General features: G+C 35.7%; 1 protein-coding gene across 1 annotated transcript; it reads left to right on the top strand.

The window, feature by feature from the left end:
- The first annotated feature begins 44001 nt into the window (after positions 1-44001).
- Positions 44002-140590, top strand: LOC145674811 (musculin-like). The gene is made up of 3 exons (XM_081745031.1): positions 44002-44464; positions 77661-78083; positions 135499-140590. The coding sequence occupies exons 2-3, from the start codon at positions 77781-77783 to the stop codon at positions 135658-135660; spliced, it is 465 nt and encodes a 154-aa protein (XP_081601157.1). The 5' UTR covers positions 44002-44464; positions 77661-77780; the 3' UTR covers positions 135661-140590.
- The last annotated feature ends 3589 nt before the right edge of the window (positions 140591-144179 follow it).

The raw sequence follows: 144179 nt of genomic DNA, 5'->3' as shown, positions 1-144179 counted from the left end.
ATTCCGGAATTTTTCCGAATTCCGGATTTTTTCTAAATTCCGGAATTTTTCCGAATTCCGGAATTTTTCCGAATTCCGGAATTTTCCGATTTTACTTTCCGGATTCCGGAAAGTAAAAATTCCGGAATTGGCCATCCCTAGTACATACTGTACCTTCTAGCAACACTAAAGATATATTACCACTGGAAAAATAACGCAACTCGCCAATCTGAATTGGTTGCTTAATGAATCTTACTCTGGGATACCTAGTAACATGCCGTGTATACACCACAAAAAATACATGACTTGTAGACAAACATTTTTTATGAACAAGTAGCATTGAGCCGGAGGGGGGAAACAGCTGATCCACCCACTTCCTTTCACATAAGGGACAAGTGCAGACTTTAATCTCGTCTAAAAATACTACAACAGTATCACTTTTTATTTCCCTAGTGGTGGTTACGTTAACCACACTCGTACTACTATTGGAGGTAGCCTCCATGAAGTCAACCTGCACGGTGTTTACATTTACACTGACATTTTCATTACTCACTTCATTTCCCTGAACAAAGACATTATTACTCTGTAAAATAGAAATACTTTCCAGCTTAGTTGTAATGCTTTGTAATTGTACAGTGTTATTATCCAACAACTGAAACAATTCATTCCACCTAACATTTTCACTTTCATTAATTTGAACAAAATTCGACTCTTCGACTTCAGATAACCTGCCTTTTTTGACAGGATTTGGATATAAATCAATATCATCGGCAACATTTTCCAATTTCCTCTTACAACTTTTAGTTCTAACCTCAGAAGGACAACTATGGCGAACATGTGCTAACGGGTACACGTTAAATTCATCTGCAAATTTAACTCTTTTAGGAATTTTATTTTCCTTTTCGGTTTGACCCACATTACCTGACATAGTATGTAAACTAACATCCTTACTACGTTTTTTGAGGATAGATTTAATACCATTGGAACTAGTTTGAGGAGAATTTTCAACATTACTTGAAAATAATTCTTTCTCCTTTTCATTGAACGTACTATCATGATCACTAAGAGAACTAACATCAGAATACTTTTTCTGTAGCCGTTGAACTATTATTTCAATAACCTTATTCTTGACATTAACGTCATCACATTGAAGTTTCAACTTTTTAGCTACATAGTTAAAATTTATATACTTGCCGCGAGCACACTTCTCTTTCAGTTTCTCGTACTGAATTGATTTCCTAATACCACGTACACGGAGATTGATCTCCTTTTCTATATCTCTCCTATATTCACAATTAAAATTAAACACATGTTCACAAATTGCGATTTTCGCTACTCTATTGAAACTATGAGTTTCTACATTGAGACCTAAAACATTTTGAAACTCTTCTAGGCAAAATGGAACAGTACTATATTTATATTCATTTATTACGTTAGCGTACTCTAACTCTATTTGTGCTCTTACATTTATTAAATTCAGCGCTAGCATTTTGTACGTGGATTTATGAATTATATATTCTAAAATGAACACAACAATATAAAAATGTAAGCAACACTACATGTAAAAGAATGCAAGGATGTATTTCTTTCGTAGAACATTAATTGCTAAGTTCACAATTTGCCTTTTCAGTAATTGTTTCGCATTCTTGTATGCATACACTAGGACCTACCTGCGTTTGTACAGCAGTGTTTGGCTGATTTAACAGCTCCTGAGAATTACTTTCAACCTTTTCGCGTAATTCGACCACATCTGCTCTCAAATTCGTAAATTGTTCGGTCAACTCTTTTTCATTTGATTTTAATATTTGGTTAGTTGCAGCTAAATCTGCGGACACCTTTTTTACCGCTTCAAGCAGTGTTTCCATTTCATTAAGCGTTGACATTATAGTATATTATGCTTAAAAATACAACATGCAAATTACAAAACTGGCATTGAATACGAAACAGTGGAGTTCAAAAATTCGCTTTCTTCCCACTAAAACCTCTGTCCCTGTTCGGGCGCCATTTATAAGAGGAGTTGGGTTCGACTACCGTTTGTTCCTGTTTTATAAGAGGAGTTGGTTCCCGTGACGAAAGCCAGATATAATAATATTGGGATTCGAACCTTGGATCTCTTTTGGAGTCTTCTTAAGAACATCATTCATTTGTAAAAGACTAATAGATCCAATAAGGAACTGGCAAGTAAACAAATAGTCTCACTCCCACGGTCCTAGGATTCGGGCGTTAAATGTATCAGAGGCATAAGCCGTATACCCACCGTCGCTGTTACGTCAGCTCCAAGATACACTGGTCAATACCTGTAAAAGAGTGCAAGGTAGGACAGCCATGCGTGATTAACACCAGATGAGTAGTGGGAGACGAAAGTAATGTTTGTTCTCCACTGCTTAGAAGTACCTTACCTGTTTTGTTCTACTTTAAGTCATGTACACTATTAAAAGGTAATATTCTCCATTTGCTGAGAAAGAGACAATATAGGTCACACACTTTGAAATTATTAAATATTATTTTCACTGCATATTAAAAAAGAGATATTTGCGAAACACTTATATTTAACTTTAAACTTCAATGAATATAAAACATTTACAAATATATGAGAACACAAACACAAGATTTCACTTAAACAAAAAGATGGCCCAATCACTGCGATATACGAACCGATACGTAAGCGCGCACGACGATTTCGGCAACTACACGGGATAAAATTCACTAGTGCACTATTAAATGGTCGACTTCCATTGCTGGAAAGCGATGAGTTGAATGTCCCATTCTTTGACATACAACAGGGTTCTTCTATAAAATCGCTATATTGGCGAGGGAAATGCGTAAGAATAACTCTTATTAACACATACGCATGTTTTTTCCTTGCTATTGAAACATCATTTATACAGGTAGCACTGTTCCAATGTCTCTTGATGCAGATTAATATTTGAACATGTAAATTTAGTACGTTGCACTAGCTTGACATCATGAAACATTTTTATTTTCACATTTTGAAAGAATTATACTCTCTCTTTTGAGAGTGGTTAGAGAACAATCTTGTCCGTTCTCAAAATAGAAACACTAGCACCTTTACATCTTGAAAGAGAATGAATGTCCTCTCCCGCAGTCCTTTTCCTGCGTCGCATAGTTGCCAGTTAGCGGCGCAAGAATACACTGACAAACTAAAATATAGTTCGTAGAGAACATTAAGTTTTTGCGTTATTATATTGTTAATAATATATAATGAATGGTTCATAAGTTAATAGAAATCACATTAAAAACACTGATTGTTCCAATACGTTATGGAACTGACGATTATTGATAGATTTCACATTGTCACGTAAAGATCTGTCATCGTCATGAGAGTTCACTGCGTGGGCGGACAGCACGAGAGTAGCAAAATTTTTCCTCCAAATATGGGCTGACGGGAGGAAGCAAGACTGTCTGGAAAAGTGAGGCACCCTTTGGGTGACAAATTCTTAAGCATCGTTCTCCTCCAACTGTTAGCTGGTTGCGTATCATTTCTAAGAATTGACGCTGGGGAAACACGAGGGTTGGTTTAAAATTTCGAGCCAATCCATCTTGTTATAAGGTGATTGATTTGTTCCTCGTTTTATGTATTTTTTCATATATACCCATAATACCCTTTAGGTTTATTAGTCATTTTGAAATAGAGGTGCGTTTGGTTTCCTTACAATACGTACCGAAGATGATAACTGTTTTCCCTTTTAATTTGCGGCCTCTGTTATACGGTACTTCCTACGTATGAGAAAAGCTTCATATACTTCCATGGTTATTCGGGATCCTCCTATTTGGATGTTTTTATTAAAATAATTTTTAAAAAGAGCACGTTCTTGATTTAGACTCTTGGAAGAGTGTTCTAGAACTTTACTCTTTTAGAGCCATGTATTACAATTGGTATAAAGAAATGAATTCAGCCCTTTTTATTTCAATTTGGTACTATTTTTCAGTCCACTCCAGGGCTAGGACTGTGGCAACACTGTTTCATTTTTAACCGTCAAACTTTATCCTGTTTTCAACTGTTTGATTAACAAAATAAATGGTTTTCAACTACCTGACTACATCTATGATCTTACAAGGAACGGTCATGAACACGTCATCCGGACATCCGAATCAAATCTAGTTCATTCGATAAACATAACAAAGATATATTTATGCACAAAAAAATTAAGTGCATGGACAACAGAGTAAGTTCCTGGGGCCCATTAACCCTGTTAATATATAGCTATTTCGCTGCGAGTCCACGATTTTCTTTATACTAACAGGGTCAATGGGCCCCAGTGACTTACTCCGTTGTCCATGGCACCTAATTTTTTTGTGCATGAACATATCTTTGTTATGTTTATCGAATGAACTAGGTTTGATTCGGATGTCCGGATGACACATTCATATCCGTTCCTTGTTAGATTATGAAGGTTCAAAGTGTGAATAGAAATCAACCAATCAGATTTCATCAGAGATATCTTTCCAACCAATACATGATCTTAGACTATGAGTTAGAATTAAGCCTGGAATATCTCAGCGTCAACGTTTAAAATTGTTGTTATTGTATATCAATGGGTTTTAATGATTGCCTATCAGGTTTCAAGTCCTGACTTCAGAAGGTTTACTTTGAGGACAAAATATGTTATGTGACGTCAGGACACATTAATCAGGTTACAAAAATATATAACGTTTTGTTCACAAGTTATAGTACCCAAATTTATACAAATCGTGGAAACATTTCCCATCTTTTATTTTTGACAATTTCCAAATTTAAGAATTTTTCATTGAAGCACTGACAAATTTTGAGATAGGGTGCATCAAGGAACCACACTGTCTTTAAAAGTAAATACCGTCCCGTACTCATTCATATTATCATATTATGTAATAAAGTCTCACTTTAGATAAGGTCAAAACTCTCACAAATTTAAATTTTTGGCACTTTTTTTTTTATCCATGCAAAGGATCAACCTGAACCATACAAATTTAAAGAAGTATGTACCCAAGTATATATCCGAATCATAGAGAACATGAAAATTTAAGAGATGGGCCAACGTACCCCTCCAACAATTTAAGAAGAATGAATCAAGGAATTCATATTCAATTAAACAAAATGAGACCACATGATGATATGTTACAGTAAAACCACATCATAGGATAAATTGGATCACAAACCTGCCAACCTTCAATTGTTTATCCATAGAAGATAAGAACGTGGATCATCGAAGTTTACAGAAGTATATACCCTAGTTCTAGAGACCATTTACCAAATTTTAGGTTTTAATAATTTTCAAAATTAAAGGGTGAGTCCTCCCAAAATTTTAATGGAGTGTATCATGGTACCCATGCCCTATTCAACAGAAGAAATCAATATACTCATTCACTGTGATCCAGGCCCGTAACCACGAGAGGCAAGGGGGCCGGGACCCCCCTAAACTTTGGCTGGCCCCCATAAAATTTCACGGTAGGCTTGCAAATGAACTATAATATGGTGATGAAGTATAATATGATTGGGTCGAGCCTCCCTAACTTCTACCGCCCCCTTCCCCAAATTTTTGGGCTGGCTACGGGCTTGCTGTGATCATATGTTGCAATAATGCCTCATTTTAGTAGACCTTGGGGCACTAGATTCAAAATCCCGTCTTATGATGCTAAATCAAATTTTCTCATGCCAAAATATAAAATTCCCTTCGTTACTTAAGTATATTTTTGACAACTTTTTAGCCATAGAAGGATACGAAATGAATCAATCTAATTTACATAGGTATCTATTTGAGTCCCAGATAACACCAACTTTTACTTTTAACAATTCCCAAATTTAAGGTGGATCAATACATATCCCATCCAAAGTTTAAGAGAGGTGCATCAAAGTACCCATGCCTTATAAAAGGTAATTGGTCAATGTATTTACCTATAAGAATATATTTATATAATGCAATAAAGCTCCATGAAAGAAGATAAATTGGGACAAAAACCAATCACGTGAGGAACACATGGCAAGTACGTACATTTTTGGCAACTTTTTTACCCTTGGAAGGAAACAGGACTAACAAATTTACAGTTTATATTCGTGTCTTAGAGAACGTTTATTAAATTTTATTTTTGACAATTCTGGGGTGAGCCAATGTACCTCTCTCGAAATGTAAGAGGGGTATGTCCATGTACCAATTTCTATGAAAGAGAATGAATCCCTGTAATCAACCATATAACGACATGACAGATAAAGCCTCATCAAAGAAGTTAAAATAGGTCAAAGACCTCCCTAATTTGAATATTTTTGGGGTAATTATTTTACTCATGAAAAAGAACAAGACTCTTATATTTCGACTCTTATCCACGTACATACTTCGGTCAAATTTTCAGTTTTGACAATTTCCTAATTTTAAGGGAGGTAGCCCTGTGTACCTCTCTCAAATTTTGGGGAGTGAGCTACGGTACCCCTGCCAAAATTTAGACGGGATGATCCTATACTTCTTGGTCATTGACTCTGAGCCAGACACCTTGGGTCCTGATGCAGAGGCCACGTAAAATTTTTGTTAACTAATCAGTCAAAAAACAAAACAAAACAAAAAAAAAAAGCCAATACTACTGCAAGCGAGAGGACAATTGCTCTTTCCTGGTCTTTGGAAAGGTGTTCGGCTTTCCGAAATGCATATTAGAACATATTGGATTTGATTTCTGAAACACTATATATATTTAATACATTTCCTGTACCTAGGTAGTTAATAAATTTATGCAATGTACTGCACATGAAGTAATGTGTGCAGCAAGGTGTGTGTACTTGCGACTTCGCTTATGTATCGGTCTTTGCCTCCCCTCTACCCTTGGGAAGAACCGCGCAGGCGTTTGAATATACTAGAGATGATCAATTCTGGAATTTTTACCTTCCGGAATTCAGAAAATAAAATCGGAAAATTCCGGAATCCGGATTCCGGAAAATTTTGGTCAACCCTAGTATATACGGTATACATTTTTCCGCATTTGTGCATAAAACTGTTTCTTTGCAACTTCGGTCATGCGTAATATTGAACATAATTTAAATCTGATTTACTGAGAACCTACTTTGTTGCCAATCAAAGCATATCCGATTTCGTAAGTAACAATGATGAGGTGTGATCTGGCTTTCATAAGCAGAGTTCATTATCTCTTATTTCCAGAGACTTTCCTATCACCTCACGAAACTGTAGGGCCACTCAAAATACTGTTCTTGCACCGGAAATCGAATCCAGAACCACGTTCATCAACATTTGCCCTCACCCTAAAGGTGTTTGTGGGGAAGGGGAAGGAGGAGATAGCCTAATGTTTAATTTCTACTCCTTGTGTGGTCTTCTCCAATAGACATCAAAACCACCTTGTCTAGGTCTTGTCTATGGTCACATTGTGGCCAATCCGTTCAGTTCATGTATCGGAAGTCGTTATAGGTATATGGTGTCGTTGCAGAAATTGGTTTTAAAACGAGTGAGCTATTATAGGGTGTAGACAGGACTAATCGCTTAATCGATTTGACGAAAGATGACACCGCGAAACGGGAAGGTTCTTTTTCCCTCTTTCCAATGTTGACAGAAAACGAAAGCAGGGTTGGAAACTTTTTTACTTTAATTTCTATCGATTTTCGTTCAACTAGTTTTTGTGTCCAAACCTTCGCCCTGCTGTACGCTATAATTAAAAGCTCTAAATGTTAACATTAAACAAATTTAATTATTAATTTTTGAAGTGACCCACTAATCACACCATATTTCTTATGTATTTATTCAAGGTCTTTGTTATATATAAGAATCCCGCACATAGCGAAATCTATTAGCGTCAAGCAGGTAAGTGATAGCACAAGTAGTGACACCTACTAGTGGAAAAGCAGGAAATTGATAGTACAAGTAGCGACATCTACTGGCGTCAAGCAGGAAATTGATAATGCAAGTAGTGACATCTACTAGCGTAAAGCAGGAAATTGATAGCGCAAGTAGCGACATCTACTAGTGTCAAGCAGGAAATTGATAATGCAAGTAACGACATCTACTAGCGTCAAGCAGGAAATTGATAATGCAAGTAGCGACATCTACTAGCGTCACACAGGAAATTGCTAGCGCAAGTAGTGACATCTACTAGCGTGAAGAAGGAAATTGATAGCGCTAGTAGTGACTTCTATTAGTATGACTGTTTACTATCAGGGATTAAAGGGACGCGCTGCTCGTTATAAAGAATTGAAGCGCTTAGAGGATAAAGGTGTTATGTTACATTTTTAGAAATGCTGCATTCTGGCGGTTTATGCATGTGTTATATCTTAATCATGCTATGTAATACATTATTTAGCGAGTCCTCGGCTGGGCGCAGATATTTAGAAACGATGAAAGCGATATGTTAACGGACAATGGTGTGAAAGTAAATTTTCCCGACATATTCAATTTGTTACATAACACCTTTATTCTCTTAGCGCTCTGCAACCAACATTATACATGTCTTAAGAGTCTTCATCCCGGCGAAATTAAAATACCGCTAATTTTACAGTAATTATGTGGTATCTTCAAATAGATAAAAGATAATTGAAATGTGGAACAAGACCGCCCTAGACAATATTATTTTGCGTGAGGTACCATTATCACAAGTCACCTGGCGGCTTTCCGTTTTCAGCTGTTTAGAAACGCGAAAATAAATGCCGATTTTCAAAATGGTTCGAAATCGAAAGCAGATAAGTGAGTCGTGATAACGGTTTCTTGTGTAAAATAATATTGTATTGGGCGCTCTTGTTCCACATTTCGATTATCTTTTATCTGTTTGGAGATATCACATAATTACTGTAAAATTAGCGGTATTTTAATTTCGCCGGGATGAAGACTCTTAAGCAAGATTGTATAGTATTCCAGGATATTGTCGTTACTCAAGAATGACATGTATTTGTAATTAAACAGGATTTTAATGCAGCAATTGCACGTTACAAAATTAGATTCAATATTCAAACCTCGTTTGTTTGGAGATTATAATTTGGAACTACTGCAATATGTTGTCATCGCATCGACTTGTAGATCGCTACCCACCTACAAGCTTCCGCTTTTCTAAGAAACAAGGCACAGATTCAAACAACAAAAATTACTATCTTTTTATGTTTTCTTTTTAACAGTTCCAATAGATAAATGTTGGGCTAACAGTTTTCAGAATATGTGATGGATAAACACAATATATGCTTCGATTGTCTCCAGTTTATATCATTTCCTCCCACTTTCGTCGTTCCACAATTACCATCCGTCTCATCATCACCTTCTCCTTACTATTTGTGCACAAGGGCGCCGAATTCTCTGTAAATTTGAGGGGACCCGTTCAGATGCGGAATGCAAATTGCATTCAAATTATGCAAAATATTATATATTCATAAATACAATACGGGGACCCACATGAGTTTTGGAGGGCCCGGGCCCCCACGGCTACCCCCTAGGATCGGCGCCCTTGTTGGTGCATAAAATACTTAGCCATTAAACTCAGTTAGATAACTAAAGGAGGCAAACGAAACTTGTGCTCCTAGCGCCGCATTTTGGGGAAGAGGTGAAAAACTGGGCCAATTTTTATTTTCCCTATAAGACAAGGAATGGACTTTTAGTAAATTAAAGATCATTTTAAAAAATGATCTCAGAAACTTTACAGAACAAGGACTCACCAATCTTAGGATCATATCCATAGAGCATAAGTTAGCTTCAAAGCTATCTTTTGAAGGACATTGTAAAAAAAAAAAAAAGAAACGAAAGAAAGAAAGAAAGAAAAAAGAAAAGAAAGAAAAAAAGAAAAGAAAAGAAAAGAAAAAAGCCAAAAGAGCCCGAAAAGTTAAATTTTAGCTCCATCTTTTTGTGTTTTCACTTAACTTACATCGATTGAAGAGATCTGTAAAGTGTCCGAGCATAAAACTCGAGATAACAGCTTGAATGTTTATCATAATTAAACATTCTGAAGCAACAGACATTTGATTCCTTCTACACGTATGCACATCTCAATATAATTCAAAAAACATTGTGATATGTAGTTAATGTGACAAGACTATAAGAATATGTCAAGCATGCTACTCTTAGATTATTTGGCAATCAAATACTAAATAGTTTGCTGTTTTATCTTGTTCTCAAAAATTAAATTATGTACTGCAAATTTCAAATCAAGCTTTATCACTTGAAGAAAAAAATGGAATAGGAGAATTACTGTATGATGCCAATATCAGGTGTAGTCGGAGAAAGTTTTGGTTTGGTTGGTCAGTAGGGAGGGGGGGGGGGCGCCAAGGCGAGTTCTTACCCCGCGAGACAACTAGGCTAGTTTCAACGCTGATTAAAATTGTAATACACATATAAATAAATAGATAAACATAGATAAATTTTAGGATAGAGATTGAGCGACTTTCTTCCAAGTCATTTCCCATGTTTTGTTGTCGATTGATGTTTATTATTATTATTATTATTATTATTATTATTATTATTATTATTATTATTATTATTATATTAATAATAATAATAATAATAATAATAATAATAATAATAATAATAATAATAATAATAATAATAATAATAATAATATTTGAAAAAATATCAATGAAAAATTGTATAGGGTGCGGTGCAATAAATAGCCCACCTTTTCTACTTTTATATAGAGTGTCCGTTGCTTGACTCCATGATAAATTATTTTATACTCATTGTTGTGCTGGTATAGGAGACCCCATCTTTGTTACCTTTATTTGTTAACTACCTTAAATGCCTTTTCTTTGCAAGGAAGAAAAGGTTTATGGAAGAGACTTAAAAGAGACTATATTTGAACCCTCTTTTCCCCCTTCAGTACTTTTATTTGAATCAAAATCAACCTATAAATACCCAGTTCGAAATATGTCCTAATTACGTTCAAACATTTATTTCAAGCGATTGAGACGTTATTCTTTCTGAAAATTTTGACCTTCTCCTACAATATACATGAAAATGATTTTTTTTTTTTTTTAATTGAAATCTTTAGTTTTACGTCTCACTGCTATGCTGGTTAGGCTAAAGGAGACGGTGATGATGAGGATGACGGTGAGAAATGAATGAAATGGTGGAATGAAGAAAGTGGGAGAACCCCGAGAAAACCCACGAGCACGGTGTTTGTCCAAATGAAATCTTTAAGTTTAACATCCTAACGATTATGCCCATTAGGTAAAGGGAGACGGATGATAAAGGCAAGGGAATGATGATGGAAGAAAAGGTGGAATGAGAATGTGGGGGAAAACGGTAACACGGACACGATGTTGTCCACCACAAGTCCACTTGATCGGAAATCGAACAAGATATCCCATGCACCAGAGCGCTCTACCACCTTTTATAAACTTCCTGACTTTTCCTTCCTCTTCCAACTACTTGGTCAGTACTAATAGACTAGACAGGGACAAGAATACAGAAACATCGAGGACAGTTAAAATTCCAAAGAATCTCCCACCGGCAATCGAACCCGGGACCTCGTAACCACCAAAGGCGCAAGCGCTAGCCACTAGACCAGCAGGGATGGCACAACATAGTCATTGTATCCTCCCGAATACGATGTTTATTGAGTGTGATATACTAAAAGCCCGGCCCGTGCTAAGTACTAACATTTTTCACAAAATTCATTTTAAACAGTTCTAACGTTTTCTCACATCGCAATATGAATACAAAAAATGGGAAATCAAAATACAATGAACCTAATGTTCACGAATTCCTCGTATCGTGAACAAAAATGGGTTTACGAAAAAATTTTGTGAATAATTATTTTTCCTTCGGCTTAAGAAGAATATCTCGGAGCAAGAATGTACGCATACGCCTCTAGTCACATTTCCAAATTAATGTCTGTAATAAATTTAGTTTGAATATTAATTTTACGTGCGATTTATTTGTTTGACTTGGCAGAGACTTCGTTTCTTTTCATAAACAGTGATAATGAATTAATTTTCAGCTTTTAAATGCTTATTATTTTCTGCGTTTTAGCGCTTTAATTATTTTCTGCCTTTTGTCGCTTTCATTATTTTCCGTTTTTGTCGCTTTTATTATTTTTTTTCCTTTTTGGCTCTTTTTATTATTTTCTGCTTTTTGAAGCTATTATTTTCTACTTTTTTGCCTTTTATTGTTTCTTGCCTTTTGACGATTTTTATTATTTTCTGCTTTTGGCGCTATTATTATTTTCTACTTTTCGGCCTTTTATTATTTTCTAGTTTTTGCCGCTTTTATTATTTTCTGGTTTTTAGTGTTTTTATTATTTTCCGATTTTTGGCGCTTTTATTATTTTCTATTTTTTAGCGCTTTTGTTGAGGTGATTTTGGTCTTATTATTAAAAGAATATCTCTTGCAGTATTATTTTTCAGCTTAATTTTCGTTAATATATTACCCATTACTCTTTCTTTCTTTCTATTCCTCTTCTTTTTTAAGTTCAATGTCCCATGATTGTTCTCCCAGGCTAAAGGAGATGATGATAGTAGCTAATGAACAAAATATGGAATTAAGAAAGTGGAAGGAAATAAGATAACTCCGAGAAAATACACGCACACGATGTTTGTCCACCCCAATGCATATTTGACGCGAGCTGGTAACGAACTGGGGTCCCAACACACAAAAGGTCACAAGATGCTTTTATTTCCCTGTATAAAATGGCAAAGTTATGCTGAGTTTGTTCAATAAAGTGAGCAGTCTACCACTGAGCCAGTGCAGTTTGTCATTATTCTTTCTTCAAAGGGATCCGCGGTGGCTCCGTGGTAGAGCGTTCAACTCTGGTGCATGGGGTTCTTGGTTCGATCCCAGCACGCGTCAAGTGAACTTTGTGGTGGACAAAAACCGTGTGCGTAGGTTTTCTGGGGGTTCTCCCGTTTCCTCCGACTTTCTTCATTCTACCATTTCCTGCATTTCTAATTATCACCGTCTCCTTTAGCCTAGCCGGCATAAACGTGGGACGTAAAACTTAAAGATGTCATTTCATTTTTTGCTCTTCCGTCAATAAAGGAAATACGTCTATAATTTCCAACCCTGTCTGAAGATTTTTTTTCTTTATTTCTTCTTATAATACCCCCCCCCACACACACACACTTTTTTACACACGAAGCAGTCACACTGTACAATGTGTTCCGTACAAATTATGTAGGTTGTTTGGTATAATGGTATGTGAAACGTAAATGTGGCTGAAAAGCTCGTGTCTGTACAGACCAGGAGACGGAGGAGGGAATTCTACAAGAAAATATAAATCGCAAAAGATTTCTCCAAAGGTTTTCGTTTTCGACATTCTCAGGTCGAAGGTTAAAGAACTGGTGTGATTAATGCCAGCAATAATTTAGTTTCGCTTAACCCAAAAGATTGTTCTTCCAAAATCCTTTTCTCCTCTTCTGCTCGGATCCAATTGCCAACGCAGGATACGGTTGACTGCCACAAAAATCCCAAGAAGGAGAGGTTAATGTCTTTGAATGTCTGAAATGTTTACGAAGGACGGTTGCTGACGCAGAAAAAGCAAAAACGAACAGTGGAAAATAGTTAAAAAGACGACAACGCTCAAGACAGGGTAAATCTACTACAGGAAGTTGTGAGTGAAGGGGTCAAGGGGGAAAAAACTGACTTCTGAAGCTGTATGAACGTAAAGAGATGCATCGTCCGCTTCCGGGATGGCCAAATGGTTGCACTGCCTCATAGCCAGGTGTCTTGTGTCTTACGTGAAGTTCATATGGGGAACGTGATGCTGCCGTCCAGTGACATAAAACTAGCAGCGAATCATTTAGTAAGAACATTAGCATGTGCCGTGTAAAGTGGGTTAAGAGGCTTCATCCCGGTGAAATTAAAGTACCGCTAATTTTACAGTAATTATGTGATATCTTCAAATAGATAAAAGATAATCGAAATGTGGAACAAGAGCACCCTAGACAATATCATTTTACATGAGAAACCGTTATCACGACTCACTTATCTGCTTTCGATTTCGAGCTATTTTGAAAATCGGCATTTATTTTCGCGTTTCTAAACAGCTGAAAACGGAAAGCCACTAGGTGACTTGTGATAACGATACCTCACGCAAAATAATATTGTCTAGGGCGCTCTTGTTCCACATCTCAATTATCTTTTATCTATTTGAAGATATCACATAATTACTGTAAAATTAGCGGTATTTTAATTTCGCCGGGGAGCTCATTTCTTGCCGTCAACAGCTTTTGGTAGAGGAAATCCATTTTTCCCCGATCCTTTTGCTGCTCTCTTTAGTTCTTGGGTGCACTATGTGAATTCCCAATTGAATGGACTGTATTTGCTTTCTCACACCCTCTGACTGGAAAATAAATAAACAAATAAAACAATGAGGATCTTTCTTATGTTCATTTCCATGAAGTAAAACACTTGGGCATATTTATGTTTGATATAGAATACCTTTATATTTTTATCAAGTGCATAACTTCTATTTTTTAAAAATCTTTTCGACATACTTTTGTCAAAATTAGCAGTAAACGGCCATAAATTCGTCCATTTTTAGAACATCCAATACATTGGCGTATTTAGGGGGTGGCAATCGGGCTCAAGCCCCCCTCCCGAAATACATTTGGTATATGCACAAGTGTATTAAAATTTGTCGGTACCCAGAAGAAAAATATATAAGTGCTTATTCACATATTGTGCATAGGCCCCTCTTCCCGAAACAAAATCCTAAATAAGCCACTGATCCAATATGTTTTCTCTGTTAGGTTGAGTTTTACGATTGCGCATAGAAACCAAGTTTGATGGTAATAATGATAACGAATGAAATGGTGCAATGATGAAAATGGGAGGAAACTGGAGAACCCCAGGAAAACCTACACAAAGGGTGTTTGTCACAAATTCCACTTGGTACCAGCTTGGATCGAACTAGATAACACCCGATAAATATCAGCAGCTGGAAGAGTTTACTACATTTTATATACATCACGTGGTCTAAAACTTGCTACCAGTGTTTAGTGGGAATCGCCACTCACGCAGAAATTGAGATATTAATGTCTTATGAAAATTGCCTCCTTTCCATGTTAGAGGCAAGGTTTCAGAAAATGGTAAGACACGTGACCACTTTTTCTAAATTGGGATTTTTTTTTAGTACCAAGTTTTTTTCTCCTTTACTTGATAGGATGATGAACTATTTTTTTTACTTAAGTAGTATATTCTTTTTTTATGTGGTTCAATACTTTTCTTTTGTAATTGTTAATATTTTCTATGTATTGGTGCTTTTTTTTATGTATGCACGTAGTTAAGTGCTCGGAGAAGGCTGCACGTAAAAGAAGTCATAAATAAATAAATACCGGTACTCTATTTTTCACATTTTAGTGAAAGTGCCATGATAACAATTCGGCACAAGTCAAGTGCTATGTTCATAAATATCATTTTAAGAGGTTCAGCAATTTTCTCCTGATGAGGAGACAGCCAACGTCGCCCTTTTCCCGAAAACGCTGGGGCCACATGTTTATGTGTTTTCAGTAAGGAGTACCATCTCCATAACATGTTAGTTTCGTATCTCTATAACATATGAATTTCCTTCTCTAAATTTTTGGCACGTATAATAATTTCCCTTCCCCTCGTTTAGGATGTGCACTTTTATGAAAGTGACGTAATAAAAATACAGATCAATGACAGTTCTATATTCAAACTTGCACAGCCATTTTCCCATGATGATGAGGTAGACGACGTCTATCTGACTGTGGAGAAAAAATATGAAAATTGCCCATTCTCTTCCATTTAAAAGTGGAATTTTCGACATCACTGGAACACAATTTTCTATTTGATTAAAGGGCCTCGGTGTCTTAATGGTAGAGCGTTCACCTTTGGTAAATGGGGTCCCTAGTTCCATCCCAGCTCAATCCAAGTGAACTTTGTAGTGGACAAACCACCACGTACGTCGGTTTCCTTGGTGTTCTCCCGTTTCCTCCCACTTTCTTCATTCCACTATTTCATTCATTTCTCATTATCAGCGTCTCCTTTAGCCTAGCCGGCATAATCGTGGGCCGTAAAACTTAAAGATTTCATTTCATTTCTATTTGAATAAATTGAACACCCTCTCCTACCGTAAGATAACCATTTTATTAAGACTGAAATTATAAAAACACATTTCGATATAGATACTATCATCTAAAATCCATTTAAAACAGTACAGCCGTTTTTTTCCGTAATAATAAAATAGATTCATTTTTATAAGATAATTACATAGATAGATTTGATTGGTTTAAAGTTTAGCATCAATTTTCAGCACCGAGACTATATGAGACATGGATCTGCAGCTTTGGGATTCGAAACAAATGAATCTAGCCGTCCTATATGTAAGGGTATAACTAACAGTATTTGTACAGCACATTACTTCTGTAAAAATACATTCAATATCAGAATAGACTACTATTTGTTTTATTAACTGTGAAATGATTTATTTTTTTTTTTTTTTAGAATACTTGTGTCAATTACTCGCTTCGATAGGTTAAAATAAGAAAAATTAGTAATACGTTCCGTTAGTCAGTGACTTTTTATTGTTATTGAAGCGCTCTCTGATATCGGTCATTATATATACAGTGGCGGATCCAAGGGGGGGGCTATAGGGGCTATAGCCCCCCGCTTGATGCTCAGGTATACACTGGATAAAATGGACTTCAATCCTCCTTTACACTGGATAAAACGACAAAATTTGGTTTAGCCTCTCCCTTGATCATATCCTGGATCTGCCCCTGTATATATATATATATATATATATATATATATATATATATATATATATATATATATATCTTTCCCCAAGTTACGGGGCTGAATTTGGATTTAAACGGCATCGGAAGTGTCACTGTTCATCTCAGCGACATTGAAAACTATGGATTCGACACTAATATTGGTCATTTTCCTTCATTTTTATATTATATATTTCCGCCCTCCCCTTTCTTAAAGTTGCACCGTCAAAGTGAAATAACAAAAAGCATTCCAGGCCCGAACCTCATTTATGTTGAAAATTTGATCGAAATCCGTCGAGTGGTTCAAGACTTTTTTTTTAAGTCACAAACATAGCCACTTTCGTTTTTATTTATACAGATTATATTTATTTATTTATATTTTATTTTATTTTATTTATATTTTATTTTATTTATAGTCACTTTCGTTTTTCTGTACTGTATACGAGTAGAATAAACTTATTTTTGTTCAGAGAAAAAGAAAACGAAAATTTAAGTGCATACTTAGAGATTAAATTGTTTAACTTCTAAAAATGAGTCAATTTATTATTCCTTTTATTATGAGAAAGTAATTCCTGTTAATTTTCTTTTTTATCTGCAAAGTCTTTCAGAATTTTGTCTAAGTTTAAAAAGTTCGGCTATTTTCAAGTTCGATGAACAAAATTGTCAAAGTGTTCAAACAATTTTGCTGAATTGATTTTCCCAAGTAAGTTTTGATCAGTTTCAACCGAAATAATAATAATAATAATAATAATAATAATAATAATAATAATAATAATAATAATAATAATAATAATAATAATAATAATAATAATAAACCTCCAGATGTTAAGTCACGGAAATTGCCAAAGATATCGTACTTTACCAGGAGTACGTAAACTGCATTCTAACACTGGTCCCCTTAGGCGCGGGGCCCAATTGTAAGCAATCGGCTTAGGTCCGTCCCTGAGGTAGAATTTTATATATAGGCTATCGATATGGAACCTTCTTTTTCTATGATGCTCTATCACATGTGTCGCTTTCTATTATATCTTGCATTTGTGATACACAGAGCGCCCAGATGGAAGCAAACTTAAATGTATTACACGGATTTCAGTAATTACCTCCCAGTACTGAGATTTCTGGTTTCCTACACCGATGATCAATACCTTTCAATTCAAATACCTTGTTTTATGGGGTCTATTAGCTTTTATAGTGCTGAAAATTTACGTCATATATCTTAATTAGTAGTGTTGCCATAAGACGAGACTGAAACTTTCAGGCGAGATACGAGACGAGATGAGATATCTTGTGAAATGTCTCGTCTCGTCTCATGTCTCGAAAATGCAAACAGTTTTTAAATTTGTTCAAAAATGTATTAACTAGAAAAAAACTATTTGCCTTCGAAATGTATCCCAGCGTTTATTATTTCAAATTAGGACTATCCTACAAAGAACAGGGAATACCTGAAGTTATTTTTTTAAAAAATGATTCTTACAAACAGCTTTCATTTCGATTCAAGTTTAATTATTTTGTGATAGTGCTCTAGATTCAAAAATGAAATGAAATTTTTGAGTTTTACGTCCCACGGTTATGCTGGTTAGGCTAAAGGAGACGGTGATGATGAGAGATGAATGAAATGGTGGAATGAAGAAAGTGGGAGGAAACAGGAGAACCCCGAGAAAATCCATGCACACCGTGTTTGTCCACCACGAAGTTCACTTGGCGGGAGCAGGGTTTGAACGCGGGACCCCAAGCATCAGAGATGAACCACTGAGCCACCGCGGCCCCGCTCTAGATTCAAGTACAATGTTAAAATATTTATCGAGATTGGTGTTTCAGAAAATTTCATACCAAGGGCTAGTGAGAATATCTACGTATAAAAATCTTATGATAAAAGTACAAGTTCTCTTAATGGCAGTAGCGGTAACAGTAACTAACCATTGTTTCATGGTCTTTCTCGTTCCGAACAAAGACAGAAACGTGTCAGCGTTTTTCGGTACTAACAAGTGAACTTTGAAAGGATACTGGTTTGACAATAAAATTTATTTTTTTGTTGTTTTATGATGTTATTCGAACCTAAACCATTTTTTAAATCGGAAAGTCACATACGCCTCCTTATTTGTTGAAGTGGCACCTGAGGTTCTAAAAAACGAATTTCAGAATAAGTGGGGAAGGCTTGCTTTTCAACTGTACTGACTGTATTGACAAATATTCCTGTCGTATAGTGCTGCCAAAATGTCTTGAACCGTGGCAAAAATGCGAACTAACGCTCACGCCCTCGACACACCCACACGTTGAGCCAATAAGGACTCAGATGGTGCTAAGCGAGAAAGCTTTAGCGAAATGGAATGGAATTCCTTCAGCTGACAACAGCGCTCGGAACGGAGGACTAGGTGTCAAGTCAATGTGGTATATCTATAGTAATACAATACTGGTTCAGTCGAAACTAAGCAGTCGTTGTTGGAAGATTGTAGTCGTGTTGTATGTGCTCCGTTAACCAAACCAAACTTGGTCAATCACTTGGTATAACAGCTCTTTGTTGTAGGGCTCAGTCGCTCTAGTATTGCCTCGAGACGAGGCAGAACTATTCGAGACGAGACATAAGATGAGTACATCTTTCGAGACGCGACACGAGACAAAAAAACCTAAGTCTCGTCTTGTCTCGTCTCGTGGCAACACTATTAATTAGACTCGAACCCGATCGGAGGCCATGTTCATCAAAAGCACGAGGTTGTATTAGAATACGTGAATTGAGCCAACTAACTAGATTTGATCCAGTTCTGAACAAAGGTTTTCTCCAATGTGTCTGCAGTCAATAATCTCCATTTAAAAAGACTACTAGCTACTTCTTCTGGTCACGAAAGGTTAACAGCACATTGTTTACTTTCTGTCCCGAGCATATCAAGAAAAAAAAGTTCACCCGTTTCGACATTTCTCCCGCTGTGCAAGTGTGAACGTATCACTCAGTCTCCTTCCAGAGGAAGATTTACAACCGTGAGAATTTCTTGGTCTCCTAATTCTTGTACCCGAAAACATTGGCTGTCAAAACATACACAATGCCCAAAGGAAGAGGGAGAAACGAAGGAAATGTAAATAATTTATCCAACAGTCAAAAAATCCTAACCATTATTTTTCAGAAAATTCTATATTGTAACACTTGCTGATTGTTTCAACGTTCGCTTTTAATTGTCTGTTTCTTGGAAAAAGGGGTCTCTTTCAGTGCTAGAAATGAGGACTATTTATTTTTGCTGGCTATAAGTGTTGTATTTCTCATACTAACTGGAGAAGAAAAAGAAGAAGAAGAAGAAATTTCAAATAGATGCAGCAGAGTAAACTTGGCATAACTTAAATCCTTTTGCGATGAATAATTTTTATTATAAGCCACAGCTCATGCAGCCAAGTCGGCTATGTCACCATAAATTGTTATCAGTTAAAACTGTAATACAAAATGGCCCTTCGAAGATGGACGATTAGCCTGTTATAAGTAAGTTTGTTCTTTACGTCTTTCTATGTAATAAATAATAATGGAGGAGAAGCGGCAACAGGCATATTTAAATTGTAAAACACATATTTAAGATTATATTAAACATAAATTTGTCTAAAGTAATAAAATTAGAATAAGCAAAAATTACTTTTAAAAAAATGAAGAGCAAAGCTCCCTTACGCTTATCGATTATAGCGTCATCTTCCTCCCCCCATGCAGCAGAGTAGCCATCGATTTTGAGCTTCAACAAAATGGCGGACGAATATTTTTATCTTTAATTTTAACACATTTTAACATTTGATGCAATTAGAAACATGTACAAATTGCAATATTAAAATATAGAGAGCATATGGAACACGTCCTTTGTCAAAATAACAACTACTTTGATAACATTTATATTTTAATACAAGGTGCTTTGATTAATATATGCATCAATGTGGTTGGATCTTGAGGGAAGTTGAATGGGATCGGGTCTATCTGAGATAATACAATGTTCTTGCCACGTTGAACGATTTTGAAGGTAAATTGATTACTTCCTTTCTCTTCCTCTCTTTTGATGTGTATGATGTCTTAGATACATAAAGTAAATAGTAATTAGCAGCCTAATGAACGAAATGCAATGAAATTTCTCGTTTAAAGTTCCACAATTATGCTCTTTAGGCTAAAGGAGAAGGATTACCGTATTCTCGCGTGTATAAGCCGCACTCATGTATAAGCCGCACCCTTAAAATTTAACTTTACTTTCGTTTAAAAAATAGCTTTTGTTCGTTAACCGGTAATTGTTGATTCAAATCAACAATAGCGGTATTTGAGTTAACGTGTTTGTTCCTGTATTGAATTGTTGTTTCGTTTGATTGTAGCCTTGTGGATTTGTTTTCCATACGTGTTTCTTGTGATGTACGGTAAATACCGTACAACAAACGCAAAAAAAATTACTACCGTAATTATCTTTAAGCCATTTTAAATCATTCGCGTGTATAAGCCGCACCCTACATTTTCGTTTGCTTTTTCGTGAAAAAAAGTGCGGCTTATACACGCGAGAATACGGTATTAGTGGAGGTCCCAGAATTATGCTCTTTAGGCTGATAGGCTAAAGAAGAAGGATTATTAGTGAAAGTGACTGATTACGAAGTATTTCACGGGATGAGAAAGTGAGAGGAAGCTGAAGAACTTCAAAGAAACTCACTGTATGGTATCGTCCACCAAAAAAACTTACTTGATATACCAGAGTCCCCTCTCCACAAAAATGAGCGCTCTCGTCTTCATTCATCATGCCCCCTCCCAAAAGTAATCTACTAGTGTTACCCACGAGACGATACGAGAAAAACATTATTTCTGGTCTCGTTTTGAGAAATTTATGTACAAAATGTATGCCACCATTTTCTTGTTAATTTCATCATCTAGAGGTTACTAAAATCCTTTTCCACATCACGGGAGATCCACGAAGAGTGTGATATAACAAAATTTAAAACCACATTTATTGTTGAACTACCGGTATATTGAGTAATGACTTGTGTATCTTTAAACTTTGATAGATAAATGCCCTTCGTTGTGTTCGTGCGATTTCTTTATCAATTTATAGGTTTTCACTATGGATTACATTCACGGGCGTCTCCGGCGAGGGGGACGAGGGGATGCGTCCCCCCAATGTTTTGAAGTACAAAATATTCAATATTTTATTCTAATTTACTAACGACAGAATAACATATAAATAATAGTCTAATTATATTTATTTGGAATGTAATATTCAGGTTGTGAAACGATTATAACAGAGTTCTTGATATACCTTAAGGGGTCCGTGAAGGTAAGCAGAAAGGTAACAAATGGAATCGAAGATAATAAACAGGTTGGGCTAGATAGTACCATTTTAATTACTTTCTTTGATGTCTCCCCCAAAATTTTGCATGCCAGAGACGTCCAGTGATTACATCACAGTAAAATAGTTTGAAGATTTGGGTGAACTATTGTTACTCATGAAAATTGAGAAAGTTGTTGTCTCGTCTCGAATTTAAAAACGTACACTTCGTCTCATATTTGAGACGAGACTAGACAAGAAATTTCTATTAGTATCTAGTAACATTATCTAGTAAAAAAAAAAACATTATCTAGTAACGACTTGTGTATAAAATATTTTTTCTGGAATTATTATATGTTTCCATGCTTAAGATGCGTGTAAAATCATCAGAAATTAAGCGTTTAAGATGTAGGCCTACGGTACATGCAAATGATAAGAGATACGTAGATGGAACTACACAACAGCATTTATTTGGTTCATGTATTCTTTAAGCATAAGTTAAGTCGCCACTGCTACAGGGTTAACACTGTCTGAAATTTAAGTAAATGGGAGCTGTATGTACATTTTTTGGAGGGGGGTCCTTTTAAGGACTAATGTCAACAAACAGAAAATTTAGCTACAATCCTTGTTTCGAACTGCAAGTTATGCAATGAGCAGAAGAAAAAAGATGGCAACAGAGCTGCAACATATTATCTTGACGAGGATGAATCTAAGATATGAATGGTTGATTGATTCAGAGTTTAGCTCCCATTCAGTAACCAGACTATGTAAGATGTCTGGCGGGAATCGAACCTGGATCTCTCGCCCCGAAAGTGTGTACGGCAATCGTACTCATATAAATGTATAACCTCGCGATTAATAAGGTTCTATCAGCCTCGAGTTCAAAAATTAAGAGCACGAGTGCTGTAACTGGATAGTGAGACCGTGTGTGAACGAGAATAGTGAGCAAGCCAAAGCTTAAGTAAGTGCAAGCCTCAGCCAAAAATTGTCATTTTCTAATTTGGGTTAATTCGCGCCCAGGATCACTCTCACTATATTCCCAATAAAGTTAACGTTATCTCAGGCTCACGCTCATTATATTCTCAATAAAGATCACGCTATCTCAGGCTAACGCTCAGTACATTCTCAATAAAGCTCACGCTATCTCAAGCTAACGCTCAGTACATTCCCAATAAAGCTCATGCTTTCTCAGACTCACGTTTACAATATTCCCAATAAAGTTCACGCTATCTCTCGCTCACGCTCATAATATTTCCAAAAAGCTCACGCCATTTCATGTTCACGCTCGCTATATTCCCAGTAAAGCTGATGTTATCTCAGGTTCGCTATCTTCAGTGACGCTCATGCTCACTAACATCATTCGGCTCGAGTTCACTAAGAGCTCGGGGTTACTATGCTTAAATTGACTTGCACTCTTTTCTGCTCACGCTCATTGATCACATTGGGGCTTGTGCTTGTTTGAACTTGCCCTCTGGATCGCTATCCATCTAAAGGGTTCGAACTCAGACGAGCTCCCACACAATTACTGAGCTTGAGATCAATTAGGGTAGAAAGTTTATACATCTGTCACCTAAATTAGCGTGAGCCTGCTTGAAAGTAATGGCCACTAGTGTCTATGAAGATAATGGAACTAAGTCAGAGTGAAGCCCGATTGCAAAATAGCCATATTTGCTTGCGACTCGGGTTAAAGTTATGCGACTTCTGAAACAGAGTCTGGGGTGCAAGACCACTATTTTTGAACATGACTGTACTATATTTAGGTCCAAAAATATATAAAACAACTTGTCATTGAACATCCATTCTTAGTAGGTTAAATTACAAACTTTCTTTACTCATGAATCTGTCATTAAAACCTTATTTACCTTTGTATACATGTCATAAGTTTTATATTCCCTCGTTCTGCTTCTATTTAGAACTGATAACAACAGCAGCAGTGCCTGTGTGCATATGGTCTACAGCTGTCATATTATATTTTTATCGGTGCATATTCACTTTTTTATGCCAAACACTGCGACGAATATACCTTTTTTATGATTGTGAAACAGCGAAAAAAGATACTAAAGAAAACCCCCAAAGAAATGTGTTTTATGTAAGAAACATATACAATGCATAGTGTAACATAAGATGGGTACCCCTTTTTTTGAAATGCTATAAAAAATGGAAACTTTTTTAATGGGAGTTCTTGTGTAACTTTTTTTTTCATTCTAGCCTTTGAGATTGTAATGTCCCGTTTGAGGTCCAGTAGTAATATGTTATACGATGTTATATAAATATCATAAAGTTTGTTTATTGGTCGTTTCTATGTATTATCATTATATTTTCCTCTATTTAGAAGTAAAAGAGACACATTTTCTGTTTGATTATAGAAATTCTGTAAGACATCTCTTAAACATATGCACAAACAATATATAGGGTGTTTCGAAACAACACCGACAAAGTTTGGGAGGTGATTCCTGACACCAAGATAAGATAAAAAGTATAGACCAACTTGGGTGCACAAATGCATCGTTTCGGAGTTATAGGGTGACAAAAAACATGAAAAAAATGAACTTTAAAGGTCCATAGCTCCAAAACTATGGGATCTACCGTAGTCCGGTCAAGACTTCACTTAGGAATTAGTATGTGCTCTATCCAAATATCCATGTTTCAGAATCCTGCGGTACTTCCACAACAATTTTTATAGTGAGTACTTCACATTATATGCCCGTAGCCAAACTCCCTCTATAAAAATTGTTACGTGAGTACCCTAGGATTCTGAAACATGGATTTTTGGATAGCTCACATATTAGTCCCTAAGTGAAGTCTTGACCCAACTATCGTAGGTTCCATAGCTTTGGGGCAGCCTATAACTCCGAAAGGAAGCATTTGTGCACCCAGAATGGTCTAGGTCTATACTTTTCGTTTCATCTTGGTGTCAGGAATCACCTCCCAAACGTTGTCGATGTTATTTTGAAACACCCTGTATACCATCTCTCTCTTTTTTCTCCCTCTCTCTCTCTCTCCCTCTTTCTCTTCTTTCCTTACATTGCTAAACACCAATATGAATGAGTCGAATCGAATTGAACTGAATCTAAAAATTCCATTCGGCCACAAGTATCACGCACATCTTGTGGTGTTATTGCAGATAAGAAAATAAAGCCGAATTAATAGCCATACCCATGGCCGCAAAAAAATGTAGGCATAAAAGACACTGAGCCTGTTGAAAACTTCTCAATTTGCGACAATTACTAAAGTATTGCGACTGAAATTTCTTAATGGTTGAATTTCTAATATTATAATGATAATTATGATGTCTATTTATAGATAGACAAATACGCTAAATACATGTTAATATTACTTTCTTGTACGACGGGAGTTGAAAAAGCTTAAAATTGCTGATTTAAGACTCGTGTCTCGTTTTAAAGAGACAAAGACTGAAATGTGTTTATTTATTATTGTATGTATCAACAGCTGTTTCAAGAATCAGTGTCCATATAGGTCTATATTCAGCAGAAACCAGTATGGAGTTAAATATTTTGTTTCACTACAAACATAAGATTTAAAAGACGCTTGTGTTTGATCAAGATATCAAAAAGAACCGACATATTTCTGAATGTCCATCAGCTCCACATTATTACGCATCAGTGTGCTTTTTTGTTTTCTTTATAAGAGCATTTGATCTGTGGTAGCTTCTGCGATACTCCTGAATAGCTTCGCGCAATTATTAAAAAAAAGCTAACAAGTAAATGTTTTGTTCCAAGTAGGAAATTAATATTACGTATTGCATCAGGCATTCAAAGCGGCTTCTTTATGATATCAGCATGAAGGAAAGTTTTGATATGTTTGCTAGCACGTCTTGATCCTCATCACGCTATCAAAGTATGCATCGATAAATATTAATTTTATTTTGTATTGTTATTGTAGTGAATAACACTCATATGGAGGGTGGTGAGAATTCCATCTTGCTATGAATTCCAGCTATGCACAGACATCTTGCAAGCCACTGTACTTCAGCATTAGTCTCACCTTTTTGCTGAGAAATGAAATGCAATGAAATGAAATGCAATGAAATGAAATGAAATGAAACGCAATGAAATGAAATGCAATGTAATGAAATGCAATGAAATGAAACGCAATGAAATGAAATGCAATGAAATCTTTCAGTTTAAAGTCCCATGATTATGCCCTTTAGGTTAAGGGAGACGATTATTAAAGCAAATGAATGGTGATGGAATGAAAATGTGAAAGGAAACGGGAGTATTCCGACAAAATCCACGGACACAATATTGTCCATCACAAGCTTACTTGACCGGGAATCGCACTCGGGATTCCGCGCACTAGAAGTAAGCACTCTACCACTGAGTCACGGTGTTCCCTTTCAGTCCAGTCAGATCTATCGATCAGCACATCAGATGTTCAGAGCACAAAGAACTCAAGTTCACTTACCAAACTTATGGGAAAAAGAGACTTAATTTATACACTCCGTTTAAATAATTACATGTTAAAGCAGGCCCGCAACCAGACACAGAAGTTTGGGGCGGGCCATGAATAAGATAGGGGGGGGGGCAAGTCATTAAAAATTCTCTTACAAATATCTAAATTGTGATTTTTGTATTAATAATAGCATTTTGTATTGAGGTCTGGAGGGGCCATGAAAAGTTTAGGGGGCTAGGCCCCCCTGGCCCCCATCTAGTTGCGGCTCTGTGTAAAAGTGAACATTGTTTTTTTTTTATATATTAAAAAGGGTCACTTACAATATCATAACAATATCTGAGCATGCTTCATTTAATCACTCAGATGAGCATCAGCTTTAAAATATGTCCAAAATATGTCCAAAAGTGGGCTGGAATCCTTTGCGCACTGAGCTGTGTACAGGGTGGCTACAAAGTTCCGTTACCCCTTGATAAATGCTAATGTAAGTTTTCCTTGTTACCCCTTTATAAATGCTAATGTAAGGTTTTCCATTGTTTCAGATTGTGTGAACGATTCCTGGATGTTCGATTGGTCGTGGTAGTCCGGATCTGCCCACACTACTTGCCTGGCCACCACGAAGCCCAGACCTCACCACCTGTGATAATGCGGTATGGGGGGAGGGGTTCATAAAGGGCACCGTTGCACAAAACCGTTACGATACCACTGTCGAATTGACAGAAGCTGTGAAACAAGCTTTCACTCAAGTTACACTTGCAATTCTCCGCAAAATGTCGCACAGAACCTTTCGGCGTATTATTCTTTGTCATGAGAATGACAATCGACAGACTGGTTTGGACACTTAAGAAACTTCTCGAAAGCATAGTTGTTCGTGTCATTCAGTTCTTCCCGTGTAGTTATTTACGTACATTAAGTGGTTTGCCAATAATATTGTAAATTTCTTATATGAAAAATAAATAGTAATTCATGTCTTTTTTCTTCAACATCAGTAAATCACTATTATAATAACATCATTACTTTATCCTTATGATTTAGGAAAGATGGAGTGAATCGTATACCAAAGACACGCACACTAGACACAAGCAGGGGCGGATCCAGGACGGACTTCTGGGGGGGCGGTGGGTTGTAGTACTGCTACTTAGAGCTACTTTTAAGAGCTCCAAACTCTGGGATGAGTTTTATTTATGTATAAAATAAGAAAAAATCATCTTCTGGGGGGGAGGCAATCGCCCCGATCGCCCCACCCTGGATCCGCCCCTGGACACAAGTGTATTCGGCATACGACTTACTTCATCTTTGTCATATCACCAAGCGTGTCTGTGGTTCACCGAGCGTTCAATCACCGAGCGAAGTAGCTCAAGTGATAGAGCGTTGGCTTCGCATTCGGGAGGTTCTTGGGTTCGATTTCTGCTGCCGACCATACTGACTGGAGTTTTCCCCAGTCCTACCAGGCAAATACTGAGATGGTGCATAGTAAACAGGCTCTAGTCAATATCTTCCTAAACCCTTTCCATTGTTATTCTTGTTAGATATCCAGTAAAAATGTCCTCCGAGCTGTATCTGGTGATTATTAAATCTATATATATAAAAGAGAACGCACAAATCCTTTGTGAACTCATCACGCTAATACGGCTGAACCAATTTCTTTCATTTTTGGGGGGTTATTAGGATTTGGACCCTAGATGGTTTTTATCATATCACTTTAATTTTTAATTACCAGTGTCTTGAGATAATTGACCATTCAAGTGTCCATACGTACAAATCCTTTGTTATTAGTTCATCATAGGTAAAAATAAACGTATTTATATGCAACCCGCATGACCATGTGACTCGGCGGGTTAACATAAATGACAGGCGCTATAATTTTAACATTTACTGCAATTTGAAAGCGAAAAAGTAAAAATTATCTAAGTAACAAAGTTTATTGCGTTCCGGGGTGACCGCAGCGAAGCGGGGTGAACGCTGCTAGTCTACATTATAAAATTGAAAGTCAGTATATTTGTGACTCTTAATCTCTTGAACCACCTGACTGATTCCGATCAAATTTTCAACAGAGTTGAGGTCTCCGACCTGGGATGGGTTTTATCATATCACTTTGAAGGTGGGGGGAGGGAGGAGATATTTGAATACGATCGAAAAGTCGCTGAGTTCAACAGTAATACTTCTGATGTCGTTTAAATCCATGTCACTATAAACAAAAATAGCATATTTCACACGTACCTAACTCATAAGATAAAAAGTTGTGCATTTAAATTTTTTATTTTAACCCAGCGAAGCGGGCAATAGGTGGTAGTACATGAATAAATATCGACATAAAAAACGAACGAGCATGGTGATGTACAGTGTGGCCCAAAAATTGGTATACAGTACGGTAATTATCAGCTCATTGCTTTTTATATAATTTCTTATTGTTATCCATCAGGTAGACTGAGTTTCTTTATTATTTGTTCTTAATGTGTTTTACTTACATCTTAAGTTGGGAAGAGCCGAAGCAAATAAACCCATAAACTAGAATGTTATACTTGATCAGCGCAGGGGTGTATACCTAATTTCGGGAAACCCTGTATGACGACAAATGGCGCATGTATCCTACGTTTCCAGCAGTAAAAGAACGAACGTGAGTCTCGTTCGCAGAGTCAAAACGCTAACAATTTAGCATCACCGAAGCACTTTTCAAAACGTATAAAATAAGTTAGTAAGTGAAAAATTTTCCCACCGAATCTACGAAAAATATAAATACTGTTGAGGGTGAAAAGAATCCAAAAAAGATCAGATTTGTTTACGTAATATATTTTGTTATGTTTATTATTGGATGTGGAGCAAAGGGAATGGTAAATACAGAGTTTTTTTTATTATTTTCTTTTTCTTCCGAAATGTCAAAATGAAAAGAAAGGACAAGATAATTTATAAGGCCCACGCCCTTTGTTTCTTTAACCATCTTGAATGGAAGGGAGTGACCTCCTGTTTCTAAATTTCTCCCACCGTTCTTTCCTTTGCTGTCATCTAAAAAATCATGTTTTTGAGTAAAATATTTCTCTCTGCTAATCCTACTAACCTTTAACCCGAAAGTTACAAAACTGTCAGCGGTCAACTGCAGTCTAAGGTCAGATTGCACAATGTAACCGTATACCATGGGCAACCGCTGTCCCTGTCTTGTCCTACACTAACCACAGACACACTCATCCACTCCTCCGAGACTTTTTTTCTTCTTTCCGTTCGGAATTCTGGACACTTACCAACTTTGAAGAAATTATATTGAAGACATGTATTGCGAAACGAATATTTGAGGTTCAGAATTCCTCTCTCAAAGAATAATAATAATAATAATAATAATAATAATAATAATAATAATAATAATAATAATAATAATAATAATAATAATAATAATAATAATATAAACATTATTACGTTTGAACAATATTATACCGTTAAATATAGTGTTAACTTTAAAAATAGGTCAATGTTTATTTTCCTGAAAATGTACAGGTTCACTGAGAAAAATCGGTTATCCGGACAGCGGTATATTGTACAAATATACGGAATCCTTATCTTTACTACAGAAATCACTGCGGGGCATTCGTTATCCATATGCTACACACGCACTGCCCTTAGATGTTACATCATGCCGTTGCAGGATGTCGTACGTCTAACAGTCTTCCATATATTACATAGACTACGTATATGTATGTTACATACGCCAGCTACACTCTGTAAAGAAAAAATAGCGACACTTGCTCGGTAACACCCGGATTATCTGTTACTTGAATTCCAGTCTATTTGAGATAGTTGTCTATTGAATCTTCTACTCATATTGATCCACAAATTTTCAACTGGATTCATGTCGGGTGAGTTTGTAGGCCACATGAGTATCTAAATAGTCATATTCTTGAACTACGTATTAACGATTTTCGCTCGGTGACATGAAGCATTATCGTCCTGGAAAAGGAAGTAGTCCAAATTTTCTTCAGAAAGATCATCTTTAGCTGTTGTAAGAACTTTACGTACCAGAATTTGAAGATATTTTCGTGCATCAAACGATCCTTTACATATAATTATCCGTCGTTCTGGCGTCTTTAACGGTGAACCATGCCCGTACCATCACTCAGTAACTGAATATTTGCATCTCTTAAACAAAATCCTTTTCAAGTTCCTTGCTTGTTCGTATCCACAACTTCACACCACCATCGTTTCCCACTATTCTAAACTTCTTTTCAACGAAGAAAACGACGTGCTGGCAGTTGTCATAAGTCAAAGTTGCATATCGACTCACAAAACTACATGTTGAAGTCCTTTGTGTTTTGTCAGTTTGGTCTTTCTACGCGGTTTCTTCTTTGTAATATCCTCTTCATACAGTCAAGACAATACAATTGTACGAGTAACTGCAGTTCCAAAATCATGTCAAACTACAGAAGCAATTTTTGGGGAAATCACTCCTTAAATCTGCGGTGCTATTGATTTCATTTAGCAATCTGCTCTGGGTGATGCTTTGTTTTTTCTTTCACACTGTTGACGAAGGGACGATTGTTATGCTGTTTCCACTTGTGAATTACTCTTCCTGCCGTAGAATGATGGATTTTCAGTATTCCATCTATTCCTTTAGAGATTTTCCTTAGCTGCGCAAAGCAAGAATTATGTCTTGTTTACATGGCAACAAGTCACATTTCTTACCCATCTTATTTGTTTACAGTCCACATGTAGCAATAATATCACACACAAAATAACGCTGCACAACAACAATTTTGCCACTTGACACTGTCCAAACAGTGAGAAAACAAAGAACAATCATAAAATGCTATTTACCTCAGCCTACACATCACAAATGCAATGCAGAATTCTCACTACAATAATTCACGAGATGCACTCAGTGGCATCTATCGAAAATATTACTGATACACAAACAATTGGCAAGTGATGTACACCACAGGTGTCACAGATAACGCAAATGAACTATCCCACTCTTCATTTCCTTCTGTTCCTCTTCTAACGGGCTGCAACTATGGTTTTCTGTGTAAGTTAGCTTGAGAATTGAGGTGTCGCTATTTTTTCTTTACAGAGTGTATATGTTACATTTGTCTATCTGTATGTGAGAACCCAACAGCCTATACAGTTCTTTCGTTCGTACGCTACGGAAAGTACGTTTATTCCAAACACTTACACGGGAAGTACGTATAAAATATACTTTTTCAGTTAAACTACAGGATTTACACATGTAGCCTACCTTTTTTTACTTACGCCACATAAGTTTTATTTTTGTGTATATAAACTCTATTTATGTGCAGAGCTCCTCCGTGGCTAAGCGGTTAGTGAACGCGCCTTTGGCGCAGGAGACCCGGATTCGATTCCCGGTGGGAGCTCATGTGGTTCGGATTCCACGTTAATCAGTTGGTTCACGTCTCATATAGCCTTGCTGCTGAACGGGACGTAAAAATCTATCTATCTATCTATTTATGTGCACCCTATTAGAAACAGGATGGCCACACTGATTGTGGCTGTTTTGAACTGAAACTTTTCTAAGTCCAACTTCGGAAATCTTCGGAAACAGTAAACCAAAGATGCCAGGTTCGAACCCCCAAGTCACTTTCTCAATCAGGAAAAAAATATGCAGATAAGTTTTTTTATTCTTTTAAGTGTACTAGCACACGTTGAAATGTCATTAAGTACAGAATAAAGTAACATTCATTGAAAAACGTGATTATATGGTATTTCGAAACTATGTGTCCATGTGAGCACATGATGGTTTTATCACTACATTTCCATACATAAAAGAACATTTCCAATAAACGGATAGGAAAGGCAGCGAAGATAGTTCTCTTATCCATAGTAGAATGAAAAAAAAAAAAAAAAAGGAGAAAAAACAAACAACGGCATTTCCGACGGATATGAATGTCATTGTCTTGGAAATTGTCATTGTTTTGTCACCGAGTTTTGAGTTTAGGTATGAAAGCTTTTGAATTACGCGTATTAGCACGCAGAACCTTATGTCACAACATACTAACGTAAGGTAGAAACTGACGCAATGGTCGCATGAAGTCAATCTCCCAGAGGCAGGAGTTCGTGTCAAATTGTCACTGTTTCCATAAATGGTAATTTCCTACAGCACAAGAATGTAGTTAGTTCGCTCTGGTTTCAGATAGCTTATACAATAATATAGACAATATACGAGTGGATTAAACTCAGAAGTATTCTACAGGGTGGCCCAAAAGTAGGTATACACCCCTGCATTGATCAAGTATAACATTCTAGCTCATAGGTTTATTTGCTTCGGCTGTTCCGAGCTTAAGATATAAGTAAAAATACATTAGGAACAAATAATAAAGAAACTAAGTCTACCTGATGGATAACAATAACAAGTTATATTAAAAACAATGAGTTGATCAGTACGGGACTGTATACCTACTTTTGGACCACCTTGTATAGTACAGCAACATTCAAAGTAATTCCATCGCTCGGAAAGCCCATACATTTCTGTATGAGAATGAAATAAAAAGCTGCATCTGTTTACGTTATGTTAAACAGCCATTTAAACTGATATCTTGATAAGGAATCGCTTTTGGCTAGAAGTATTAGCCATCTTCGACAGTAAAAGGTCCTATTGGGTACGGTAGCTCAGTGATAGAACGTTCACTTCTGATGCATGGGGTCCCTCGTTCGATCCCACCTCGCGCCAAATGGCTTTGTGGTGGAAAAAACACTGTGTTTGTGTTTATTAGGTTTCTCACGTTCCCTCCTACTTCCTTCATTCCACCATTTCATTCATTTCTCATCATCACAGTCTCCTTAAGCTTAGCAAGCATAACGTCGGACGTAAAACTCAAAGATTTCATTTCATTTTCATTTCAGTAGAAAGAGCTCCTTGGTGGTTAAGCGGTTAGCGTGCGCACCTTTCGCATGGGAGACCTGGGTCCGATTCCCGGCGGGAGCTCATGTGGTTAGGATTTCATGTTAATCAGTAACTCCCGTCTCATATAGGTTCGGTGATGAAAGAAACGTTAAACTCAAAATCAACTCAACTCATTTTAGAAGAAAGTCCTTCAAAATTGAAGGAGTACTCCAAACAAGTTTTGAACCTCTGATCTCTCCCTTAACGAGACTATACAGAAAATTATTATGAACCTCAGTCAAGTTGCTAACCGTCGTCAATTCAAAGTTATAAGTGGCAAGGTCCAACTACAAATATCGAAGCAGACAGCCCTTCGTTACGAAGTTTAAGTGTAGTCGAGTCAGCGATAATTTCAGATTTTCTTCAGGGAGGAGGCATTTCAATACACTGGAGGAGAAAAGTAATATTACGAGAATGCTACGAATCCACATTGAGCACGATAAGACATATATGTTTCCAGAGGGGATTTCCAGAAACCAGGGTGAGAGAATTCCCTCTGGGCCACTCCTGAAATCACTCAGTTGAGTAGTTAGTACGCATGTCTTTTTAGTTCGAATCACGACGGTGCTGGATAATTTTCTAAATTCGGCATATGGAAGCAATTCGAAAAGGTATAACAGCTTTTCCAGGCCAGCCACCCTGAGTAAGATTTTTCCTGGGTTTTCTTAATTCACACCAGGTATATAAATACCGGGATAATACCTAAAATAATGATCCTAAGCCGCTTCCTTCCTTCCTCTCCACTTTCCCGTGCAGTGTGATCACCGAGGGCAGGCACGTAGCCAGGATTTCGTGAAGGGGGGGGGGGTCCGTGTCATGAAGTACTGTGGTCATCACACCAGGGGCTCGACCATTCAAAACTATTTTACTGGAACATATATTGGTTCGTTTAGCCCGGATTTCGTAAAGGGTGGGAGGGACAAGAAATTCTGAAGGTCCAGGAGCTCGATCAGTCTAAACAACTTTACTATCAACATGTATCTATTGGTTTGTTAGGACAATAAAATGAGGATATGTTGGTAAGTATTTTAATAACAAGCTATGAAGAAATCTCGAGTAAAATAATTAAAAAAAAAAAATATTGAACAAGATTTTACAATATTTACGTCCTTCCTCTGTTTATTCAAATATAACAATTTTCCTTTCATTATGACCTCAATTATTATAAAAAGTACGTATTCACTATTATAAAAAGGACATGCTCAATAATGTCTTGTAAAATATTTTAATTTATCTGCGTTTCTTTCTCTGTTGAATCAAATGCTAACAGAACTTTCTTTCCACATAAATTTTTGTTTTTATTATTTCGTCAATTACTATCGGTTCCAAATGACAGGTTAAAGGAGCAGTAGAAATTTGTTTTTGAAATAATTTGTTTGATACTGCAAGGATGCGATGACGAAAAATATTATAAATATGTCCACGTTGTTACACAACGGCACTATGCTTTCGGAAGCTTGAAATCTTCCTGATTAGTAGCAGAAACTCTGAGAATTAAGTAACTTTTCTAGAAATTTCAAATTCCCTGGCTCTTCTAGGATATTTTGCTCACCTTGCCACCATGTATTGCAAATAATACAAATCTTCTCATAAGAAAGAGTAATCAAAAGCTTCCTGTAGTTTTTATTTTTTTTAATTTTTAACGCTGATCCTTCTTTTTCTCATTTCACTTTGTTTCATTCTTCCTTAATTTTTTATTTCTGGCCTCGACGGGAAATCTGGACCCCCCGGACCCCCCTTGGCTACGTGCCTGCCGAGGAGCATTGTCCCTCATATGTGTGACGAGCTAATGTGGTCACAGATGCCGAAAGCCCAGAAATTTAATTCCCAATCATGTAATTCCCTTATTCACTTTCTGGTATTCCATTTTTTCGATATACAAAGTTGTTGAACTACTACTATTCACTGAACCTTTCTGCAAATGCCCTCACAATAGTGAAAGTTGCCTCCTTGCATTTTTGTGTTTAGAAATAATAATAATAATAATAATAATAATAATAATAATAATAATAATAATAATAATAATAATAATAATAATAATAATATAAATAATAATAATGAAACACAATTAACAGCTGAGCTGACATTTTCAAAATCGATTGTCACCTTTTGCACATTCATTGCTACTCCTTCTTGCTAATGACTTTTCGAATTGGAGATGGCATATGATGGTACGTTGTTTCTTTCTTCGAAGAAAGAACACAATAAAGAAGTGGAGAAAGCTACAAAGCTACCATAATTTCGAAAGTACCATCCACTAAAATCTCATTAATGAGATTCAGGATTACCAACATATGCCAGTTAAAATAAGTTTTTTTTTTTTTTTTTTTTAATCAACTTTCGTTTAATAACTAACTCTACGGCCTATGGAACTCGAAGTTTCAATGCCGCCTTCACAAAAGTTCTATCCTTAGCCAACTGAATCCAGTTTCTACTTTGTATTCCTATTTCTGCGAGATCCATCTTAATGTTGTCGTCCTATTTGCGCCTAGATCTTCCTAATGGGGCGTTTACACTTAGTCGATTTAGTCGCACGACTAAATCGACTCGCTGCATTTGCCACTAAATCGAAGCAACTAGGCCGAATCAGATTGATGGATGTGTTCAATTATTTCAACCACAGAAAATAGAACGTCTTTTAATTCAGTTGCCAGTCGATTAGTCGCCTTCGATCAACAAGCGATTAAGTTGAAGTCCCGTTTACACGGTCGATTAAGTTGAAAGTGACGTCAATTCAACTGAATCGAACGCAAATCGACTAAGTGTAAACGCCCCATAACGGACGTTTTTCGATTGGACTTCCAGTTAGAACTTTGAAACCGTTCCTACTTTCTTCCATTCTGGATACACTACCTACCCACTGAGCTTCCTAGATTTGATTATCCTAACAACGTTTGGTAAACGGTATAAATTATGCAGTTCTCGGTTATGAAGTTTCCGTCATTCCCCATTCCCGTTCCTTTTGGGTCCCAATATTCGTGTCAGGATTTCACTCTAAATACGTTCAGTCTGCATTCTTCCCACAGAGTAAGCGACTATGTTTCGCGACCATACAGCACAACAGGCATTATTATCGTTTTATATATTTTAAGCTTCAAATTTCCAGGCAGTAACTCTGTGTCATCATTTTGACTGACATTATCGCTTTGAGGCGAATCATGAATAGGCAAAATTTGAAACCCCGTTAGAATGTAATAGCTTATCTATACTAAATGTTAAGGTTTTGTTATTTTTGGCGCACAGATTGATTCACTATCGTGTGTGCGTGTGTCTGATTACAAATCCCAACATTTTGAGAATGATCATTCTGAAAACATTTGCTTTCAAAATCTTTAACTACATTCGCACAAGTTCAGCTATTTTTTATTTTATCCCTATCGCCAAAGATGGTGGATCCGTAGCTCGGGCGTCATTTAGGGATGGCAACGGGGCAATTAATTGCCCCATGAATTTCAGTAACACATGCTTTTGGTTAAATTGTGTCCTAATATACTAACAAAAAAATGGGACTTTTTATCTCACTGAACCATCTTCCCCCCCACTTTGCAAAATCTCTAGTAATGCTATTGATCCCGTGTTTTTTAATAGGCTTCCTCGTTTCCCTCACACTTTCATTCCAGAAAATCTTTAATATTCATTGACTTTCACTAATCATCTGTCTCCTTTAGCTTGAAGCAGGGGCGGATCCAGGACCGACTTCTGGGGGGGGGGCAGTGGGTTGTCATACTGCTACTTTTAAGGGCTCCAAACCTTGGGATGGATTTTATTTATATATATAAAATAAGAAAGTTTCCTCTTCTGGGGGGGAGCGATCGCTCCCCCCCTGGCTTGAAGGGTACAACGTGAGACGTTATATTAGCAATTTCATTTTCTTTATATTTCTTGAGCAAGCGTTGAAACTGATTTACCAACTCTTTCCAATTACCAAACAAAGTACGAGAGTCATCCAGAAAACAAAGAACGTTTATAAGATCTAAATAATAATAATAATAATAATAATAATAATAATAATAATAATAATAATAATAATAATAAATAAGTATTCTTCCTTTTGGCAGGTTCTGGGACTAATGCATTTTTTTCTTCTTTCAATTTTAAGTTTGGGCCTGTAAATGTTTCTTCTACGTTTCTCGATCTTCAGCTTCCTCTTTTAACTCGCAATAGTTCCTTCTGTTTTTCAAGTCATCTGTTAGGTGTGTTCTTCTTCCTACTCCTCGCTTTACTTCCATCTTTCCTTCTATGGCTGTATGAAGAAGACAATTTCTTCGCAATAAGTGTATAATCCAACTGGTCTTCCTACGAGGGATACCGACTAAAAGAATGCTTGCTAGAAGCGTTCTTTTCACTCTTCATTTGTTACTCTCTCTGTCCATTTTATCTTCTCCCTCTTCCTCCAACACCACATTTCGAAGCTCTCTAAATATTTCTTATCTAACTTCCGTAATGTCAAAATCTCTTAACCATACAGTTCAATACTCCAGATATAGCACTTGACCAGTTTCTTCCTTAGTCCAATATTAAGCCTACTAGTTAAGAGTGATCTTTTCTTGTTGAACACTTCTTTCGCTATAGCAATTCTCAACCTGATCTCTTTGGTGTAGTAAGCGTCTCTCGTCAAAATACTCCTCAGATACTTGCAATTATCGACCTCTTCAACGCCTCTTTGTTCTACCCAGGGGCGGATCCAGGACGGACTTCTGGGGGGGAGGGTGCGATGGGTTGTAATACTGCTACTTACAGCTACTTTTAAGAGCTCCAAACTTTGGGATGGGTTTAATTTATATATAAAATTAAAAAAAAAAAACTTTCCTCTTCTGGGGGGGGCGATCACCCCCTGGATCCGCCACTGGTTCTACCCTGACTCCTAAGGGCGCGTTTCCACGGGATATTCTCATGACTTTCAATTTTTCAATATTGATTTTCATTAAGATCATTTAGTTATAGGCCTACAAAAGGAAAAGCACAATATTTATTTTAAGAAATATCTGTTATATACCTGATATTTCCTTCACTTCTCTACATAACCACCACCTTGATTTAAATATTTCTCGTATTTTTTCACAAATTTCAGAATTCCCATGTCATACACTTCTTCCAACGGTTCATTAAGCCAAATAGTCACTCCATTCAAAATAAAGACGAAACAAATGGAGACCCTTTCTTTGATCGGATTATGATTAATGATGAGACCTGGGTATCTCACATCAACCCAGAGAGCAGCGCCAATCACTTGAGTGGCATCATCTCTCATCACCCAAAAAGCCGAGGAAATTCAGACTCTCTCTCAACACGAAAAGTAATGACAATTGTCTTTTGGGATCGTGAAAGTGTTCCTTTGGTACATGTTATGCCAAAAGGCACTACGACCAATGCAAATTGTTATTATGAGACTCTAAGAAACCTACGGAAAGCCACTCAAAACAAAAGTTGGAGAACGCAGCGACTATCTCGCTTAATGAGTTAGCGGCAGAAGAGTAGGGAATTCTGAAGTTCATGAACAGATACCCCGAATGTTTAAATGAAGGTGATTATGTACACTCATCATGTCCAAAATGATTGTCGCATATCTATAACTATCTTCTTGTAAGAATATAGCTTGATAATGATTTTGCAGAGTACTTTTAATACTGATACTATGTGTATAATCAGGAAATGTATACTTGTGGAAAATTTCATAGAAAAAGAATTATAAATACGAAAATTAGAATGAATAAAACAAAATTTTACTAAATGGACAAGAAAGATTTATTTTCGTTTTATTGTTTTTATTTACTGCTCTTTAAACATGAAATTTGCCCCATACATGTCTTGGCCGATTATACAGATACTAACATTATAAGAAATACCGGGCGAAGTCGTTATCAAATTATATTCCTATAACAACACATTTATAGACATGCGAATAATTTTGGACATGAATGTACCTAGGTAGAGAAATAAAGGTAGTTTCAGTTAGGTAACAGAATTGTTTTTGTTTTTCAAATAAATATTGTGTTTTTCATTCTGTATAACTAAACCGTCTTTAATTTCTGGATGACCCTCATATATGAGCGGGACAAACATTTCTCTTATCTAGAGCTGCTTATAAGTGAATTTAAGTTGCGAAAAATTCGCTAAAATTCACTAAAATTTAGCTTCCGATTGGGTGGTCGTATTTGTTTATTGAGATTTAGCGTTCCTTTACAGCACCGAGGCTACATTAAAGGTGGACCTAGGGTTTAAGATGGAATCCAAACTATCGTAATGCTTTTAATGCTCTCAAACCGGGAATCGAACCAGAGACCACATGCACTAAAGACACTCGCTTTAGCCATTAGACCAGCGAGATGGACTAGTATCCAAATGAGACTTTTTGGCCCAGGATGTACATTTTTTTTCTAGTGCTATTTTCTCGCAGAATAATTTTAGGAATGTCATAAACTTGACAAGTTATTTCAAAATAGTAACTTTCTGATTTAATTTAAGCTCCTGAATGGATAATAAACAATGTATAAGTTTTCATTATTCGTCGTTGAATGTGTTTGCTTGTACACATTCCTACAGGTAGAACGATGTGGCAACGGTGGCAGGAGGGTGCAGAAAGGAAGATGATGTGACTCCTGATATGGACCAACTGGTGTCGAATCTGCGCCAACACAGAAACACAGCTTTCGGTGCCAGGAGGATGGAAAACACGGAAACGAAGTGAATTCAGGGAATGGCGACGAGGAAGAGAGAGCAGCAAAATTTCACTTCCTCTCCTTTGCATCTTGTTCTTTCTTACTTTGTTATTAGTTATCTGTAGAAAGTGTATAATAATAATAATAATAATAATAATAATAATAATAATAATAATAATAATAATAATAATAATAATAATAAATGTTGAATGAATGAACAATCCCGCAAAATTACTTTAAAATATTCAAGTTGTAACACATTTCACATTTTGTGACTATTGCGGGGCATCGTCATCATCATAGGTATCCTGCTATTATTGGCAGGTTACTAGCTGCAACTGAGAAGCTTTTATGCTCTATGGTTTTCAGCTGACTTCTTTGTCTTCACGTACGATGTTTCTGTTTTGATATTGTTCATTAATTGCAGTCTCTTTCTCCCCCTCCCTCTCTTTCCTGCTATCATACCTCTAGAACGTCCTTCATGACACAGTTCCTTCTTAGCCAATGTCCCAACCAGTTTCTCTTCCTCTTCTTAACATTATCTAAAATTGTTCTTTTCTCTCCTACCATTCCTAACACCCTCTCATTCGTTTTTTTTCCCGTTCGACCCAGCTAATTCTCTCCATTCTTCTCCACACCCACATTTCAAAAACTTCCAGTCGTTTTTAATTTTATTTTATTTATTTATTTTTTTGCGTAATTGTGAATGTTTCTGTCCCATATAGTACATAATCCACATGAACCATTTTATGAGTCTTTTTTCTCAACTCTTTATTCAAGGTCCTACAGAATTGTGTCTTCTTCCTCCTAAGGACTTCTTTCTCCATTCCTATTCTTGTTTTTATTTCACGTTCACATTTCATATCATTACTAATAATACTACCCAGGTATTGAAAACTAGTCATCTGTTCTATTTTCTTCTCTTTTACTTCTCCGACAAAGACCTCTTCGTTCCAATCACTATGACTTTTGTCTTTCTAACATTTACTTTTTATTCCATATTGTTCACAGCCCTTCCTCAAGTATTCTAACATCTTATTAATTTTCTATTGCGGGTAATGTATCCAAAATACATGTATTTTGCACTGTAGGCAATGAAATGATATACAATCATAGTATCATCAAAGGTTGTTACAATAGACTTTTTCTATTTCATTTATCAATATAGTATACAAAGTTTCTTGAAACATATGAAGAAAATCGACATAAAATGTTCGATTTTTTTTAAAATCTTAAAACACTGAGAGTAAAGTAACAGTAAAGAGCTAGTGTAGTGCGACTTTTCAATTATAGCTGATTGGTAATTCATGTTAAAATTCATTCAACAAAATAACATTAGGAACTGAAATATTTTAGTTTTAGATTGATTCATCAACTAGTTCATGAAATAACTCGAATTCCATCAAAATGGCATGGCCATTAATTTTTTTTTATTAGGCCTATGATATATTTTTTTTAAGTAATGGATCATAATTAATGTATCAATAATGTCTTTAAAATTCTGAGCGTAAAGTTATGTAATAATCATAAAATGTCCTTGTGTAGTCTTATTTCAATTAATTAATTGGTAATACATCTCGAAATTTATTCAATAATGTCATAACAAATTATTAAATCACTTTCTAATATGATATTTTCTAGTTCACCAATATTGTTTAACGAAATAACTCAACTTATGGCATACTATAATGCAATCATTTAAGTGCTATTGCTACATATAGTATTATTTGCCAATGATTTGTTATAATTAGTAATTGAACAAATATCTTGAATTGGAGACAGACTAAAATTAAAGGTATATAACGACACCACACCTCAGTTCGATTTATTTAACATCTCTCGTAGTATAGCTCACACAAAATATTGTTGCTACTTACTACGATGAGTATTCAATGATTACACACTATTTTCAATCACTTAAATGCACTATATTTCAAAATAATTATTAATTGCTTCACAACAATTCAATACAGTTCTATATGGCATCCTGTTGCATTATATCTTGTTGAACCATCTGGTAACGAAAACTGTTATATAGCAACAAACAAAACATTTATATCTACATCTAGTGACCGAAAAATAAAACGTTTACAAATCAAGATCATTCATGACATATTTAATAAAATTTCTTCTTCTTCTAATTTGTAGCTAGTACCAGATAAAATAGTATTTTTGCCCAGTATATTAAATAAGATAAAAGACATAAATATATGATAAGTACACGTAACCGTTGTAGGTAGATGTATATATTTTTGAAGTACAGTAGAGCGTCGATTATCCGAAGTAATTGGGGGACATGGGTGTTCGGAAAACTGGTTTGTTCGGATAATCGAACTGTACTGTACTGTACTGCACTGCACTGTACTGTACTGGACTGTACTTCTACAGCCAGTGCCAAACCGACAGAAGTGTGCTGATTGTTGAAACACAGCGACTGGCGGCTTGGCCGGTCAGCAGCGCCTTATGAAGGCCCCATTAGAAGCAATGTTCCGCCAGCGGTGGCTCAGTGCGGCGACTACTGTGGGAAACTTGGTTTGGGAGTGAGGGGGATGATGGACGGTAGGGTGGGAGAGTAACAGGTGCGAGCGAGTACACAGTTCGGTTAAGCAGTCGTTCGGTTGACCGACGTTCGAATAATCGACGCTCTACTGTAATGAATAAATTTTTGATGGAATGACTACTATCCCCCTTTCCCTTCCTCGGCATTGTTTTTGGAAGAAGGGTATTTCGTCAAGTTAACGTCGAAATATCTCGACATGCAGACATCACATATGTTGATTAAGATATTCAGTCATTAAGATGGCATAACATCACATTTTTTAAAGATACATTTCTACTTATTTTTAGAAATAGGACCAAGTAATTCTGAAAATTCTTATAGTCAATTATTTTTTAATGGATACGCAAAGTTCGAACCTTTAGGAAAATTTCATTTATTTAGTTCTCATATATCTAGGTACGTATGGTGAAGAGTTAATAACATAAAATTGGCCAAAGCATTGAATATGTATTGATAAGACTTGTGTGTAACAGTTTCAGCAGTGTAACATTGCCATCAGCCACTTTATCAGCTTGTCTAATGAAGGAGATATTACATTGCTAAGTAACAGTTTCGGCAGTGTAATATCGCCATCAGTCACGTTATCAATGTGTCTAATGAAGGCGATATTACATTCCTAAGTAGGCCTAACCGTTTCGGCAATGTAATATCACTGAGCTACGTTATCAATGTGTCTAATGAAGGCAATATTACATTGCTAAGTAACAGTTTCGGCAGTGTAATATCGCCATCAGTCACGTTATCAATGTGTCTAATGAAGGCGATATTACATTCCTAAGTAGGCCTAACCGTTTCGGCAATGTAATATCACTGAGCCACGTTATCAATGTGTCTAATGAAGGCGATATTACATTGCTAAGTAACAGTTTCGGCAGTGTAATATCGCCATCAGTCACTTTACCAACTTGTCTACTGAAGATGTTACATTGCTAAACAAATATATCATAGATCTATTACTATTCTCGTACTAACAGGATATTTCCAAATCTATAACTCACTAAAAGTGATAAATTTTCAATTATTATGCATTTTCAACGGGTAACTTCATGTTTCTTATGAGCCATTTTCAACGTTTGGTTTATTGATTTTTGCTAACCATTGGTAAGTTGTCAATAGAATCAAAAATGTCTTCTGTACATGCATGTAAGCAAAGACCAAGGATATATCGCAGAATTTATTTCGTACAAGTCTATATATTTGATATGTCCAAGTTTAGAAATCTGTGTTTGTCAATGATTGGAGAACACAAAATATATGTTCCCATTGCAGTATCTGCTTAGATACTAAGAATGTATAAAATTGTTTAACAAGAATTAAAATTAACCTCAATTAAGTAATTTTTCGAAATCATGTCATTTCTAATGAAAATTATAGAAATTAAACAGATCCCTTGTAAGGAAAGAATATTGGGTTCTTCTATTCGATTGGCTCAGCAGATACATAAGCTCCGCCCAATCTGGACCACTTCCCGTTGTTATGGGTGCGATCTTTGGTGCATTCCCAGGCTGTGTTCCCGCCCTCTGTAGGATCCATTTAGGAGGCTGTGTGAAGAAGGAAGGGGGACAGAGGAGAAAAAAGGAACAGATGAAGATCACGCTTATCCCAAATTGTAGCGGGGCGCGAGGGGAGATGCTGAGTGCTAATTGTCTGCCACGCGTAATTTAAAACGTCCAGATGAAAAGGTTTCGGAGAGACGACGACGTAACGAATTGGTTAGTTTAGGATAGTTGGGTGAACAGACAAGTTAACTCCGGTAGTAGGAGTAGACAATTTCCGTGTGTGTGCATGTGTGCGAGAAAGGGACATAGAGTGTATGGGGGGAGTGACTGAATACGTATTCATGTGAACTATACATGTTCTAAGAGAACTTGTACCACAACTATTTTAAAAAAAATAATATCAGTGTTACATACAACCTACTAATCGATAATATAAGTTATAATTTAAAAAAATAACTAACCTCGATATTAATAACTCCCAGTGTACATCATAGAGAAACATTTATCGAAAAACGAAACTATGATACTAGGATTTCGAACTTAAAACTCTCGAGAGCGAAAAACGCAGCAGAATTTAGTGGTAAGTACATAAAAGCAATTAAAACTATTTCAAGTCGAAAAATAACGTATGATCTATGAATGAATCTGAGGGATTTTTTTAATTACCAAAAATGCTGTCATGATATCGCTACCATTAATATGAAATAATACCCAGGACTGGTGATGTGGTTGTATAATCAAGCTGTCTTGAGAATTAGAGAGTGAGGTGGGGAAATGCCAATATTATAAGGATTTATCTTGTGTATGAGTCCGTAAAATGCAGCGGTCTCAAACCCATTGTTTCAGATATTATTATTATTATTATTATTATTATTATTATTATTATTATTATTATTATTATTATTATTATTATTATTATTATTATTATTATTATTATTATTATTTAGTTTCGGCCTGGAAATCTTTCTTCCAAGTTTCTCGTTCTTCAGCTTTTTTCTTTTAACTCCCAATATTTTCTTCTATTATTAAAATAATTGATCACTTGTGTTCTTCTTCTTCCTATTCCTCGCTTTCCTTCCATCTTTTCTTCTATGACAGTATGAAGAAGACAATTTCTTCGCAAGATGTGTCCAATCCAATTGGACTTTTTATGAAGGATGGTGGCTAGAAACGTCCTCTTCTCTCCTATCCGCTTCAAAACATCTTCATTTTGCTAATCTCTCTGTTCATTTTATCTTCTCCATCTTCCTCCAACGCCACATTTCGATGTTCTCTAAATATTTCTTCTCTAACTTCAGTAATGTTCAAGTTTCTGAGCCATACAGTCCAATGCTTCAGATATAGTATAACATTTGACCGACTTCTTCCTTAATTCAATATTAATCCCGTTAGTTAAGAGTGAGCTTTTCTTGTTGAATGCTTTATTTGGGTGCGTCAGTTTTTGACCTGATCTCTTTGGTGCAATTTTTGACCTGATCTCTTGTCAAAATGTTTCCCAGATACTTGAAATTCTCGACTTCTTCCAAGTTCTCTTTGCCCTACTCTGACGCATAAGGGCACGTTTCCACGGGATATTCTCATGACATTCGATTTTTCGATGTAAGTATAGGTATTCATTATTGTTCAAATTATTAATATAATTTTAAAAATTGGTTATAGCTAGTACGATTTCTTTTTTAGCAGAATTGTATCGAAATATTGTGAAGCACAACAGTATTTTAATTTTGTCGTCATTAGTCTAAATTTACAACATTCGATAAATAAACAGTAAACCAGATTAATGATTTGTAAGTAAATCTAGTTTATTTAATTGTCGGTAATTTATTTCATTTATTTATTTATTTACAAGTAGATGTGCATCACTTTTAGGAGTATTTGTGTCAACGTTATATATATATAAAAAGAGGGCACGGTAGTTCATTAATAGTCGGTTAGCACTTGACTAGTGCGGTGAGTACCTGGATCGATTCCAGGCGAAGTGAGTATAATGGACAACATCGCGTTTGACTTTTCTCAGTGTTCTCCCATTTCCTCCCACATTCTCACTCCACCAATTATTTCATAAATATTCACTTTCAGGAGACCTAATCATTCGTCTCTTTTAGCTTAAATCAGCCAAAATGTCCGTTCTTCGCGCGGGAAACATTGGATTTTGTAGAAAGTATTTGAATTCTTTTTCCACCCTTAGGATACGCATTCCAATGAAAGTGCAGTGGTAGTAAGTCAGTTTTTCTCTTCTGCAGTGTCACTTTGAGCCACAGAAACTAATTTCTGTTTTCTTTTATTTCTGTACGTTCTTAAGAAATATATCGACGTATTCTCGACGTATTCTTTACACAATTATCATTAGGGATGCGCGCGAGACAAGATTTATGGCTGTCTCGACTCGAAAATGTGCTGTAAAAGTGATGTCTCGACTCGAAAAATATATATTTTTCTATTGGAAGAGCCGTGTCTCGACTCGAATTTTGTCAGGAAAATCCTGTTTCGACTCGAATTTTGTCAGGAAAATCCTGTCTCGACTCGTCTCGTGCGTATCCCTAATTATCTTACCGTTCTTTACATTCTTTTGCTAATTACTCACGAGTAGAAACAGAGATCTTTAAATTAGCAAAATATCTTGTACACCCTCCGTAGCAAAAAAAAAAAAAAAAAGCCTGCAACATAAGCATGTAAGTTTATTGTGAAACTACGCCTAACAGAGCAGGCAATAAACGTAACGTCTAAGTGGCACGAATCACGCCAGGAGAAACATCGGCTTCCTCCCCGGCACACTTATTTTGGAGCAAAAAGACTTCGTCATTTCACAATAAACTTACATGCGCATGTTGCAGTTTTTTTTTCTGCGGACTGTACCGCATACTCCATATTAACTGATTATTACGAACGGAGCGCTGGTCGGGTAACGAAAGCATCAATTAAAACGAAAACCGTCATTTCATAGCCCCTAAATTGTTTTTTTTTTTCTTTTTTAATTTTTACATTATAATTCAATAATAAATTTTAACTTGACAAAAATAAGTTTTAATTACAACCTGATCCACTGATTCTCAGTTGAACTAAGCACTGTATCCCTTTCGCGACGTACCCGCACGATTGTGCGGGTTCTGCGGATACCACCTACAATCATTAATAATTATATATTTTTATGTTGCATTTGATTTCTTCGGCCTGGGACGGCTCGCTACAATTTTGCGGGTTACATGAGTCGTACAGATACATCAATCCCATATGAGAGTGCGAATTTTTTTTCTTTGTGGTTGAAGTTTGGTGGGGATTTATAAAGATGTTAAAAAGTTCCCGTACGGAAAGGTGTATATTGAATAGACCTAAAGCACACTAGAGATTAGACTATCACACAAACCACGCATATTTGAATCGCTTTCTGTTAAAAGGGCATATGTGCAATAAAAAAGTATCCGGAAACCACAAAAACTGTTTTCTTACGAGACGAGGTTGGTTTATGAAAAAAAAAAAAAAAAAAGAAAAAAATGCCTTATATTTATAACACGTTTCTAGAAACACACGTCCTTTTAACACAAATTGTTACATCTACCTCTGAAATATTAATTTCTTTTATGAAGTTAAAAGCAATTTATTTATGATGTATATGGATTGAGAAGAAAACAGAAAACTGAAAAAAAATGCAATACTCAAAATACAATACTGAAAAAAGTACAGTAGTTATTTTATGTTTCTTGCATGTTTAGTAGCTATTGGTATGGGGCACCGAGCGCGGGTGATAACGAAAATGAAAGGCTATATTTCTTGAAAGATGGCCCATTAAGAGAGCAAGTCCACTGTACCTAGGTATTTAAAAAAAACTAACTAACTAACTCTATGGCCTATGGAACACAGAGGTTCAATGCCGCGTTCATAAAAACCTCCATGACTTCTGTCCTTAGCCAACTGAATCCACTTTCTACTTTGTATTCTCATTTCTGCGAGATCCATCTTAATATTGTCCTTCCATCTGCGCCTAGGTCTTTCTAATGGTCGTTTTCCGATTGGTCTTCCTATCAAGACTTTGAAAGCGTTTCTACTTTCTTCCATTCTAGCTACATGACCTGTATCTGAGCCTCCTAGACTTGATGACCCTAACAATGTTTGGTAAACCGTATAAATTGTATAGTTCCTCGTTATGAAGCTTCCGCCATTCCCCATTCCCGTTCCTCTTGGGTCCGAATATTCGGCTCAGGATCTTGTTCTCAAAGACTTTCAGTCTACGCTCTTCTCTCAAAGTAAGCGACCATATTTCGCAACCATACAGAACAACAGGCATGATTATCGTTTTTCATATTTTAAGCTTCAAATTCCTCGACAGAATTCGACACAACAAGAGATTTTGAATTGAATAATAACACGAATTCTCTGCTTTTAGTTGACATTTAATTTTTCGTGAATATGGTTTTTGTCTGTTAATATTGATCCTAGATATTTGAATCCGCTGTATTTAGACAATCAAAAATCTTGAAGTGCTTTCACAATCTTTATAGGGACAAACTCAAAAGAGCATTTGCTATTTTTTTACACCATAACTCGGCTGCACGAACTCCCAACCATTGATTATTACTTTCTTAGTTAATAATCTTGTAATTTTGTAATTCCGTATTTAAAGTAAAATTGTAATTGTAGTCGATTAAAATCGTAATAGAGCTAAAATCCTAGAAATAAAATTTAAAGGATTCATTTTTGTTTTGTTTTGACGTCTTATGACGTACCTTCTGCAATGTGGTCTATAAACCCATATCACCATATCCTTAAATTATATTAATGGTTATGTATACTTGATAATGTCCTTGAATTGACTGACGAAATTCTTGAAGAGATGTTGATTGGACTTCATTCACTTTTTTTTTTTTTTTTTGTTAGAAGTGAGTAGCTTTATTTTATTTTTCTGCCAGTACTTTCAAAAAAAAAAAAAAATATTGAGAATATTTGTGATTAAAATACGTTCATAACGATAAATCCTTATCCTTTAAAATTAGAACAGGTCTTTGATAAGATGCAGATTTTTTAATATTAAAATGACTTTAATACTTGATGGCATAGTGTTCATATTTTTTTATAAGTGCTTGAATAATCTCGAGTCATACGTATTATTACATAATTCTCATTGAAATATATAATAATCGAACGTTCCTATTTCTCTGTTAAACTAACAATAAATAAACTCTCTTCTCTTGAAGAGGTTTAATTTGACTAGATTTAAATTTAAATTTAACTTAAATCGAATTCAATAGGGCAGAATTATTTTGTTTAAGATACGTATTTTATGCATCTCCAAATATTTCTGTAGTTGGTGTTCGATTTGGTTTGGTTTGATTTAGGTTAACGACCCATAGTCCTGCCTAACGTCCTGCTAGGCTAAAGGAGACGTGGACCTACTGATTATAGTGGAATCCCAACCACTGAGGTCGTTCAACTGTACCCCCAGTTAGTTGGTGTTTCAGTTTTTCAAGGTCTTTCTCTGATATGTATTTTCCGTTATTGAATTACAGTTGCAAATTTTCAGCTTATCTTCGATTAAAGTTATACAAAGAAAGTTTTACATTTGCATTAGTTCCATTTGCTTACTACAAGTTTGGAGGGCTTATCTACTTCTTCAGGGTATAATTTTTTTTTTTCATAAATTTACAAAACGTAACGTTTCAGAGTTAGCCGATTACGGAGAGTTGAGTTGATTTTGAGTTTAACGTCCCGTTCAGCAGCGAGGCTATACGAGACGTGGACCTACTGATTAACGTGAAATCCGAACCACATGAGCTCCCGCCGGGAATCGAACCCGATCCTCCCACGCCAAAGACGCGTACGCTAACCGCTTAGCCACGGAGGAGCTCCCGATTACGGAGAATACTTGCTTTCGCTCACTTGATGATTCTAACTAAACTGCGTGACAAACATCTTGGCATTTGAAGGCGGCGCTCCAAGCTCCTTTTAAATGCTGCTAGTAAATGAGAGCCCTGCGGTATTGCCACGTTTATTTTGTACACATCCACGTCTATCCCGTGTCACCTGATCGCGCTGTATTTCCTCTGCTTATTCACAGCCACATCCCTTTACCACTTGGCAACATCGCATCAGAGCTTACGTTTTATTCGTTTAGCTGAAATGCCAAGATGTTTGTCACAGGCTTTAGTTGAAATTTGAGATTGAATTCCGTTCTGTTACTCTTACAATTAAAACTGTGACTACCATGATTGTACGTTATCTGTCGTGTCAGGAAAAACTGCGCCGTGGTTCAATAGAGAAAAGGCTTAGGGAAAGATAAAATGCATGTTTTTCAAGTGTGTACGGCGCGGCGTTTCTAATAAAACAGAATTTAAAACCTCTTTATAAAGTAAACTATTTGTCTATTTATTTATTTATTTATTACCAATTACTTGAATATACTTGAATATCTAAGGACAAAATTGTAGTGTACCAATTTGCAATATTATACAATCAAGTATTTAACAGATATTATTACTCAGTAATAAAGTCAATGAATTGAATTTAATAAACCACTTATATACATAACCAGTGTTACTTTCCTTAGCAGCATAGCACAATCAGCGCCTAAGCACATAAGTAATCAAGTACTTCTTTCAAAAACTGTAGACCTAATGTAAGCTACAAGTAAAAGCACACGAAGGCTGTTGTGATAGTAATTTATTTAGCAACTTTAAGTAAATAGGTATTGTTTGGAGCCTGAGTTAATACACTGACTAATGTCCTTATGTTAGGGTCACCAAGCGACGTTACACAAAGCGAAATCTTATTCAAAGTTATGGAAAAAATCAATGATAATTATACAAGCACGATGATTTGATAATAAAGTGATAATTTCTGGTATGCAAGTTCGTCGTAGATTGGATAAGAAATGCATTTCGAGAGGAACCCAAGGAAATTTACCCCGCAGAAATCATTTCTCCAACTAAAAACAATCTAAATAATCTACTGGATTCAATACAAGTACGCATACATTTTAAGATGATAATTACGTCTTTGATTTTTCTGGGAAGCCTCCAGTACTATAAACGAACCACTTTACACATTAACAAAATCATTTCACCATTGTTTTCCTTTTAAAAAATTAACATACCCGTAAATTTATTATATTAGTTCATGAAATGTACAGCGTGGTCCGGAAGTGGGCGTAGGCCTACTCCTAAATAAGAGGTTGTGCATCTTCACCGGCTCCCTCTGCCTGGCCTCCAAGAACTCCCGATCTGACGACACCAATGCTCTCTGTGGTTTCATAAAGCATGAAGTAAGAAACACTCGATATCACACAACGCAGGAATTACAAGCAGCTGTGGAACACGCCTTCACCCTCGTGACTCCAGAGTATCTGCGCAAAACATCTGCGAGAACTTGGCGCAGAATTCAGCTGTATTATGACATGAATGGTGATCATACCGATGTTTAATTATGACTCTTAAGACTCTTAAGACTTCAAGGTAACTGTGTACAGACATTCTACCATAACTAACAATATACTGTTGAAACTAAGGGGAGGTACGCCCACTTCCGGACCACCCTGTATATAACTGATATAATTGATAGAGTTTTGTAAGTACTAGTCTATGCGAAAACCAGTCTATGAGATCGACTGAATTGTTTTGAATACATGACTTAACATATAGCTAAATCAAGAAATAAACAGATATCATAGCACAGTAATGATATCAAACTAGTTCCAATTGACTGATTACTGAATGAAACGAAATCAATTATCTAGCTTCACGTCCCACATTTATACCCTATAAGGTAAGAGAGGGAGACATATTATTAATAAAAGTGAATAATTGTAAATAATTGGTGGAATGGTGATGTGGGAGGAGGTGCCAGAGCCGCGAGAAAACTCACGGATACGATATTGTCCATTACAAACTTACATGATCTGGGATCGAACCAAGCCCATATCCAAGGGGGCCCTAGAAGACCGGGCCCCTATATTTTTGCTGGGCCCCTAAAATTTTCACGGTAGACTTGCAAATGAACTATAATATGATGATGAACTATAATATGTTTGGATCGAGCCCCCCTAACTTCTACCGCCCTCTCGCGTACATTTTTGGACTGGCTACCGGCCTGGATCGAACCAGTGTCCCCTCACACCAGAAATGAATACGCTACCACTTATACATCGTGTCTTCTGATTATTGCATGAGTATGAACGCTTGACGAGTAATATACAAATATTCTGTTCGAGTGAGAGTTAAAAAAAAAGGCGTCCACACTAACGAAACTTAAACAAAGGACTTTTACTCTCCAAGTGTTTGATTTTCTGATTTTTCCAAACGTACAAAACGCAATGTTCTCACGAACTAATCTTTGCAAATATTCCAAACATTACTCAGAATCAGAGCTGATGAAAGGAAAATCATAAATATGTTCGTATGTTCAGTACCGGTACACTGTTTCCTGTGATGTTATTGAAGATAAAAGTTGAAATTTCAAGGTAATAATACATACAATAACTTACAAAATGAATTTCTACTAAAATTTCGCCCCTTTTAGGCTTGAAAAATCCCGAGCGCCAAGTAGCTATGGGTGTGGGGGGTCTACATAACTTAAATTCAAAATACAGGCCCATGTATGAAATTGTATTATGGTACATAGTTTTGAAAGCTGGCACTAGGTCAGAGGAAAAAGTTTCCGAGCACTGTTCTTGTTCATGGCGTTCTTTCGGCAGTTTAACCATCTGATTGTCTCTGTTCGTTATAGCTTTCTTTAGCTCCAAACCACCACGGTGACCGCGAATGCATTTTCTTTGTGGCAATATATTAAAACAGTGAAGACGCTATATTTTTCTATAATATGAGTTTGTATACCGTTAAGATGTGATTAGTTGTAGCAATGGCGTATGTTGATCGATTGCTAATATGTACAGTAAATGGTGGAAATGATGTAAGGAATGTAGTTGGATATGATTTTTTTAAAAAAGGAATTAAGAGCTTGTTGCTGCAGAAAGTGCTATATTTGTAGCCGTAGTATAGTAGCATGGAAGTTCACTACATTTATAATAGGATGCAAACAAAGTTTCAATGTGCACAATTAAGAGTGTGAGAAATACATAGGTGCCAATAGAACATGAACTTTCAAAGCACTGGGAGCCAAGTTTTGAAAATAAAGAAAAGTTAGGGCTATTTGTGACTATAATATGGTAACCTTGAATATTCTCAATGTGAGAGCATAATTTGTTTTTGATTTGATTTTGAGTTTAGCGTCCCTTCCGGAAGCGAGGCTATATGAACATAGATCTGCAGCATAACATTGGATCCGAACCATATGAGATCCCGCCAGGGATCAAATCCGGGTCTTTCACGCCAAAGGTGCGTACGCTGACCGCTTAGGTACAAGGGAACACTTTGATTTAATTTGTAATGATTAGACTTCTAATGTTTCTGGTCTAATATAATAGTAAGATAATCTTGCTGAAATATATAAAAAATATTTGTTATGATAAAACATTACAGATGACTTTAGTTTATTTTATACTACGAGAATTATTAAGATTTTATTTTCATAGACTATACAGGAAGTATTTACTTATTTTCTTACTTTCCTTTTACTATTCCTTTAAATTTATTTATAGTCTGCAGTAAGAAACTACAATATAAAAGCATTTCCTAAAACAGGGATTCTCAACCTGGGTTCCGCAAACCCCTACGGGGGGAGGTCACAAGAGAATTCATGGGGGTCGTGAAGATAAGCAGAAGAGATAAAAATAATTACAATCTAACACATGAAAATATTTTTTAAATAATTTGAATTTTGTTCTGCTGGGCATATTTTTAGGTTTATACATACTGTTAAGAACAACAGAAAAAAGTAGGTCCACTAAACATTTTCAACAGGTGCAGAGTTGTTTAAAAATCAATTTAAATGAAAGAGGTACGATATGAAACTAATGAGAACTGCATATTGAAATACCCGAAAAATACAAATTCAACAAAACTTGCATATTGAAATACAATTAAAATTGAAAGCTAATGACACTTAAGCATGTTATGATTTTACTTGTGCGGCAATGTCCGTTCAATCTTCGTGACGCACATTATCAAGTCATTTAAAACACTCAATAAGTTTTTCTTTACAACTGTCCAAGTTTTTTTTTTTTTTAAGCGAAAAGTAGAAATGAATTTTATTTTTTATTATATGACCCAAAATTAAGTTAGTTATGAAGTTTTAAAGTATTCAAAAAGGCCTCCATCTTGAAACAGTATGACGGGCCGGATTCGATATTTGTAATATGAATGAACTGATCAAATTTGGTTTTAATCCATTCGCTTTTAGGAAAGTTACTGTATCCACTATATACAAGAAATGGATTCTACTATTATAGAAATAGATGGATATCGTGAGATCTCCGCAATAGGTATATTAAAAATCTCACACATGCTTATTACAAACCAGAAATTATAAGGAGTCGAAGGCAAGAGGATGTGATAAAATGGGGTCGTGATAGGAATTAGATTGAGAACCAATGCCCTAAAGCTCTCAATGCAGCTCAGAGAGGAAACCCAATATGTGAAGTTACTCCAAACACCCTGATTCTGTTGCATATTTTTTTCACGCTTGACACTAGCCATATGAACTAAATACACGTTTTCTGATTGGTTGCAGTTTGCGATTGTCCAAATTTTCTGATACGTGTATTGTGTATTATAATAATAGAAAAAAATGTCGCTTTGTGTGTTCATAAAAAATAAAAATATAATTATGTTTGGGTTACATTTCATAAGAACATGAGGCATATATTTTTTTTAGTGAGGCATATATTGACGCAAGGAAGAGGGTGAAGTTCGAAGTTGGACCACCCGAGTGTAACGTAATGTCATGTGATATTATGATGGGGGAAAGGTGGAACAAAACAAGTCTTGCGGGGCTTCTAACCCGATTCGCTCGCTGCCGATCGCTCAGCTATATGTCGTAACGTGAATAAATAACTTTTTATGCATTATATATTACGAACAAGAGCAAATGAATATTACTTTATCTTATTTTCATGATAAAAGTGTTATGAGAATTTTTTTTAAAAAATAAAAACTTTCCTACGGCTGGATTTGAACCCACGCCAAAAGTGATTATCATTACTAATCCGTTCCGCTGGCACGCTCAGTCACGAGGATCAACAGTAACAGGGGCTCTGATTTCTACTATACATACGCTACGTGGCAAGAAACGGATAACTTCAGCCAATCAGAACCGCGTATTTACCTCCTATGGCTAGGGACAAGCGTGATTTAAAAATTGCGTTTCTGTTGCAGCGAACCTTTGTCTTGTTCGAAGCTTTGTGACTAAGAAACATTTTTCTGAACTTTTTGGTACGTGCTATGTTGAAGACTAGTTCTACATAATGGAATCATTAAATTAAAACTTTTTGGTCAGAGAGGAAAACCGTCCATTCTTTGAAAATCGAGACAAGACGAGATGAAACTTCTACAAAATTTATGAATCGAGACGAGAAAATCTTATTTCTCTCTTTGTCTCGTAAGCATCACCAGTTTTTGTCGGTCTTTCTCTAAAACTACTTGTGAGAATTTACTTCATCCACGTCAACTTGTCCAGCTCCATAAGATCTATAGAGTGGTGATAGTAGTTTCACGAAACCTCAACAATACCGTAGTTATTTTGCTGAAGTATGAAGTATCAGTCAAAAAGCTCCTTTCTTTTTTTCTTTTTTTTTTTTTTTTTTGAAACGGTCAGGAAATTGATATAAAAACACCTACAATACATGATTTCAATTCGTCCACCTTCAAATGTTCTATATTATACAAACTTTCACTTTCAACATGCCTCCAAATAAACTTACCCGTGATAAATTCTAAAAAACAGTAGTGCTTTAGTACGCTTGGTTTACAAACGAGTCAATTTTAATTCAGAATAATATCGTGCCGTAATATTTAGCGAATATTATATAACCATTAACTGTTTTACTTTAGTACATTACGATGCTTTAAACAGGGTGGTCCGGAAGTAAGTGCAACCCTAATTAAAGCATCTGCAAGAACTTGGCGCAGAATTCAGCTGTGTTACGACATGGATGGTGATCATACCGATTATGTTTATGACTCTTAAGACTTTCAGGTAGCTGTGTACAGACATTCTGCCATTACTAACACTATACTGTTGAAACTAAAGAGTGGTACGCCTACTTCCGGGCCACCCTGTACTTAATAGTACTTACACGGAGCACGATGAGTCGGTACAGCGCTCAGTACGAGAGGTCTCTGCGTCGATTCGAGGTCATGTCACTTTGTCATGGACAACTTCGTATCAGTTCTCAGTTCTGCTTTCCAGCTACATTATCATTCCACCGAGTCTTTCATGATGGTCGTTCTCATTAATCATCCGTTTTCCGTGGCCTACAGGGCATAAGTTAATCGTGGAAGGTTAAATTAAAAATTCCATTTAATTTGATAATAATACCTTAAGTGTCGAGGAATTATAATAAAGTTCCAAACCTATAGCATCCATGTACACTCATGTCCAAAATTATTCTCGCATGTCTATAAATATGTTATTGGAGGAATATAATTTGATAACGAATTCGCCAGGTATTTCTTATAGTATTAGTATGTGTGTATAATCGGCAAAGACATGTATCTGGCAAATTTCATGTCAAAAGAGCAGTAAATAAGAACAATACAACGAAAATAAAACTTTCTTTTCCATTTAGCAACATTTTGTTTTACTCATTCTAATTTTCGTATTTATAATTCCTTTCCTATGAAATTTACCACAAATATACATTTCCTGACATAGTGTTAGTATTATAAAGACCCTGCAAAATCATTATTAAATTATATTCGTACAAGAAGACTGTTATAGATATGCAACAATCATTTTGGACATGAGTGTGCATGGCATTAAAATATTATGTATTGTATCTTGTTTGAATTTACGATTATATAGGTTATTCAAAAACAGTGGTTCAAAAGTAAAGCGTATATTATATATTGAAATGAAAGGAGACAATATCAAAATTGGCCAGATAGAACAAAAAGATTGTAACATTTGTGGATATTACATGTGTTGATATGAGTATTCTGGATAACACTGGTGACTTTTAACAGATAATCCAGTTCTTGTCAGATGCATCTCAAATCTTGGCATTGCCTCAAATCTTCCATATTCTATATGTGATTCTTATTTCTTGAATTTTGTACAAAAATGTCTCTGTACTTGTTACGACAGACCCTGTTCGTGTAAATTCCATCTCACAATATGCACACAGTGATGCCAATGTGAAACCTTATTTTAAACAAAAAATCTAGAAAAGCAGAAATTCTCATTTTGCTCTTAAATTTCCCACGCGCTATACTAATTACAAAATTTTCAAATTTATAAGGTATGAAAACTGAAACTAAGGTACGTCGCTTACTTTCTTCAATATTTGAGTGAATTATTCGTAAATTCCAATCTTCTAAACTCTTGATAAATATTTTTCTTCATTAAAAGGGACAATTGAAATCGTTGATGAAAATAAACACACTTTGTTTTCAGAATTTAGTATTTTCATTACGCTTTTGTGTCATAGTCTTCTACTAACTGTACTCAAACTAGGCCAACTTCATACCTCAGTTATTTCTTGTAGGACATTTTAGAAATTGGCTGTTCGTCGTTTGGAAATTTACTTTCCTCTATTCGTGATTTTCTTTTAACTCCAGACAGGGTCGGATTCAAGATTTTCTGAGCGGAGTGCAGCAGTAACTACCAGTATATTTGAATTGAATTGGAATTTTTTAAATGTCTTTAGGCATCTGTGGTGTGAATAAGGAAGTGCTTTGGAAAAGCTAGGTGTGTGTTCTTGGTTAATCCTTGTCTTTCAACTTTTAGAAAATTGACTTAAACTATCGATTTTGCAAAACTTCTCTTTGTTTTAAGGCCAAACGGAAATATGGCAGCAGAAATTTTCGGAAATATTGCTATTTTCACTATTAGCTTGTTACTTTAGGTAGTGTATATTTACAACGAAGGGGAAGGGGTGCACGTGCGTCTTTGCATGCCCCTAAATCCGGCACTGACTCCAGAGTATAATTTATGTTCCTGGATGCTTGTTTTCTGAGATTCACAAGTCCATGTATAAACCACATCTACCATAACATGCACTTTCCAACAACAAAATTTGACAATGAACACTGATTTCAAGTGTATTCAAGCGTCATTAGTCTACATCCCGCTCATACAGAATTTTATCGGTGTTGATAATATGAAAAAGCCCGTGCTGCTAATTTTGACGAAAACTCCCTTCACTAGGTTATTGTTTTCGCTGGTCACGGACGAATAATGCAGTTATCAATATTAATATCCCAATAGCCTGCATTCATTATGTTAGCTGGGGTGGTGTGTATATATAGAATACCGTGGCGCTTTTTTTCTATATCCGCGTTTATTCACTTAGTTATGTAACACTGACAAGGTGTTGCTTTCACATCACGCAATTCAGTCTCTGTGTCAAAACGGTAATATCAGGTCTGTGTTAACCGCAACACCGTATCTTTGTTGTTGAATTAACACGCTAAAGTAGTAGTCATGCTCGGACCACCGTCTTCTTTTAACACTAAAAGGCATTTTGATGCCAATTGGCATCATAGTGAAACAATAACAATAACAATAATAACGATATTCTTAAAATGTGTACATTAGGGACTAGTGCACGCCGATGCCATGTAACACCAATGAAATTATGCTTTCTACCACACAGTTTTCTTCTAGTGGGATAGGTCGGACAGAGAGTGTCAGAGAGCGCCAAAAACATATAGAAAGCACAAAACGTACACATTTGTTACTTGTAAATTTTTTTCACAAAACTATTTTTTTTTTTTTGTTTTCTTAACAAACAATAAAAAATAACTGTTTCACAATCTTCCATACCACATGGTTTCTGCTAATATCGACACTGAACTCTGTTTCACTAGTGCAATACTAACATGACATATATCCTGTATCTTAATATCCCAGAAGTAAAAACATAAAAAAAGAAAACACATTATTGGATATTATTTACATTTATCTATGTAATTCATAAACAAAGAAAGAAGAAAAATAATTTCAACACGAGCAAAATTAATTCGTGCAATAAAGGGTTAACATTGAATAGTCTGAACACAATCACTTTATACTGTATGTCCAAAAATTCATTTCAAACAGTGCAGCCATTATTCTTTGCGAACAATTTAATTCCCTTCTTTCTTAGGGTAGGCATTTAAAAGTAGAGATGCAAGGGCTCGGAAAAAAACCGGCTTTTTTGGAAAAAAACTCGGTTTTTTCTGCTTTGCTTGGGAAATTTTGGGCTTTTTTCAAAATACTGCTTTAAATTGATAAAACAGACTTTGTATCGCTTCTCTATAACACAAAAAATCATTTAATTAGTGGTTGATGCTGATAATAATATAAAACATCGAAAATAAACTATGAATTTCGAAAAAATATTTCAAACAATTTTTCTTCAACATATTTACATTATGAATTCCACAGGATTAACCAATGTATATAATAAGAATTTTTTAACCTCCTATATACAAAAGTAAGCAGAGTTGGAAAGAACCGTGGTTGTTTTTGAAAATGCCGAAAACCCGTTTTTTGGGGGATGTTTTAAACCAGGCTTTTTTGGTTTAAACCAGGCTTTTTTGACTTAGATTTTTTGCTTTATGTATTTATATTACATATTCACAGAAATAAGTTTTTTTCGCCTTGATGTTATTATGCAACAGCGGGTTTATGCCGGAAGAACTCCCATAAGCTTAAAGAAGTGCGGTCAGTAAATTTCTTAAGTTGAGAATCTCCCGCCCTAGCCATTGGGAAAATCCCGTCATTACTTGAAATGTAAGACAATAACGGGAAAATCCTGTTATTGCTTTGCATGTAAAATTTAAAGGTCAACGTACCATAATCAGTACGCTAAAACTGAGGTATTAAATTACAAATTTAGTACCGGTACGTAGATATCATTGAAAGTCCAATCCAAGCTAATGTTGGAAGCTACGTAGGCAATCGATAAATTTTGCCAATTTCTATCAATATATTTAAGCAATATTGGCTTCTTTATAAAACAACACGCATTTAGGCATGCAGAAATATACAATTTGGTTTGTTTCGTATATTTAGGCTTAACATCCTTACGAAATACCGAGGTTATCAAGGAGAAGACTTTCGCTTAAACTGACATCCGAACCGCTACTTGGTTTACGCATGAAAGAAGGGTTGTGGTTCGACCGAGAATTGAACATGGGACACCTTGATTAAAAGGTGAAAGGGAAATAAAACTATTGCAGGTGGTTTGATATCTGGAAACGTCACCATGAAGTTCACACGATTCGCATTTTTCATTCTTTTTATTTTTGTGGTTTAAACCAGTTATTAAAAATAAAAGTTGGTGTTAACCAGCCAACCCTAAAAGTAAACACTTCTTTTTAAAGAATACACAAATAACTAGCAAAATAGTATGTAGTATTTTTACTTCAAAATATTCCATACCCTCTTTTTGAAACAAAATAAAATTAAAATAAAACATAAGAGAAGTACTTAGATTTATATGATACACTTAAAGGCTGAACATCTAGAGCTTTTGGTTCTGCATATTCTTGAAATTCTACAGTTAAGTTTTATAGAACCACCATCACAGTTTACCCAATCCTCAAGTTTTCTGAATTTTTAACAAGAGGGATTCAACATATCATTACGGAACTCCCCCCCCCAAAAAAAGACTACGGAATATATTTAAGTTAAGCTAAATACAACTGCACAACAAACATGACTGAGTGATTAGCTTTTGAGCTTCTATCGGGAAGTCCGGGATTCAACCAGCATTCGACCATTCTGACAAAGCTTTTCTTCATTCCATCTGTGAATGTAGAAATAGTGCGTGTACTGTGAGTTGGGCGACTTCCTTCTTTATTGTTTTTAAATCGTTATTATTATTAATTACCAGCAGTGACGGTTTTACGAAGGTTAGGGGGGCGGTCTTTCGGACTGAAGCCCGTTCCCCAAAGTTACGGAATGTCTGCAACAAACGAAATATCTATTATTTATGCCTTTACTCATAAACTTTAAGCTCCCGTCAAATAAAAATTACGAATGTTTAAAAAAAACTAAACATTAGTAAGAAACCCTTCCCAAAATACTTTTCTAAATCCGCCACTGATTCTCAGTATAAAATGATTTTTAAGGTTGTATCCGGAAGATTATTGCTAAACATATAAACGAAGCGAAATATTAGTTATGCCTGTACTCATAAACTTCAAGCACTTCCCAAATAAAATTAGGACTTTTTAGGAAACGAAACAATCAGAAAAACCCCTCCTAAAGTACTTTTCTAAATCCGCTACTGATTATTTGTATAAATTGGTATTCAAGGTTGTGTCCGGAAAATTAATACTAAATCACTTCACAGCTACAGTATAACAGAAATGTGGAAGTACGGTTTGACGGATATATTGAAAAACGTACGCTTTGACGGATAAATAGAAAAACGGGCAAGTTTAACTTTTGCACTAGAAGCTATAGTACTAAAAGCTCTTAGAAATGAAACACGGATGACAAACTAGAGAAGAAAAAAGATGTCAATAACTCAAAAGTTAAAATAAAGTTAAATAGCCTCTAAAATTACCCTCAAATACTACATTCTTCATGTTAGCTTTAATTCGTAAAACATGTGCTCCATCCATCTTGATGGTGAATTTCAGAGCGAAATATCACATTCAGGTCATGGAATTCTTATCTAACTATAGAATATACTATAAGAAAGCTATTTAGATAGAAAAATCATGAAGTTGAAAAAAGCCAAAATTTCCAAAATTCTCGTTTTTTTCCCAAAAAAGCCGGCTTTTTATGTGAAAAAAACCATCGATTCAAAAAAGCCGGCTTTTTTGCATCTCTATTTAAAAGTGATTAATGATAAAACCCACATGCACTCAAGTGGTGTGTTTTAAAAGATCATTTTAAACGGTTCAATCGTTTTCTCACTTCCGCCATTTTATGAATACAAAATGAAAAAAAAAAAGGTTAAAATATTATATGAGTTGTCCCCTCTTCCTTCCTTTAAAAATAGAATTTTCGAAAAGTGTTGAACACATATCAATTTATTTTTAATAAAGAGTTTATATACCAACTTTGATCCTCCTAACTCGAGAGGCTCATTTTGAAACTTTTGCTCCTGCATTGTAATGAAAGTAAGATGATAAAAACCTGGTTCGAGCCAAGTGTTAAGTATTTTTCGAAATTCGAAACTGCCTACCTCTTGCTGGTTGTAACGTATCACTTTAAAAAAAAAAAATACTTGCTTAACCCTTAGAATCCCGGAAAATAATACTGACGAATTGTCAAACATAGTCTTGGGGTCCATTGGACCCCACTGGGAGTCCTAGGGTTAGATGTGTCTTCCAAATTCCAAAAGAACTGTAAATATGACCTGCTAAAGCTGATTCAAAATACTCTAGATGCTAACGTCCCTATTAACCCATAATAATTCACACATTCAAATCTCATCGAAAATTGACAGGTGAAATTTGAATCGCGTTCAACACCTCAAATTTATTGCACTTTTAACACTTAAATTTGAATCAAGTTTGACACAGGAAGTTTGATTACCTTAAGTGAACTTGCGTGTTTAATTAATTTGAATCAAGTTTGACATATCAAATTTACAGGAAGTTTGACCTCAATAAGTGAACTTCTGGGCTTGATGAATTAAAATCAAGTTTGAAACGTGAAATTTACAGGAAGTTTGACGACCGTAAGTGAACTTGTGCGTTTGATTCAAATTTGTGAGACGTTGCAAAAATTTGACGTGTCAAATTTGAATCTAACTTTCGGATTTATCTTGTCTAATAAATATCAAATTAGAATTAAATTAACTATGCTATTTAGGTATAAAAAAATTGTTTCATTTAACTTTTATTGCTTTGACCCATATTAACTATGTTAAGAAAAGTGAGAAAGCAAATCTTATTTTCACATAGGACTAGTTTCATGTTTAAAAACGTATAGAATTCTTTCGCTATGTATGTAGGCGGATGATATGTTAGTTTGTAATTATTTTGTCCCTTGGTCGTTTTATGAGCGAATTAACTAAGTGTGTCCAGCAAAGGAAAAGGAAGACCAAACAAATACAAAAAAAGAAAAAGGAAACACAACGGATGAAGATCTCTTGACAGCGTAGGCGCATGAGTGAAGAATACTTTATATATACTTTTGCCGTGACAGCAGAAACAGACACCGACCGGCATGCTTTGCGTGAAGGGACTAAGCCACCCGTCTTTTAAGATAATTTCCACTTACGAGTACTTTGTGAAGATTGTGATCTGACACTTAATACTTACTTACGCCATCATTCATCACACATCTTGGAACGCGTAGAAGAAAAACAAAACACTATCAAGTCAACACAAGCAGAAAACAGTAGACATATGCAAAAGAAACAATCTTCTTTTAAGTTGGAGACAGAAATTATGTCCGCTATACATGGTGAAAATTTTTATTCTTTACTTAAAGTTTATTCTTGTTTTTAGTTAGAGCAGCGTTTCCCAACCGGTGTGCCGCGAGGAAATCGAAACAAATTATTAATTCTATAGGAACCAAATTGCAAGACATAGGGGAAAATATATATTTGTTTCACATTACTATGAATCTTTACTATAAATCTACAATTTTAAGTTTCATACTGTGTTACTTTTCTGTACATTTTTAATGTTGAAAAACGTATTTATCATTGTCATGACCATTATTGCTTCTTTATTGTTGCAGACTATTTCGTAACTTGAAATTTTAACATATCATTCAATAAATTCAACAAAGCAAACATGCATACAAATTACCTACATTTGTGTTTTAAAAGTATAGGAGATTTGTTTATTTCTTCGTTATTTAGTGATCTTCCCTTTTAGTTAGAGGTTAGATACAGTTTTCGAAAGAGAAAGTGGATTTTTAAAAACCCGAGTCCTATATTTCATTATATATATATATATATATATATATATATATATATATATATATATATATATATATATATATATATATATATATATTGGTGTGCCGCGAGAATTCGAGTTACACCTGTAGTGTGCCACAAGTTGAAAAAGGTTGGGAAACGCTGAGTTAGAGAGTAGTAGATCATAATTAGATTAATATAATGAAGACTAGCAGCGTTCACCCCGCTTCGCTGCGGTCACCCCGGAACGCAATAAACTTTGTTACTTAGATAATTTTTACTTTTTCGCTTTCAAGTGATATGATAAAAACCATAGAAGATTGCAGTAAATCTTAACATTATATCGCCTGTCATTTATGTTAACCCGCCCCGCTTCGCTGCGGTCATCCCGGTGCTGGCATATTGTAAAAGTGTCTGTAAAAATAAGCAAATCAATTAAAAAATTTTAAACAGAAGATTCAAGCTATTTTCCGCTGTATATCGCCTGTCATTTATGTTAACCCGCCGAGTGACACGGTCATGCGGGTTGCATATAAATACGTTTATTTTTACCTATGATGAACTAATAACAAAGGATTTGTACGTTATGGACACTTGAATGGTCAATTATCTCAAGACACTGGTAATTAAAAATTAAAATGATATGATAAAAACCATCTAGGGTCCAAATCCTAATAACCCCCCAAAAATGAAAGAAATTGGTTCAGCCGTATTAGCGTGATGAGCGGACAAAGGATTTTGTACGTTCTCTTTTATATATATAGATTAATTATAATTTGATATAATGTACAGAGTTATTGGGTCATCGAGTCTAGAAGGCTCAGGTGGGCAAGTCATGTAGCCAGATTGGCAGGGCTGGATTAACGCATCTAGAGGCCCAGGACTAGAAAAAATATTTGACCCTGCTGACTTCACTTAATACATTTCTGTGAAAGTACAGTAGAAAAGTTAAGAGAATATGTTCCATATTTTTGGTCATATTCAACGAACTTACAAAGTTCGTTACTGAATTCTCTATGTCTGTGTGTCTGTCCGTCTGTCTGTTATTTGCGATTTTTTTTTCAATTTTAAACTCTGCATTCGATAGAGCATCAAAAAAGATAAGAGAAAGCGATTAAATTTTTCGCGTCGCTCTTACCGTTCCCGAGATATTGGCCAAAAGATGGCCGACTTGCCGAGATTTAAGGAGCCATATCTCGGGGGCCGTAAGTCATAGAGAGATCATATTGGTGTTGACCAATACCTAAAGGGATAGTAAATATTTTGTTACCAAATAGTAACCGGTAGCCACTGTTCAACTGCCCACTGGTTTGGCCAATGGCCAGTTGACCAGTTTCACAAATTAATATCGGTACCAAAATGTTTACCATCCTCGTGATTAACATCAATATAATCTCTCTATGACTTACTGTTCCCGTGATACTGGCCGAAAATGGCCAATTTCTAGATATTTACGGAGCCGTAGCTCGGGACCCATAAGTTGTAGAGAGATGATATTGATGTTGATCAATACCTAAGAAGGTGGTAAATATTTTGGTACCAAACCGGTAGTCACTGATTAACTGTCTACTGGCCAACTGGCCACGTTCCCCAGATATTGGCCAAAAAAGTTCGAATTTCTAGATATTTAAGCAGCCATATCTCGAGAACTGTGAGACCTAGAGAGATGATATTTTGCTAATGTATGCGAGAAAGAAAAGAAGGTGAGGATAAAAAGACTTACTTCTAAATCTAGGAACAATGACAGTTATCCTTCCCGCTTCTCTATCTATTTTTTATTAAGTTCGTTCAGGCAATACTCTTGGAGCATTTTCAACTGGTTTATTTTGATGATGAGTGTATCTTCATGATTCCTTTTAGACAGCCATTTGAGATTTTGATCAGAAATGAGGCCCCTATGCATCTGAAGACCCGGGGCTATAGCCCCCCAAGCCCCCCTTAATCCAGCCCTGCAGAATGGAAGAAAGAACGAACGATTTCAAAGTTTTTACTGGAAAACGACCATTAGGAAGACTTAGGTGCAGATGGAAGGATAATATTGAGATGGATCTAGCAGAAATAGGACTGCAAAGTAGAAACTGGATACAGTTGGCTAAGGACAGAAGTCATTGGACAGCTTTTGTGAACGAGGCCTTGAACCTCCGTGTTCCATAGGCCATAGAGTTAATTTATAGAGAGTTATTAAGAGAAATAAGTTGGTAGACATTTGTAGATAAAAATGCAGAAGGTTATATCTGTATATGTAAAATCGTGATTAGGCGCAATTTTTAAAACAAAGCTGTTGTTTTGAATTTTCTGGTTCAAAATATAAATATCTTGTTTCCATAGACATTCAAATCTCTTGAAGTATATTTCCTGAAAACACAAGTAAACCTAATGACTTTTAAATCTATTCCTGCTCTATATTTATTTATTTTTTCATATCTTTTCGTACCAGTATAAATTACAATTTCTGAGGAATGTTTACTTTCGTAACATACTTCCAAACCTACCTACCAGAGATGGAGTGAGTCAGTAAGTCGTGGGTCAACAGAACGTGACTCACTGAGAACAGCTCTGACCCATCGACCCACTACGATCCACCAACCCATTCTGACCCACCGACTCACCCCCCCCCCCACTTAGCTCAGTGCACTGTAGACAGCATCTTCTGAACACTGGTGAATTTGTCTACGTTTTACATTCAAGGCCCCCATTTTTCTTCCTATTCCATTTATTTCTATTTACTTATCTGAGATGACATTATCTAAGTGAAAAGAAAACTTCAAGCACTTTTGTATATTTATATTTGTAATTGAGGAGTTTGATATAATAAGGGTATGAGCGAGTTTACGCCCTTTTTGCATCAAACGTATTTGTGGCTTTTGCCATGCTTGTTTAACATTTCAATTCCTGGTAACATTTCAATTCAATATCGGAATAAAATGCTGCATATTTACATTGTTTTATGTAAGATAAAAAAAACACTACTTAAATTTTCAACATCGTTTTTCTCCATCTGCATGTTTCAGACTTACGCCCTAATTGCATCAAACTCCTCAATTGTAATAATAGCAATAGGAGTTACTACTTGGCTCTCGACACAGTCTGAATTTTAGTTTTTTCCCCCTTTACGTATGCCTACTTTACCTTAATTTAAGACTTTCAAAATTTATCTTATTTTTCCAGTGAAACGTAACTGTAATTCAACAAGGAAATAATTATATATGATAATTAAATTGGAATTCATGTTAATATCGCCCATGACAAACACTTTACCCTTTTTATATTGTAAAGGTCAGATCAACCGTTATTGTAACAGAGCGATGCTTGAGCTATTGACCGTAGAAATTCAAACTTCGATTAGTAATAATTTCACAGCCTTGTTTTATTATAAGTGTAAATTTTTTAGTCAGTGAACAGATGGGCGTGAATAATGTTTCAGAATTGATGACGATGGGTTAAGGTGGGTGGTATGTCAGAGTGGGTCATGGTGGGTTGTGGGACAGAGTGGGTCACGGTGGGTGGTGTGTTAGTGGGTCATGGGTCAAGCTTTTATTGACCCACGCCATCTTTGATGACTACGCGAGACAGTTCAATTATAATATTGAAAAAACTGAATGGTGTGCAACCAGTATGACGACTAGGTACAGTTGGGTCGCATACTATCAAGGGGCAACTCATCTACCCCATAAGGGAAAACATGGGGAAAGGGGCACATCTTCGAACGAAATCGATAGATCACATCCATCAGTGAAATCGATTTCTAACTTTTCACACTCGATATCTTGGACAAAACTATTGATAAATCCACGAAGTAATTCTTGAGATTGTTTTTCTCTTCTGGACGGAGGCCGAGGCGGACAGAGAGAGTGGAGAAGTTTTGGTTCCTAAACTAAAATCCTTAAATATCAAGCCTTATTTTGCAAAATGAAATTAGTAACCAAACGGTTACAGAAAATACAGTGGAATCTCGATAACTCGAAGCTAAACGGAATGAACAAAAATTCGAGTTATCGACTTTTTCGAGTAATCCAGCTTCGAGTTATCAAGATGACTACAACAAAAATTCGTGATACCGAGGTTTCGCGTTCCTCATGAGTGACTATACCAGCGTTTCCCAACCTTTTTCAACTTTCGGCACACTATTTGTGTAACTTGGATTCTCGCGGCACACTCATAGATTTTATTATATTTAAATATAAAATACCATGGTATCTTTTTCTGTGATTACTGATCTCTCACAGAGACGAAAGCTCGATCACTGGTTTTCCTTTGACCATTATGCTTATTTTTCACTCTAATTTAAAAATAGAAAACAACTGCAATGAAATATTGGACTTAGGTATTTAAAAATACGCTTTCTTTTTCGAAAACTGCATCCAAACTTTCACTAACAAGGAATATCACTAAATAACGAACGAACAAACAAATCTCTTTACTTTTAGAACATAAATGTAGATAACTCGTATGCATGTTTGTTTTGTCGAAAGGATTGAATATTTTAAAATTTGAAGTTACGAAATAGTCTGCAGCAATAAAGAAGCAACAATGGTCATAAAGTTATAACAATGATAACGAATACCTTTTTCAATATTAAAAATGTACAGAAAAGTAACGCGGTTGAAACTTAAAATTGTAGATTCATATTAGAGGTTCATAATAATGTGAAATACAAATATACATTTTTCCCTATGTTCTCAATTTAATTGCTATAGAATTAATAATTTTGTTTCGATATACTCGCTGCACACCAGCGGCCCATTCACGGCACACCGGTTGGGAAACGTTGGACTATACTGTATAATCTCTATAACTCAGAATTTTATTCATTCAACCTCTATAGCTCGAAGCTGTGAAAGTTCCTTAAATTACATAAAATAACTAGTTAAAAACACTAAACACGAGTAAAACACAATTACAGTACACATTAGCAACAACGACAGAATTAGCTACAATGACAGTTACGTAAAAGCATAGAGCTCATAGCTTCGAGTTATCGAGCTCACATCAAAAGAAATTTGACTTATAGAGGTAAACTTCGACTCGTAGAGGTTCCCAGATATGAAAGTTCGAGTTACATAGATTTTTAAGCATGATTGTGAAACCCATAAAATTCGACTTATTATTTTTAAACGTTCGACTTACAGATGTCATATTAACATTGAGTATTATGGAGAGTTCAAGAGAATGTGAAAAAAACTCGAATTATCAAGGAATTCAAGTTATTGATGTCCAACTGTACTTTCTCAGTTAAGAACAGTCTAAATGCAGGTACATTATGACAGATGCACTTTTATATTAAGCATGGAACAAATGATACAAGCTTTTGATTTTTGTCCATGGGCCACCTTAGGAAAAAATTGACGTATCTTCTTCAATTGAATTATGTAAGTTTGATTTTAAATGAAAATAAGCAAACAAAACAAATTTAAACAATTACATGAATAAGAGAAATATAATAGATTATTGAGTGTAAAATGTACTAATATTTCACTCTGGGTCTACTACGTATGCACCATTCTGTGTTTCCTTACCTTATACATCACTACAATGATAAATAAATAATGCCTAATGCAGTAAATCGTGTAATTATTTGTTTAGAATTAAGCAAATTGTATGTAAAATATCGGAAAGTGAAAGTCAGGAACACATTGGTGTCGTCCCACTTGCGACAGTCCTATTAGCGACAGGAACTGTTTAACTGTCCTATGAGCGACCTATTCGATCTGTTAACTCTCCTATGAGTCACCGATTCGTTCATACTAAGATAATGGAAGAAGATAAGATTCTCTCTTCTTTAACTTGTTTTATGCTAATGTGATTTAGAACCTAACAAAATGTACTATGAAAAATTTCGTTCTACCTGAATTTAATACGTGAGAATGCTCTCATTACATTAACAATCTTTATACGTTTTTCCTAATATTATATTTTTGAATTAATTTCTATGAATACATTGACTCTATCAAGGGGAAAACTGACTAAATATTTAGAGTACATTAGCCTTTAAATTTCATGTTAAAATGATACGGAGCATAAGTTTAGATTGAATATGTTTATGGCATAAGGAAGAGATCAGAAAGAGGTAGGGACGCCCGAAGAAAATCTCCTATTGTGTTTTTCAGATGTAAAGCATCACGGGCAGTAGCCAATGCTGTGGGATATTCCGCGCGGTGTTGCCGGATTTCGGACTCCCCTTTCCCTTCTCGCTCTTCCTCTAGTTGAGATTATTACACATACATTGGCAACATTATTCACAATGTAAATATACTATTCCAGCAAACTCAAAGATTTTGGCTGTGTATCCTAGAAGTATATATAGCAACTGAATAACCTACCTATTAACTTATTCCAGTGGAACTGCTAAACGTTCGTCTTCAACACTACTTTCACTATCGTCTATGTCAATTAATATTTCGCCATTGTCTGAATCTGACTCTTGTAAATTTTTTATTATGAGTTCCAAAAATTATAAACACAAAAAAAATAATTCTTCGAGCTTCACTTCGTAGCACTTTTTTTTTAAAGAAAATTCCGCACTTGTACTCGGTTTCCTTAAAGACACTGTCAACTATAATTTTGGAGAACAAATGAACTACCACGAAAAAAAGCAATCTAGACACTGATGAATTCTGTTTATGCTAGAAGAGAAGTTGCGTACCTACACACACAATCAGCTCCTTTGCTTCCATGTCTGTTCCTATAATAACATACTCTTATACTTGATGTAGGTCTCACAACAACAATCCATCTGATTCGTAAGCAACGCGATATGGTCGAGTTTGTTTTGGGTTACAATAATTTATGACACCACTCAGACGCCTGGTGCTTTTGCATCCCTACTAGAGGAGTAAAGAAGGATTACGTAATTGGCCACACATACGTAAGGTATTGAAACGAAGAAAAAAAAATCATACTGCGTTTCTTCTGTCGAATAAGGAAGAATCTTGCATGAAGGCAATTTCAAAACAATATTACGAATGTTCCATACCTTCTGTTCTTCCACATGAGCTCCCGCCGGGAATCGAATATATATAAATGAATCAAATTGCAGAGGCTTGTTATTTAATTCGATCGCTTACTATTCTCAAGGGTGTAGAAACGGGGGAAAAGAGGGCCTTGACTTTCCAAACTATTTCCAGCCCTGAAATGAGGTTCATCTAGTATATGTTTAGTAAACTTATTTAATAGTTAATGCAAATTAGGAACGTTTATAATAAAATAAGATTTTTAAAAAAAGAAAAAAGAAAACATCATCAATACAGTTTCTGTACCTAATTACAAGGACGCTGATTTCTCTGTAAATTGGGGGGGGGGGGTGCATTCAGATACAGAAAGCATATATGATGATTTTGTGACAAATTGCATTCAAATTATGCCTAATATTGCACATTTACAAATAAAATGAGGGCTCTGGCTCCCTCAGTCCCCCCAGGATCTCTCACTACTATATTATTGCATAATAATATCTGAGTTGATATTTTTTCGAGTTTTTTCCCTTTAGTATTTTAACCTACATAAACACAAAGTCGGATAAACAGACTGCTAGAAACAGCATTTGTTTTCTTATGAATAGCTTGTTGATTTATCTCTTACAATCCGCTTTTCAACTTCAGTACTGTCAAGATCCGTCTTTTGTTAAGGTAGCATCGAGAAAACATAATATGTGTATAGTATACATGGTGAGTTAAAATGCTTTCATATCCTGAAAGAGGTCATTTGTTCTGATTTTAATGCGTGAAAAGCTTTCCTCCCCCTGAAAGTAATGTTCCCCTAGAACAACCTGTTGGTTACACCCCTGATTATCCTTTAATAAAAGTTGAGTTCCATTTCCAAATCGAAGAAAAATCCATTGGAAATTAGACGGGACTCAACGCTCGTTTTACTAATTGTTTTATATGGAAACCTTTCAAAGCGTGTATCATGACAACCAGTTGTCATAAAAAGATGTAGTTTTCACGTATGTGTTCGTAATTCTTTTCTCTACTTCGTAAAGTGAGCAGTTAATGTGCTAATACAATATTTCTAATAAGCGCCTCTGCTATTGTCAAGATTCGCAGTAGCGCGAGAAGTCAGCGTGCAGAACTGCTTGTCGCGAATTGTCAACACCGCTCAAAGCCAATTGGACGCCGCGTAAAGCCAACTCAAGGCCATGCCGCTTCCCATCTGAAAAATGCTGTAGGGAGGGGATCTCCATGGTTTCTGTATCACATCTGGTATATTTGGTATTTATGTACGTGGTTTGCTATATTACGTATACATTTTCGTGAGCCAGAGGGGGAGGGGCGATCCCTGCCTTCCCACTGGGTGCCCATGGAAAGAGGGTGTTCACCACTTGAGGATATTAAAGAAATCTGAAAACACGGTACATTCGAAGAAATTATTACACTAGTTACAAATCTCTCGCAGGACTTAACAATTAGTCTAGTTATAAGGGATTATTTCAGATTGCTATACGACAAGCTTTTATCGGTCAAAACAAGGGAGGAAGGCAAATTAAGCAATAAGTTTACGTTCTAGTAGCTTACAATAAAGTGGAAGGTAGTTTAAAGTGTTTGTTTACCTTTTAGATTGTTTAGAGTGAACTGCATTGTAATTGATGGGATTGGTTGAGAATAGCCAATGAGATGTAAGGGATCTCAAAAGCTGTCGTTTATTATGGACATTTTTTTCATTTTATTCACAGTGTCTTAGGATGTCTAAAAAGTATATAGTTGGCGAAACTGTTACACGTTTTTTCCAAAATAAAATATATTAGTGTGCTTAGTGAGTAATTAGATTTGAATCAAATTAAGTACAGAAAACAGAGCTTTTGAAGAAAGGGGATATTACAACTGGATTTTCAATAATTACATAGGAATATACTTTTCATGGAAATATTCCTGTTGTCTCGTTAAGTTATTTGATATGTTTCATGTCAAATCTAACTCAAAATTAAAATAAGGTTTATTTACACTCAGAATAGAGGGAAAATATATTTGACGAACAGTATTACCGGCACGTACATATTTCATACCAAGGTTGTTCGGGCGCTAAAAACGCCAGAGGTAAACATATTTTACGAGAGGGAATCATATCATCTTCGATCATCTCAATATAAATGAATCGGTCGCTCATAGGACAGATAACAGTTCCTGTCGCTAATAGGACTGTCGCTTCTAGGACTAATTCGAACACATTCGGAGGGGACGGTCTTTCTAGGCTCGCTGCCTCTTTACACCAACACACAGACCATCGAAAAAGTTATTAATTTAAATGTCAGAAATTATTAAGAAAAACCATTACACACACACAAATTAATTTTGGAAATGTTTAATAACAATAAAAATTATATTTTTCCCGCTTACTTTACATACGATTGCAGTATTAATACATTACCATAGTCTTGGCAACATAAAAACAAAGACTAATCTAATGTAGTTCAAATCCTTTCTATTTTGTTTGTAAATTGCCATCTGATGAGAAAATGTGTTTATTTCAGTGCAAAGTCTCGAGCATTTTACCAAAATTAAAATAATGACCAAAAATAATTTTAAAAATTACCGAAGTTTATCCAAAATGAAGATAAAATCACCGAACTTATAAAAAATGACCTAAAATTGAAGAAACGACCTAAAAGCTGAAAACTGACAAAATATGCAGAAATTTGCTCTTTAAAAGTACTATTTTTTGTTTCAGAACGAAGTATAATATTTTGTTTGTTTTATGGGTATTGTGTCCATAATACCAGAAAAAAAAAAAAAGATGATATTCCATCAACTTCCACCCCATACTGATCACACATAGATTCGATAAAAGTAGACCAATTTTATTATTATTATTATTATTATTATTATTATTATTATTATTATTATTATTATTATTATTATTATTATTATTAATATGTTTAAAAGAGTGTTGCTTCCTTGTGGTTTCGTGTAAACTTCGAAAGGATCTTGATTTTGATTTGATTTTGAGTTTAACGCCCCTTTCAGTAGCGAGGCAATATGAGACTTGGAGCTACTGATTAACGTGGAATCCGAACCACATGAGTTCCCGGCGGGAATCGAACCCGGGTCTCCCACGCCAAAGGGGAGTAAGCTAACCGCTTAGCTACGAAGGAGCTCTCGTAAGAATCTAACAATAATCTTCGGAGCTACAGGATGTCCGTAAAGTTACGTAACCAGAACTTTGGAGAGTCAGAATTTCTGAACCATAACTGCAGATGTTTCTGAGATATAAACCATAGAGTAGGTGTTCAACGTTTGTCCTCACGAATGGCAGAAACATACGAAAGTGAAGATTTTTTTAACGAAACGTGAAGAATTAGGAATTAAAACAATTGTAACTTTTTTGTGGACAAATGGTAATGCTATTGGGAAGGCTGGGAGGAATGTATCATTCTCAAACTACAATGACACATTGACATCAAGTATAGACGTCCCACAGCCGTGATAATGGCGTGTAAACAACACCTGTTTTCAGTATTATGGCGTAATATGGCAACATTGAATTACCAGACAGTGTCGATCACATTGTAAATGGCTATCAATTACTCTACAAATAGATTGTTACAAATAAACAAGGAACTTGCTAATCATTCAGCAAACGTAATAATCAATCTACTACTGACCATGACTTCCTGAACTTTGTAAAAATCTAACAATAATCATTTTCAGAGCTAGGCAATGAAACTTCAACGACTGACAGAGTTAATATCGTAATTAACCGTCTTCTTGCATGATTGTTTACGCTTTACTTCAACATATATCTATCTATCTTTATTATTCTTTTTCAGTTTCAAAGAATATACTTTTTCGAAACTGCCAATAAATTTTTGTCAGGATCTGATTTATGTCGAATGTATTGGATAATTTGGCCTTATAATGCATCCCTATAGTCCACGTCACCCGAATTGGCGTGTGGTATCAGCCAATAAACTCGCAGTGCGTTGTTACTAAACCTTCAGGGATGAATCTTATAATTCATAATTGTTCTCAAATACAAAAAAAAATCCATTATGAATGATAAGACTCCTCCTTGAAGGTTTAGTAACACCACACTGTGAGCTTATTGGCTGATGTCTCACGCCAATTCGGATGACGCAGACTATAGCGTTCCATCATGTAATACATCAATATCTCTTCCATATTTTGTGTTTTGGGTAATTTAGTATCCCACTATATAATGCGTCCCTATCCTCTCATATTTTGTAAGTGCTTTGGGTAATTTGGCGTCCCTCTTAGGTGTAAATCGGGACCCGAATTTTTTTAAAAATTCGGAGTGTCCCACCTAATTCGGGACAGATGACAAGCTTAACGAGGCTATATAGGATGGCGCCTAAGTTTTAAACCACTGTACGTAAATTGAATCCTGGACCTTGTATACCAAAGTCATACGCCTTAGACATTTTAGTAGAACGAGGAAGGGGGCTGAAATATTTTTGGAAACGTGAGAAAGTGTGGTCCAGACTGGAAAACACATGAAGCTATTGATTATCGTTTGCTTAAAATCTATCATACTTAATAACGCTTTCCTATCTGTCAAATATTATGCAACTGTTTCAAATAATAACTTGGCGTCCCGCCATATTATGGGTCCTTACCTGTTCCATATTTTGTAAATGTTTTGGCTAATTCGCGTCTCGTCATATAGTGGGTTCCTATCTGTCCCACAGTTTGTATTGGGTAATTTGGCGTCCCGCCATATAATCCGTCCTTCTTAGGCGCAATTGGGGACGCTCAACATTTTCTTAAAACTCGGGAGTCCCTCCCAATTTGGGACAGGCGACAACCCTATCTAAATTTTAAACCATTGTACGTAGTTTCCTTCGGGAATCGAACACAGGGCCTTGCGCACCAAAGTAATACGCCTTATGTATTTTAGGGTATCGAGGAAAGGAACTGTATATTTTTGAAAATGTGACAAAGTGTGGCCCAGATTGGAAACACATGGAGTTATTGTTTATGGTTTGATCAAAAATTTTCGTCTATTTATCTTCCATACACATATAAATAAAAATGACTATGTTTGTGATTTAGTAACTTGTAGTGTTACCTTCCAACCTTTAAATTTTAACTTCTATCGCTGGTCTCTTGCAAACGTCTCTTCAGGCTCCTCTAGGAGAAATTAACAATTAGGAACACTAACATAAATAATAATTATAAAAAATTCCAACCCACTCAGGTGAATATCTCTCAATAAAACTTGTAACAAGATTCAGGGTAAAGAACAATCTTTATTCAGTAATTAAATAAAAAAAAATAATTAAATGAATTCTCCAAATAGCGAAAATCTTTCAGGGCTTTTTAGCATTGAAGCCCTGTCTCTTAAGTTTGAAAGCTCAAAGCAAATCAAAATCCTATCAGTCTCTATTCAGACTTCACTGATCAGTCATCTCCTCACAGCTCAGTCCTACCCTAATTCTATCAGGAAGGCCTGACTCCAACCTTCCGTCAATTAAAAAAAATTATCAAGAATAACCAGAAGTGTCAAAGGACATCACTCAGTCCAAAGACGGTTATTCGTATCAAAGAGAAAACCATCATTTAGGTTTCTCTGGCCTAGCCAAAAAAAAAAAAAAAAAAAAAAAAAAAAAAAAAATCTAATAAGTACCTTAATGAAGCTTGCCTCAGAGGTTTTTTTTTTTTTTTTTTTTAATTTCCCAAAATCCTACTTTCTCCTAGCTAGAAGATTACGGGAATCATTCATCCCGATAAGCTATCACTCAAGCTTATTTCTATCTGAACTAAATTTTCATACTAGCTACGGTCATCACTCTGACCCAAGGAATTTCTCCCTTGCTCTAACCATCATTCAGGTTAGTCCCTCTAGAAAGCCTATTAATAAAAAAAAATCAAGAAAAATCTACAGCCATCACTCTGGCCACAGAGAACTTAATTCTCCGTCATTCGGTTATCACTCAAACCGATCCCTAACAGATAGGAAAGTTTTAAAAAAAAATATTTCCAGGCGAGGCAATAACGAAGACAACGACGGGAGGCTTCTAACAGCCAAGTCTCATTCCCAACTTCCGCACAATGCAATGGCCCCCTTCGCTTATATATCCTCGAGCGAACATGTCCTTTTTTATGTTGTTTCTTATTTTCGCTAAAAAGAATCCGCAAAAAATCGTTTGAAAATCTTGTCCAACCGTCTTTACCCTCTGGAATTTTCCATTGCATGCTAGAAAAACTATATAAAAAAAACTTGAACGAATAACTTTAAGAAACTAGAAAAAACAAGAAGAAAAAACAACGCAGCATATATACAATTTCAAGAATAAGCATTAAAATAATATTATACCCTATCAACATATGAATATATATATGAATATAATTATTAATTATACTATAGAATCTATACGTCTGGCCAGACTTACCTTTATAAACATTTAACAGAATAATTATATTTCACTATTTATTTTAATATTGATATATACAGTAAGGGCGAAAACTCGTCCTTACAAACTCTTGAACTACCCGATCGATCTCGATCAAATTTTCAGTTGGTCATTTCGAGCCTAGGATGGACTTTATCATTTCACTTTGACGGTGCAGCTAAAGGGAAGAGGATATATATATATATATATATATGATCTAAAATGACCGATATTAGTGTTGAATACATAGTTTTCGGAGTGGCTAAGATGAACAGTTACAATTCCGATGCCGTTTAAATCCAAATTCAGCTCCACAGCTTAAAGGAGGGGGAGATAAAATGATCAAAAATGACCAATATCAGAGAGTGCTTCAGTAATAAATGCAAAAAAAAAAAAAAAAAAAAAGACGGACTAACGGAAATATTAGTGTTCTTTCTTATTTTTACCCAGCAAAAGCGGGTAATTCACGTTAGTGTTTAATACAATTACAATTTCTTCTTTTCTTTATTCCAGGCAGTTGCGTTACTCTTTAAGAAAACTGTTTATCAGAAGAACAATAAATCCTGGAAAGCACTGAGCCCTACGAAGGGACCCTGCTCTGGAGATTTGAGTGTTCCCCGTTGAGGTCATCTGATGCCTCGACGACGGAAGGATAGTGGCGACGTATCCAGAGGATTTTCATCGTCCGCAGGCGGAGGCGGAGGAATGAAGGAGAAACCACAGCAAAGGAACGCCGCGAACGCCAGGGAGCGCGCGAGGATGAGGGTCCTCAGCAAAGCCTTCTGCCGACTGAAAACCACTTTGCCCTGGGTGCCTCCGGATACGAAGCTCTCGAAACTCGACACTTTGAGACTGGCAACCAGTTACATTGCCCACCTCCGAGCGATTCTCACGGACGAAGGGGCAGATGTCGCTCCCATCCATCCTTTGAACTTAGTAAGTGGCCGCTTTATTTATTTATTTTATTTGTGTCGTCTTCTTTATATAATACATTTAATAGGGTCCTCTGTATTGTAGGGATTGACGGCAATATGCTTTTAATAACAGTTTATATAGAATATCTGCGTAGGGTCTATGAAAAAGACACGGAGAATCTTGAAAGCCTGTCTTTTTTAGATTTTTTTTTATTTTATCATGGCTATTAAGATCATGCTGTATCAACATGGGAAATCATTTCGTTAAGCGATACAAAAAGTGACCTAGGAAAAAATAAAATAAAAATAAAAAAAGAAAGACGAAATTAAGCCCTTTTGACTACGAGATTGGCTGAAAATAGGCGAAATCCATATTCTACTATTTTGAAAGAAGAGCAGTTCCATATATTATATGATTAGTAAGTAGTCCGCCTTCTGGCAAGTCCTGGGGCTAATGAGTTTTTTTTTTTTTTTTTTTTCAATTTTGGGTTTGGACCTGGATAGGTTTCTTCCACGTTTCTCGATTTTCAGCTTTCTGTTTAAGAGTCTTCATTTCTGCGAAATTAAAATACCGCTAATTTTACAGAAATTATGTGATATCTTCAAGTAGATAAGATAATCGAAATGTGGAACAAGAGCGCCCTAGACAATATTATTTTACATGAGATACCGTTATCACGACTCACTTATCTGCTTTCGATTTCGAGCCATTTTGAAAATCGGCATTTATTTTCGCGTTTCTAAACAGCTGAAAACGGTAAACCACTAAGTGACTTGTGATAATGGTACCTCACGCTAAATAATATTGTCTAGGGCGCTCTTGTTCCATATTTCAATTATCTTTTATCTATTTGAAGATATCACATAATTACTGTAAAATTAGCGGTATTTTAATTTCGCCGGGATGAAGACTCTTAAACTCCCAATATTTTCTTCTATTTTTCAAATCATCGATCAGTTGTGTTCTTCTTCTTCCTATTCGTCTTCTTCTTCCCTTTCATCTTTCCTTCTATGGGGGTATGAAGAAGACAATTTCTTTGCAAGATGTGTCCAATCCAATTGGCCTTCCCTAATAAGGCTACTGGGTAGAAGCGTTCTCTTCTCTTCTACCCATTTTGAAACATCTTCGTTTGTTACTCTGTTAATTTTATCTTCTCTATCTTCTTCCAACGCTGCATTTTAAAGCTCTCTAATATTTTTTCTCTAACTCTCATAATGTCCAAATCTCTGAATCATACAATCTAATGTTCCATATACACGGTGGTAGGTAACTCCACGGACAAACTTTGGGAGGCGATTCCTTACACGAAATGAAAGAAAAAAGTTCTAATAAACATGGGCCGAAAAATGCCTCCTTTCAGAGTTATGATCCATTGAAAATTCGAAAAATCATTTTTCAAAACTCCCTAACTTAGAAACAATAGGACCTATCCCAAGCAGTTTAAGGAATTACAGAGGAACTACTATGTTCTCTATCTAAATATCCGTGTTTTACCATCTTCCGTTATCGGTGAAAGGAACTGTGAAAAGGAAGTTGAAGTATAGGGATACTCCTAATGGTGCATTCGTTTCGCTGCTACCGGTGAATTCTGAAACATGGATATTTAGATAAAGCGTATACCAGTTCCTGTGTAATTCCTTAAACCGCTTGGGATAGACACTATAGTTTTTAAGCCAGGATGTTTTGAAACGTGATATTTCGAATTTTCAGTAGTTCATAACTCTGAAAGGAGACGTTTTTCGACTCATGTTTATTAGAACTTTTTTCTTTCATTTTGTATAAGGAACAGCCTTCAAAAGTTTTTCGGTGGAGTTACCTTCCACCCTGTATAATACTTGACCAACTTTTTTCTTAGTTCAATATTAAGCCTGCTAGTTAACTATATATATATATAACTCTAATGAGCATTATCTAAGGCTGCAGTAAGAGAAAATTCTTTACTCGATGTTCTGCCCAAAGGGTAGGTTCTAGCCCATTTAACTTACTTCTTTCCATCCTTCCTACTCTAGTCGCTACAGGTGATACCGTTGGTTCACGTAGTCTTGGTGGGAAATCCTTGAAACGTAAACGCATTATGGTGGTTCGGATTCCACCTGAAACTGTAAATTCACGTCTCATATAGTCTCAGTGCTGAAAATGGACGCCACACTAAACAAACAAAGTATTTGCCTCATATAAAAATTTGAAGTAATTCAGCTAGTATTGTCATAATTATAAGTAATTTTTGTACTTCAATATGGTAATCGCTATAACTTCCGCACCGAATAATCTGTCTTCAGCATGCACAATAAAATAATCTTGTTTATATTTACTTTTATTATTATTATTATTATTATTATTATTATTATTATTATTATTATTATTATTATTATTATTATTATTATTATTATTATTATTATTATTATTATTATGCTATTTAACTCGATGGACACTTGTGTTTGTGTGTGTATGTGTCCGTCTCACATACGAGACGATATAAATTTATTTTTACAAAGCAAGAGGTTTATTCAAATTGATTTATGTATATAATAGCACAAATGTATTTTTTATAAAATGAGGAATGTTTAAATATACGTATTTATCTATAGTATAATTTTAATATTATTAAAACCTAAATCTGAATGGGCTAATTATACATATAGGTACAGTAATGCAAATTGATTCCTACAAAACCAAGGAATAGTTAAATACTCTCGAAGAAGGAAACATTAAAATTGAAGCGTTAAAATTCCTACTTGTTTCAAAGAAAGATCAAATAAATGGAGACTAATATTTTGTGAAATATAATCTTCTGGAAAATACTAAAGGAAAATGCAATATAGCCGTAAGTTTTTCTTGAGGAGAAATTACTTTCATCATAAGTATTTAGAGATAATTTTTTTCATGAATCTCTATTGGGGTTGAACATAAAATGAGATTAGTAATGAGTAAAACCGAAATCTGGTTTTTACAACATCCCCAGAAACTGAAAAACCGACACTTCGATTTTCTTTCAAACCCGGTTTATTTTTCTTTCCCACCGAAACCGTTTTCCGTTTTCTCCAAAAGAGTTTTGGCTTTTTTATTGAATTCAGTATGACTTTCACCAAAGTTGTATGCTCTTATTTTTTATAATAAACAGTGTAATGTCAGTAACAAATCTTATAGTTTTTGACATGTTTGTCGAAGCACCGATAATCTTTCGAAAATTCACAGTAGTATTGGCGTTTTTCTCTTTATTTATTTATTTATTTATTTATTTATTTATTTATTTATTTTGCCTCCACTGCGGGAGACCATGGTCCTAGGTGTATTTCTATACTCAGCTACTAATATGACGCAAACTGTTTATTATTTTCATTCATTTCTTAGACCTATATCTGTTTTAAAACTGACTAAATGCTGGACATGTAAATACAGAAACATTTTAAATGTCTGCTGGACATGACACATGTTAAAATACAGGACGAGCCCTGAAAAACAGGACGGATGATAACCCTAGTCATAAACATTGGCATAACTTGTATATTGTATTAGGGAGAATGGTTCTTTACTTCTGAGAATTGAAAGAATCGTATCTACCTGCAGTCCAGCGATAATCGGGAGGGGGATGCTAATGTTCTGGGGGGGGGCAGGATCTCTGATCCTCTCTAGTTATGCTTTGGATTACGCGCTTTTTAGTTAAGTATTTGGACACAATGACTAGAAAAACCATACCGTCAAGTATAACGAAGCGACATATTCTTACACTGTTTTGCTTTCAGAGTATGACAGACACTCCATTCATAACTTTTGTTGTCACATCTAGTTTAGTGCACCCCTCAGTTACCGCAACTTCTAAAGGCTTCAAGAAGTGCCGCTGGTACACATGAAAGCTTGTTTTAAATACAAACAACGTTGCTCATTCTGTGAAAGACCATATCTCTCGTTATACAGTGTAATCTTCCCATTATCACATGTGTCTTTGAGCGGCATACCATTGCACGTGACCGTGTCACGTGCACTTCCCACCCACAGGGAGTCAAATGGCGGCCGATCCGATTAGAAAATTACAACCTACAACACGTCATAATCTTTGGATGCAATTACGGATGCTGAAGGAGACGAACGGGAGAGCTATATAATTATTATGGAGCACAATTCTCGGAATTACCCAGTCGCAGGGCTAGACTGCTTGTCGCTACTCGTTGAAGGCAATTTAGTCATGTCGCCTACGCACGGACCTTGCGCTGCGCTGACTGGAATTAAGTTTATTCTCCTGAAGATAATGTGTTATGTAGATATATTTCTTGGAAATGATTCTTTGATCTGTTCTTGATCTTATGACACTTCATTTCCTTTGTTCATTGTTCACGTCTACGGACAGACATTCATTCGTTTTATTCGTTCACGATCTCTTAAGCGAATCGTTAACTCGCGTGTCTTTGGTATACGTGTTCGATTCCCAGTGAAGCCATTTATTTTTCATAATATCTTTCACAAAGGAGGGTTTAAACCCCGAACCCTCCTTGCGTAAGCCACTGCTTAGAAGGAGTAAGACCTTCCACCAATATAAATGTAGTTTCACATTTTTGTAAGTACTACCTGAATCTGTGCTCTCTATATAGCGCATCATACACATATGAGCATGAATCTGCTTGTCATTCCTCACAACATCTGTACATGTCCCTTTACAGACACAAGCGAAATACAACTAGATAAAAATCGGCAAGGGGTACCATAAAGGAGAGATTTTTTTAAAATTATTATTGTTTCAATATCTCGCAACGTTTGCAAGATTTGAGCCTACTTCCGGTTGGAGTTTCTAATTCATGTATGATCAGTGTTTTTTTTTTTTTAATTTCTTGCATGCAATAAGTAATAATTAATTATAATGTCAGTGATATATGGTGTTCATTGGGCAAAATACTCCAAACAATAAAGATTCACCTCAGACTGGAGAAATATTTATCCTTCGTTTCTCATTATCGTTTGGTCATGAAACAAACGTCTAAGAGATATACAACCCCTGTACACAGCAATGTGGTGTTGGAATGTATAACTCGTAGGATATGACGCTTTTTCAAAATTTCAACATTTCTAGTGTACCCCTAAAAAATTTAATAAAGAAATAACACAATTTTTTTCAAAATATTTAATTAAAACTGGATATTTACACAAAATTGGGAATCGACCAGTGAAAACGGCACGTTTCTAGCACTTGCGGTTTTCGAGATCTCTTGTCGAAAGGATTTGAAAGAAAAAACATAAACCTAGCATTTTAATATATAGATATTGTATCAATAATTAATCAAATGAATTGAAATTTCTACTTTAACGTTCCACAATTGTGTATTGAGGCAAAGTAAAAGAAAATGAAAGGAAAATCTTTCAGCTTAACGTCCGACGATTACGCCCGTTAGGCTAATGGAGACGATGATTAAAGCAAGTGAATGATAATGGAAGAATCGGTGGAATGGGAAAGTGGGAGGAAACGGGTGCACCTCGAGAAAAGGCACGGACAAACTTACTTGGATTTGAACCAGGAAACCCACGCACCAGAGGTAAGCACTTATTGTGCTCCCTTCGAAGCTATGTGAGACAGCGGATGATGAATAAAATGGTGGAATGAAGAAAGTGAGATTGAACGGAAGATCAAGAAAAATACACGGATATTGTATTTGTCCACCACACTTGAAACCAGAAACCTCACATACTAGAGATGAGCACTCTACAACATGGCCGCTGTGGTCCTCACATACTTATCACAATCATGGAGAGTCAATTGTACACTCTTTTCCTACTAAATGACACCGGTGTTTTGACCCAGAGAACAATTATTGAGTGAGTTACTTGGATTAAGAAGTAGTAAAGTTTGTTCTAGAAAGCTAAAACTAGGCTTTCGGCATAGTCAGAAAAAGTGGTCAACATTCTTGCTTCGTTATCCAGAAGTCATACATAGAATTTTAACCTGTAGTAGGTCAAGAAGCCAACTGAAAGATTTACTCGACAATGACACACCGTAGTCGAGTGCTGCAAGTGAAAATATCCAAGTAGATCATGAGGCGCAATTCACTGGGTGTTCGAGTACCTTTGAAAAGTATGCTTGAATAGTTAACTATCCCCAATATTTATCCGTTCGTCCCCCTTATAGTTAAGGTTAATGGTAAAAAAAAATTGAAATCAGGAAAGTGTTGTCCACTGAGAAATGTTTGGTTAATTAGTAAAGTTTAAAAAACTAGCACTGTCATATGTAAACACCGTGAAGGAGTTTGGTTTGTATGACGCCACATTTTCTCAATTAATATTGAAACCGGAAGTGATAGTTGGAAGATTAGACTACAGATAGAATACATTCTTGGGACGTTTAGTTGTTTGATTGGCTCTTCTCGCTATCTACTAGGATTGTCACTCTATAGCAATGAACGTTAAAACCGGAAGTAGTCAATTTGTTCCACTTTCAGTTTGACAAGAGAGTTAAGAAAGAAGATGATATCATTCTTAGAATGCTAGATCTATTAAAAAAACGTTTCCTGCAATCTCTTATAGTTTTGCTCTATGTAGATCAATATTGAAACCGGAGGTTGTAGTGGATACCTATCATTTCCGGTTTTAATAAAGAGTTAAGGATAGATATGAAATGTATTTTTCACACGGTTAAGTCATTGCAGGAAACCAGTTCTCACTATCTAATACCGTTTTTGCTCTATAATGATCAACGTGAAAACCGGAAGTCGATTTCTACCACTTCCGGTTTGAATATTATCTCCATCGACGAGTTTGTTTCCTAACTTCTGACCCTGTATATCCTGGCCAAAATTGGTGGTGATCCATCAAGGAGTTCTTCAGATATTTTTTTGTGCGTCTTCTGAACTGATAGGCATTACTGTTCCCCACAAGATGAGAAATTTCTCGAGTTTCTTCGGCAACACTAGTTTACCCAACTCTTATATAGATAGATAGATAGATAGATATAGATATATAGATACAGATATAGATATAGATATATAGGTAAGATATAGATATAGATAGATAGATATAGATATATATAGATACAGATAGAGATATAGATATAGATATATAGATACAGATATAGATATAGATATATAGATACAGATATAAATATATATATATATATAGGTAAGATATAGATATAGATATATATAGATACAGATACAGATATAGATATATAGGTAAGATATAGATATAGATATATAGATACAGATATAAATATATATATATAGGTAAGATATAGATATAGATATATATAGATACAGATATAGATATAGATATATAGGTTAGATATAGATATATAGATACAGATATAAATATATATATATATAGGTAAGATATAGATATAGATATATATATATATACAGATATAGATATAGATATATATATAGATATATCAAACACTGTTTCAGTGTTGCATGATTCACAGCATAAAAAACTGCAAATACAATGAAGAGCATTTATCAACCTTTAAATTACACAAGTCATTACATAATATACTCCAAGAAAAAAAACTTCAAAATTTTTGTTAAATTTTGTTTATGGACCTCCCGTGACGCGAAAGAATTATCATGACTTCCAAATAAAGTTAAGAAAAATCAGGTTATATATTGTATGCATAAATTTGCATAACAAGCCCCCCCTTAAAAAAAAATTGATACGAAATGAAAAAATGTTTCCGAAAATCGGGATCAGACGAAAAATAATTCCTGCAGTGTCGAGACGAGACAAGAGCTTAAAAACACGAGACAAGACGAGAAAACCTTTTTTATTCTCTCGTGGACAACACGAATGACTTTTTTTTTCCTGTCCCGGATGGCCCTACTGGGCAAATATATAAATGAATTTCGATAAACCAAATTTCTTCTTATAGAGCAGACTGAAGCGTTACTTTGACAATCATAACGGAAAATGCATTGTGGGATCGCGTCTCACTGATGACTATTGGCGGTCTTTATAAAACTTCTAAACTATTGTATTTATAAGTGTCGGAAGTCTTATAGGACGGCTTTTGTCATTCCGTCTGTCGACAGGTATCGGATCAAAAAACGGTAAGAGATATCGATAAACGGTTTTCTGCCATCGATTCAACGTCCAATTGAATGAATATGTTCCATCTCCTCCATTATCTCACTATTTAAACTAGAAGTGCTATAAACAAACGGTTTTTTGTTTCAACCTTTATCGTGATAGAATAAAAGAGTACCAGATAGCGAGTAATGGTTTTCTGATATTGGTGCAGTATCGAGGAACAGATTGTATCTCTGATTCTATTATTCTATTGCAACTAGTACTTATAAATGCGCACCACTTCAAGTTTAAGTATCGAATTTGCATAGTTTAGAAGTTTTAGTTTCACACTGTGAAACGATATTTACTTGTGAATTTTTATTTTGTCTTCGAGTCCTCTCATCCAGTTGGAGATACTACAGAAAAGGTTGAGTAAAAATGGAGATTCAATTTTGTGTGTGTGTCCCTGTCGTATTGGATTAAGCAAATCGTATTGGATTAAGCAAAGAAAAGTGAATAAAATTAATTAGAGGACCATGAAAATAAATGTCCTGGTAGGATCAATCATTTTTTAGATGGTACACCTCTCACTTCTGGTGTGACAGTTTCGTGGTTTCATCCCAGCCTAAGTGATTTGTGGTAGATAACATGGTGTCCATGAATTTTCTCGGAGTGTGTTCGTTTCCTCCTACCTTATCATGCAACTGCTTATTTGATAATCACTCATTTTCATTTATTATCCATCTCTTTCAGCCTAAAGAGAATAAATGTTGGACTCAGGGGGCGAATCCAGGGGGGGCGATCGTGGTGATCGCCCTCCGAGAAGAGGAAACTTTCTTATTTTATATATATATATATATATATATAAAAAACCCATCCCAAATTTGGAGCCCTTAAAAGTAGCAGTATGACAATCCACCGCCCCCCCTGAAGTCGGTCCTGGATCCGCCCCTGGTTGAACTTAATATTAGATATCTCATTGCATTTTTTTAAAAAATCTCATCAGGTGAATGTCCCGATGGTACCTTTTAATGCATGTTCTGACTGGCTTCCTTTGTTATTGACGTTGCGCTAATAATTTAAATTGAAAATGATAACTCTACTCATTACGACGCTGGAACTTACTACAAGAATAACTAAAACTTTTTCTGATCAGAGTATATACATTTATTTATTTATTTAAACTATAATACAGTGTTACGGTTTCGACAACTTAATGATAACTTCATCAGACAATAACTGAAAGAAATATCTTCAGAACACTTTAGAGCATTGAAATACATAGCTAAGAAGAGAAAGGGCTAACACTCCTTGTTTGTTTCGGAAGCTACTTGAAGTCACTCGTGTCTTTCTTTTTTGGGCGTACACCTATTCAATCGGAAACGTCCTTGGACTTAATTACTCGTCCACCTGTGTTTATATTTTTCAGACAGATAGGATTGACAGAAGGAAAACACAAACACAGGTGGACGGGTAATTAAGTCCAGGTAGGTGGCCGATTGAACAGATGTAGGCCCGAATAAAGAAAGACACAGGTGACTTCAGGTAGCTTCCCAAACAAATAAGGAGTGTTAGGCCCTTCTCTTTTTTGTATATAAGTTATTTCAATGTGCTGAAGATATTTCTTTCAGTTAGTGTCTGATGAAGGTAACGTTAAGTTATCGAAACCGTAACACTGTATTTTAGTTTTTAAGTGAATATACTTTGGTCAGAAAAGTTTTAGATGTTCTTGAAATCGGTCTTGTTATGTAGAACTTCATTAAATAAAAAGAACACCTGGAAGTCGAATTAAGGATAACATCACCAAACCAAGGTGTCCTACTCCACTACATTCCTTCCTTGGTCCCCTATATATTTTTTTTTCGAAATTGAGCTCTATATTTCTTAAGTCTATCACAGTTTACCATACTTACTGTGTTGTAACCGGATTTTATGAGAAAAAAAGAGGAGGAATAAATGGAGATAATAAGTTGTTTAAAAAGTGATAATGCGTTAGTAAATGATAAGAAAAAACCTTGAAAAGAGGAACATTAATATGTCATAACGACTTATCCTGAGATAGAAGGTAATGAGACTTTTTTGTATTTAAAAAAAAAGATCATCAAATCTTTAATGTCAAATGACTGATAAAATTGGGAATATAAGGGGACAGAAAAAAGAGAAAAAGGACGGATACAGCCTGGACATCGAGGGTGATTGGAGTGAGCCATGTGGAAAGATCGAAACCAAGGACTTTGGATGAGAGGTCTCTACCTTCACCTGTAAGTTCGATTACCTATAGCAAAACTCAGCTAAAAAAGACATTCTAAGCCATAGAAATTGGTCTCCTGACGTAAATCTTATTGTAAATTGTATCTTAGACTTTGTGCAATTAATCTCATTGTGTATATAGTGGAAATAAATATTGTACCAAGCATCTTGAGGTAAATTAGGGTTATTTTACTTACTTCTATAAAGAAGAGATTAGAACCTACCTCACATGCTCTAATGGGACAGCCCGGGATACAGGTTGGTATGAATCATCTGCCATACCTAATTCTACTTATTTAATTTAATCATTTTTATTAATCATTACATAGACTTCTCATTGATATTAAGCATCTTATTAAGTACTCTTTATGCTTTGAATAAATACAACTATAAAGTACGTGTTTCCTTGCACAATCAAAAATCTTTATTGAATTCTTAACTGGTTCTCATCAGCAATGCATAGTCGCTATTCTGTTTTGACTGTTTCTTCGCATGGCATTACGCTGCTCTCTAAGGTTGAACCAGGTGGATCATCTCTTTCGGAAGATCGTGTCTGCTCCTGTCGACATTGTGTTTCTTACGCAAATTACTTCATCACTAGTGCTTGCGCTTGTGCCAACTATCTCTTTTGGAGGAGGCACCATCAATGTTTATTTAAATGTAGGGAAAAAATGTCTTTCTTTCTACTTACTTTGTAATAGTTCAAACTCAACTCTTCATACATTCGTCGCCTTTCATACAGTTGTAGATACTACAGGAAAGTCTAAATAGAATGGAGGTTCAAATTTTTATAACAACATATCCAAATCTTAGAATCCCTTAATCTTAGAGACACATTAAATTCAGAATTTAGATTTCTCATTTGAAATAATTAAACAAGTGTTCCAGCATTTTTTTTTCGTAAATCTTTACCAGAAATGAAGCGAGTGGGGTGTTTTACAAAGATGCACTCCGCCCCCCCCCCCGCCCACACGAGATGTTCAAATTTTATACTAGACTTCTGGTATAGACAAATTCTATATGAAAGACACAGAAGAACGACTGCCCACTGTAACACGTGGGGGCATTTGCTAACTTAGTAGCTGATAAAATTGGGATGCTTGTTATATGTATGTAGGATGCATGAACAGAAAAGAAAGAAAGAATATTTCTGTCATTACCCATGTGGGCAGACAAAGGTTGTAAAAGTGTTGAAACACTGGTGCAATTACTGTCTTTTGCAAATGGACTGACTGGTGCTAGTGACATGTCAAGGGGACAAATCCCTAGATTTATGGTTGAAGGGATTGAGCGATAAAACTATCGTTAATAAAGATCCATTTGTCCTTTTGTTTTACACATTTCAGTGTCTTTCTTATTTGGTGTAATTGTTCCTCTGCATGGCTGTGTAGGAGGGAATCTTCAGTAAGCTTGTTGTTTAACAGATAATATTTCCTGTGTTCTTAATGTTGCTTTTATTACGGCCACATTTACAACACTGGTTGAACATATTATACTTTATTGTAGTGAGTGTGCTTCTAAGGGCAAATTCATTCTTGAAGGTTGAAGCAATATTCTGATAAGTTGTATAATATCGGAAATGTTTGAGGAAAAACTGCAGGGGAGAGTGTTGGTGCCCCGAACGTGCAGAAACGCGTGGCTCCTTGTAATTATTACGAATCAAAATACTTTGGGTAAATGTATGACTATTTATCTATTGTCACTTAAATTATTGGGGGGAAGCACATGTAAGGTAATGGAGTGTGGATGCTGTGCGCAATATTCCCTTTATGGAAGGTAACATAGTAAGTTTTAAATTATAATTATTAGAGCGTGCACAAATGTTTTTAACTATCCTCTAAGCGGTTCGACTAATTTTGTATGACCTCATTTTCATATTGGATCTGGGGAAACTCTTCAAACACAGATTTGCTTTTACACAACAAACACAGACCATTGACCAGTATGACTATCCCTTTAGGGTGTCATTTCAACAACAAAGATCTTTGTGTTGCGGTTAACACAGGCCTGGTATTACCAGTTAGACAGAACCGGCGTTGAGTATTGCAAAAATATCATTGCAGTAGCGTTAAAGAACTAGATGATTGAACGAAGAAACGGGGGAATGAAAACAGCACAATGTTTTTTTTTTTCTTTCTTTCAATATATACTTTGTACTTTTAGTAACACCTCCAGATCGCATTATCAACGCAAACAATTAAGGCATTAATATTTATAACTATATTATTCGCCAGCGATCAACCAAACCTTTTCTTTGCTAAAAACAATGAATTAAAGAACATATTGCAGCTACCTCAAAATCCAATTTATCAGATAGATGCAATATATTGTAATTTTTAACATGCAGATTGCCGTTTACGGTAAAGCATTAAGCGGTACGTTTGGTATTTATACTAAGTAAAGAACGATGTGTTATATTGTATATAATCTTTCATGTAAATAGTTTTTTGAAAGCATGAAAGGCCATGTCAAATAGTTGATTTACCCGCTACCATTTTAACAATTTTCTCAAAAATCCGATGGAGTTGAAGTAGCACTAGGCACGTGTCAAAATTTAAAATAGGTATTACAGATCAATTGTGTTGAAGTGACACAGCTATTTTACTATATAGTGTAGACCTATTAGATATTTGGATCGTGTAATTCAAGATTTATTCTTATATTAGAAAGGCAATTATTAGAGAAATGGTAGAAATGATTATTTATTAAAAATATGGCCCCTAGAGTAGCTAGAAATGACAATTACAAGAAAAATATATTAAAGAGACAAAATTATCTATTATAACTTCTGTGATTAGACAAACCCTTAATTACCTGCAGAGTTCTTCTTTAACGTCTTCCTCACCCCTAGGACATTACCTGCAGGTGAGTGTTTAGTGGAATGATTACCAATTTATTAATATATTCTCACTTGTAAACTGTCACAAAACGTTTTTCAACTTTCGAATACTACCAATACTTCTTAACTTCTTAGGTCTCCTACGTAAAACCTAAGGGTACCATTTTCAACTTTTAGTATTCTCCCTGCAATTTTTTAATTTTTTCTTTTTTCTTATTTTTTTGGTATATACAGGGTGAACCTGAAAGATCTGCACAAACGCCGGGAGGTGATTCGTGACATCAAAAGAAGACAAAAAGTCCTCTTGTGTGTTGTCGAATTCCGTGTCGTGTACGCTGTGCGCATCTTTCTATTTCGTTCCAATTATCAGGGCTCGATTGTCGATTCCAAGTTGTATCCCTGTTACTCTTATACGACGCGGAAATCGACAATATACAAGAGGATATTTTGTCTGCTTTTGATGTCACGAATCACTTCCTGGAGTTAGTGGACATCTTTCAGGTACACCCTGTTTATATATGTGTGTGTGCACGCTCACGAATACTCATGTAAGAATGAATAGAAAAAGATTTGAAATTTAGAAAGTGCAACAGATAGCATGATATCTATAAAATGCTACTTAATAAGCAAATACACTGCTTCTAGATCTTTTGCTTAGTAGGCCCGAAATTTTGATGCACAGTTTATGATGTCATTTAGAGCCGTAGCTTAAACTTCTACAAAACATGAAATGCCACGAAAATAGCCAGTAGTTCGTTTCATAACATGCTGAGTACTTTTAATCTTAGTAAGAGATGTTTATATATCCAGCCAATGACGGCATTTGAGGGTAGTCACACTGGTAAAAATTAAAATTTTATTACAGTACTAGCTGAACCTGTGCTATTTACATAGCAGACAGTTCTGATATGAGTGCGAATCTCCTTCCCACTTCTCACTATATCTGTGCAAATCCCTTTACGAACACAAGTAAAGGACAGAAAGACCCTCAAAGGGAATGTATTTTATAAACAAACTTATAAATATAGTATTTTAATATAAAGAATGTTGGAACATGGCAAACTTGGATAAGTATTTGATGATACCGGTACCAAATGCAAGTATTTTTTCTTATAATTCCGTATCCGTGTATGCCTCATTGTGGGTCCACAAGCCTTCGAAGTTGCCAGCTTGCAATATATATAAATATATAAATATAATATAAATAGAAAATAATAAACGGCAAACATCTCAGTCTGTGCGTCACACTAATCCCAATGATAAACAATCCCGATAATAGATGTCACTATCTGCGCTATTGCTTGCCTGTAAAGCGAAAGCCTTGAATCTGTATGACAAATCCTTATCTGAATAACGAAATCCTTGTATCTGTATAATGAATACTTGCCCGTATAACGAAATTGTTGAATTTGTATAACAAATCCTTGCCTGTATAACGAAATCCTTGTATCTGTATAACGAATCCTTGAATCTGTATAACGAAATCCTTGAATCTGTATAACGAATCTTGCCTTATAACGAAATCCTTGAATGTGTATAACGAATCATTGAATCTGTATAACGAAATCCTTGAATCTGTATAACGAATCACTGAATCTGTATGACGAAATCCTTGAATCTGTATAATAAATCCTTGCCTGTATAACGAAATCCTTGAATAATGGCATAAAAATTGTATGCGTTTGATATGCTTGTGAGCAAAGTTCGAGCTAGCTTTCAATGTCACATCCATTTATGGACATATCCTAAGAGAAATTCAGGAGTTCGAAATTTCGTCCAAAAATAGAGTATCTCTCGAACCCTTCAAAGTTAGAAAGATAAAATTCGCTTTAAAAGAGCCCCATTAAAATAAGCCAACAAGAGTTTCAGAATTTCTGGTTTTAAGAGGGATAAGAAGGACAATTTTTATTATAGTATCCTCCACATTGAAATTGCCGTGGTCTATTGTTTGTGCTTGCATTGCTTGAAGATGGATGATCCACTTGAAATGAATTTTGGAACCAGTAGCTGTCACAAGCTCTTATTTTTATCATGTTACTTTGATTAAAAGGTGTATTATACGGGGGCAGAGGGGATAAAGGGTTAAAAAATTATGCCAAAAAGATTGCTTGATTTTTTCATCGTTACACTTAATTGAGATGTGTAGGCCTATCCTAAGTGGGGAAAGGGTTCGAATGCTTTTCATTTCATAAATTTCTTTTCATCATGCTATAAGAACGGACATTTCAGCAAGTATTGTATAAACTAAATGTAACAATCACTTAAAAAGGAATATAATTAGGAAAGCTCTACATCATTTTAAAATTAAATCTGTTACGCATTTTTCCTTAATTCTTTCATTACTGTGTGTCTTTTTTAAAAAAAATGTCCCTATTCTCGTTTGGGAATTTACGACAAACCATGTAAACATACAACAGCTGGATACAGTCATGTAAAACGACAGGGTTACAAGCGAAAAAGTGGGAAGGCGGGAGGGGGAATAAAAAGAAGCATCGTTCTGCTTCTTTTTCTTCCAAACCCCACTTCCCCCAAGGTAGAGAGAGAGAGAGAGAGAGAGAGAGAGAGAGAAGGGGGAAGGAAGGCATCCAAAGCTAGCCAAAAACTCCCACATCTTATCTCCGGCAGCAAGTTTTAATGATTCAAATTAGACTGTTTATTTTAGAGGTCGTACGGATTGACGGTCTTTCTACAAAACCATCGAGGGCGGTAAAGGCTTTGTGTTGCAAGAAACCATCAACAGTTTGTTATGTCCTTTCCTGTTCTCTCTTTGTAAAGATGAAACAACAAGAATTCTACAATATTGATAGCGTACTAACAAATGCTCCCATGTGTTACTGCAGGCTGTACCTCTCATACAGAATTCATCTGACTTCTGTATGAGTCACACGAAATTCGAACTTCGTCCCTCCTAAGTCAAATATTTAAGAGCCACTGAAAAACATCTGTTTATTCCAAATACGACATATCATGTCTTTAACCTTAATGGATTCCCAAATAGGGGACGCTGTAGCTCAGCGGTAGAGCACTCTGGTGCGTGGGGTCCTGGTTCGATCATCCCTGGCCAAGTAAGTTTGTAGCAGACAACATCGTGCACATGGGTTTCTTAGGGTACTCCTGTTTTCCTCCAAATTCTCATTCTACCAATTCTTCCCTCATCATTCACTTGCCTTAAATATAGTCTCCCTTAGCCTAAAGGGCATAATTGTGGGACATTAAACTAAAGGACTTCATTCCAAGCTATGGACATATTATAACAATTCTAACCAGTGATTATTTCAGCCGATGGCCTGGTAGGAAAATGCGTCCTCCCATCAGAGCTACAAAATTACCGCAAGACCCGAGCTTAAACTGGGTGACCATTATTTTCGCAGTGCTACTTTCAGCCGCTGTTTATTCAGTTTCCCTAGAGGGCAAATCTTCTCAAATCATCTTTGACTGCAACGCCCATTCTTCTTCCTCCTACATCGGATTTCCAAAAAATCCTTCCTTAGCGGTACCTTACGTTATAAAGCCTATGCACTGTCTAAATTTCAACTTTCCAGTTTAAGCAGTTGTTTTTTGTAAATCACGATTTAAAATGTTGGTATCCCCCTAAAGTCAGACTGAAAACCACAGACACTAGCACTCTTACGAGCTTTCTAGAAGAAGTACGATTATGACAGTTATATTGCCATGTAGAGCTAGTCATGACGAGTCAGAAACTTAAAATCGACCATCTTTGACTTTTGACACTATACGCCCCGGGAGAAACATTTACGGTGTAACGTGGGTTGCATATATTGTAGGCAAAGTACAGCGCTCCAACTTTACTTTTTCTCATTTTAGACCAAGTTGCACCTATGGTATCAAACCATGGTCTAAATATATTATACGTGGGTTGATGCTGCTTCTATGGTAGAAAGTAGAAGATGATCACTCAAACATAAAGCAAGAAGATTTGAATTCAAATATTTTCGACGCGTTTTTCGCTAGAAATTTGAAGGGCGAAATACAATGTTTCTTATTTCGGGTAAGACCCTTCGAGCAGAATATTCATATTTTTAAGGATGGGCACGAGTTGAGCTAAAACTCGACTCGACTCGAAACTCAACTTGAATTTGATTCTAGTTTCGAGTCGAGTTAAAGGTAATTTTATCGAATCGAGTTCCGAGCCGAGTCCTGTTTTTGAGGTCGAGTTTGATAAACGGCTCGCTTGTTAAGCTCGCTTTAACTTGCTTTGAAATCACGGCCTGATTAGAATGAAAAGCGAAAACCATGAGACATATTAGCAGTAATGTGGAATATGTTTAGTGTTGCTCACGACAGGGAACACTACTTGCATATCGTCTCGTCTCGATAACGAGACGACAATAGATTTTTATTATAGATTTCTGTAGTTTCAAATGTCGTGAGCACTAATATAGGTATATACTGTAGTTCTTACCGTGAAGGCTGAGACCTGCACGGTCGAATGTTTCAGCCCAAGCAGAAGTTCAACCCGGGTAGTGAAGTCAACCGACTCGGTTCGGTTTAACTGATCGAACAGCTTGGTTGGGATGATTCACTTACCAACTTGACTCATGTGAGCCATCGGCTCGAGCCGGCTCGATTGATTGAGCTGTTGACTCGGCTCACTTCTCGGTTCGACTCGATAGTGAATGAGCTGTGACCCTAGCCGTTGACAACCCTAAACCCGGACGAGCAGTTTTGAATATGTTTAGCCGGCACCCTATAACTTTTAACAATTTTGGGCTCGAGCCCGAATACTTGCTCCTCCGGAACTCAAACTCAGAACCTCGTGAACTATGTACGTACTTGCCTTCTAAAGACTTCTCGATGACAAAGATTGGCAGACAACTAGTTTTTAGTATTCAGATACAAACAGCCTATCTTTCATAGTTATACACGGTGTTGTTATAATAATAATAATAATAATAATAATAATAATAATAATAATAATAATAATAATAATAATAATAATAATAATAATAATAATAATTTGTAGGGGCCGCGGTGGCTCAGTGGTAGAGCATTCACCTCTGGTGCTTGGGGTCCCGGGTTTGATCCCAACCCCCGCCAAGTGAACTTTGTGGTGGACAAACACCGTGTGCGTGGGTTTTCTCGGGGTTCTCCTGCTTCCTCCCACTTTCTTCATTTCACCATTTCATTCATTACTCATCATCAGCGTCTCCTTTAGCCTAACCAGCATTATCGTGGGACGTAAAACTCATAGTTTTCATTTCAATTCAATAATTTGTAGTAGTAGTAGTAGTATCATTGATAATTATATTGTCTATGTAGGATACTTGAAGAAAGTACTTGAAACTACCAACAGGATTCAGCTCGAACTGGCTCGTTTAGGTTCGACTCGACTCGAAACTCGATCCGAATTCGGGTCGAGTTTCGAATCGAGTTGGAAGAAATTTTTCGAGTCGAGTTCTCGAGTCGAGCTTAAAGATGTGTGTTTCAAGTCGAGTTGAGTTTCAAAGAAAACTTGCTCGAACTCGTTCGTGTCCATCCCTACATATTTTGTTTTACACTCGTAACTCATGTCGTTTTCGAGATATGAATATCGTTGTTTTTTTTTTTTCAATTTTCAACAATAAGTTTGAAATACGAAGGAATTTGAAGTTGATTTTCTACATAAAGTTATCTTTGAATATGAGGTACCTTTGGTATAAATATCACAGCAATTCGTTTAAGAGTCTTCATCCCGGCGAAATTAAAATACCGCTAATTTTACAGTAATTATATGATATCTTCAAATAGATAAAAGATAATATTGAAATATGGAACAAGAGCGCCCTAGACAATATTATTTTGCGTGAGGTACCGTTATCACAAGTCATCTAGCGGCTTTCCGTTTTCAGCTGTTTAGAAACGCGAAAATAAATGCCGATTTTCAAAATGGCTCAAAATCGAAAGCAGATAAGCGAGTCGTGATAACGGTTTCTCATGTAAAATAATATTGTCTAGGGCGCTCTTGTTCCACATTTCGATTATCTTTTATCTATTTGAAGATATCACATAATTACTGTAAAATTAGCGGTATTTTAATTTCGCCGGGATGAAGACTCTTAAGGGCACTTTCCTCCCCCTTGTCCGGCTATATCCTTTGCTGAAAACACTAAAAGTGGGGGGTCAAAAAAATCGAAAGTTTGAGGACCTCTTTGCAGTAGTGCAGAAAGGTTGTGCCTGCATGGAAGTATTATTCCTGAAAAATTTCAGAACCTTAGGACAATATCTTCTGTTCTGGCAAGGTGTCTGAAATTTCGAGAATTTGTTTTAAAAAAATAGGAAAAATCTAAAATTTTGTAAATTTTCAATAGAATGGTAGATCCTTTCGCGGTACTGCGGAAAAGTTGTACGTAAATGTAGGTATTACCTGTGCGAAATTTCAAAACTCTAGAATGATATTCTTATGTTCTGGCAGGGGGTCCAAACTCTGGAAAATTCGTTGAAAAATTAAAAAGGTTTATCTTTTTAACACAGTACTATGCATTTATCATAACATCTAACGAAAAGTTGCGTTTATATAGTAGTTTTAACTACTATAAAAAGTTTCAGAACCCTGGGAAAATATTTTCTTTTCTGGCAGTTGGCCTGAACTTACATATTTTTTCTTACTAGTACATGAACACTAATAAGAATCTTTCATTCGCAATAACTCATTTGTATGAATTAAAGCAGCAATAGTTTATAACTACACAGTTATTAGGCTCAAATGTTTCATTCATACAAATACCTGACAGATTAGAATGTTTAATGTATAACAAACAAAAAAAAATAAACGTATGCATTATAAAACTTAAAGACTGTTAATTTCGGGTTTGCAAAAAAAAAAAAAAAAAAAAAAAAAATCGCCAAGGTTTCACAATTCACGTTTTATACTGACCCTTGAAACTGAATGATGGCATTCTCTTTCTGGATTTCACTGTAGCTCGAACGAAGCCGTCACAATTTCCATGACAGAAAAATTTCCTGAAGGCCTCCGTAACTAGTTGTATACTTCTTTCCATAGCTTTCGTGGGTCATGGGAAGTCAGCGAATGACCATTCAGTTGGAATCTCTTCTTCCAGCATGTTTTGCAAATCCTCGGATATTATGTCATTCAAGACTGGTGGTGGGATCACTTGGGTCGTCTGCTAGTCGATCATGCCAACGTAGTAGTCCTCAAAATTTATTTTAGGAATGTTGAATTTGCGAACACCATCAGCTTTTCACCTGTTCCTTCAACTTCTCTGGCTCTTTTATAACTCTTGGAATTGCAAGTGTTCGAATGTGTGCTCTTTCGTCGGTTAGCATCGCAATCAGAATGTTTTCTGGAGATGTTAAGAAAGCATTTCGTGAAATCACAGGGTCGATCACGTCGAGGTGAGTTTTGTCAAAAAATATCTAGAAGTCACAATATATTGGTCGACATCCATCCTTAATTGAATGTTGGACTATGATACGGAACCAGAATGGACCATACACCCTCGTAATAAAAACCACTACGGTGTTTAGGCTGTGCGAAGATTTCGTTGTGAAAACGTACAGCCGTAAGATCTGTCCGCTGTTGTCAACCAACGGGACACGTTGAGTCACCCTGGATCGCGTTTGGGTAAATCCGTTGGACAGATTCCAGAGGAAATGGCAAGAGCAACATCCATCAGATATTTTTGATCCTTACTAATAATGGATGGATCAATCGAAGGCAAGGCACAATTAATTGGCTCATATGTTACTAACGGAAGCTGCGAGCGGACATCCAAAGACTTTCCAGTGCTGCCAGTGTAAGACAAAGGGCCACAAGTGGGGCCATCAAGGAACTGGAACAAGTATCGTAGGGGTAATTCCTTAAAATGAAGGAGGAAAACAGCCCATTGAATAGGTTTGCCTAACTTCAATTCAAGGCGGCGCAGTACTCCATTATGTACTCCTGTGTTCGCTGGAGTTCCATCACAACCAGGCACAACAACGCTGTTGAGACCTCCGGGCACTTCTGCTGTGACATAGTTGATAATACTTTCAGAAGTTTCCAGACTGGATCCAGAGGTGTCCAACGTAGACAGAAAGAGGTTGTTCCTTCACAGTCCTCTGATAGTATTTCTCGCCAAGCTTTTCTCTTGACAATGTGTTATCAAGTCGATCATCAAAGTAAAGACCTAAAATAGGACCACATGCATTATCTAAACTTTCATTTCTAAGTTTTTCCACAGTTCGAGGTCTTTCTCTTGATATTAACGTTGTGTCCGATGTACTGATAAGGTCCACGTCGTGCAAAACACCTCTGACTATTGCTGCAGTTTCTTGAAGTGATACTCCGAATCTTTGATTTAATATGGCTGATCATCACAGCCAAATTGCAAGGCCAAATGAAATGACTTTTCGTATATAATTAGGCCTCAATTCCAACTCGTATGTTACCATATCGTTTTCATTATAATATCTATCCTAAAGGAAGAGTGGGGGATGCGAATTTTTGCGAAAAATTCAATACCCCACGAGCCGTTTAACTTAGGGAGCTGAAATTCAGTATATTAACTCTATTGGAAACAAACAGAACGTTCCCTAGCATTTTAAAAAAATTCTTTTACGGAGGGCTATATTATGGAAATTGTTAATGGATTGATTTGTTAAAAATAATCGAAAATGATCAATATTAGTTGAAAAGCAAATTGAAAAACAATTATTGAGACACAAAAACTACAAAAAACTACAATGTTTCGCATTTTATATCTACTGCTTTCTATTATAATAATTGCTGAAGCTTGTGTTTACTATATAGAGCGCTCAGAGCACAAGACAATCAAGTCATAAAGTTGTGAGGAAAATAGTCATAAAATTTGTACTGTAATGTTATTTTTATGGAAATTTTAAGTTTGTACGGTATGCTTAATTATAAGGAAAATTTTACACATTTTCCCCCCTTTGCGTTGGTTTACTCTACCTTGATTTGAGACTTCCAAATTTCATCCTATTTTCCAGTATCTGTAAAGTATCAGTAATTCAACAGGAAATAATTATATATGATAATTAAATTGAAATTCATCGTGTGACACAATTTACCATTTTATATCGTAAAGCTTAGATTCCTTGGTATTGTAACAGAGCGGTGCTTGCGCGATTGACCATAGGAATTCAAACTCCGATTAGTGATAATTTAACAGGGTTGTTTTATTGCAAGTGTAATACCCTTCAGTCAGTGGAGACGAGTTCGTGGAACATGGGTCAGAGTTGATGACGATGGGTTTTGGTGGGTCACGATGGGTGGTGGGTCAATGGGTCGTGGGTCAGGATGAATGGTGAGTCAGTAGGCCATGGGTCAAGTTTTCATTGACGCACGCCATCTCTGTTAAAGCGTTACCGTGTAATCGATTTTCATTTTGTATAAACATAGGGGAGGTGCTGTTTTGCTTATCGTACCCCTTGTTCACAAATCCTAAAAATACCGGTATCCATGAGTTCAGAAGTCAAGAAAGTAGCTACCCTCTCTCTACACAGGCCTTTTGCCTTCATATCCTGTCCCAAGAAAAGGGCAACCTTCACTTTTAAGGATACTTAAAATGGCGGAAACGATTTTGCCCTGATCTATTCTTTGAATCTTTAATGTGATTTTTAAATGTTTGGAATTCAATTTCGAGAACTGAGCTAGACCTATATGCAAAAGATTTGATTGTTTTATGTGACAATGACAATCCTGAGACTGTATGAGTAATCTTCACTGAAGGACCATTCCAGACAAGGATTGGAAAATAACAACAGTCTTCTGAGGATCTTTAATGCTGCGACTTCACTCTGGGGTTTGTAGAACCCCAACCGCACTTTAAAGAACTAACCATCAAGCCACTTGTAAAAAAAAGTGCCCATACTGGGATAAATTTGTAATTGTATATACATTGTATATTAAATTTGAGGCTATTGAACCTAATGAAACTACTTTCAAACATGTTCATCCATGGAGTTACGAAGCAATAAATAAATAAATAAATAAAATTAAAAAATAAATAAAATAAAATAAAAAATAAACTCGAATTGGAATATTGATATTTCATTTATATTCCAAATTTGAGATCATTTTCTAGGCACCCCATGAACGCGTGTGTTTAAAAACAATTCCATTGGATCTAGTGTCCTCAAGTTAGTAAACAAAAAAGTGTAATAAAAACCTTTTACTAGTGGTTTGATCGTTACTTCTTTGTAGGGCCTATGGTGAATTAATTTTACAAGACTTATGAACGAGACTTCACTTCCCAGTTTCAGCTACCAACGACATAATTCATAGTTTCTGTATGTGCTAAACATTTTCAAATATATGCTGCAATGATGTATACGGTGGTTTGCTTATATCAGAGGCGGATTGTAAGGAAAGTCACATTGGTAAAAATTAAAGTTCATTTGCTTCAACTTAAAAAGAAGAAAAACTTTCTTAGTACAAGCATACAATAATTAATACATTAAATAATCTTTATTTTCTTAGTTTTAAGTGATAAAAGTTTAGACTTTACCAGTATGACTTCCCTCCCGAGCCGCCTCTGGTTTATTTATGTCTTCAGCAGTGCAGTTGGTCTTGTTTAAAATTGAACACCAACGGTAGGTGTACTTCACGATCTTCTACGCTAGAAATTTTCAGTTTAAAAAATTGCCTACTTATTAGCTCCCGATATTTAGACATTATACCAGTTAGATAGAGATATTAATTACTTCAAAATCTTATGTAAAATTACTCTAATCATGATTATTTATTTTATTTATTTATTTATTGTCAACACAACAGGCTATAGCCCAATTACAGTGTTGTAAAATACGCAATTACATGTTCGTAACTCTTGATAACATAGCTTGAGTTTACAACTCTTGATAACTCATGATAATGGCATTCCGAAATTTCTTAGGCGACATATCACATATATCAAATTCATTGTTATTTGTACACATTCTATTATACAAAGCTGTTGTCCTCCAGATTGGTGATTTCATCATTATATTAGTTCTTGATTTTCTGCAGTAATAAAGGCCAGTGTTTCTACTTACTTTTAATGTGGGGACATGAAAATTCAATAAAGAAACTAAATCAGGACAATCCAAATTATTTTGCGTTACATTTTGAATGAATAATAAATCTATCATATGTCGCCTTTGTTCTAGTGTAGGAAGATTAAAGTTAGCAAGTATGGTTTTACAGCTGTCAAATGTAGGATAAATGTGAGTTTCTTTATATGTTAGAAATTTAAAAAAAATTGTTTGTATTCTTTCTAATTGCTTGCGATGTTTTATGTGAGTCGGATTCCAAATAGTAGAGGCACACTCTAACTTTGAGCGAACATATGCATTGTACAACTTCTGTAATGTTGAACAGTTCTTAAATTCTTTTCCCGTTCTAATTATTAATCCTAATAGCTTGAATGCTTCGCTTGTTATATTTACAATATGATTGTCAAACGTTAACTTAGAATCAAACGTAACACCAAGATCTTTAACTGAGTCATGCCTATTTACTATATATTTATTAATTTCATAATTAAAGTGACGAAGTGATTTGCTCCTAGTGAATGATAATATTTTGCTCTTGCTTTGATTGACCCCAAGTTGATTCAAAGAGCACCAGCTACCAATATGATCTAGACCTTGCTGCAGCTTTATGTTGTCGTCCACAGAATTGATTCTAGCATATCTTTTTTTAGATCATCGGCATATAGTAATTTTTCATGGTCAGGAATACAGTCAGGCAAATCATTAACAAACAAGAGAATTCCTACACTAAGACTTTATTCCAGTCACACAATTTTATTAATGACTTTCAAAATCTTACGTAAATCTACCCTAGTACTCTGGGGTCTCCCATTACCATACCCCAATGAGTAGTTTGTGCTCCAAAAGATAAGAGTCCATCTGCAGGAGTAATAGTTGTTACTAGTACTTCCAACGAAAACGCGGCCTTAGTCATGCACTAGACAAATATCTGGATGACTTCTTAACGTGAAGTCTCTGTCTATTCAACTGCTACAAAATCTCTTTATTTAGGGAGCATTTGGCTCAAAAAGACATATGTTCTAGCGTAACTGCTCGTACACTGTAATTCAGTTGACTATATTTCTTGTAAAATGCCAAGCTTGTTTCCTGATGACCTCTTAAACTTCCTTTTAATTTACAAATATGCCCTTCTGGTTAGCAGGGGGGATAAATACTAGTTCTTGCGAGTCCAATGTTCAAGAAAGCTGGCACCACTGCGAAATTCTGGCTTGCAGCCATTTTTATAGTCTCAACGCCAGGTGGCTCCACTCAAGTGAAGTGTGGCGCCTGCCAAATTCGCCATGTTGAGATTCCACAAGAGTTGTTAGACCTGAAGAAAGGGAGAAACAATGAAAACAAATGAATGAGAGGAAAAAGGAAATCCCTCTGAGAAGACAAGCGACACAAGAGAGGAAGGCCAATGTTTGTTTGTGTTGTGCTTAGCTTTGTAGATAGACAATTCGTTTCCACAAAGCTGTAAAACGCAGTTGTTAAAAAACAAAAAATCCTCCTCGTAACAGAATATTTTATTTTTTGTAGATACAAGTTGTACTTGGAAACAGAAACACAACGAATTTCTCATTCCATCCAACATCGAAACAAAACAGTTTACATCAGATAACTTAAAATGGCGGACATGGTTTTGCCATTGTTCTTCGTTTACCATGATTTTTACATCGAGAACTGCCGTAGAATCTCTACGCGGTTGTTTTGCAAATTGAAATACCATCTTTCACACACTGAACTCTTTGTGTATTATTTATGTATTTATTTATTTTTTCGTTTTGAGACTTCCATAATATACTATCTGACTTTTACAACGGACTACGTTCTACTATGAGACTTTTATAATATATTAACTAACTAACTAACCAAACCAACTAACTCTATGGCCTACAAACCCCGGAGGTTCAATACTGCGTTCACAAAAGCTTTCCATGACTTCTGTCCTTAGCTACTTGGATCCTGTTTCTTCGTTGGATTCCTATTTCTGCGAGATCCGTCTTAATATTGTTCTCCCTTCTGGGCCTAAGTCTTCCTAATGGTCGTTTTTCGATTGGATTTCCAGTTAAAACTTTGAAATCGTTTCTACTTTCTTCCATTCTGGCTACATGATCTGCTCACCTGAGTAGGGATGCGCACGAGACAAGATTTGTGGCTGTCTCGTCTCGAAAATATGCTGTAAAAGTGATGTCTCGACTCGAAAAATGTATATTTCTCTATTGGAAGAGTCGTGTCTCGACTCGAATTTTGTCAGGAAAATCCTGTCTCGAGTCGTCTCGTGCGCATCCCTACACCTGAGCCTTCTAAACTTGATGACCCTAACAATGTTTGGTAAACGGCATAAATTATGTACAGAAGTAGTTCCTCGTTGCGAAGTTTCCTCTATTCCCCATTCCCGTTTCTCTTGTGTCCGAATATTCGCCTTAGGATCTTGTTCTCAAACACTTTCAGTCTACATTCTTCCCTTAGGGTAAGCGACAATGTTTCGCAACCGTACAAAACAACAGGCATGATTATCGTTTTATATATTTTAAGCTTCAAATTAATCGACAGAATTCGCGACGACAAAAGATTTTGAAATAATAACTGTCCCTGCTTTTAGTCGAGATTTGATTTCTTTGTGAATATAGTTTTGGTCTGTTACTATTGATCTTATAATATATTATCATTTTTAAAAGAATAAAATGAAAACAAGCAAGAAGAAACCCAAATCGTAATTTAATAGTCCTATACATTTAAATTATTAATTTCAAAATCTTTTAATATTCAATACTTTAATAACTTCTTCTTTGTTCTTACACATGAATGGTGTATCATTCGAAAGCCGGTAATATTCTAAATAAGATGAACCTTAATACCGAGGGTACGACCGGGAGCTTTCTAAGTACATTTTTTATCTCAAAATATCGAAGTATGTTTCGAAAACAAGAATCTACCTTCAGAACTATCAACAGTATTTCAATGAAACTTTGTAGAAATATAGTCCAAAACGTATACCAAATGATTGGATACATTTAGTGTAGGTGTCTCACACTGGGGACCCGTTACGGAAGCCCAGATTGCCAAAGAACATATTTTCTGGGAAATTTCTCAAATTTTCCCAGATCTCCTCCAAAATTATGGATCGTGAAGTATCATTGTATGGTGTCATTGGAAACCAAGAATCATTACAAAAATAATGATACACCAACCATGAATCTAATTAATTAGAGTGCACGTCTAAATTTGCTGTGAAAAAGACGTGATTTTCAAAGAGTTAATAATATTGACATTATTTTTATACTGAAGGGTGTAAGACAAAACTAAGTTCAGATTTGTTTTCAGGACCTTAAAACTATAAGGAACATTTAGTTTCATGCAAGATAAATAAATAAATAAAAGTTGAATTTTATGGCTAATTATATAGAGAGACTAGCAGCGTTCACCCCGCTTCGCTGCGGTCACCCTGGAACGCAATAAACTTTGTTACTTAGATAATTTTTACTTTTTTGCTTTCAAGTGATATGATAAAAACCATAGAAGAATGTTAACATTATATCGCCTGTCATTTATGTTAACCCGCCGAGTGACACGGTCATGTGGGTTGCATATAAATACGGTTAGATTTAGCTATGATGAGCTAACAAAGGATTTGTACGTTATGGACACTTGAATGGTCAATTATCTCAAGACACTGGTAATTAAAAATTAAAGTGATATGATAAAAACCATCTAGGGTCCAAATCCTAATAACCCCCCAAAAATAAAAGAAATTGGTTCAGCCGTATTAGCGTGATGAGGTAACAAAGGATTTGTGCGTTCTCTTTTATATATATAGAAAACGTATTACATAATATAAAATCGGTGCACTACTTGAGTGAAATATATTATTTATAACATTTTTATGTTAGACTTACGTTGTATACATTATATTGCACATTACTTTACGTAGATTTGGAAACCATTACATGATACATTGGTTCCTTACCAAATACTTTAAGGATTGGGTCCTTATTATTGGTCAGTTATGTCTGAGATATTAATTGCACTATAAACCTTTAAAATAATCTTCCTACACTACCCTAATTTAATTTTAACTTAAGCGGTAGGTTTAACGTCAAGAAACAAACAAAAAAAGTATACAATTCATTCTCTATTTATTATTATTAATATATTATTATTATTATTATTATTATTATTATTATTATTATTATTATTATTATTATTATTATTATTATTATTAGTAGTAGTAGTAGTAGTAGTAGTAGTAGTAGTATAAGGAGCAGTAGGCCTAGTGGTAGTAGTAAAGCAATAAAATTTCATTAAGATAATTGAAAAATGAACAAAATCAATTGATTAATGTATTTGGGCAGGGGTTCAGTTCTGGTGAGGGCAAAGAACTTTAGATGTTACTCGAGATCGTGATGTAAATTAAAGGAGTCTGTTTGCAAGGGCGCTGATTTCTCTGTAAATTTGAGGGGGTCCATTCAGATGCAGAAGGTATATATATATATATATATATATATGAAAATTTTAAGACAAATTGCACTCAAATTATGCTAAATATTGTATATTCAAATATAGAATACGGGGGCCCACATGAGCTTTGGGGGGGGGGCCTCCTTGGCCCTCGAGAATCGGCGCCCTTGTCTGTTTGACTCAAGATGTATCGAATTCGTGTCTAGAAATCTAACATTAGTGATAGAACGTGACCACAGAATCACACAGTCAAAAGCCGCGTAGTTTGCTTTTTTCTTCTTTCTTTCTTTCTTTCTTTTGTTGTTATATGTCACTAGTATTGCACATGAGATGAAAACTACATTTTCAAATTCGATACGAAACAAAAAATATGAGAATTCTAGTCTGGTCTTCTATATAAGGCTAAAAGTTTCTCGAGCTCATCCTACTTTGAAATCTCAAACATTTTTTTAATGCTACTTGATTCAGAGTACTGCTCTCAAACGGGTCGGGTTACGGATCGGGTCGGGTCGGGTCAACTCGGGTCGGGTCAGTCGGATCAACTCGGGTCGGGTTGTCGGGTCAGTCGGGTCAGCTCGGGTCGGGTCGGGTCAGTCAATTCAGGTCATGGGTCGGGTCGGGTCGGTCTTCAACTCGACCCGACCCGACCCGTTGAGAGCACTAATTCAGAGTATAAAAACTATAAATTGATAAAGTTCTCGTTCGAACTCAATGAAGAGCATGTATCAACATTTAAAGATATGCAAGTCATTACACAACATAATTCAATAATAAATATGGTTCAAATGCAATGAGGAAAAAAATGACGGTGGGGTACTTAAAAAGATAGGTTACATGCGTAATTCCTGTAGTTATTGGACTTAACGTACAGCAGTCGTATAACTGAAAACGCATGTTTTATAATACTTTCTGTATAAGTGTTCCATCTGTACGTACTTTCCGTATGAAACAATGTAGGCGGTCAGGATCTCACATACAAATGGAACTGACTAAGGTAACATAAGTATATGCATGTGATATACAGAAAACTGTTAGATGTCAGACATCCTGCAACGGCATGATGTAACATCTAAGAGCAGTGCCTATGTAGCATATGGATAACGCATGCTCCGTACTGGTTTCTATAGTAAGCAAGAGGATACCGTATATTTGTACAATATACCGCTGTCCGGAGAACGGATTTTTCTCTGTGTGTTGTTATACAGGGCCGTCGCGTGGGTTGTAAGCGCCCGGGACGAAAATTCCAGAGCGCCCCTCCCCCACCCTACCCAGTGTTCTATGAAGAACAACCAGAGTTTATACTGTACTTCTAGATTTAAATATGGAATGTAAGATCATAATGTAAGATTAAATAAGTTGGTATTATGTCTTTTTTTTTAAAAAAAGTGAATTGCTTTTGTAATTAACACATTAAAGTTAACGAAAACATTATTTTGAATTATTGAAGTCCAGTGCTATTCTTGTTCATTTTGAATTTTATACACATCAACATAGTAATAGCATAGAATATACAAATAGCAATACAAATATTAAAGCCCAATGTGTAAGTGATAAAAAAAAACTGCTATTTTCTGACTTTCGCTAAAATCTAACAAAATAAACTTTTCTTTGCTTGCGATTAAGACAAATTTTTCAGTAAATTTATCATAGCGTTGGGATATACTGTAATTATAATTTATGTTCAAAATCAAAATATACGATTTGTTAATGATTGTTCTGCAGGACGATGTTAACGGTACGTTGTTGCAAAGAATGTAGTATAAAGATCACTGAATTTTGTTCATTTGTCGTCCGCCGGCGCACCCTTTCCTGGTCGCAGCGCCCGGGTCAATTGCCTCAGTTGCCCCTCCTACGCGACGGCTCTATTGTTATATTACATTCTTCGTGAACCTCACGTGACACAAAGGATTCTGATTAACTTCTTCATGAAATTAAGAACAAAATTAGGGAATCTAAATTTTGTACCCAAAATTTACAAAGTAAGACGAGTAAAACTTTATTTTGCGTCTCATTTTCGTCTCATCCCACTGTAACGCCAAAGTTTTGTTTAGTTATTTATTTTTAAAAAATACAGAAGTTTAATTTCAATTAGAAAACGGGACATTCCATATCAAATCAACAATTCATTAGACTTGACCATCTCAGATTTTTGTAAAAATTGGTGTACAGCTTTATTACAATGGGAGATGAAAAAATCCCAAATATTACCTCTCCCCCTGAAAGCGTCTCCATACAGGGTGTTCAAAAATGTCAAAAAATTGCATTTTTCAGTTACAGTGATTATTAAAAAATGTCATAAAATGGTTAATATGTGCACTAGAGATGTGGAACAAACAACATTGGAAGGCTTAAGAATTGCTCTAGAAATTGTAATATATTAAGAAAAAAACCTGTATAATAAATAATAACACTTTAAAAATTCAAATTAATATTTGAATTTTGAATTTCGCATAGAAATGTCCCTCTGAATTTGTTCAAAATTGTTCAGATTGTAGTCTCATATGTGTACTAAAACACCACAAAGTTGTATTTTGGGCACTCATTGGGATCCGATTCAAAATTCAACATAAACCAAGCATTGTACGACATTGACCATGTGAATATCTAGGTTCAGATCGATAACCATTTGCCTGGAGCTATTTACCTGCAGCATCAAAGGAATTCATATTCAATTTCATTCGTTTCCTGATGTATTCATTTGAATTTACACAATTATCCACCTTTCGAGTTATTTAGAGAGGTATTACGTTTCCGAACAGTACTCAATACAAGTCATTATTCTTGTTAGTCACTGTAAATTCAATTTGAATTGTCTAAATTCAAATGAATAGATCAAGAAACAAATGAAATTGAATATAAATTCCTTTGATGCTACAGGTAAATAGCTCCAGGCAAATGGTTATCGATCTGAACCCATATATTCACATGGTTAATATCGTGCTATGCTTGGTTATGTTGAATTTTGAATCGGATCCCAATGAGTGCTCAAAATACAACTTTGTGGTGTTTTAGTACACATATGAGACTGGACAATCTTGAACAAATTCAGATGGACATTTCTATGCGAAATTCAAAATTCAAATTTAATTTGAATTTTTAAACTGTTATTTTTTATTTGCAGGCTTTTCAATATAGTAAAACTTGTAGAACAATCTTTAAGCTTTCCAATGGTGTTTGTTTCATGTCTCTAGTGCACATATTAACCATTTTATGACAATTTTTAATAATCATTATAACTGAAAAAATGACATTTTTTGGCATTTTGAACACCCTGTATGGGATCACTTTCAGGGGGAGAGAGGTAATATTTGGGATTTTTTCATCTCCCACTGTAATATAGCTGTGCACTAATTTTTACAAAAATCTAAGATCGTCAGGTCAGATATTGCCATTTTATTGGTTGATTTCACATGGAATGTCCCAAACACTTTTTTCTTTTTTTTTTCGAATCTTCGGAGAGAAAATATGAGGATAGTTTAATTCAACGTTATAATGGTTAATGGGACAAAATAATAATAAGGGGTCGCGGCGGGTCAGTGCTGGAGCGTTCACCTCTGGTGCTGGGGTTCTTGGTTTGATCGAAGCTCGCGCCAAGTGAGCCTTGTGGTGGACAAACACCGTGTGCGTAGGTTTTCTCGGAGTTATCCCGTTTCTTTATACTTTCTTCATTTCACCATTTCATTTATTTCTCATCATCATCGCCTCCTTTAGCCTAGCCGGCATAACCATGGGATGTAAAACTTAGTGATTTTATTTCATTTCAAAATAATAATAATCATCATTATTATATATATAAATAAGTCAGAAGCCATTTATCATGAATTAAATATTGTCCCTTCTTCTGTGCCAATACGTATGTATCCGTCAACTGCTGTTTAACTATAACTTGTCCAAGCAGAAGGTGATGCGCTTCGCTCATCACTTTTTTGTTTTGTTTTTGTGTTTTTCAGACATCAACACATATTCACGCATAGGCACACACACACACACACACACACAAATTTAATGACTAAGGGCCTATCAAATTTCGTTTCATCACGTGTGACAGATGGAGAGAAAACAAAATTTGAGACGTTTGTCTTACCAGTGTTCCGACAAATTGCAGACTAAGAAAAAGACATAAGACTAACGTAAGATGAAAAAAAAAAAAAAAAAAAGAAAAAAAAATCAAGAAGATGCTATCAGAAATAACAAAGTATAACACTCTCGTTTCCTCCTCATAAGTCTGTGTGAGTGTTCTGCTCCAAGGCAAGCTTTAGCCCACTTACCGTATTGTAGCTAGACGAAGTCACTAGAGCAGGCAGCCCAAGCAGCATATACAGGGTGTTTCAAAACAACACCGACAAAGTTTGGGAGGTGATTCCTGACACCAAAATAAGACAAAATGTCTAGACCAACCTGGGTGCACAAATGCTTTCTTTCGGAGTTATAGGCTGCCGAAAACATGAAAAAAGGAACGTTAAAGGTTCATAGCTCCATAACTATGAAACCTACCGTAGTCAAGTCAAGACTTCACTTACGAACTAGTATGTGACTTATCCAAATATCCATGTTTCAGAATACTGCCGTACTTCCGTACCAATTTTTATAGAGATCGTTGGTGAGTACTTCATATTAAATGCCCGTAGCCAAACTCCCTCTATAAAAATCGTTGTGTGAGTACCTTAGTATTCTGAAACATGGATTTTTGGATAGCGCACATACTAGTTTTTAAATAAAGTCTTGACCCGACTACATTAGGTCCCATGGTATTGAAGCTATGAACCTTTAAAGTTCAATTTTTCATGTTTTCGACAGCCTATAACTCCGAAAGGAAGCATTTGTGCACCCAGGTTGGTCTATACTTTTTGTCTTATTTTGGTGTCAGGAATCATATTATATGCTCATGCGGTTCGGATCTCACGTTAAACTACACGTAGCCTCGGTGCTGATAGGAATGCTAAAGTCAAATCAAATCAAACCAAACCAAAACCAGATTCACTCCACATTATTCGGATCAGGCACGTTCGTAGAAGTTTATTTCGGAAGGGGTTCAAAGCTTTTGGGGCTCCAAATTCAATATGACCATAAATTATATTAAAATTCTGCAAATGTACCCCTAAAATTAGACTAAATTTACAGAAAATTCGGGATTTGAGGAGGTCCGGATCTTCAGGACTCATCTCTAGCGTAATCCCTGATTCGGATTGTGGAATTTGTAGATTTAGATCCGAAACTCACATATAACCTAACCTACGCTAAACTAACCAATTACATAAACGCACAGGAGCACTTGTTAATTCTTTGTACTTTTCTTCAAATCATAGTTGAAATCATTTTGTAATTGATTAATACGCCCTTGTGTGTATATATATTGTTTGCAAATGCAATTGTAAAATTACCTAACTGATACATAATAGCATTGAAATATTTAATAACCTAGACTAAAAATACAAATTGCTGAGCAAAGCAACGTTTATTTATAAAATAATAAATGTGTGACAGTTTCGCCAACTAACTGAACATATTGGCTTCATCAGATACTGACAGTTTCGCCAATTTACTGAACATATTGGCTTCATCAGATACGGTACTGACAGTTTCGCCAATTAACTGAACATATTGGCTTCATCAGATACTGACAGTTTCGCCAATTAACTGAACATATTGGTTTCATCAGATACGGTACTGACAGTTTCGCCAATTAACTGAACATATTGGCTTCATCAGATACTGACAGTTTCACCAATTAACTTAATATATTGGCTTCATCAGATACTAACACTGTCGCCAATTAATTGAACATATTGGCTTCATCAGATACGGTGTACTGACAGTTTCGCCAATTAACTGAACATATTGGCTTCATCAGATACTGACAGTTTCGCCAATTAACTGAACATATTGGCTTCATCAGATACTGACAGTTTCGCCAACTAACTGAACATATTGGCTTCATCAGATACTGACAGATTCGCCAATTAACTGAACATATTGGCTTCATCAGGTACGGTACTGACAGTTTCGCCAATTAACTGAACATATTGGCTTTATCAGATACTGACAGTTTCGCCAATTAACTGAACATATTGGCTTCATCAGATATTGACAGTTTCGCCAATTAACTGAACATATTGGCTTCATCAGATACTGACAGATTCGCCAATTAACTGAACATATTGGCTTTATGAGATACTGACAGTTTTGCCAATTAACTGAACATATTGGCTTCATCAGATACTGACAGTTTCGCCAATTAACTGAACATATTGGCTTCATCAGACATTCTAATTAGCTGTAAAGTTACCTGTAACGTTAAACTGACCGTACTCCTAAACTATATTTTGAGAAAAAAGGCACTGTATACATTTTCATTCAATATAGCTTACGAATGCGAAAGCTTATCCCTTTCAAAATCAACTGACTAACATGTGATCGGAATTAGGTGTGTTGGTATTTTCATACTTTTAGTTATATTTTAGGTCCGAGTTACGTAACTGATCTTAAAAACATGAGGCTGTAATTTTTATACAAAAATGTATCCTCCTCGCTCTCTATCACTTTTCCTTTCTCATCTCTCTCTCTCTCTGAAACGTCATGTTAACTGCAAATAATAATGTCTTTGGTTTGATAACTTCCTATATTTACAATAATACGACCATCAGTGCAAACTGACAAATATAGTATATTCTCGGACTTTCAGGATTTATCGAGGCACTTGAAACTCGAGATCCTGATAGAGGTGTCTACAATAAAATAGTCCTTTTTAAAGGCAAATTTCAGGAAGTTTCCCGAATTTCTCTCGAATTTATGGATCGTTACATATGCGTGGTGTATGTTCCGAAAAGCTGCGTTATGTTGAAGATAATGCTATACAAGTCATGACTCTACCTTAATTATGGTACCACCAGGACTTTATTAAGAAAACCTGCAATTTTTATTTCAAAATGTAGCTATATATGTTTTTTTTAAAATCAATCCTATCTTGTCAACTATCAACTGTATTTCAACGAAACTTGACGGAAATATACTCTGAAATATGCAATAGTGATTGTGTATATATTGTGAAGGGATCGTACATTGGAGAATCGTCAGGGCTTCCAAGATTGCCGAAGAACATATTTTTCTGTGAAATTTCTCGAATTTTCCTGGATCTCCCCCAAAATCTGGGTCGTGAGGTATCGTTGTGTGGTATCATTACAAAGATAATAATATACTAAAGAGATGGAATGGATCAGTGGGTCGTAGCTCAAGTAGATCAAAGATTTGTGAGTAGGTTAGTGGATCATGGGTCAAAAGGACGTGATCCACAGGGACCTTCCACTCACCGATCCATGACCCACTCTGACCCACTGACCCACTCCGCTCCGTACATTATAGACAGCATCTTCTGAATACTGGTCAATTTGTCTGCGTTTCACTTTCAAGGCCCTAATTTTTCTTCCTTCCTTCTTTGGATTTCGAGACATAGTCGAACTTTGCACTATTTTTTTTTTTCTTCATAATGCCCTACTTTACCGTGAATTGAAACTTTCAAATTTCATCCTATTTTCCACTGAAAGTATCTTAATTCAACAAGGAAATAATTATGTATGATAAACAAATGAAATTTTATGGTAATATGGTCTATGATAAACACTTCTCCATTTTATATCGTAGAGGTCAGATCTACTGGTATTGTAACAGAGAGGTGCTTGAGAGATTGATCGTAGAAATTCAAACTCCGATTAGTGATAATTTCACAGCCTTTATTTTTTTTTAAATTTTATTTTATTTTATTTTATTTTATTTATTTATTTATTTATTTATTTTTTGACAAGTGTAAACTCTTAAGTCACTAGAGAGGAGGGTGGGTCAGAGTTGGATGACGATGGTTTTTTTGTGGGTGGTGATTCAGAATTTGTCATGGTGAGTCAGAGTAGGCCACGGTGTGTGATAGGTCAGTGGGTCGTGGGCAGGGCTTGAAAAATCTTGTTTGCAGGTACTCGCCAGCTTAAAAAAAACTGTACTAGCCAGACCATTTTGCAGCCACAGCGTTTATACAAATAAACAAAAATCACTTTGCGACACAGTAAACATATCAATACATATTTTATTTTGTTTATTGGCATGTCTCTTACAATTTTTAAAAAAAGCGACATCTGTTATTTATTCTTAAATTCACATTTTTGATTGATCGGACTTCATTCGACTAATGTAAAAAAAAGTACTCGCCACTGGCGAGCAGGCGGGTGGATTTTTCAAGCCCTGGTCATGGGTAAAGTTTTCATTGACCCACGCCATCTCTCATATACTAACTTTAAATCTAAGTTAATTAGGGTAAATATCCAAAAATTTCTTTTAGAAAACAAGATTTTCAAAGGATTAATACTCTTACTGGTATTGTTTTTAAGTTAGAGGCTGCAGGGGGAAAGAAAAACTAAGTATAGAACCATTGTCAGCAAATCAAAACCTATACGGAACACCCAGTTTCATGCAAAATTATTATAATTTTCAAAGTTGAATTTTAATGACCAGTGTAATTTAGTTTATTTCACAGGTTTTAGGGTTTTCTTTTTCTTTATCATAATGTTTGTAATTAATGTTATTTACAAAAAGATCAGAAGAAGGGCGGAAAGCATAGTGTACACTCTATAAAATAAGCTCTTGCACAGTGTACGAAACATGGAAAATATATGGTAGTTTGTTGACAAAGAATTTGTCTTACTGTTATTGCTGTTGCATTTCTTTACCAATTAGAATGTTGTTTTGTTTCTCCTTGCTAAAGCTTTTAGCAACACATTTTGTTAAAGAGCTTGGGTTGTCAGAGAGGTTGAACCACAAAAATGCGGCGAACAGCTTTGTGACTGTAACCATATATTTCTTCTTCTTCTTCATTTTTTTCTCATTCCCAGATTGACGTAAAACATGAGACGTCTTAATATCAGCAACGCTTGGGCTCGAAATAGTACAAACTCAAGCTTGTAAAATGTTGACATAGGCGCCATACTGTTTTCTTTCTTGATTGTATGGTGAAACCAAGTGCGATGAATTTTTTTTTGTTTTTATGTGCTTAAAGTCATTGTGTGTGTGTTTTAAAGATTTTACTATGATTTTTGTCCACGAAAACATTTTCTTCATTCTTCAAGAATGATTCCACAGCCAAGACAGAGAGAATTTCTTTTCTTTCAAATTTTATGAAGGGAGGATGTCCATCTACGCTTTCTGTAAGACAAAGATCAATATTTAATACCCTTTCTCCTTGTTTACCTTCATTTTTAATATTCCCGCGCAAACAGCAGCTTCCATGAGTCTCTTCAGCTCTCTCATTTTCATACCTTTATCCTGAAGGTTGTGATTAATCCGATTGGGAAGAAAAGCGGGATTAACTGAGCAAACGCATCACAATCAAAACGCCAAACACGTACACTCATGTCCAAAATGATTGTCGCATATCTATAACTGTCTTCTTGTAAGAATATAATTTAATAATGATGTTGCAGGGCACTTTTAATACTGATACTATGTGTATAATCGGGAAATGTATATTTGTGGTAAATTTGATAGGAAAAGAATTATAAATACGAAAATTAGAATGAGTAAAAAAAAAAATGTTGCTAAGTGGACAAGAAAGTTTTATTTTCGTTTTATTGTTCTTATTTACTGCTCTTTTGACATGGAATTTGCCACATACATGTTTTTGCCGATTATAACGTACTAACATTATAAGAAATACCGGGCGAATTCGTTATCAAATTATATTTCTAGAACAACATATTTATAGACATGCGACAATATTTTTGGACATGAGTGTATATACTTTGATCATTTCTGATTTTGAAAACGCTCCTGCGTACAGTTTGTCATTACGCAACACCTTGTATATCGCATCGTCATTAACAAATATTTTTTTCAAGTAATAAGTAAAAACTTGTTGTAACTCTTATTGAACCATTGGATTGCGAGTTTTAAAAAAATACCAAATGTATTTCTTTGCAAACTGACAAAAATATTGGTTTAATAGGGCGCCAATATTTTTACGGGGCGCCTCGTCGTTTCGTACTCTTTTCCAACACTTTTTATTTTTGATTAGTCGTTCGGCGCTCTCTTGCTATCAGCGTTCGGTATGACGGCCCCACTTGCCCCTTCCCGTAGCTACAACTCTGTCAATATGGAGGGACCGCGGTAGCTCAGTGGTAGAGCGTTAACCTCTGGTGCTTGGGGTCCCGGGTTTGATCCCAGCCTCCGCCAAGTGAACTTTGTGGTGGACGAACACCGTGTGCGTGGGTTTTCTCGGGGTTTTCCTGTTTCCCCCCACTTTCTTCATTCCACCATTTCATTCATTACACATCATCACTGCCTCCTTTAACCTAACCGGCATAACCGTGGGACGTAAAACTCAAAGATTACATTTCTGTTAATATGGAACAGAAATCTTTGTGCATGGTTAAAAGAGCTTAAGTCAAAACCTACTTTCTCACCATAGAGAGAGAGAGAGAGACATTTCAAAATATGTTTATATCCCTTAATGACGACCAAATGTTATAAAATATGATTTACGGCGTGTTAATAATTGCACTCACACATAAGCCAATAATACGAAATTAAAATTGTATTTCCCTTGTCAATAATACATCGCAAATAAGAAACGGCCAGAAAAGACCTTTCCATTATGTATCAAAGAAATATCGACACTTCGGTATGATGAAAGAAGCCTTTAGGAGGAAGAAAATCCTATTTTGTAGGACCTTGAATAAAGAGCTGACAAAAAAGACTCATAAAATGCTTCGTGTAGAGTATTGTATTGTGTGAGTCAGAAACATGGACATTACGCAAAAATGATGAAAAACGACTGAAAACTTTCAAAATGTTGGTGTGGAGAAGAATGGAGAGAATTAGCTGGAACGAACGGAAAACGAATGAGAGGGTGTTAGAAATGGTGGGGGATAAAAGAAAATTTTTAGATATTATTAAAAGAGGAAGACAAACTAGTTGGGACGTTGGCTAAGAAGGAACTGTATCATGAGAGACGAGCTACAGGGTATGGTGGCAGGGAAGAGAGGGAGCAGGCGAAGGAGACTATAATTAATGGACCATATCAAAACAGAAAAATCGTACGTGAAGATGAGGAGGATAGCGGAAGACCGTGGGGCATGGAAGTTTCTCAGTTGCAGCAAGTGACCTGCCAGTAATGGCAGAATACTTATAATGATAATGAATATATCACATATAAAAAAGGGTTAAAAAAAACACTTTGATCATGGACCAACAAACTATCGACACCTCAACAAATAGAAATTGGAATATTATAATTATTCAAGACGTAAAAAAAAAAAAAAAAAAAAAAAGGTAATGTGCTTTTAGAGTTTAACATCCCATGTTTATGTTGTTCATAGACTAAAGGAGAGGGTTAATTAATAAAATTGAACGAATATGACGGCATTGTTGGAATGAGAATGTGGGAAAACCTCGGGAAAACTCACGGACACAATGTTGTCCTCAATCGCACTCAGATGACCTGGAGTCGAACCAGGGACCTTTCGCACCAGAAGTGATTCAAAATGTAATACTGTAGATGTTTACACTGTTTATCAATCAGGCAGAGAAAAGAGAAATACGGAGATTTATTTCAAAAAGCAAATGAACACTCAACCATTTTGAGGTAACTTAAATTTTGAATGCAATGATTTTAAACTATAAAATGCCAGAGGTAAACATTTTCATATTCTTTTTTATAATTTGAAGAAGGTAAAGAAAAAAATAAAACATTTAGGATGTATATGATCATTCACTCTGGCTCAGATTATAAAAACAAACATTGTCAGTCAAAACCCACAAGCGGTGCTTAAGTTTGTTTGTTATCTTTTAAGATACAAGTAAACGTTCCGCCCACTTACCCAGATATCTTATTACAATAAATACATTCTAGATACAATGGCTATTGGTCAAAGAAATTGTTAGACCAATAAACAAAAGATGTTTGTATTCCTATTTTTCAACACTTCTCACTTTCTAGTAGCATTCAAATTCTTTTTTTTTTTTTTTTTAATTTTACTGATATACTATAGTAGCCACGATTATAAGCTTTCCAATAGACAAACTTTGATAATAGTGATCAATGTACTAACCGTGACCACAACGTATCCAGTCGGTGAGCTTTGATACGTTTAAAGAAATTTTAGTGAATATAGTAGCCGCGACCATAACGTTTCCAGTCGGTTGGCTTTCATAAGAGTTCAAAGAAATTGTCTTGAGTATAGTAGCCGCGATCGTAACGCTTCCAGTGGGTGGACCAAATGAATTTTGATAATGGTTTAACGAAATAGTGCTGAGTGTAGTAGCCGCGACCATAACGTTGCCATGTGGTTACGGTGACCAAATCGTCAACTAGAAAAAACGGGACATTTGGATAGGTTGCTCCCTTAGATATATCTATATCTATATCTATCTATCTATCCTGTATATATATATGTGCCTCTCCGTTCTGTATCTCTCTTTCTGTATCTCTCACAAAAAAGGGCAAATTTACACTTTTCATTTTAAAATCTATTGAAAAGGTTATGGAATTAATTAAATAACAAGTAACTATCAGCAACTAACAAAAGATGAAAATTTGAAAACATTACTAAAAATATATAAAACATTCATCAATATCTGTCAATCAACAAAATCTGTCACCGGCAGAATTTATAACGAACTACTCTCAGCATCGGATTTCAACTCCCTTTATTTGCTTTTTCTCACTTTTAAACATTATTTCACTTACAACTAGTTTTCCTTTTACTTTCACTTTTATAGTTCTATACTTCTGTTCACCTTTCGTAAATGACAGTATGTTACATCTTAGTTAAATCACAGAAAAACTGTACTGTACTGATGACAGCGCCTCAGTCTTCCACCGCCCAAAATAGAGAGTAAAAACAGTTTGTTTTTCATAAGACTTAAATTGTCGTCTGCGGAGTAGGAGTCTCGGAGGGGGAGGCCTAGGAGGGAAAACAATGCAGCCACCACCACATCCAATATCGCAAACGTCATAATGACGTTGCTCAGTAATTAGACATATTCCAATATAATCACATAGCTTAGAAAATAATAATATAAATTAGGAAATTTTAGATTTGAAAGTTTTTTTTTTCTTGTCGCCAATGTACGTAAATACGGGATATTTTGGCGTCCCTGGAACATTTTCCGTTACACCGGGAATGGTTGTGAAAAATCGGGACAATCCCGTATTTACTGGACTGTTGGTCACCCTACATACACATGGTGGACTTATTAGGACACCATTATATCTGTGGGTTTCCTCGGTTACTCCTGTTTCCATCCACATGCTTATTCCACCAATTGTTCCACCATAATTCACTTGCCTTATTCATCCCTCTCCCTTAGCATAAAGGACATAATTGTGGACCGGTGAATTGAAGGATTTTATTTCATTTTCATTCCAAAAAGCCTCGAATTTAACTCCGATTTTTAATGTAATTTCCTTTCTTTAATGACAAACATTATTATAATTAGTAGTAATCGATTATGCAGGGAAATAGTGTTATTATTCAGTTTAAAATCTCTTGTCGTTGCGTATTCTGTCAAGGAATTTGAAGTTTAAAATATATAAAACGATAATCATGTCTGTTGTTCTGTATGGTTGTGAAACATGGTCACTTACGCTGAGGAAAGAATGTGGACTGAAAGTATTTGAGAACAAGATCCTGAGACCAATATTGGGACCCAAGAGGAACGGGAATGGGGAATGGCGAATACTTCATAACGAGGAACTACTTCATTTATACGGTTTACCAAACATTGTTAGGATCGTAAAGTCTAGGAGACTTAGGTGGGCAGGTCATGTAGCTAGAATGGAAAAAAGTAGGTACGCTTTCAAAGTTAACAGGAAGACCAATGGAAAACGACCATTAGGAAGACCTAGGCGCAGATGGAAGGACAATATTAAGATGGATCTCGCAGAAATGGGAATAGAAAGTTAGAACTGGATCCAGTTGGCTGAGGATAGAAGTCAGTGGAGAGCCTTCGGGATCCATAGGCCACAGAGTTAGTTAGTAATCGATTAAGTCTCTCTGTTTGCGATTAATGTGTTTGGTTCAGTAATAATTTAGCCTAGTTTTTGAAAAACTGAAATCTTTAGTGACTTTTTCCATCTCTGGTGTGAACTAACTACATATTTTTCCACTATGTCCATGAATGTCCACTGAACGCTAACTTCATGCCCAAAATTCTGGTGGATTCACGGAGAGGGCGATAAGAGCAACCACCCACTTCCAAAGGCTACCCTTTTATATAAGCCTATTGCCTATATATAAAATATTGTAATCCTCTTCTTCGATTAGATCTAAAACTGCTTATTTCAAGCCTACATAATCGTCCAGGAGGCAATCTGCCCTCTCCAAATGATCCTTCCGGATCCGTTAATGGTCTGAAGTATGCATGTCAAGCTTGCGACCTTTGAATCATTTCTCTACTCCCGGGTTCACTCTGAAATATCTATAATTTACACTGTGGACAACTTTTTTCCACTTATGGAAAGGAGCAACTCCTCAGCGAGATTCTGAAATGAAATGAAATTTTTGAGTTTTACGTCCCACAATTAGGTCGGCTAATCTAAAGGAGGCGGTGATGATAAGAAATGAATGAAATGGTGGAATGAAGAAAGTGGGAGGAAACGGGAGAACCTGGAGGAAACCCACGGACGTGGTGTTTGTTCACCACAAAGCTCACGTGGCAAGATCAGGGTTTGAAGCCGGGACCCCATGCACCAGATTTGAACGCTCCACCACTGATGCACCGCGGCAGCGAGATTCTGATTAAGTCATTTAACTGAATCAGGGCATCGATTAGAAGGGACATCGGTGCTCGAGCACACCGTAGAATTTTTGTAGGAGTCTTCAACACCCACACAAAAGAGACAGAAGAAAAATAAGAAAAGAAAAAGGCCTTTCGTCCGTATTTCTTAGATGATATTAGGCCCGATTCTTTTTTTTTTTTTTCATACGTGAGCTCCTTCGTGGCTAAGTGGTTAGCGTATGCGCCTTTGGCGTAGGAGACCCGGGTTCGATTACTGGCGGGAGCTCATGTGGTTCGGATTCCACGTTAATCAGTAGGTCCACCTCTCATATAGCCTCGCTGCTGAACGGGACATAAATTCAACTGATTTTTCTTTCGTACGAAAAGAGGAGGGGTGTAACACATTTAATTTAATTTCAATTCACTGCCTTGTATACGTCATCATTATAGAAAGTATGCGTTTAAATTTTGTTCAAAGATACGGGGCTGAAGCTCCCTGGTTACGCCGCCACACTCTTATTCAACAACAGTTTTCACTGTAATATGTATGTTTGCAGTTTTATCCAGTGTAAAGCAGGATTGCAGCCCATTTTATCCACTGTATACTTGAGCGTCAAGGGGGGCTATAGCCCCTGCTCAGGTATACTGGATAAAACGGTAAACTATAGTTTAGCCCCACCTTTGATCATATCCTGGATCCGCCACTATATATATATATATTCCAAGTACACCTAAAACTGTATTTTCAGAAGAGAAAATGTTCAAAAATTTTCCGGAGCAGAATCTCGGACACCGTTAAGCCCGGGGTATTATATACCCCCAAAAAGTCTCGGTTGTGGACTGTGAATTAGAGTATCTCTCCTTCGACCTCTCTTATGAAAATCGGTAGTGCGAGGAGCTCCGAATGCTTGTTTGTAGAAAAAAGATGCCAGCCGTCAGGAAAGAACTATTCAGTAAAAAAAAAAAAAAAAAAAAAAAGTCACTCATTTACTGAAAAAGACAACAGAACAGAAGTAAGATCTTATGTATTTACTTACTTTTTAACAGTAGCGGGTAGCGGTCTGTAGAAGCACCGGTTGCAATATTAAAGGTATGTAGGTACGCTCAAGTGTTCCCCTCCCGCAGCGTTCTTGTCTTATCAGAAAAAAAAAGAAAAGAAAAGAAAAAAAAGAAAAAAATATTCAGGAAATATGAAGAGGGAAGTCTTTTAAAACTCTATTTGTATATTTATTCTCCTTCGAGACATGATTTACTAAATATCAATATTTGTAATAATTTATCAGTTTTCAATCAATGGGAATTAACCGTGAATGCGAAATCACTGAATTTGATGCTGAAAATATCCTGAATATTAGAATTTCTCTTTTGGGAGTGATAGGAATGTATTTCGAAGTAGGAAAAAAGAACGAACTGTGATTGCAAGCACTAGATATTTCTGCTATTATTAATATTCGTTTGATATGATTTGGCTTACCATTCATTCTGTGCATCATACAGGGTGTCCGAGAAGTCCTTCCCTGATTACAGAAATTGATAACTCAGGCTAGAAATAAGATAGAAATATGAAACTGGTGTTGAATTGCTTACAAACTATAAAAGTTTTGGTCACATCAGTACACTTCTACATGAGCACCCTTGGTAGCACGTAGCACATCTAGGCGATATTCAATTTCCATCCACACATTAGCCAACATCACTGAAGGGATCGATGCAACGACTGTGGTTATTCGTTGCTGCAGGGTTTCAAGATCTGGTACACGTGTTCGGTAGACCTCATCCTTGACATAACCCCATAAAAAGAAGTCTAATGGGGTTATGTCAGGAGAGCGTGGAGGCCAAGCTGTTGGTCCATCACGACCAATCCATCGCCCAGGAAATGTCCTATCGAGATAGGCACGGACGTCCAAACCCCAATGAGGTGGTGCACCGTCTTGCTGAAAAACGACATCGGGGCGATACTGAAGCAGCTGAGGAACAGCATACAGCTGCAACATATTCAGGTACATTGCAGATGTGATGGTATCCTCAGCGAAGAAGAATGGCCCGATAATTCGATCGTGCAATAACGCGCACCGAACATTCACCTTTGGACTGCCTCTGGTGAACTCCCTGACCTCCCTGGGGGTTTCTGAACCCCAAATGCGTACATTATGGCGATTCACTACTCCACTGACAAAGAATGTCGCTTCGTCGGAAAAGGCAATTCGTCTGAGATAACCATTATCGTCCGCAATACGTGATAGCATTTCGACCGCAAAGTCATATCGACTTGTACCGTCGTCGGGCAACAAGGCCTGAACGAGTTGCACTTTGTAAGCACGAAACAATAAACGTTTGTGTAAAATGTCATGGATAGAGCTTTTTGGCATCTGTAATTCACGTGAGGCCCTGCGTACCGATTTCTTAGGATTTCTCAGAAAAGACTGCCGCACAGCCTCCACCGTGTCTGCTGAGGTTCTTGGTCGACCAGATCTCGGAAGGTCAGCAACCGACCCTGTGTTCTTGAACTTCTCATACCAGGCTTTAATGCTCTTGACATCAGGTGGAGTCCTCCCAAATGTTGTCTGGAACTGTCTCTGCACCGTGGTTGGTGATCATGTCTCATGGTACCACAGGACACACTGTGCCTTCTCCTGGTTGGTTGGCATGGCTTCTTGGGCTTCTTACTTACGTACTACAAACCTAAAACAAACAAAATTGAGACTTGGTAAAACAGAACAAACCTAACACAGACAAAAACTTTTATGGTTTGTAAACAATTCAACACCAGTTTCATATTTCTATCTTATTTCTAGCCTGAGTTATCAATTTCTGTAATCAGGGAAGGACTTCTCGGACACCCTTTTACATGTATGTTTAACTATTGAGTCTTCTTTATTTCAGTTCTTAACTGTGACGATGTTTTAAATTGGAGAAATTTTGTGAAAACAAAATCAAGCCCAATCTCTAAAGCACAAAAAGAATATGTATACCTCTGTGCATAGTAAGATTATTATACTTTCAATGTCACAAATTGTTTCCTAGATTCTAAATTACTTGGGGTCAGATTCGGTCGCAGGTTGCATCAAGTGGCCGACACCGTGTTGGACAGACACCGTGTACATGCGTTTTCTTGGGGTTACCCTATTTCCTCTCACTTTCTTCATTCCAACATTTCATTCATTCTCCCTATCTCCTTTAGCATATGACAATAAAAAATGTTGGTAGGAGAATAATTACAAATTACTTAACTGGGTGGAGTGGCAAGAAATATCGTAAATATTAAGTCCCGTTGACTGCATTTATACTTCAGTTTTTCATTAGACATACTTCCTGGTATTCCATGTCGGAATCTCCTGATTTCATGGCTGGTAATTTGACAATTAAAAAAAAAAAAAAAAAAAAAATGGAAAACATCTTGCTTGAAAGAGAACCGATTCTGGACAGTTCTTGAGGAAGTAAACATTCTTAAAAACTTCACCGATATGAGCACAAAATTAAAATACGGAATTATTTTATATTTTGATAATTCCTCTGTTTGAATTATAATGAATATTTAGGACCACAAACGCCCGCAAGTGGGGGGAGGGAGGGAAAAGACCGATACAAAGCGAAGCATCGAATATACAGACCTTGATGCAATTTTCTTCATGTAATCAGGGGTAAAAGTGAATCTCAAAAGGTAGGGGGACGCATGATGTCACCGTCCCCTGTGGCTATCTTTGCCCATTGTAAATTTTAGGAAGTGGAGGGACGCGATAGATTTTTTTTGGAAGTGGATGGACGACATACCTCGCGTTCCCCCTCACTTTTAGCCCTGCATGTAATACAATAATTATTGACCCATATTTCATAACTCTATAGTAAATATTGTAGTGAGTGAGTAAGCAAATCTAAAATGTTTGGGCATATATTTCGGAGAGCCGAAGCTCTTTCGAAAATCCAGGAGCTTTTTCTTTATTTTTCTTTTTTCTTTTTTCTTTTCTTTTCTTTCTTTCTTTCTTTCTTTCTTTTTTTTTTGTTACTACTATTGAAGCTTCCTTCCAGAAACTTTTGTCCAGGAACAGGATCAAAAGGGGCTGGACTGGATAGAAATTCAATTTTTTAAGCTTCGGGGTGAACCCTATCCAAATTTGCGAGGGCAAAACTCCCCCAATATTATGCCTATAAGAAACACTACTACGACCAGACGCGTATTTGTTCTTTGCAAGTTTGTGTTTTGTGACTAACTTGTTTCTTCGAAGCGTCTGTCCCACTCACTCTATCAATTGAGTTAAGCGCTGCCAAGCGGAGGAATTCGTAACTATTACAGAAGCTGACTATATACCACTGACGCAACTGGAAGCGGGCAATTCGGGAAGATAGCAGCGATACAAGAATAAATCCATTTTCCCATGCTAAGAGATAGGAGCTCGCTGCCATATGCGCAGTGTTACTGCTTTCAGTGGCAACGGTCACTGCAACTGGAAATGTAAATCTCTCTCTTTCAGTCTTTTAATTAAATTTTTAAAGAAATGCATCAATACTGTTTAGCGCTCAAGATCAAGGGTTTACTTTTTTACTGATACACTACTTTAATACCAAACAAATCTTTAGTATTAAAAAATATCCGGTTGCACAACCATGCAAGATATAGTACCAGCCGACGCTGCTTTTTAAATACATCATTAAGTATAAAAACATCCTCTTTCTTTTCCTTGTGCCCGCCCTATTGTATGCTGACTATTGGCCCAATTTAGATGCTAAGTTTGATATGCCTTGTCAGCGACGCAAATACACTAGTTGTCGCCCGGGGCAAGAACTCACCCAATTTTGCCAATTTTGCGCCCTTCCAATCCGGCGCCCGGGGTACAAGCCTCGTTTGCCCCCCTAGTTACGTCACTGCACCTAGTCTAAAATATTTTTCTACTTTAAAACCTTATAGCAATAATCAGACGTATTTCAACAATAGAAATATGGTTAAGTCAAGTGCATTGTTCGTTTAGATATTAATCAACATCACAACCATAGACACAGTACAATCAATCATGGGTAAAAAGTGGTTGAAATTTTTCTCTAGAAGACAAAGCAAAGAGAAAATACAATCTGATAACTCTATTAATAACACAGAAGTATCAAATAAGCAAAACAAACAGCGCCACAAGTCCAAGAAAAATGAAAGAGCTAAACCTAGACAAAAGGAAATACAAACATACAGTCGGCACCATGGCGCAAACTTCTTTACCAGCATTTCACCTCGAAACACTTGGCTCAAATTTATTAGAAGTCCTGGTTTAACAAGAAGATTCCAACGTGTGATAACTATGCAGAATCTACCAACTGAAATACTGGAAAATATTTTGAAATATTTATCAGTATCAGAAATTGCACGTTGTCGTTTAGTGTGTGTTAGATTTCGTGATGTATGCAACATTATTTTGAATTTTTATTTTGAGAGATTAGAAACTGACATAGGTAAAGAATTTAAAAAGTTGCGAACGATATCTGCAGACGATCTTCAAAATTCCAAATTGTTTGAGTTTCGCACTTCCATAGTTTTGAAGACGCTTCAATGTGAATACAAGATAATTCATGCTTTATCATGGCGATACATAAAACAAAATGTCTGTCACTTCTTTGCGTGGCAAATTATCGAACAATTTATGTGTATTTTGGATTTTATTCGCTCAAGACGTGGTGGGGGTGAAATGATCAATTATGAAAAATTTTTCGAAACACTTTTCTACTTTAATCGAAAATTTATGCTGAAGTTTGATAAATTTATAGCGGAAGTACAGAATAGGAATTTGGTTTGGGACGCCCTGGAGATTCTCAACTGCTCTCTCAATCATAAAATGTCCGTCACCAAACAGATTACCAATGAGAAGAATTTTTACCTACGAAGCAAGTGTGTTTTAAAGCATAGTGTTCTCAATTGGTCAACGACGGGAGCAGATTTGAAAAATATCAAATTGCTCGTGTATTTTAAGGACTTTGTCAAAATTCTCTCCTTACTTGTTATGATTGACAACAGGGATTTTCTGCAAAGTAAGCTATGTTATGCTTCTGAAACAGCAAGGCATCGATTTATCATTATTGACGACAAAATTGTTGAGAGCGAAACTATGCACGGAATTCGCTATATGCTTCGTCAGACTTCAAGTAGGATTCCTGGAACTGGTGATAAAAATATGAATATTCGAATTGATCTGAGGATACCCGATGTATCCTCATTAAAAAGCAACCCAATTTGCGTGACTCATGACGACTACCACAAGATCTTGAGTCTTCCCAATGAGTACGAATTAATGATAGAAGCGTGCAGGGAAACTTACTCTATGGCAGCCTGTGATCACCGTTCTTTGCGTCTTAATTATAACAACATTAAAGGAGGATCAATTGATTTTGATCACGATACTGTGCATACCTCTCCGGTAATTATGGTAAACCACGCTGAAGACTCTTCCTTGGATTAATCTGAATGGTTTGAATCTAAATATGTTATCATCTATGATTTTAGGTCAAATTTGTCCAATATTGTTGGGTATAAAATCTTTGGATTCTCCATGTTGCTTAACACTGAGTGTCTTTCTATGATTAACGTAGGATTGATTAATTCTTTAAGCGTAAATAAAAATATATCAGTAATAAATTATTCTTAATACAAAATAAAATTAATATTTTATTTACTGTACTAGGTTATCGTATAACGCTTTGTATACATTTTACCTTTAATTTTTGACTACATTTTACTAATAACCGCGTGTATAAGCTGTCAATTATTATCTATTTCGCCTTACCTCTAAATCACGATGAAGGCACGTGTAAATAAAGCACGTGAAGGTAGGTATTTTCAGTATGCAGAAGCGTCAGAGCGAATGAAATGGCAAGACGTTTAGTAAACTGATCTTGCTTGGAGCTGCAAGCCGTGAATCGTTTCTTGTAACCAAACAATTTGTCGCCATCGGACATTCACAGTCAAATCGTGGAAGTATATAGTGAAGAAGCAATAAGCATACAACATGTGGTAAAACGGTGTCGTGTTTTTTAAGTGGGCAGAAAAGGAGATAGAAAATCACTATAAAGCAGTGAGCGGTCTTCCAAGAGAGGGGTTGAGTTACCACAGGACTCCAGGCAAGCTAAGTAGGCAGGAGACCTCAGAGCTCCAAGGAAGCCAAGAGGCTTGGGTTAGGATAGAACTCGAAAAGCTCTAGGCAAGCTAGGAGAACAGAATAATCAGCTGAAAATGATGTCGATGGAGACCTTTCATGGTGTTTTATACCCTCTTCTGGACACCAATGACGTTGGTGTTAATCTGCTGTCACAAGACCTGACGATGACGATTATGCCAATCGTCTGCTTGCTTGTAGTAGTAGTAGTAAGAGAACACGTGATTTTATTTACAAACAAGAACCATGTGTTGACGTTTATAAATATAGACTACGTATAGAATATTACAATAGACAAAAAGCGGTAAGAGATAGTGATATATTGATGTTTGATATGAATTTAGATTTAGAAAAATTGTTTTTTCTATACTCCTACCACTCTTCACAAGGTTTCATACCGAAAGATGTAGAAATAAATTATTTTCAGCTTCAATGTTCATCAAGATAGAAAAAAAAAAAACGACACTAGCGATAGAAAGCGAGATTTCTTATTGGAAATAGTCCATATGTGCGATTTCCTTATAATTTCCTGGAAACACAAAAGTTGCTAACGAGTCTTGTATTTTCCACCAAAGATCAAAGCCCACCAGAGTCCGACTAATTAAAAGTTGAAGCTACCACAAACCCACTAACAAAAATTAAACTCTTTTTGTTTCATTCGGTTTATTACTGATATTCAGAATATCAATGTACGGCCCGTTTAGATCATATTGTCCAATTTTTACCATCAACGTCCAGATTAGACAAATTCATTCTTATTAGTGGTGTTACGAGATGAGAAATAAGATTTCCTCGACTCGTCTCGTCTCGATTCTCAAAAAGGTTTTCTCGTCTCGTTCTGTAAATTTGTATATAAAATATATATCCTGATTTTTTCTTAATTTCATATTGAAGTTGGGGCGCGGGGTCTCAGTGGTAGAGCGTTCATCTCTGGTGGTTGGGGTCCCGGATTCGATCCTAGTCCCCGCTAAGTGAACTTTGTGGTGGACAAACCCCGTGTGCGTGGGTTTTCTCGGGGTTACCCCGTTTTCTCCCACTTTCTTCATTCCACCGTTTCATTCATCTCTCATCATCACCGTCTCCTTTAGCCTAGCCGGCATAGGCGTGGGACATAAAACCTAAAAATTTCATTTCATTTTTTCATCTTGAAGTTAACCAGAATTCTTCCGCGTTACGAAAGGTATGATATAATATTTAATCCATATTTATGATTGGAGTATATAGTGTAACTTTAAATTTTGATAAATTCTCTTCATTGTACTCGTGCAATCACTTTATGAATTTGTACTTTTTATACTTGAATTGTGTAAGACTATAATAGAGTTTGGGATTAAGAACGCACGCACTCAGAACTTTTTTTTTCTTGGGAGGGATCCAAAGTTTGGAAGGTCCAATAGGGGAGACCGGGGCTGATTGGCGAACTTTTCATTCTTTATTTTTTTATGAGCAGACAGTACACTGTATTGCAATGTAATGAATGTGTATGGACAGACCAAAGTTTCCTCTGATAAATCCAATTTTTGTTTGTATTTTTTTTTTTGGCTTATGGTTTTCGAGAAATAAAATTTTCTTTCTTTTAAAATAGAGTATGCCAACCAGCCCCTAGTAAGAGGCTGGTTGGCTGGTATTGTGGTGCTAGCTGGCATACTTTTTAAATATAGCCTATATATATCGAAAACAGTAAGGAACAAAACACCCAAAAATTGGATTTATTAGTAATAAGCATGATTTTTCTAAATTCTATAAATACTGCAATGAAGTAAGCTCTTTGTTTGAATTTTGAAATGGCTTTTATTCACAATATTTAAAAGAATCAGCATTATGAAATATGAAAACTTCTTTCTTTCATTCTAGCTTGGTTGTCTTGACATCGGAAGCTACAAGATTATCAAACCAAGATTATCAATTAGTTTTAATAGGATGCGATGTAGGCTAATTCTTCATATTATTTCCAAATGTAATTAAAATAACTGAACTATCAAGAAACGCAGTTTATTTCCTACTTTTCACAAAGAAAGAAAAAAACAATATCTAGCAGTGGCGGCTAATGTTAGTGTTGCAGCGTTGCGCAACGACCAAAGTATTTCAAGAAAAAAAAATGTTGTTATCAATAGTAGTAAAGAGCAGAAAAAAATACTTTCTAATACTCCCATATATACATTTTAAATAACATATTTTTGGCTTCTGTACCTGTCCGTTCCGTTAATCCGTTTTAAAAAGCGAAAAATAATTCGTCACAGAGTCTCTAATTTATATTGTGTTGCAACGAGCATACAACGACCAGATTCCTTCAGCGCGGCAATTGGAGAGGATGTTAAGTCTCCTTTCCCCTATCTCAGAAGTTAAAGGAACTGGTCGTTGCAGTGCTACTGCAACACAACACGGTTTCCAGTGAACGAGAAGGTTTTTCACGTTAAATATGATTTCTGAATTTCATTTAACTAGCAATTAACAAATGGAATTTGGTTTTATGCACTTATATTTTTAAATTACGGGATCATACTGAAGCAAATCAATATAATGACAATTAAAAAAAAAAATTGCAGAAATACAAAATAAGAAAGAAAACATCTAGTAGAGCAGGAAACAAATGAAAGTAGACCCGCATTTATAAGTTAATTCTTAGCTTATATTGATCATGAAGGCTTCTTCTACAGTAATTTGTGAATCAATTATATTAATAATCAGTATGTAGAATCGCCCCCCCCCCCCTTCTATGGATAGTAGTTTAGCATACTTATTTTATAAAATAAGTATATTTTATACTCTTGATAATTTCCACATAAAACTGTATGATGGGGAACGCCACATTGAATTTGGGACTAGTTAGCAATGTTCAGGGGCGTAGCCACGAGAGGGTTCCACCGGCTCAGGACCTCCCAAAAATTTTGAAACTTGACTAACATTTGTAGACTTTCCTGTAGGAATAGTACTTGTTTAACAGAGAAACGATTGATGTAGGCTAAATATTTTATTTTACGCCTCATCATGTACTCTTTCTTTTCTTATAAAAATAATCGTTCTATTATTTTTCTAAAAATATAGGTGACAGTAATTAAGAATTACTTATCGTCTTTTCGGGTGCAGTATAAGACAGGTTCGGTGTTACGTAGACGTATTGAACCTCCCTCAAATACTTTCGACCCCTCCCAGTTAACATTTCTGGGTGTAGAACTGGCAGTACTGTTTGTTTTGATGTTCTTTGATTTTTTATTTCTGTTAACATGCTGATCCTACATCTGGCGGGTTTCAAGGTTTCCTTTCCAGAACGTATCACATTGATAAGCATTGTTTCGCCTCATGTGGAAGTATATTGTGTTTATCGTGCATTGCGTAACAACCACGACGTTTCTTTCTTTTACGCACATGTGTTTGTGTTGATGTATAAATATGTGACATTCGGAATTCATATACCAGTACGTCTTTTGTATCAGCTGTTTTGGTTTTTAATTATTAGATTTAATTTTATTGTGTGTGTTTTAATTCTGTAAATAACTTACAAAATAAAAAAAAATGTCCAGCTTTCAACTGAGGAAAAACTTGCAATTAAGGCTCAGACAAAACAAGCAAAGGGCAATTCAAGAGAGTGTTCGAAAAAAATCCAGTTTGAATTTACAGGATATCTTATGGCAGTAATGTTGTTTGACTAGATACATTTCCTCAATTTATTTTAAATTTTCCTAGATAAACTGTGAATAAAGTGTGTTCAATGTACTTTTTTTTTATAACACTAATCTCTGCTACGAACTCTCTTCAGTCAACGCTGAAGAGGAATTCGGATCACTGTCAGGGACTGAGTTTCCTAGAATGAATCGTTCGCAATAATCTAGAAAAAATATTTATCGAATCTACAAAGCTTCTGAAATTAATATTAACTGTACCTATGGCATCAGCAAAAGACGAAAAGTTTTTTTCCACATCAAAAAGAATTGACACTTTCAAGGAATTGAATGTCCCAAGTTGATTAATCAGATAAAATGTTCTGCATTTTTTTATTTTTTAACAGAATTTTATTTAATTTCACATGTCACATATCATTTGCATCTAAAATTATGCAGATTAGTCAATGAGTCCACTTTATATCTTCTGTCTCCGATCGTTCGTACATTCACCCGATACCACAATTCACCGGCCGCCACTGATATCTAGACCTATATTTTTGTAACGAAAGAACACACACAAATTATGCTTGACACTGAGAATTGAACAACTGAGAATCAGGCCTATTCAGAAAATTCAGAGTCACAGTTATGGCATATGTAATATGGTGAATCATCCGTGCACTCTACATGCGCCTACGCTCTGCAAGACACACAATGGATCCAATTCTCGCCTGGATGGCTGTTGGTGTATGTATCCAAGCTCATAATGCAGAAATCTTCCTCTTCATCATATTCTTCTTTTTTCTTGTTCTTTCTGGATGTCTCCCATTCTCCTGTTTCTTTTTCTTTCCAAAAAGATTTCTATGAAGGTGACAGCAGCATCTACAGATAGCTTCTTTTTTTTTATGATAGCAGCAACAGCGTATTGAGTTAATTAATAGAGGAGTTATATGCAGTTTGTCAACCAGCTCCTGCTGCCAACCAGCCCCGGTCTCCTCCTACAAGACACTACGCCTATATAATATTGAACAGATGTTATTCTACACCCAAAAAAATGATACGTAATAGATAAGTACTGCCAGCTATATTCTCATAAAAAAATATAGAACTAGACTGGTTTTGTAAGGAAAGAAAGAGTAGAAATGAAGTGCAACATCAAAATGTTAAGGTTACATCAATCATTTTTCAGGTAAACAAGTACTTAGGTATAATTTTATTAAGCAATTTTACAAATGAATGTCGATTTACCAGGTTTTGGGGAGGGTCCGGAGCCGGTGTACCCCTCCCCCTCGTGGGTGCGCCCCAGATCAGGGTTGGATTAACTCATCTGGAGGCCCGGAGCTAGAAAAAAAGAGTGACCCCTGCTGACTTTGCCTAATACATTTTTGTGAAAATACAGTTAAGAGAACATGTTTCATATTTTTAGTCATATTTTATGATGATGATTGTATCTTTATAATTTCTTTTAGATACACTGAGAAAAATCCGTTCTCCGGACAGCAGTATATTGTACAAATATACGGAATCCTCTTGCTTACATCAGAAATCAGTACGAAGCATACGTTATCCGAATGATAGATAGGCACTGCCCTTAGATGTTACATCATGCCGTTGCAGGAATTTCCAATATCTAACAGTCTTCCTTATATTACATACATATGTGTATGCTAGCTACCTTCGCCAGCTACGTACGTCCATTTGTATGTGAGATCATGACCGCCTACATTGTTTCATACGGAAAGTATGTATAGATGAAACACCTATACAGAAGGTGGTATAAGACATGCGTTTTCAGCTATATGTTTGCTGTACTTTAAGTCCAAAACTGCAGGATTTACAAATGTAACATACGATTTTACTTACGCCACATACAATTTTTTTCTCAGTGTAGCCAGTTGAGATTTTTATCAGAGTGGAGACCCCTGTCCACCTGGAGGTCTAAGACTACAGCTCCCCTAAGCCCCTCTTAATCCGGCCCTGTCCCTATTCAGTGTTTCTTTCAGAAACAATGTTCCGGGGCGGCACACTTAGCATTCCAGTGGGCACTGCTGGTACTATTCTATTTATTATTATATGAAAGACGTATCATTTAGGTCTCCTCCGGGGGGCACTCTCAGAGCTCCGGGAGGGGGCAGTGCATCCCCAAAAAACCGTTCTGGAAGCAACACTGCCCCTGTTTTGAGAGTTGCCAACGAGACTATGATATTTCTCGTGTTGTCTCGAATTGAAAAAGGAATTTCTTGTCCCTACGACTTTCTTCTCATTCTGAGAGATGAATGAAGATGATACTTTCTCACCTTGAAGGCAACACTACTTTCTATACACTAAGATTATGAAATTTTTTCATTTAACATTTTCGAAGTTATATATTAGACGATGAGATCAATGATGTATTATTATTATTATTATTATTATTATTATTATTATTATTATTATTATTATTATTATTATTATTATTACTACTATTATTATTATTATTATTATACGTGAGCAAATATGTAATTAATGGAGCAACTTTGAATAAAGGCGAACAGATTAAAGATTTGGGTATAGTGTTTGACATAAATATGAAATTTTTAGCTATCATATTAAGGAAATAGTCCAAGGGACGAGAATAATAATAATTGGGTTCATTTTCAGACAATGGTCTGAGTTTAAGAATGCCAGTTCATATGTATATTATATAAGATGCTTGCAAGAACAAGATTAGACTTCGGTGTAGTTATTTGGAATAGTATAGGTAAACCATTGGTAAACAAAATTGAGTCAGTCCAAAAATGTTCTATTAGGCCACTTGCCATAAAATGAATAGAGATTACTACTCACGTAGTTATGAATACGGGAATCAATTTTAGTTGTTACAGGCATTAAGTAACAGAAGAAAACTTATTGAAAGAGATTTTATTCAGAAAATACTAGACAATAGATATCATAGTGAATACTGCTTATAAAATATAGGTATAAGGGTACCAATGTATAATACTAGAAATAGATCAACATTAGTTCCTTTGAATCCAAAATCTGTAACTTTAAGAACAATGACCAGTTCTTTTTGATTTAATTTAATCTATTTTTATCAGTACAGAAGCACGCATTTTAGAATTTGACAAATATTATTTGTAGTATTTTTGACAATGTACCGGTATCTATTTTGAGACTGAAAATATTTGGTATTACTTTGACAAGGAATTATTAATCCGGTACACTTTATTTAATCCAATGCTATTTTATTGTATCATTATGTTTTATAGTTTCAGTAGATAGGTTACATTGTGTGCAATATGTGTTTATTTTTTATTTATTTATTTTGATATGGTGTTGTATTTTTGCCGTTAGGCTGTTCATGACACAGAAATAAACATTATTATTATTATTATTATTATTATTATTATTATTATTATTATTATTATTATTATTATTATTATTATTATTATTATTATTTTCAGACATGGCCATTTACCTTCCAAAGGTCGTCCGGAGAGTGGTCACCAACGTCGAGTCAGGATTCTCCTCAGTGCTGTCCTCAAATAACGGACAATCAACATTGTGCTTCCGGTCAACATTTTCTTGAAACACCTTATTCAGACGCTTTGTTGCAAATGAGTTGAAAACTAAACAAGAAAGAAGAAAAATGGAACAAAACAGCAATAACAAATAAAAAAAAAAATTAGGAAGACACTAATCCAATCCTCTTTCTAAACTAAATCAAAGAGGAGACGAAACCAATAAAGAGACAATTAAAAACTATTTAAATGTAATTTAATTTATTATTAGTGTAATAATACTCATTTATTTTCATGTTCCTTCTTTTTTTTATATGATATTTCTATATGCATATAATGTAAGTAAGAAACGAGACTGAACATTGAGCTACATTGTAATTACCTGCTAGAATCTTAATTACGATATTTTGTGTACCAAAGTAATGTATTGTGATTTTCATGTTCGTAAACGTAAAACAATTTAAACACATACGAGCTACGATAGAGAAAGCAGTTTTCGCTTAAACCAACTAATTATATATTTTTTCTACAAAAGTTTTTGGTAATGTCGAGTTTATAATGGAGAAAAACGTGTATAAATATAGTTTAGAGTAGTGGTTCTCAACCGATGTGTCGCGACACAGACTGGTGTGTCAAGCAGTCCACTAAGGTCTGTCGCTAAGTTTTAGAATTTAATATTCATGAAGAATTTAATAATAATTAGTTTAAACAGCCTGTACCAGTCAACACCTCCAGCGGTAGCAATAATGCTCAGTGCTATATACAGTAATTATTAGAGCAACCCAAAAGCATAAAAAGCATAATAGCAATTTACACATATGGTTGGTACCTTAAACATGGATATGGTTGTCTAAGGGTCCAGAAGAAACTAATTTTAAAAGCATAATAAAGTATAATTTTAGAAAATAAAGCATAATTTAAAATATATAGCACAATTCTTGAAAAATTCTGTTTAACTGCAAGTTTAACATATTGTATTAATATTTTCTAAAACCAATATTTACAACTCAAAATGATTGAGAACATAACAATGCAACAATGGAAACACCGTGCTCGTGGGTTTCCTCCGGGTTCTCCCGTTTCCTCCCACTTTCTTCATTCCACCATTTTCACTCATCTCTCATCATCACCGTCTCCTTTAGCCTAACCGGCATAACCGTGGGACGTAAAACTTAAAGATTTCATTTTCATTTTTTTGCAACAATGGAAAGCTTATTTTTACTCCTGTAAACTTCTTTTCAGTGTAATTATTTGATATGAAGGAAAAAAGGTAAAAGAAGAAGACAACTTTCCGCCAACAATGAATAGTACACAAGAACTCCACACTGTATTGTTATTTGTACCTCTTGAACATGAGCACTTTCTGTACTTTTTGGTGGCATTTTTTACTTTCCCTTTCTGTATATACGCACCGCTAAGGTGCACACAAGTGATAAGAAAAACTGACTTGAGCAGATATCTCTTTCCAGTGCATTAAGTAGAAAATTCATTAAATATGAAAGAAATTGGTTGCATAAAATATTACTAAGTAGGCTAGATCAAGGTATTTAGAATATTTAATGTATAGTAAATATTATACATTATACACGATTAATGTAAAACAATGATTGAAATTAACAATAAAGCATAATTTGGAAAAAATAAAGCATAATGCGGGTTGGTCTAGTAATTATAAAAACTAATTGGTTTTTCAATATATTATTATTATTATTATTAATAATAATAATAATAATAATAATAATAATAATAATAATAATAATAATAATAATAATAATAAAAATATCAAAACAAATGTGTCGTGATGTACTGAACGTTCAGTAAAATGTGACGTCAGACAAAAACGGTTGAGAACCACTGGTTTGGTGCAACATTCATGTAATATTTCTGAAAAAAAAAAAGATGGAAAAGACCTATTTTAGTTGTACACTCTTTTAATGTAGTTCTTAATTTGATTTGTGTAGTTTTTGAGAAATCTCTTCTTTTCTTTTTCTTTCATATTGGTAACTCAAATCAACTGTAACTAAGGTATTTTTATATGTGCTGTATATTTTAAGAGTTCTGTGGCATTTTACGCAGACATTTAAGAGATCACACACCCTCTTATGTAATTATTGTTATATTCTTTAGAAACAGTGCTAGAACCATGTTAGGTAACATGAATGTTTGACCTTAGTTTACTGTAAAGGAAAACCAGAACATGTGAACATAAGTTTATGATTAAAGTTATATAGATATTTAGCATAAAATCTAAAACCTGTGACAAATATCTTGTCATTTCAGCTAAACGAATAAAACGCAAGCTCTGGCACGACGTTGCCAAGTGGTAAAGGGGTGTGGCTATGGCTAAGCAAAGAAACTACAGTTTAATCAAGGACAGGAGATAGACGTGGATGTGTACAAAATAAATGCGGCAATACCGCTGGTCTCCCATTTGCTAGCAGCATTTAAAGGGAACTTAGAGCGCCGCCTTCAAATGCCAAGATGTTTGTCACGCCGTTTAGCATGCCTTATTTTACTGAGTGATTACAAAGTCCATCCCCCCTCCCTTATCGCGTGTCCATATATATATTCATAGATGGTAACATTGTATTAATGTAGGATCATGGTAGAGGATAGCTTTGAGGTAATGTAACTATTCTTTACTATTTATTCTAGAGTGTCTGTGTGTCCATAATCATTTTCATAGCAGAGTATCCTCCATGTACGATATGAAATTCTCCTCAACATTGCTGGCGTGATGACAGTAAATGCACGTCGAACAGCATGCTTAAGTCCGTCAACTGTCTTGTAAAGTGTGGCAACAATCTTTTGTTTCATGAAGCCCCATAATGCATTACCGCAAGATGACAGATCAGGACTTCGGGGCGGCCACTTTAAAGATGCAGGCAAATAGAGAACCACATCCAGCCCATTTATCAGGAAATACATTATTGAGATATTCGCTAACGACAATATCATAGTGGGCTGGTGCTTCATCGTGCTGGAACCGGTTGTAAAGAGCCTTTTCTCCCACCGAAAAATTGTTGGTTTTGTAGGGGAAGGATTTTGAAACCTTACAGTGAAATCATGCTGAACATAAGTCCACGTGCTCCTTACGATCCGTTTCTCCATGGTGTAATTGAACTCATCAGCCATGATTTAGAGGTATCTCAGCACCTAGAACAATAAAAAACAACAATTCATTAACTTCTTTGTAATATATAGGGAGTAACGGGACTTTATGATCACCGTGTAGAAGAGGATCGAGCATCGTGCTCTTAAGTGTTCAGTGCTTCCCACATACTGTTTTTTTTAGCCCATTGGTTTATATGGAAAAGTACCATTGTTTTCTATATGAAATTAAAAAGAATTTTAATTGTTTGATTTTGCTGGATTCTTGTTTAAACCTAGTTAAATCATCTTTTGATATATCAAAATCCATTTCCATCTATATACAAACTAGTTGTTCCCGCCAAGTATACGGTTTGCTGCACACTATATGTTAAAGTTGTCTTTATTTAAGAGTTTGATATCTTAAACTAGGAAAACAAATCACTAAACGAAACAACGTTTATTTAACAGTGATAAATGTGTAACAGTTTCGTCAACATATTAACCTTATTAGACACTGTAACAAACAAGAGAGAGTTGCGTCTAAATATAAAAGGATCCTAGAAACTAGTTCTGAAAGCTGATTGACTGGTCAGAACGGACTCAGGCAATCATAATAGAAGTTGAGAAAAGTGTAACTTAACACTACAAATTCTTTTCCCTCCCTGGTCTGGCAGAAAAATAAGCTACAAATTAAACTTTTATAATAACTTGAACTACTGTTCGTCAATTTAACCCATTTAATCCCAAATTATTTTTGTGTCAAAATTTCTTAATTCCTTCTAAACTTATTGATTCTGACCTCATTTAATATATTTTGAGGATTTTAGTGTTGTTGATTTTAGTTTATCGTTCCTTTCAGCAGCGAGGCTATTTGAGACGTGGTCCTACCGATTAACGTGGAATCCGAACCACATGAGTTTCCGCCAGGAATGGAACCCGGGTCGTACGGTAACCGTTTAGCCACAAAGGAGCTCAAGAGGATTTTAGGAGTAGCATATGCACTGGTAGCACGTCCTTATTGTAAAAAACGAAATAAATCCACAACAAATAATTCACAGACAAAAATTGATAAAAATAAATTGTTCCCATTTGGCAACAGTGGGATTAAAAGGGTTAAGTCCTGCATTCCAATTCATACAACAATTTTGTTCCAATTTTTTCAATAAATTTGGCCTCCTTTCAGTTTCTTATTAACATAATTTGTTCCAGTTGCAACACTTCAATCTCACACCAAGTTTTACTTTCATCAGCTTCTATTATGATTGGCTGAGTCCGTTCTAACCAGTCAATCAGTGTTCAGAACTGGTTTCTAGGATCCTTTCATATGTATACGCAACTCCATGTTTGTTACAGTGTCTGATGAAGCTAGTATGTTCCTAGAGTTGTTAGTTAGGTAAGTGACGGAAACTGTTACACATTTAATATTTTTAAATAAGCGTTGTTTTGTTCTTTTTTTTTTTTTTTTTTTTTTTTTTTTTTTGTATTTGTAGTTTAAGTTATTTTAGATAGCACGCTAGTATGAACCAGTTAGTTAAGAGTCTGATAGTTTCTAACTCTTTTTAAAAAAATGTACAAAAACTTACCTTGCGGTTACACAAATATTACTAATGCTTCAAATCTGAATTGTTGTTGGGCAGACAATAAAGTTAGAATTTAGATAAAATTCATTTAGAAACGTTAAACAATTCAGAGTATTTCTCATAGAAATTAAGTGCCTTGATAAACATAATTTCAACACGCTGTATGATTTTCTGCAGATTCAAACAAACAAACAAAAAAGGGTTATTTTGTAAGTATTACGTATTTAATATATTTGACCAGACGACCTGACTAGAAACTAATTTCTATGTTTACAAGTGATGTCAGACATGTGACAGTGTTTGAGGAACGCTGTCAGAATATTTTCCAAGGGGTCAAATACACACACACACACACACACACACACACATATATATATATATATATATATATATATATATATATATATATATATATATATATATATATATATACATTGATAAGCGTTTCCACATAATGCGTCATACAATACAACAGTTATTTACACATATATCTTATTAACTACAGTAAATAAACAGTAAATAGTACGAGGGAATTCGGAAAAGAAAACGACTTTGTTATCAATACACTCACAGATACAGAACTTTTATTATACGCATTAGAAAAGCACAACATTACATTAATTTCAATTTATTCACCGTTCAAATTGAGGCACGTGTCATAACGTTTTACAAGGTCTGAAATTCCTTCTGAAAAAAAAAAAAAAAAAAAAAACGCCTTTGAATGAAACCACCCACTAACAGCATTGTCGAAACGGTGCGACGCAAGTTACTGTTTCATGTGCCTCAAGAGATGGTAGTCGTTCGGCTAAATCGTGAACCGATAGACTTCACGGACAGCTTTGTCAATTTTCTGTTTGAGTTCATTGCTGATTACAGATGGACGATCACTTCTTGCCACATCGTGCACGTCAGTTTGTCCATCTTTAAAAATGTGACCCATTCACGTACGACACTTTCACTTAATCACGGTAAACAACACATGCTTCGCGATGAATCGCAACTGAAAGTTTTTTCGTACTCAGAGATCGTGTTACCGCACGCACTTCACCTTTGGAGGGCTTTTCTATTTGAGCGTTCAATTTCAATTGTTATAGCGAACGATTGAACTGCAACACTACCTTCTCCTTCTACTGCTCACAGTCTACTGAACTACTACGCACAGTGTCACAGGCATTTTCTCGCGCATGCGCAAACGGAGTTTATTTTCGAATTGCCCTCGTACTAGAGCATTTAATATAAACATATTAAGTATTATTTATGTTTATAAGCAGATTTGCTTGTCTTGACATGTAGTTCCAATAACTGAATACTTTTCGAAAATCCAGGGGAGGCAACTGCCTCCTTTTGCCTCTCGCTGCGGGCGGCAAGGCCAGTGTTAACTGCTGATTCCAAATTTTCCCAGAAAACAAAATGAATAAGCTGAATTAATGAAATTTGTGTGAAAACAGTCTTGTTGGCTACATACTTTAGATCATATTACGTTGAATATGTAGCACTGTTTAACATACGGTACAATATTTAACCACCCAATTGTCTGTTAACTTAATTGTTCTATGTACATGAAAAAAATTCAAAGGAAAAGAATATTTTCAGAATTATTAATAAATTCATACGTCTACAATGTACAGTTTTCCTTCTCTACTTAGTTCCAGTGCTTTATAAGAACTGCAAATGAACTCCATGTCATTAATTAACAAGGTAAATCTTTACCTCAAATGAAAGAAAATATTCCTACTAAACGTAGGTTGTAAAATGTTCCTTTGATAGTTAAAAATCACTGAAAATGTGAAATATCACGTTTTTAACCGCCCTAGTTTGGAAATTCTGGGACCTCTCGCAAGCAGTTCGAGGAATAAGGCCGGTAACTTCCACGGAGTGTTGCAATTGCAGTTTCCTGTAACAGTGCTCGAGCAATGAAGAATGCTATGAAACAGAGAGACAAATAATAATAATAACAATAACAATAATAATAATAATAATAATAATAATAATAATAATAATAATAATAATAATAATAATAATAATAATAATAAAATGGAAAAGTTGATTGAAACTGAGAATGCATCTAGTCCTTTATGATACTAGCCATGAGTATTATAGAATACCAAGCTAAAAGATTAACTATGGACTAAAATAGTAGGCGAGTTAGTTTATGTTAATGGTAAGTACAATTCACCTTTCTAAGTGTACTAATTTGAAACTTCATGTTGCAAATGAAATTTGCTCCGCGGGTTTTAACGATGGGCTTATTTTTTCTTACTATCAGTCAGAGTCGTTGTCCATAGGGGGAAGAAGAGGGTAGTCACTTTCCGTTTGCTAAAAAATCACGTGAGGAGGCACGTAAAAATAACAAGAAATGTAATAGTTTACTTGATTTAAATTTGCTTGCCTATTGAAGTTATTAGGTCATTATAAATCCGTATCAGTAATGAAGTGTGATGAATCGATCTCAATAGTGAAGTATTCTCTGTGATGTAGTATAAAATAGTATATTATATAGTAAATTAAATTGGGAAAACAAATAGGAAAACAAGAACATTGCTCTTTCATTATTTCTCGTAAAAAAACATACCCTATTCGTAAAACCCAACTTCCTCGTGAATATGTGAATATCGGTATGACGTTCGACGACGGTCGGCTCGGTACGAAGCCGAGTAGACACGGACGTTCTACTTCGGATCGCAAAACGCAATCAATTGTGGGCAAGGGCGCCCATGTTTTGGTTTCCAAGGGGGAAGCAAGTATAAACGACGTTTCAAATATAGTTTCAAATTTTGCTGTAACTAATATAAAAATTCTATTGGGTTTTCGATATTCCCAAGTACAATTTTCTCTAGAAGGGGGCGAGCGCTCCACCTTGCTCCCCCTGATGGGCGCCCTTGATTGTGGGTGCGAGTCCCGCTGAAGACTGAAGCTATTTATAGGTCTGGTTAAATAAAATAATAAAAAAAAATAATTTATCGAGAATCATTTTGTGTTGGTGCCCCAGCCGGACTAGATAACGTAGGGTAGGGATTAATTACAAAGATTAGCGTATGTGCCTTCGGTATGGGAGACCAAGCTTAAATTCCCGGTAGGAGTTTATGTGGTTGAGATCCCACGTCAAACTTTCGGTCCACGTCTTACATAGCTTCACTGCTGAACGGGATGCTAAACTCAGATCTAACTAACTACTCTTTTAGCATACAGGATATTGTACATAAACGTCTTTCGCAAGTGTGTACTATATATGTAAATTCTATCAGTCCTTTCAGTCAGTATCAAGATCATAATAAAATATTTCCTATGAACAGTAGCACATTGGCGTCTCTGCTATTACTTAAATATATGGATCCTTGTTGTTATTAAATATTTGCATCAACTAAATTACAAAGTACTTTTAAAATTCAATGTCAGATATTGATTCGCACAAACTTCCACTGAGTGTTTTTCCTTATTGCTGTTCTTTCCGCACTTTCGCTCATCATGCGACTTTACAACTGGGATACGAATTTTCTTTCTCCGTTGCCTACTGACTGTGTCCAATATGCGGTATGCTCTCCGTATCTCATCTGTCTTCGACTGTCTCGTATTGGCTGTCCGACGTTGCAGTTAATTAGCGGCCGTCCTTACACAAGAATTAGATAGAGATTCTTCGTGGCTAAGCAGTTAGCGTACTAGCCTTTGACGCCGGAGACCCGGGTTCGGTTCCCGCTGGAGCTCATGTGGTTCGGATTCCACGTTAATCAGTAAGTGCACGTCTTATATAGCCTCGCTGCTAAAAGGGATGCTAAACTTAAATTCAACTCAACAAGAATTAGATATTGTCTATCTAAATACCTTGTTTCACAATCTCTCGGCACCGGTGTGGCGTAATGAATTCTATTAAGTAAGTTCGAGCACGGGGATACACTTTTAACTACTACCCTAATAGATATTCGTTGGGTGAGTACCAGCGGATTGTGAAACATG

Source organism: Thermobia domestica, chromosome 18 (genome assembly GCF_964235325.1).
Source record: "Thermobia domestica chromosome 18, izTheDome1.hap1.1, whole genome shotgun sequence".
NCBI lineage: Eukaryota > Metazoa > Arthropoda > Insecta > Zygentoma > Lepismatidae > Thermobia > Thermobia domestica.
This window is presented reverse-complemented; position numbering and strand designations above follow the sequence as displayed.

Excerpts from the sequence above, each read along its gene's own strand:
- LOC145674811 (XM_081745031.1), top strand. The coding sequence starts at position 77,781 with ATGCCTCGACGACGGAAGGATAGTGGCGACGTATCCAGAGGATTTTCA. Across the intron at positions 78,084-135,498 it reads CCATCCATCCTTTGAACTTA|ACATGGCCATTTACCTTCCA; the intron begins GTAAGTGGCCGC and ends TATTATTTTCAG.